Below are 117,101 nucleotides of genomic sequence, written 5' to 3'. Positions count from 1 at the left end.
ATTTTAGCTACCATATAATTTAAATTAAGAAATTAATTTTGTAAGAAATTCGTAATTAAAACAAAATAAAGTTGATGACCAAAACAATTAAAAGAGACAATAAATGTAATTAAATCATATTAAAACATATTTCTTTCATCATGTTTAAAAAATGTTCCAAAATAATTAATGTAACTTAACTCATGAAACTCAATTTTAAAATGAAATCCTATATACTCCTTATTTCAGGGTCAAACTAAATCTCTGTCTAGAAAAATCCTCTAAACATCTAAGGGTATCTCCAATGTAATCAACTCATTAGAGTTGCTTCATGCATTAAAAAATGAAAAAAGTGATCTCTAGTGTGTCATGTCAGCATTAAACAATTCAAACACAAATTTACTCCAATAGTAAGAAACTTTAAGAAATTCAACTTTTAGAATTTTTTTCTAATCATTTATGAACCAAATTTAAATTTTTATTAAAAAGGATAATTGCACTACGATGAAAGAAAATAAATTACGAGAAAAAAATACACAATAAGTAAATATTAAAAATAAAGTAAAGCAATAGTAAATACATAAACAGTATACGAAATTAATTTTTATCATTATTATTTTCGAAACATTCTCAAATATGTTCAATAAGATCTGCTTGAAATCTGGTAAGGAACGGTTGCTTCCTCAAACAACTCATGTTGCCAGGTCAGAATCCTTCAAGTAACTCATTATGGTCAACATAGCGGTGAGAGTTGGGGTAATATGCATATGGTTCTAGGTTTAAATCCTGGTATCGTCTTTATAATTCTTATAGATTATGAATTAAAATCAATCAAGATATACTACTTTATTTATTTCCAAAATGACTATAATTTAAGATTTTTACACGTAGATTAAAAACTATAATAGATGCATTACATTTTGATTGTAGTGGTTGAATAATTTATGTAAGATGAATCAGGGAAAAAGTAAATAGTATTAAGCTTAAATATATTTTTAATACTGTAAAATGCATAGTTTTAAAAACCGGACCGGTCATCGAACCGGTTAAGGTACTGGGTCAGTGGGTCAAAGGTTGAACCGGTGGGTCACTAGTTGAACCGCATGACTCGATTTTTATTTATTTTTATTAAAAAGTATTCATATTAAATATATTTTATACTTATAAATTTTAATAAATTCATATCTTATTTTAAATTTCAATTTTTCTATCTTATTTAAAATTATTTTTATTTTTATTTTGTAAAAAAATACATAAAAAAATTACATGTTAAACGGTATATTAATACAAATTAAAAATATAAATAATATGTACATATATAATATGTTTGCAATTAATATCAGAAAATAATATATGTAATATTTACATAGATATTGCATTATTAAATATATAATTTAAAATTAATAATATACTATAAAAGTTATTTAAGTTGTATATATTGCAAACAAATATATTAGAACAAGTAGTCATTGTTATATTTAATAAGACTCCTTGCTTTTTCATTAAGAGATTCAATTTTCATTATTATTTTTGTGATTTATGGTCCCTTAAAAAAATGTAAAAAAAAAAAAAAAGTGGTTGAACCGGTTTGACCTACCGGTTCACCGGTTGAACCGGAAATTTGACCGGTTCAATCCGGTTTGAAACGGGTCGACTGCATAACCGATCCAACTTCAGATTCGGACCGGCTGGACCACCGGTTCCCGGTCCAACCAGTCCGACCGGCCGGGTCAGTCCGGGTTTTAAAACACTTAAAATGAGTAAGTTTTTATTTAGTTTTTGTTAAAAAAAATTCGTTGCTTTTCTATTTTTATAGAATGTAGAACTATTTTTTTTAGTCCCCATGATATAATCATTTTTAACTACTTAATTTTGTTTATAAAAATGTTAAATGACCATCTTAGATTTACCCATAATTGTTAGTGAATAATGATACAATGTCAATGTGTGACACTTCTAAAATAAATCTTATTTATCCATCTTTAATTCATTATTAAGGACCAAAAATAGTGATTTAAAATTTTTTAGAATCAAAATCAAAATCAAAATATTTTACAAGGAGTAAAATCAAAATTTACTCATTTTACAAGAACCAAAAATAATGTTTACAGATTTTAGAAGAATGTGAAACATAAATTTTTTATAGAAATCAAAATCAAAACCCACTCATTTTACACAACTTAAAAATATATTTAAGTCATAATTGATATTATCAATTTTTACTTTTTAATGTAATATTAGTTTTTTTCTCTTAATGTCTCCTCATAAAATTTTCAATCACCACAAATAGAAGAAATGTGTTTATTGAAAGAGTGAAGTTATTTTAGTAAAATATATAAAAATAATATATTTATTTCCATTTTTTATTTGTATAAAAAACTTAAATTATAGTCATTTTGGGACGAGGCAATATAAAGAAAACAAAACCAATTAATGTGAAACTTTGGGTATGGTGGACTACTGATGTTGTGTATTTTACTCGTATTTTAGCACTTTAATTCACAAGAATTCATAGCATAATCATGCATATCTTTCATGTTTTTAATAAATTTTTATATCATTTTCCTATTTTATGCTTTTCTTGGTATGTGTTGTGTTTTCTCTGAGCAGGATCAAGATTTAAGAATTAAAGAGGAAATGCTGAGCTACAGGGAAAATCACGGCCGTGATTCTAAATCACGCCCGTGATTCACCAGAGAAAATCACGGCCGTGACTCCCAATCACACCCGTGAACGCCACTGACCCTTCATAGATGTGCTCCAGAGAAGATCACGGTCGTGATTCTCAGTCACGGCCGTGATTCACTTCGCGTCCCAGCTTTTTAAGTTTTATGTTTTATTTTTATTTTTGTAATTTTTATCTTGGTAGTTTTACCTTTTTACCCTTTTAGGTTATAAATTAGATGAGGTTAGCCTAGAACAGAACTTTTGTTTCGGAGACAGTTTTTTTAGTTTTTGACACTTGGAGAAGGTTGGGCGCCTGTGCCATCGACTCTAAGGTTTGCTTTTCTTTTATTCTTCTTTTCTTGGAGAACTACTATGAACTCCTGTGAGTAGTTTCCCTTTTTCTGGGATCAGGGCTTAGCCTCTGAGAACCTCCTTATTAATGCATTATTCAGTTTCTTAATTTTATTCCAATTCTTGATTTGTTCTTTTATATTTTATATATGAACTTTAATATTATTGTTTTCATAATAACATTAATTAAGGATGAACTGAGAGGAGAACTTGATTATAATTATGATAAACAATTAATCGTAATTTTCATAATCATAGATAATTAGGGATGAACTGAGAGGAGAACCTAATTATCGGAACCTAAAGGAACAGACTTGAGTGTTAAATCACGAGAGTTGATTTAAGCTTTCGAGGAGCAATAGATTAACAAAGATCTTAATGGGTTTAATTGAACGTAATTACCACGAGAGTAGAGATTAATTTTAATTAAACACGTCCTCGTAGCCTGAGAAGGTGCAAGGATTAAATTAGGTTAAGACTACCTTCAAGATGGAATAGAATTAATTAATGAAAATAATAATTCAATATTGTTGGAACTCTTTGTGCGAACCCTAGATTCCCGGAAATCTCCTTATCTTATCTTAAAGTTTTATCTTATTCATTAATTGCATTACTATCTCTTTTACCATCAAATCTGATCTTATCATCTCAAAACAAAAATTCAATCTGTTTTAAAATTCAAATTAAAATACTAGTAATTCTAGGTCAAACACGTAGTCCCTGTGATTCGATATTTATTACTTGACGACAACCGTACACTTGCGGTTTTCCATACATCAACTACCTCTAAAATACAATTTTTTTAATTCTATCATGACCTCAAGAACGTAATTATAAAATTAAAAAAAAATATATATATGAACTTAATTAAGAAATATATTTTAGGGATCTATTGATAAGTATCAATTTTACTTAAATGATTTAACTCTTTTGATATTTATTTAACTAGTTTTAAAAGAATTTTTTTTAACCCTTAAAATATTGTAAGAATCAAGTCTCAAGGCATCTAATTTTTTCAAAATCACTCAATCGATTTGGATGCACTTTGTGGATTAGGAACAGAGAGCAAATGAGTGCATTATAAAAATGTGTCCAACCATTTGGAAAGAGTTGAACAAATTTGGTCTAAAGGAGCAATAAAATTTCAATTTAGAAAAGGCTCAACTAACTAAAAAAAGCTCAGCGGGTGGAACTTTCTTCACCAATAAAGAATCGTAAAATTCGTCCAATCCTTTGAAAATGGTTGAACATATTGGGCACTTATAACATACTCTAATTTAATTTATTGGACATATATAAGGGATGAAGAGAGAAAAAAAGTATCAAACAGAATAGAGAACACAGTGAGAAATAGAGTTGAAGGAAAAAAAAAAACTTCAAGAGGCATTCAGAAACAAGGATTTTGGGTTCATCTTTCCCTTCTATGCTTTCTTGGAATATGGAGATTACTCTCAACACCATGAGTAGCTAATCTTTTTCTATTGTTGGTATTAAATGTAATTTATCAAACTTTTATGTAATTCTTTTGATTTTGTTAGTATTAATGATTTGATTTTATTCTTAATGCTTGAGGTGAACTCATCATTCATCTTTTAATCTTTGATTTAGAATTTGATTGGAAAATATTTTTTAAATCCATTTTGAATCCAATCACCTAATGATTCTAAAGGTTGAGTATAGATTTAGAGTCGTTAATTGAACAAACTCTTGAACTTAATGCAAAAATTCTGATTTGGTAAATCAAGAAATTATTTATTAATATAGAATCCTTAGAACTTGATTTAGAATAATCTTAAAAAATTCAATAACATTGAATAATAAAAATTATATAGATAATTTTAGAAAAATAAAGGAATAAAATAAGTGAGATTCAATCTCATGAGTTTCTCTTACTATTATCCTTTTAAATTTACATTTATCTTTGTCTACTTATTACTTGCTATTTTAATATTAAAATATAAAATAATATGTTCATATTCAACTATAAATGTTTCTTTTATGTTTTAATTAGGATATTAGAAATTAAAAATAATTTTAAAGCATAATGTGGATTGGCAACTCGTTCTTCAAATTTATATTAGAGCAGATTTGGTACTAATTAATTTATTTAGTTGGTACATAGTACCTATAATACCTGCATCCGTCTCTTATTTGTCTAAACTTTTAAAGAAGTGATGGCATTTGATATAGAAATTTGATCCCTGGAAATTTTATATTCTAAATAAGGAGTTGTAACACTAGAAAAGGTGGATTTATACGTTTTCCAAACAAAGAAAGAATGCTCACATAAAGTGTTAACTGTTAAGTGTAGATGGATTTATTTATTTTTTAGTAAAGTAAAAGAAAGGCCCAAAAAACTTCTATCATGGTTATTAATCTAGAAATAGAACAACTAGCAAGTTATAGCAGTACCATACAGGAAATGTCATAATTATTCTGGAATACGAAAATGCTACAATGTTTTGGAAATTGTTACCAACATAGGCCCAACCCACCCAACAATACTATATAAAGAGGAGTTTTAAGTCTCCACCATAAGGCCAGTTTCTATCTTGTTCGGCTGTATTTATAAACAAATGATGAGAGACTAAGGATGTGTTTGGGGAAAACTTACATTCAACGTAACTTGCTTTTAATCAAATAGGATAAAAAAATTATTTCTCTATTTAATATATTGGAATGTGTAAAAATCCGTTGAATAAATTTCAAACTATAAATCAAACGTACACTAAATTACACTTGTACATCTTAAAATTCTACAAAATTATACTAATACTTTTTTTTTTTTTATATTTACAGTAACCTCTCTTATAAAAACTCACAATATAATATTTTTCAAATAAATAAGGAGGGTTAAAGTAACATGTAAAGTGTATTAGTGTAATAATTTTTTAAATAATTAAGTGAGGTTATTGTAGGGATGGAAAAAATAGGAGATATTTATACAATTTTATGAAACTTTAAAGAGTGTCAATATAATTTACTCAAGATATTATGTCTAATAAAAAGTGTTAACTCAAGTAGTTTGATATTTATGTTCTTTAATTAATAAAAGCTAGGTTAAGAGTTATATCTTCTTTTATATATAAGGAGAGATTTACTTACTCGAAGAATAAGTTTTATATCAAATTTAAACAATTTAACTATTAAATTGAAAGTTCATAACACAGATTAAGTCTGCAAATTTTTAAAAAAATTTAAAAATTATTTAATATTTCATTTCATTAATTTAAGTTGATGGATAATCATAAAAGTATTTTATATATTGATTTGAATTACTGAAATAATATATCAAACAATTTTTAAATTTTTAAAGTTTGCAGGTTTAATTTATACATTAAGAACTTTTAATTTAATGGTTGAATTGTTAAAATCCAATGTAGATGACGAGTTATTAAGTGAAGTAAATTTATCAAAATTTACTCTTAAACCAAGTGCATCCTTCCAATATATATATATATATATATATATATATATATATATATATATATATATATATATATATATATATATATATATATATATATATATATATATATATAATGAGAGATCTGTTTATTCTATGAGTAAGTATATCTAGACTTACTTTGTTCAATAACTTATATTTTACATCAAATTTTGACGATCCAACCATTAAATTTAAAATTATTAATATATAGATCACATTTGTAAATTTTTAAAAATTTAAAAATTATCTGATATTTTGTTTCATTAATTCAAATTGACGTATAATCATAAAATTATTTTATACGTTGATTTGAATTGATAAAATAAAATATCAAATAATTTTTAAATTTTTAAAAAACTTACAAACTTGATCTATGTATTAAGAACTTTAAATTCAACGACTAGATCGTTAAAATTTGATATAGAACATAAGTTATTAAATGGAATAAGTCTAGTTAAACTTACTTCAGAATAAATAAATCCAACCTCTCTCTCTCTCTCTCTCTCTCTCTCTCTATATATATATATATATATATATAATATTTATGTTCGTGTTGCATACTGTAACTTCCAGCGTTATGATAACTTTCTTCTAAGAGAACCTTGAAGTTAAGGGTGAGTGGAGATTCTTCTTCTTTAAGAGCCGGCATAACCATTTATTTCCGATTCAAAGTCATGCTTTTCATTAACAAAAGAACAATCAAACGATGGCCTTCATTACACTCCTCTAAATTATGAAAAGTAATAAACTTTAATGAATTTCATTCTATAATAAGTGTTTTTTTTATAACTCACTCTATAATAAGTGTTACCTTAGCTTATTTTACATAAATTAAAAAAAGTTAATAAATGGATGAAAAAGATTAATAATTTTATAAAATTAACTTTATAATTAAATTTTTTTTATAGAAATGATGTAATACAAAAACTATTTTCTACATAATATTATTTAGGATATAATTAGAAAAGAGATAATTAATATTGTATTGAAAAACTAATATAACACTTATTTTGAGATAATTTATTTCCTTTAAAACAACACTTATTATGGGATGAAGATAATAAAAAATTATAAATTGGTGTTTTTGAGACATTTTTCTCCACTATTTACAATGTTCGGTCCCTCCCCTAATACTATGTTATCAATTTTAGGATTTAAGAAGATTAAATGAAGTTCATAAAACATTGTTATATAGAGAAAAGTAACATTACATTGCAATTTTAATGTTGAACACCATATTATCAATTTTAGGATTTAAGAAGATTAAATGAAGTTCATACAACATTGCTATATAGTGAAGAGTAATGTTACACTATAATAAAAATTTTATAATAATTTGTACAACATTACTTTTCTATTTATCTTTGTGATAAATGAAGTGATAGAAAGGGATAGACACAAAAGTGATACCATACAATTTTTGTTGTTAGTGTAGCATTACTCTATAGAGAAATGCTAGAAACACAACTTTTGACACTCTTTTGAATACATCTTTTTTAATTGGTTGAAATTTATTGAAAAATACAAAAGTTTGTTGGTCTAATACCATATTTAGTGACTCTCTCTTGATTTTGTGATTTTCAATAAATTTTAACTAATAAAAAATAATAAACTATTAAGAAGAGTGTGTTAAAGAGTGTATTATTATATATTATTGATTTTGAAACTTATTTGAGATCTTCATTTTATGTTCTAAAGCCCCAAATTGGAATATGTGGGTTTCAACTACATAATTGATGATGATGTTGAGAGATGCAAGAAGTAAAAATAGGGATTTAAGTTTTACATTAAAGCAAGGTTAAAATACTTTTTTTTCCTATAATTTCATTTACTTTACCTTTTAGTCCTTATAGTTTAAAACAATCATTAGTCTGTATATTTATCCAATCCTTTTTAGTTCCTATAGTTTAAGGCAGATTTTTTAGTCTTTATACTTGTAGTTTGGTAATCTTTTTAGTCTCTATCATTTTTTTTTGTAATATTGTCTAATTTGTGTTGATGTGATAGAGATCTTTAATTTTGTGAGGGTAAGAAAAATTGTATTAATAATAGGCGTTGCCTATAAGGATACAAAGTATCAAAGATCTAATTTAGAGTACTCTAGTAAAATAAATTTGACATTAGACACACAAAGTTGAATTAATACCTCTATTACCTCAACAAAAAAGAGACAATATTACAAAAAATTAATGATAGACTAAAAGGATTACAAAATTGCAAGCATAGAAACTAAAACAACTGCCTTAAATTATAGAAACTAAAAAGGATTGAAAAATATAAGTATAGGCACTAAAAATGTTTATTTTAAATTATAAGGACAAAAGGTAAAGTGAAATTATTGGGACAAAAAAAGTATTTTAACCTTCAAATAAATTGAAGTGCAACATATATTAATCTTTCAAGAGAATGAGGCCTAACTTACAAAAGAAATCTGAGGATTGTATAATACTTGAACTAAATTTTACTCTTAGCCCTCATATAATATTAAATTTGTAATTTTGATCTTTTTATTTTTATTTTCATAATTTTAGTCTCTAATTTTATAAAATTTGCAAATTTAGTCCCTTCATTAAATGTTCATCGGCTGATTATCAAATTTGTATTATTAGTCATGATTTGAGATTAAGTAAATAACATAACAATTGATATTTAATAATATTTGAAGTAAATTACACTTATAATTCTCATTTTCTCTCTATAAAAAATAGTAAAATGAGATAAAAATTAGAAATAAAAATTAAAAGTGTAATTTTAATTTAAATATTATTAAATATTAATTATCTTTTCATTTATCTATGTTAAGTCTCCCTCATCCTCAATTTCAAGGTTATCTAAAAGAAAGTTTTGAGTAATATATAAGTAATAAAATTATAATTTCGAACATTTAAACTTAGTAACATCTTTAGTGTATAAATACTTTATCAATAATAATAATAATAATAATAATAATAGTCATAAATTATTTTATACAAATTAATAAAAGTTAACAAACAATAAATGAAAGATAATAGTAATTTTATAAAATTATCTTTATGATTATTTTTCCCTAGAAACAGTACAACAGAATAATTACTTTTTAAAAAATATTGTTATGTGTATAAATGAAAAATAAGTAATTAATATTATATTGAAAAACTAATTTAATACTTATTTTAAAATTTATTTTTTTCTTCAAACAACACTTATTCTTCTTCCTTTCTCTCTCTCTTGGGTCACGAGAATGACATGGAGTATGGGAATGGAAAAGGCAAAGGGTGCCTAATGGGAATGGAACTCTTACCCTCTTCGTGCAAGACAACGTCGTATACCATTGAGAATGTCAAGTTTAGTTTGGAGCTGAATTAGTAGATGTTACTACTTACTACCGACAACCAAAACTTACACCTGTTAGGCAATGAACTAAGCGATAGCAATGCTCACCTAAAGTACTACGTAACTTTTATGGCTGTCCAGTGATTCACAACATCTTCAAAAATGTTCAGATGCATTACCATTTTATTTCATATTCATGAACTTTGGAATCATAAATGTTTCATGCTTATGTTCTTTCTTTCATTCGACTCAGCCAATTCGTCCCCATACTACGAACTTTAGTTTCCTTGTGAGACATATTTCCAACTACAGCATAACTAATCAAACCAATAGTTATTTTTTTCCATTAATCAATGGGTCGAACAACTTCCCCCCATTATCATAAAATCTTTCTCAATATAACACGTATCATGAGGGGCTTCCAAATTATATAATTTGTGGAGTTGAATTCAATCGTATTTGGCCCTTGGTGTTCCGCCATCTAAATGCACAAACGAAAACCAAAGCTCCTAATCCCACTTGTTTGTAAAAGCTGAGGTAATTACCCTTCAAGCGAAACTAAATATTTTCCTCCCTCCCACCTTGCACACAAATAGGCACCCCAAAAATCATCTCAGCCAAAATTTTAACCATTCAGAACAACTCATGATTAATTTGAGTACGTGTTTACATTCCCATAAAATTATCTAAAATAACAATAAAATATCACAACAAACACATTTTTGTTAAATATTTCCACTTCATCGAAAGTTTGATTCTAAATTTTGATTTGAAGCAAACTATAAGTAATATTTGCGATGAATAATATATATATATATATATCAAGTTTTACTACTATCGTTTAGAATTAAACCATCTAACAGAAATCACATCGCTTCAAAATCAATTTTGCAAATCCTCTTTTTTACTGTGGTTAACAGACTAGAAAGTGCGCGTAGACTAGGGGAATGAGACGTATACTCAACATTAAATTTATATTTGATTTGATCTAGAGTAGGAAGATGTACACATGCATATATACAATTAGTTACATAGAGAGAACTAAGAGAAGTCCTAGTCATGATTCATCCCTCTGCTGGCGCATTCGAGCTGCCCATGACATATTCCCTCCAGCATCCTTACTGCTACTTCTTCTCTTCAGCTCTGATAGTTGAGTTTGCCACCGACCTTTCCATTCACTTTTTTGTTCAACCACCTGATTCAAAAGCAACATCTTAGATCACTATGTAAAACAATTAGTCTTCTACCCAATTCCACCTGCCCCCTTTTCTTCGATTTAAGATTAGAAAGAAAAAAAAAAGTTATATATGATCAATTCGACAACTGAACAAGCAAATATAATAAATTAAAAAGTCCCTTTCTCTTTAGAATGCATGATTCACAAATCCCCTGAATAGGACCTACTCATTACCACGATGTAAAAATGCCGAATAGTATTATATGAATAAAGAAATAATTAACATCACAGATTCACAGTCAATCTCATTAGAGAACACTCATCATTATCATTGTTAATATTTATATCCTGACACTGTTAACTTGCACAGACTTTTAGTGTGCTGAAGAGCCAATTATACATGTTATACAGCAACAACACACTAATTCGGTTTTTGAGGTGGTGAGCTGGGATTGAAGTTGACATATTCAAAAGGATAAAAAAAAATGGAAAGAGAACAAAACCCAGAATAGAAATCAAGTCACGATCTATTCACACCAGGAAAATGTCATAAAGTATCTTCCGAAAGATATAATTTATGAAAATAAAATGATTGGGTGTAGGTACAGTGCAGAATTAAAAAGCATTGCAAATAATAATACAAGCTCTCAGCAGGAAGAATTTGTCATACCATCAAGAAAAATATATTAAACTAGTACAACAGACTTTCAAGTGCTGAAGAGCCAACTATACATTTACTATTAGGGGTGTTTACTTGTCGATTTGACTGAACTAAACTTGTTATCCAATCCAACCAAAATTCTGCATATTGGATTGGGTTGAATTTATACAATTCTCTTTTTTTTTTTGTCAAACCTAAACCAAACTAACCCAGTAGTCATGAAAAGTTTGATTTTAAGTTGAGTCATTCAGGTCTGAGTATTTAAAATTGTTTTAAATTTTCTAAAAATTGGAAATTTTCTTATTAATTTAACACATTCTAAAAGTAAACACAATTATATATATACACAAACCATGTAATTTTTATTTCAAATTCAGGTAACACATAAATGTCACAACAAACGCTAGATCTCTAAGAGTTTGAGAATTAATTTGTACCAAAAATAAAACATGATAGGAAGGCTAAAAACGAGAGGTTCAGAGACATCTTAAATATATATGATAGCTCGTGCAATCATGCTTTGAACAAAATAAGTCACTACCTACATTATCAGGCATAATCAAACTGATTCTGACATAAATTTGTTACTTGAAGAAACCACATTAGTGACCAAGAAACATTGCAACAACTATAAGAGTAACAAACTTATCTACAAAAGGAAGTTAATGAGGTCTAAAGCTCTTTTGCAGTTTTTTAATTTAATATATATATATATATATATATACATGTGTGTGTGAGTGTAAAAATTTAATAACATGTTGTGTAGGGGTCGAGTTCACATGTTCAAAAATCAAAAACCATCACCCAACTCACACATGAACAGATCTTAACGGGTAGGATATGTTTTGACCCAAAAACTAAAAACAATATGAACAGAAATAATCGGGTCAGTTTGGGTTCCCAAATTATCCGAACATGTTACCACCAATTTAATATACCGCTACAACCCACTTGTTCAGATTTTGCGGTGATGAGATGCGATTGAAATAGACATACTCAAAAAGGGGGCAAAGATGGAAAAAGAACAAAATCCAGAATAGAAATAAAAAATCAACACATTAATACCGGGGAAAGTCATAAAAAAAAGAATCTCAAAAAGTATAAAAATATAAAATATGGAAAGCAGCAGAAAACAAGTCAAATTTATAATTGTCGTAGACAAATTAAAATTAAATACAAATACATGTTCTCAGCTAGAAAAAATCGTTATACCAACATGAAAAAGAAATTCCAACAGAGGCAAGGTGACAGCCAGAACTGTAAATTCTTTGAACTTGACAAAAACAAAAAAAAGGCATAGTACAGCGAATGAACCAAGTTCCAATTAATAAGCCACAATAAGCAACCAAAAATATCAAATATCAGAACGCAAAAGTGCACGATGAGGCAATTCCCATTCTAGGTCAAATATGTAGGATACAACACTCATAGAAAAAAATCAGTTGTAAAAGTATTTGACAATTTAAACCACCAAATTAACAAAATTAAAATCACATAATTAAGACAGAGAGTGAAAAATAGCGTAATAAATAACGCATAGTGCAAAGGCAAATAAAAAATAATAATAATAATAATAATGAGTAAGGTAAAGGCGAAGGAAACAAGGTTTGAAAGAAGGAATATAAGAAAACCTGGTCGTGATAGTTATAGCGTCGGCGAGCAGCGAAAGCGAAGCTAATGCCCTTGGCCATGTCTCTGTCGTACATGGCTCTTCGCGAGGGATCAGACAAGGTCTCGTAGGCCTCCTGCAGCTGAATAAACCTCTTGGTGTGCTCCTCCACCCTATCGGGGGGCGACACGTCAGGGTGGTACTTGCGCGCGAGTTGCTTGTACGCGCTCTTGATCTCCGTGATGGAACCCGATTCCGGTATCCCCAATAGGTCGTAGAAGCTGACTTCCATTACCAAACCCTCCCTTAGGGTTGCCCGAGGAAACGCGATTCGGCTACTGGGCCTGGGCCAGGGCCGCCTCCCGCTGGGCCGGCCCAACACCCGACTCCCCCCCGCCGCCCAGAACCGCTGCTCGCTTCCCGGAATGCTTATGCCGTAACACCGCATCTTTCTCTCTCTCTGCCTTTCTCAATTCTCACTCACTTGATTTCTATGTTTCTCTCTTTCGGACTTATCGCTTTTCTTTATATGCTTTTCCTTTTTTTTTTTCTTTTTTTTTTTAAATTTTGTGGTTAGCTGTCATTTTTAGCCTTAAATGAGTGCCACCCTCGACTTTTTCTGTGTTGGATTTCAGTGGGTTATCCAAATCCACTTCTTTTTTTCATATATTTGCTTCCTCACACCTTCTAGAACCTATGCTTTTACCCTTTTCTTTCATAGTATACAAATTTTAAAACAAATATTCATAAAAACCACTCACTCCCACAGTATTTTATTTCATTGTTATCCATTTCATTTTTTTTTATATTATTTTTATAACATGGAAATAAGGGTCTAGCTCTTTTTTTTTTCTTTTTTTTTTAAATACATGTGATGCATTTTATTTATAATGTCTTGAAAGATATGTGATGAGATGTAATTAAACTCATCAATACCACATTATTCTAAGCGAGAGAATCGCGTTTTAGAAAATTAAATTATTTATTGAAAAATTAATGGTGATATTATAATTAATTTTATATTTTGTTTTAAAAAATTTTATCTTATCATAAATTTTAATAATTGGTTTTATAATTAATAATAGTAAATTATCCTCTAAAATATATCCTTTCTTCTAGAAGAGTCAAATCTGTTTTTAATTTAAATATTTGGATTTAATTTTTATTAATGAAAAAATGTTATCTCTTATCATTAATTAAAAATCTTTTTAAATATAAGTTTTAACATAATTATTATAAAAATCAAACAAAATTATGTACATAATTTAAAATATAATATGCAAATTTTATCTTATCAAATTTTTTAAATTATATTCTAAGCAAAGATAAATGTTTTTAACACGTTCTTTAAATAAGAAGAGAACTAATTTTATTGTATTCGATTATATTTTACAATGGTGTATTTGGAATAATTAGTCTATAAGTTAACTCAAATCTTATAAGCTATAACTATAAGTTAAGTACAAAATGAAATGAAAAGATAAATGTTTAGTTATTTAATATATAAAAAAGTATTTTTTCAATGAAATTAATTAAAAATGTAAAACAAAAAATTATACAATAACTTATTTTCTAAGTTATAACAATTAAATAAGAGATACTAAATAAATTTCTATATCACATAAGTTCAATTTGGGTGAAACTAATGTGTACGCTAATGAAAAAAGAATGAACCTTATCAAGAACAATTATCTCAATTAACAGCAACAGTTCACTTGGATACGAAGTAAGATTAAGAAAAAATAATAATTAATGAAGATATTAATTGGAATAATATTTGAATAATTATGTAGTATTATTTTTCCCGATTTGACTCTTTTAAGATAAAAGGTGTATTTTAAAAGATAAAATATAAAATTAATAATTAAAATTTTGTAAAATAAATTTTATAATTAATTATAATATCAATTGTTAATTTTTTAATCAATAATTATTATTAAAATTTATTTATGATCTAAAGTATGATTCCCTCATTTTGGAGGAATTAGATTTATTAATAACATAATAAATTTGTAAGTAAATTGCATTTTAGCATGGAGAATGCACATATTAAATTTATATAACTAAAATTTATAATAAATTATATACACATATAAATTGTATTTAAAATTTATATAAATAAATATTTAAAATATATAAATTATATTTTATATTTATAATAAAATAATTTATAAAATAAACTACACTCACATTCCGATGTTATTTTTACATTCCACTTAATAACTTTTTATATTTTAAATTTATAGTGTGACCTTTTTAAAATTGAAAAGATATTATAATATTTTTCCTCGACTCAAACCATATTAAGCTTATTAATATATTCATATCATATAATTTACATATGATTTTTAATAATTTTTTTAATTCTCAAAATCTCTCAATACTATACCTCAAAACACCATAATATATAATTATTACTAAAAAATAATAATTAACAAAAATTTATAATATTATATATAATAAATATTTCACTTGTGCTCAAATACTAATTAGATAAAAAGTTTAAAAAAAATCTCTTAAATTTTTATCATCAAAGAAAAAATTCTAAAAATATTATAACTTAAGATAAAAATTCGTATTTAATATATAGAAATTAGTTTTTAATTTTGAATATATAATTATGATATATTTGGTTAAATGAAAATGAAGTATAAAATATATAAAATACAAATAATAATATATTTTGTTTCGTTTGCACTGAGAGAAAATAGAAAGAAAATAAAATAAAAAATATTTTTTAAAATCAAAATTCAATTTATATATTTCTTTTAACTTTATTTCAATTCAAATTTCAAATTTTATTTTCTTATTTTCTTTTAACTTGACTTTGAATTCAAATTTCAAAATTTTCTTTTTTTATTGTGTCGTTTCCATTACTCCTCATAGGTCATTAAGAAACTTTTAGAATTGATCTAATTTTGAAAGTTAGAAAATCTTAAATTTAAACTTTGTTATTATCTCTGTATTCCTTGTGATAAAATAAGTTGATGAAAGATATCATATTACAAATACTGGTAGTTAATGAGGTGCATTATTGATGCGTACGAAACTCTGCGACCTCCAGATAGTTTTTCTTCCTATCCGTTTTAGGTAAGACTTGCTTTTTATCAATTAAAAAATAAAAGTCAAATAGTTAGTTTACTTAATTTTTAAATTAGATTTAGGAGATGGATTGAATTAAGATTTCCAAAGATAATTTTAGTATAATTTTTTTTTAATTTTAATAAATTTTGTAAGAGTGTCATGATTTTTAGAATTTTTTTAAAAGACTTTTAAAATTTAAATTTTAATCCAGACTTTATATTTCAAATTCTAATGAATTTTAATGGATTTATATTATAATATTTTAAATAATTTTATAGATTTTATAGGAATATATGGATTTGCAATATTATAAAATTTAATTAAAAAAATATAACATAAATAAGAAAAAAAATAAAACCAACACAATTCTTCATTTTTTGACAAATAACTGTCTCAATCTTTTGACAGATAATTGACTTTAATATCATCTTAATTAACATTTTTTCACATATCTAAAATATATTAGCCCTTAATGCATTGGCATATTCACTTCCATGCATTTGAATGTAAACAATATGTTTAAAATTATTATTTTTATTAATTGGTAGTATTAAAGATAAACATTCATTCACTAATTCAATTGAAAATTTATGAGAGCGACATTCTTTGTGAAAAAAATTATGTAATGCTATATGTTAATACAAGTTGAGTTTGTGTTTTAAATATAAATAGAGACCTTAACTTAAAAATTATGAAACATGATTTAAAATACTAAATATTCTCTCAATCACATTTTTTAAAAATGCATGGCGTAAAATAAAAATTTCTTTTTCATTTTGAGGATTATTATCATGACTTGCAAAGTATTTTTATTATTCAATACTAAATTTTATTAAAATAATTAATTAAATTTTATTAATTTAAAAATTTTAACAATCAATAATATTTAATAATACAAAAATTATTTTAAATATTTAATAATTTAAAAATAAATATTGATAAATTATATATTAATTGACAGATAAAAAATATAAGAGAAAAATAAGAAGATATAAATGACAGAGATGAACAAAAAGAGAAAATGAGAGAGAGAAGTAAGAATGGCGAAAAAGAATAGGAAAGAAAAAAAAAAGAATATGAAAGAGAAGGAAGAAAGGGGAGAAAAAAAATAGTAAAAATAGAAGGGAAAATAAAGTCATGCGAAATCTCAAAAGTTTTGGTGAAATTGTTTGACAAATCTCAAAAGTTTTGGTGAAATTGTTTGACAAGTGAATTACATGTAAATTATACTAAAAAATATCACAAAATCCAATATTTAAAATAATCTATTAAAATCTCTATATTTTTTTTAATACCAATGGAATTTTTTTTAGTAAAAAAAGTATTAATTGAATACCATTAGATTTTGATGGACTATTTAAAAAAATATTGATTGTCTTAATTAAATACCACCAGATTTTGTCTGACTCTTAAAAAAATCTTGATTATCTTAATTGAATATCACGTGACTTTTTTATATTAAAGAAAACTTTGATTGAATACCACTAAGACTTTTTTATTATAAAAAAGTCTTTTAAAATTCTAGTCCAATATACCCCCTTAACCTTTTTAATTTTTTAGGATTTGCCTATTTTAAGGTGAGAGATGTATTTTAGAAGATAAAAATATACTTACAATATAAAATTAATAATTAAAATTTATGATAAAATCAAGTTCTTATAAAATAAAATATAAAATTAATTATAATATCAATAGTTGATTTTTTAATTGATGATTATTATTGCATTTTATTATCTAAAGTGTAATTCTCTCACTTTGGAGAAGTTAGATCCATTTATAATAGAATAAATTTTAAAATGAATAAACATTTTAACATGTACAATCCACGAGTTAAATATTTATTATATATAACCAAAATAATAAATTATATATAATTGTATAAATAAATATTTATATATATAAATTATATTTATATTTATGATAAATAATTTATAGAGTGGATTACACTCGTATCTTTGTGTGTTTTTTTACATCACACTTGATATGCCTCTATTTTTTGAACCTACACTAAGACCTTTTACAATTTGAGAAGATGTTACACTATCCATCCTCGGCCCACAAATCATGTTAAACATCTTAACATATTTGTGTCATGTGACTTGCAGATGACTTTTAATAAAATAAAAAATAAAAATTCTTTTAAAAATGTCCCTCACCTTCTCCATTAGAAGAGGCATTTTTGAAAGAAAAAATTCATTAAAAGTCATGTGCACATCACATGGCATGAATATATTAACAGACTTGATGTTATTTATGAGTTGAGATATAGTACAACATCTTTTTAACTTGTAAGGGATCTTGTTGTAGGTCCAAGAAATGAAGGAATATAAATGCAATCTTGAAAAAATACGGGAGTATCAGTGTAATTTACTCTAATTTATATTATATCACAATATTATTTTTATTTATTGATAATTTATTTTAAAATTGTTAGGTCAAAAGATGATTTTAAACCCCATAGGATTTCAAGTTTTATTGTCAATAAACATAAATGTTTTTCTAAAGAAAAGTTTTGTAAACGAAACATTAAGACGAATAAGCACTAAGACGAATGAGTTATCTAGTCAAACAAAACACTTAGTCTGAAAGACATGTACTATAATTTTATATTATTTATAATGTCTAATAATTGAATCATTTATGCCTATATAATTCCTTAACAACTAGAATGAACAAAAGCTTCCTTAGTACTCTCATTCACTAAAAGAAACAAAAGACATGTTTTGCGTTAAAAAAAAAAACAAGTAAATCTCTTGAATCACATAAAGTGTTAGATAAAGCAATCAAGACTACTCTAACCTGACACATGCATGACTACACTCATTTGGTACCTAAAAGGTGATAAGTAGTTTCCTTTATCATATAAGAAGTGTCCATTTGGTGAAAGTATCTAATGCACTAACGGACACTTCTCTCCACAAGGAATGAAGATGAAGATAAACAAAGCAAGCTTGTGAGAGATGTTCAAGGATTCGCAACAGTCGTCTTTATTGAAACACCTATAATTAAAGGAAGTTTGAAATCCAAAAAGAAGAAGAAAACACTTATTGTGAAAATCATATTGATTCTTTTTATAAAAAGCTTGTACTTAATTGGTTGTATCATGTCTTGATGGTAAGACAAAAAAAAATATAATTAGCTTACCTAATTTTAACTTTGTGTTGTTGCTTTGAGCTTGGAGAGGCTAGCTTGTAAAAAAATACTTGGTTGAATTTGAAGAGATTTGTTTACGAAAGAATACTTGGTTATTAAAGTTTGAAAAGACTTTGTGTTGAAAAAAATATTTGGGTAATTATTTAAAAAGGTAAGTCAAAAAATATTTAAGTTCAAACTAGAAGTGGTTTAAAAAAAAAAAAAATACTTGTAACTTTATATAAAATAGTAAAATTTGATCTAATTAGATTAAGAACTTGACTTAATGTTGATAGTTTGAGACAAATCAATATAAAAATTTTCTGTAAAGAAAGTTAGAAAATCTTAAATTTAAACTTTGTTATTATCACTATATTCCTTATGATAAAATAAGTTGATGAAAGATATAAGTGTGAAATGGTTATAAAAGTATTGATTACTAAGCTTTATTATAGTACAAATACTCTTAATTAATGACGTGCACTATTGATGCGTACGAAACCATGCGGCCTCCAGGTAGTTGGGTATTTCCTATTAGTTTTAGGTAAGACTTGCTTTTTATCAATTAAAAAATAAGTCAGATAGTTGGTTTACTTAACTTTTAAATTAGGTTTAACCTTCTTAATTTTTTAGAAATTTTTAATTAGATCTTAGACTTTTTTTATAGTTTATAATTGGACCCTTATTTTTATATATATATTTTTTATTAGTTAATCTTTAAGTATAACTTTTCTCAATCTTTTGTTTTTTTGTATTGATGTGAAATGTGATGTAGGTTTTTTTTTTTTTCAGAAAAAAATTGTCAAAGATTGAAGTATCTGTTTTTCTCTTCATTCCTACTAAGCTAACTTAACCTGTGTTTAGATTACAGTTGAACTTTAACAAACATATGTTCACTCCTCCTTTACTTTTATATTTTTTGCTTTAAAAAGTGTGAAATGTCGTTTATGCTATGTAAAAGATATTCCCAAACATACACTTACAGTGTGTTTGGACGAAAAATTTTATAAATTTAAGGAATTTTAAATTTTTGGTATTTGAATTACTTTGATTTCAATTTATATCATTTTTAAAATATTTTGTTTGGATGAGTCAATTCAAATTTCTTAAATTTTAAATTGTTAGGTTGAATATGATAATTTGATTCCATCATAGTAAAATTGATTTTAAAAATATATTTATATGTTAAGATTTTTAAATTAAATTTTATAAAAATAAATATTAATCCATTTTTAAATATTTAATAATTTTAAAAATTAGTATTAGATAATATTTAATAATTTTAAAAATATTATTGAATATCCAATAATTAAAAGAATGAAGAGATAAGATAAAATATATAGGTAAAATATGAAGAATAAAAAAATATGAGGAATTTCAAATTCTCCCATTTTTGGGAGAATTTGAAATTTTACTATTTTAAAGAATTTCACAAATGCTTAGATTTCAAATTCTTTATAAATTACTCATCAAAACAAAACATTTCATTTCAAAGAATTTGAAATTTTTCAAATATATGAATTACCCTATATAAATTCCTCATCCAATCATATTGTTTTCTCTCCTTTCCCTTAACCGGTAGTAAATACTCACTCTCTACCTTTTTCATCTTCTTTGTTGATTTCATATATTTCACTTATTTTATCTTATTCTTCACTTTATTCACTATTCGCTGCCTTTTCCTTTTCATTTATCGTTTGCTTTGCCTTTTCAAATATTAAGGATTAAGAGTTTGAGACATTAGTGATTAGGGGGTTACCAGATTTTTTATTGGATAAGAATTAAAAATTATTACACATAGATAATGATATAAAGTCATGATTAGGGGGTTACCAGATTTTTTATTGGATAAAAATTAAAAATTAATACACATACATAATAATATAAAGTCACGAAATAATAATATGATGTGAATGTCTAATTATAAATATTAATAAAAAAATTCAAATTTTACATCGATTAGAGATTAAATAATTAAACAATATGTAAGTAGATAATAATTCTCATCTTATAAGTCAATTTTGTAAGGTTAAATTAGACTCAAATCTAGTATTCTTAGTTACCATTTATCCATGTACCAAACCCGCTTAAATTCATTATTCTAAGAAACACAAATTTAACATTGAGAATTAAATTATAAAAAAATAATTAATTATGATTTTTTAATTTAGGAAAGTAATTAATAATTCTTAAAAAGTTTTTATTCGCTCTGACAGGATATGGAATTAATAAAGGCAAAAAAGAAATTATGTAAAACGATTATTATTTGTATGATTAAAAATTCTTTGTTCGAAAATTAGTAGGAGGGGAGGTTTGGACTTTTGTAATATTGGCCTATCGGATGGGTTATACAAATCGACTTCTTCATATGAAATTAAATCAGGAGAGTTAGCATTTAGCACGCATTCTATAAAATATTTTTTAGACACGTTTTTATTAATGATTGAAATTTATTGTGTGTGTGTTTTTCAAAGGATGAAAAAAAGAAAAAAAATAAAAAAATAAAAAAAAAAACAAATTACAGCCTTGGATAGGCAACACTATGCATACATGCAAAGAAGAGTTTCTTTCTTAGCCAAAATGTTTGTACATTGATTTCCTTGTCGATGAATATGAAGTTTCACCTCCCAATCCTGCTGCAACTGATTTATGATAGATTCAATTAGAGAAGAATGAATATGAAACTTTGAACTACGACTCTTTGATCATTGTATGATAACAAAATATGATATAATTTATTGTGTGTTTATAAGTCACTCTATTAATTTACAAGTTAGATTGATTAATTTATAATTTTTTTTATCAAATTAGATTTATTTAATATATGAGTTTATTTCAATAACCTTTAATTTATTTTTATAAATTACCTTTATCAACTTATGAAATTAAACAAACTTATAAGTTATTAGTTTTTTATTTTTATTCTTACTAATTTGTTTAAAATCTCCTTTTAATAATTACAAAAGTGTTAAAGTGAGTAAACTAAACTCTTATAGGTTTTTGGCTTACCATATTAACTTAAAAGAAAATCAGTTCATCAACTCAATTCATTTTGTGATGAGTTAGAAAATTTTCAACCTAAATCAATCCATCATGGATTGTTTTAGATGGATTGACTCAATTTAAAAAAAACGTATTTTTAAATGAATAATATACATATTTTTTAATAACACTAAAATCAATTATATATATATATTGTAAATAACACTAAGATTAGTGTAAAAATCACTTTAGTATACCTCCTTTTGCAATCCTAAAATGTATTTTAACATTGATGGTGTTTTTGGTGGGAGATAAATGTAAAGTAGATATAAATAAGTGAAAATAAATAGATAAGAGAGAAATAGGTAAAAAAAAAATTTGAATTGCTTGTTTTAAAAATAAAAATAAAAATAATAAAAAATAATATTGTATTTTTTTTTTGTTTATTTAGATAAAAGGAGAAGAATATGTATATAAATACCTATTATGCTCTTATGTAACAAAGTAACACGATGGTGTGTAAAAGTTATAATTTAATTGATTATATAAAATAATTGATCGATTAGATAACAATGCAATGAATACTATGGTTAGAGCTCAAACTTAATCAATTATAATGTTTGTTTAGTCAATTAAAATGATAAGTTAGTGGACCTTCTAGAAGCTAGATTAATCAATTAACTACCATTAATTATGAGGGAATTGATCCCTTTAGATATATTTTTTGAAACTTGTTTCTTTTATTTAAATACTTTTCATTTTCCCATTACTTTCCACCCACTTCAACTATAAAAATAAATATAGGTGAGACACTCAAATTTCTTTGTTTTCATCTCTCTCACACAAATTAAATAGACCAAAATTTTAATTTAAGCTTTCTTTCTATACTCAAATAAACAAAGTGTATATATTCTTAATTTTTTAGTTTAAAATCTTTAATAAAAAATGATTAACCCAATTTACACTTGTTTAGTTTGTAAGTTAATTGGGTTGGATTGTAATTGGGTTAAAGTTATGGTTGAATTTTTTCAACTCAATTCGACTTAAGCTCATATGTAACTAAGTTAGTTCATGAGTTTTGACTTTCTTTTTAAACCTCTAAATAAGTAAATAGATCTTTTTATGTCTTTTATATTTATCTGCTAGTTTATTAGTTGATTTTACTCATGGGTAAGATTTAGGATATAATAACTTAAATATGAATCTATCACGACATTAGTTTGTAACACGAACCTCCTATGGAATTAACACATTAACTACTCTCCAAATATTACACCCTTCTAGTACTCACTTAGGGACTAAATCTCTGACCTCATATATAACTTAGTTGACCACTTTATACATGTATGTCTTGACTTTGTTCACATGCGAATTCTATATAAAACTTTGATGAAACAATTTAAAACAACTACTCATTTAGAAGCCAACTTACTTATTAAAAGGTTCTCAACTTAGGCTTTCAGACCACCATTACTTATATTTATAGAATGAGATATTTTAATTTTTAAAACAACTTTTACTCTCTTCTAATTTTTATGCATCTTAATAAAGACATGTATCTACACCATATGCCTAACAACTTGATCAACTATAACTATATCTCAATAAAGACATGTTTACATTGTTAAATTAAAAGTTTTTAATGTAAAAATAAATTTTAAAATTTTGGAAATAATAATGATATTTATGTAATCTTTATATATATATATATATATATATATATACATATATATATATAGAGAGAGAGAAAAGATATATTTAGTGAAAGGAGGGTTTCTTATATGAGAATGAAGGAGACACATTTCAATCATTAAATTAAAATAAATGATTGGAATCAAAAGGTTCATTAAAATCATTATGTGACTCTTCACTTGTATATAGTCCTTAAATCTAAAAAAAATATTTAATATTACATTCTTTAAATATATACTATATATAATCTTTTTTCCCTTATTTTATGCATTCTTTAAAGTGAAGAATCTAAATCTTTAGAGAACTCAATATATACTGAAAAAGATAATTAATTTTTTTTTCTTGAAGAAAGTTATTATATTACTTGTTATTCTTAATTACTAGTTTCATAGTAAATAATTAAAAATGTTAAATACATAAAAAAATAGTAAAACAATTATTTCTAGTTAATAAAGTAGTTGACAAGTCATCATGATATATGTTAAAAAAAACATATTAGTACAAAAATAGTGTTTTAAGTCCATAATACATGCCCTCTTTTAGTTTTTAGTAAGTAGAATTCCTTCATGCATTATAAGATTTCTGTTATTCTATGCACTAATTTTTAGTTTCCCTCTCTCTCTCTCACTTTTACCTTATAACCTTCCTTACTTAACATTAGAATTACCCTAAAAATTTATTATTAAAATTCAACAATAAAATTCCCTAACCATATGTTCAATACTCTTTTCACTAACCCAAGTAAAATTATAGGTCACATACAATATCAATTTATTTGTTTGTTATTTTATTATTTTATTTTCTTAGTCTACCAACATAACTTCTAATTTGTATGTTCATTTTTCTCCAATAGAAAATTCTTGTATTTTATAAAGTTTAAATACAAGAAATTTTGTATCATTGTATTCCACCAACATAACTCCGGCTATTGTCCTAATTAATATAACCATTTAAATATAAAGCTGTTTAAATTAAATACGTGTTAGTGTGTATACAAAGATATATATTAGAACTTGTCTGTCTCAGCAATTTAAATTGTTAAATGCAATCATTCCAGAGGAAATAAATTAAATATCAACTTTATAAATCCTATTTTATTAATTAAGCTAAATGTCACCCATCACCATAAGACGTTCTGTGTTTAATTAAATTCCAAAAACAACTTAAGGTTGACTTGATGATTACATATATTAATTAACGCACTAGTTAGTTATTTAGGTCTCTGAAACAAAGAAAAATTAGGGCATGACAAGGAAGATGAAATTATAATATTTGTACTTCAATAGTAAAATATACGTACCTACGTGAACCAAATACTAAAGAAAACAATCAATAATACTTTAATAGGATACGCACCGTCAAATTTAAAATATGTGTGGGACTGCTCTACTTGCTAGATTAATATCTTCTACTTCTACCTTCCATATTACATTCATTAGAAGATACCTCAAAAGATAATGTAACTAAAGATAATAAATTAATAAAGTTGTTAATAAGGTTTTTATTTTTTATTTTTTATTTTTATTTTTTATTTTTATAAATAAGTATAACTTTGTCGGTTCATTTTAAGAGTAAAATGTACTTTTACCTTTAATTTCATGTCCAAAATAAGAATTAACTAACATGAGTTTAAATTCCACCACTAATATTACCATTTTAATAAGTAATTTTAGAAACGTTCTTTAATTCTTCATGTTTGTCGTGACTCGTGAGTCATAACCCTAATAAACCCATGCGATTCAACTTGGCCAAATTTTTACTAAATAAATAAATAACACATGGGTGCCATGTTGACTTATAGAAATGTTTTTTTGATCATTGACCAATAATCCAATATATAGTTGGTCGATTGCTATTTGGATTTCTCCTTTTAAATGTTCTTGTATTTTTATTTTTAAAATATCATTTTCGAGAAATTAAAAAATTGCAAATTTTTATAATAAAAAATGTTCATTTTTTTTTTTTAAAGGTTGAAGTTATTTATTTATTTATTTTGAGAAAAGGTTCGAGTTTTAAAGCACTACCCGTTATTGGTCCCATTAGCTACAATTTTAGGACATGGCTACACCAGCACGTACCTTATCATTCATTTTTGTCAGCTTGATATTACATAATTATGATAATAATTCTGTGATCATTTTAATTCCTGAATAATCACTCTGATTCTGTCAACACAATTTCCTACCATAAGGGAGTTAATATAAAAAAATATTTTAAACAATTAGGGTAGTATGTTAGTGATGATATATTATTTAATTAGTAATATAATAAATGTATATATAGATAAAGAGTATTTTTTTATCTTACAACTTGATTTTATATAATTTAGTTAAATTCTTATTTCACTTTTTTAAAAATAGTATAACCGCGTACATTCAATTCCAACTAACACAAAATCCCAGTCACATTTATAAAAATAAAAAAGATAAATCAATGATTAATTTCATTTAAACGTACAAATCTGCCTCAACACAAATTTACCACCTTTTTTAATCACTAAAGGGGAAACAGTCTTTACAAAATTTTCAAATAATAAAAAAATTAATTGTAAAACCAGTGCTAATGTCGTCACTACGTGAGACTATTTTAGTTTAAACCGATGTCGAATTTAAGTTCAGAATATATAATTTTGTCAAACAATCATAATGAATACCTCCAATAAATGTGATATAGAATAATAGAAATAATAATAATAATAATAATAATAATAATAATAATAATAATAATAATAATAATTTGTAAAAAAAATGTGAACATCAAAACTCTTAAAAAGGTTCAATTCAAGTGAGGGAACTACCACATATCTTACCCAATAGCATCACAAAAGGAAATAACAATTTCACCATTAAAAATATCATAGAAAAAAATTACCAAGAAAAAAGCATCATAGGACAAACATGAGAAAAAAAATTGTGTGAAGAATTCTAACCTCAATGTTTTTAGATGAGTGTTTTTAAAACTAATTTTGAAAATTGATTTAAATTAAAATTGACATAGTTGTGTCACAAAGGCTTCCACACACTTAAATTGTATAAAAAAAATTATTTTTATAGCATTTCTAACACTAATCACATTACTATATATTAAAATATTAGTTTACCATAATATATATATATATATATATAGCCATAATATATATATATATATATATATATATATATATATATATATATATATATATTATGGTATTCCTAGGGACAAAACTTAAAGATTATGTCAAAAAAAAGTAAAAACTTAAAGATTATTGATTTTCATATAATTAAAGTTTAACCTATATATACTCACGATTAATACAAACATCTTTATTGCATTAACTATCAAAGATAGAACTTATTCAAATCAAGATCAACACTCAAAAATAGATGAGAAACTACATACAAATTTGATGCTTTATGATTAATCATCCACACACTATTGCAATTTAGAAACTCTTTCAATAATTGTCATTTTTGGGTTTGAATTTTAAATTTTCTCGGACAATATGCTTGGGAAAACAACTTTAGAAAAAACATACTTATATAATTAGTATTTTTAATAAAATATTATCCTAATTTTTTTACAATATATTCTATTTTATATTGAAATATCTATATTCATTTATTTAGTTTTCACTAATCAAAATTAATATTTTGAATTTTTTTCATTGACACCAAAGTTATCAATAATCCACTAAGTTTAATGTTTTTTTTTAATCATGTTCAGATATATTAAAATTTTATAAAAGTTTTTTTTTTTTAAGAAAATAGCATGTAACAATTGTAGCAGAAGAATTTTAATATTAGACATAGAAACAGATAGAAATTAAAGTGCAATCAACTACAGCTGCACATTAATTAGTAGTATATATTTATTCTATTCTTTTTATATTGCCTCGAGTAAGATTAACTTTCATGAAAGCTATATGCTGGAGGGGAAAAAACCATTTCTATATATATATATAACTATCATCTATTCTTAATATCTTGAAGTTGTTGTCTCACCTAATCTTCTATGTTAACTTTTATTTTGACAAGTGGACTATATGTATTTTATAATTAACCATTGACAAATACCATTTGGGCCACATTAACTATTAAATTTAAGCTCACTTGCTTCTTAATTAATAATTATTATAACACTTTATTTTTAAATATAAACTTCTCTATTCTACATCTCCATTCTCTAACATGCATGTACACTATTTTGAGTTGCATGTAATTTAAAACTACCCATAATATTGCCAGCCAAACAATAAAGAAATCAATAATCGTCACAACCCGATTTTGATCGTGACCAGCACACATAATACTACTCTAGCTTGGCAAGAGCCTTAACTAAACACAACTCTAGCTAATTCAAGAAGCAAACACTATATTAATTAGTAAAATTTATATTCCAAGATAATTTCTGCAAAGTCCACTAAAATATGTTCATTCCAAAAATAAAATGTATGGTCTTGTGGAACCAGAACAAACCCTCATACAGACCAAAAAATACAACTATATTAAAAAGAGGAAGGAAAAAAAAAATACTTTATATCAATAATTGTTGGGTTAATTTTTTTAATTGATGAAATACTTCATAAACAGTCATCTCTTCATGAAAAGTCATTTCTCATGAAGAGTTGTGAATGAATGATCATTTCATCTCTTATAAATAAGGAGACTTGTGAAGTGGTTCCAATCCATTTTAGAATCCTGTTTGAGAAAAAGAGAGAAGTAGAGTGAGAAAGTTCTTGTATTTCTCTTTGAGAGGAAAAAAAAGTTGTTTCAACCACACTTGATGATAATTGAGAGGTAATCATCTAAGAAGGATGAGATTCAAAGTGATTCTCTTGAAAAAAAAGAGACTATTTAAAATCCTACTTTCATAGGGGAGTCTTTTATTGGACTAAGTCACATGATTTTTCCTTACTCAAATTGAGAAGGTTTTTACTCTTTATTATTATTTTTGCTTCTACATGATGCTTATTTTACATTCACAAAGGTGAGAACTAGATTTATTAATTCTCATCGATAATAGTCCTTCAACATAAAGAACCTCACAATTAAACCTATGATTGAGGTTTAGTGGAAGTACTTGATTTGCATGAGCATAATAATTTTTTTTTTTTTATCAATAAGAATTATAATGACAACAATATAATTTAAATGAATAACAATAATAAGATTTAAATCTAATTTTTTTTTACATATTATTTTAACCCCTCATTATTAGGTCAATCTTAGTTGTTCAAGCCTAATAATTTAAAATAGATTAAGGAGATAATGAAAGTCTTCATTTTGTTAATAAGTAATTAAGAACATAACAAACAAGGCATGATAATATCAAATATAAGAAATTACAAATGTCAAACCCTAATTTCACCAAATATGTGGAATAAAATCATAAATATGGAAATTTAAGTGGATACCATTTAAATAGAACTACAACAAGTTCTCCACTTGAGGGTGTTATCTCACTCAAGTCAAGTCCCACGCTTAAAATATCAAAAATTAAATAATCAGTTGATTGTTGCATCAATATGATATTATTTATTTATCATATCCATCGATCTAGTGTTATATATATATATATATATATATATATATATATATATATATATATATATATATAGAGAGAGAGAGAGAGAGAGAGAGAGAGAGAGAGAGAGAGAGAGAAATTAATAAGATAAAACAATTATGTTCACTTTCTCTTCATTCCTCCCTCTCACCACCATACCCTTTATTATCTTTACTATTATATCATTGTTGGTATCATCACCACTACTGCAACTATTATAATCAGTCATCATTACTATTGCTACCATCATCATCATCTCCAAGATTGTTACCACTACAATTGTTGCAATCATCATAATTACTATTGTTGACATCATTACTATTGTCTTTGTATGTTGTCGCTATAATTACTATAACGATCATATATGTTGCCATCAACACCTAACATTATCTAGCCCACCTAACTTATTTTTCCCTTATTTTGTTATATTTTTATCTTAATATTTGTCATAATCTATTATATTTTGACCACTAAAACCCTCGTAGAAATTAAGAAATTAATGATATTAATGTAAAATTGACCCTAATGAACATCATTATCTTGGAGTAATTCTTTACTTAATGTGTGGAGAAAAAAAAAATCTTAAACATCGATTAATTTAAAATGAAAAGAGTATTTGTGTATTAAATGAAATCCAATTTATACAATTCTAAACACAAAAATACACATTCCAAATTATATTCTTTTAATGTTAAAAAAATGTCAAAACAACAAAGTTCTTAAATAAGAAACAAATAGTTTTATTCATACACTCCACAAGGGTCAAGGTATTGCATAAAGACTTTATTATATTTATTACCTTCTCAAAACTTTAATAATATTCGTCATTACTATGACAGTGTGTTTGATACAGAATTTCAGGAAATAATTTTTTATGAATTTAAAATGCCTTATGGAAAAATATTTTATTTGAATAAAGAATTTAGAAATAAATTAAAACTCAATTAATTTATAAAAAAATATTTTAATTACTCAAAATTGTGGAATTTTATTTTTTTCTAAAAAATAAAAAAATTGAAACTCTTTATACTTACTTTTTTTTTCTATTGTTTCACCTCAACTATATATATATATATATATATATATATATATATATATATATATATATATATATTATCTTTCCTTTCCCCGCCTCTTTTTTTCTTCAATCATTGTCTTCTTTCTTCCTTCTTCCCTCTCTTTGTCCCTCTGCATTCTATCTCTCTTCTATCTTGATCTCCTCTCTTTCTCCTTTCTCTCCTCCTTTTCCCCTTTCTCACTCTTTTTTCTCTCTTTTTGTTTTTCTTCTTCTATCCTTTGCTATCTTCTTTTTCCTAAATATTTTTTCATCTCTTATCAATATGAACATATATATTATCAATTTCTTTTTTATTATTAGTTATTATCTAATATATGCTATTCCAATTTATAAATTAGAATATATATCGTTAAGATGAGATTGTTTTTAACTATTTTTCTTCTTTATAAGGTGCCCCCAAATATGTGGAACTTCAATGGATATATTATAATAGGGTTTGACACTTCAAAGTCTTTAAAAAAAAAAAAAAAAACCTTGATATTGCAATCGAAACAATTATCTTTTTATAAAAAATACATTACATACAAAGCATGTTTCTGCTATATCTCTATCTTTTGGTTTACCCTTTGATCAGACATTTGTAAGTTACCGATTCAACACCGATAACTTTTTAAGAATATACAGTTTGTGATTGTTTGCTTGTGATCCATATCTTCTATGAACTTGATGTTAGTGTTAAATAACTTATGTAATCTTTAAGGGGAACTTTTTTTGTCGAATTCATATGTTGTCACGTATACAGATAAGCCTAAGTTGGTTACAATAACTTCGAAGGCTGCTGCTCAAGAAAAGGAGAGAAAAAACTAGTAAAGCCTTGATTCGAAAGATTATTGGGCCAATAAGCTTTACGAATAAACGGGGCTAAATAACAAGAATTAGATGTTCATTTAAATTGTATGTTTATGGCCATCTAACCCCATAGTAAGCTGAGTTTGAACAGGATACAAGTTTGTTTACTCCCCCAATAAATTTTATATTAGTAACAAAAGTTTAATAATGATCCACTAACATATATAGCAATATTTTAGTCATTCAATCAAAATTTACCATAAATTACGAGTATGTTAACTTTTACGATAAACATCTTGAAAATAATAACCATACAATAAACTTTTTTACTGACAGTATATAACCATTAAACTCTTAATAATTTTATTACTCAGTATAAAATCATGACCAAGATAAAATTTGAGCTTTGCCCAGCCTCAAACGTGAGAAAGAGCTAGCTAAACCTGAGGATGAAATTAGCTTCTCGGTGAAAATGTACGCAAGTATCCTAAGGATCCACCACCACCACACTACGCATAAAAAAAGTTTAAATACCATGCACTTTGCAGATGCCATTTATAAACTTTTCACTTCAAATTCAATATAAATATCTGACGAATTTTAAAACTCGGTTTTGTGCTTCAAGAAGCAAGAAATACATCGAACCAAGTGATTTTGCTTTTCATGATTAGCTACAAGTGAATAGGTTGATTATTTCCGAGGAAAAAAAATACTATTAAATATTCCCTAGCTTGATTGAACGCACTATATTTCCGTCAATTAGCCACTAGTTAATTGTTATATTGAGGGCACGCATCAAAATGTTCAGAGCTCGACAATAACCTAGAATAGTACTACTACCTAATTCTGAGTCCTAAACCATGCAGAACTAAGAAGAAACACTCTCTGTATAGCCTATGCGCCAACTGCAGAAGACATAAAATTGAAAAGTTGCCATCGGTGACTATAACAGTTGATGCAGAGACGAGAAAAAGGAAACTAAAAAACCAACGAACTTCCAAGAATAAACTTTACACACAATCATCTGGTGAAGAGAATTTGCAGCTGCTCATAAGATGCATCATATCCAATGCTTAACCTAAACCAGGAAAGAAAGAAAGGAAAAAAAAAAAAACAGAAGGGTTGGGGGAAGGGGAAAAGAGAAAAGAGGTGTAGGGTAGGGAGGGAAAAAAGGGCGCAAAACAAGGGGGTAAACTTTTAGTTGTGATCCTCCAAAACATAACAAAAATCCCATATGCCCTCAAAAGTAAGGAAAAACCCAGAATTTCTTTAGTACCACCTCTCAGTAAGAAACTCATTGTTCCAAACCACAATTTTAGTTGACACCATATCAAACAACACAATAAAAACTCAAGACAATCATTAAGACGACACTGCAAATAATTGTAAAGAATGAAATGCAAAAAATCAATGTGAACAGGACAACATAAATAACTAAGTAAAGCATGGACAAGACAGACAAAATTAAATTGAAGATCCTACACAAATAGAAGAACCATCCAATAGTTTCACGGAGAATTACCTGTTGAAATCATTTGTATATCAGCATTTACTTAAGTAAAAACTGTAACTCAGCCAATTGCTCAAACGCAAACGCAAACGCAACATGATGAAACTCATTGCAGCAACATCCAGGTTCAGTTGACCTTTACATAGAAGCTTTACCTAACCATGACAATTTCTTGGGGGGAAAAAGAAAGGGAAAAAAAAAAAGGAAAGAAAAATAAAAGGAAAAATGGAAAAAAAAAATGTAGGACAATATAAGACACCAGGATGATGGTAAAAAATATTGGAAAACAGTACTTAGAGCAAATGCACTTGTACATAATACAAAGCTACGCAGCCTCCCACATTGCTCTCAACACTTACTGGAAGATAAACAAATATGCTCTAAACCATAGAGCATCAGAATCTGACTGCATACCTTCATTTATACAAGAGAAAATCGACCCAGCATAACTGTATCTCAAAGCTCCAACAGATTTCAATGAGAATAACCTGCATTGGTTTTGGATATAACATGCCCACCATACCACAAAACATGAGTAAAGAAAACAGAGCCTATGGTTGGCCACATCAAGCTTGCAACTAAACACAAGATCATACTACAAAATTGGCCACATCAACTAGAGAATCTGGATGTAACAGAACAGATCTATGAGGAGAAAAACTATATAAAAAAAAATTACCAAACGTTCAGTTTAACATATTATTGCTATCCTTAGCCCAACTAGTTTTAGATGCATACAAACCGACACTAATGGTTAAAAGGGTTTCTCCCTCTGAACTATCATTAGTTTTGAAGAATTATAAACCAAAAATATTTAGAATTCAGAATCTCAGATACCATCAAATTTTAAAAATAAATATAAAAACCCAAACATAGCAAAAATTACCTTTAATAAAAAAGAATAGTATACTTAAAATAACATTCCAACATACATCAATCAAGCAGTAAAAGAAGCATGATATAAGCGCTGCACAGTTGATCATGACAAAAGCAGGACACTTCTTGAAACCTTAACCACACCAACAGCTGTTGGATTCTACACCTGATCTTTTCCAACCCAACCTGCAAAAGGAAATACACAATAGAAGATGTTCATAAGGCAACAGAGAATATTCTGGAGACCAATCAAATAGTGGAGGCATAGTCCTCTTAGAATTGCAGCCCTCCTAAGAAACAGTATATTCCTTCAAAAGAACTTGTTCAAGAAACCTAAATGAGAATCCTTAATTAGAATATGCTCTTATCCCATAATCATGACAGGTGCAGAAATCTTCAACCACAAGTGATAGAAGCTTTGGGTGACACCACTTCTCCGATCAGCATTTATAAGTAGGAAACTTCAATTATCCTTGCCTTCTAAGTTCTTCTGATTCAAGATCAAATAATAGAAATTAATACTCAGCTATATTGTTAGCATTATCAAAAAGCCAGGTAGAATCTTTGATATCATTTAGAACCATCACTCCTGTAAGCACAGAAAGTAATCAAGAATTAATAATCATACAATACAAGTCCATAATCACTTTTTAATATATTTAAGGTCATTAGTCATTACCAAGCCAAGTTTGCTTAATATTTTCCATTTCCCACTTCTTCCACGCATATCCATCCTGCATCAAAAAGGATTATTCTCAGATTTGTAACACCTAGCTTAACATAATTAACAACAATGTTTGACAATAGGACTTCCCATACCTGGGTTATCATCAACTCCAGTATTTTCATTTGACCCTTCTGACTTGAAGCTACCATTCACTGAAATCAGCATCCCATTATCATTCAGGATCGTTGAGTCCTTCACATTTATAATTGCTTCTTGCAAGGCATCTCCATGGAGTTTTGGTTCTTCTTCACTTGTACCATTTTCTCCATCACTCAAATGATGCTTAAGTTCCGCAGATCCAGAATCAGACTGTGATTTTCCTTTTGAATCATACTCCTTGAAATTTCCTTGGAAGGGCCCACTCCCATCAAATTGATCTGATTTTGATTTAGATGGGGTTTTCCTTTTATGCTCCGATTTTTCACCTCTACTTCCATATTTATCACTGGAGTGATGCTTGCCCTCAGGGGACTTTGACCTCCAAGATTGTCTCAGTTCAAAACTTCTCTCATCCAAATTCATATGGGGTGAAGTGCCTCCTTTGTCATGCTTACCTTCTAATGATATTGACCTTGAACGCCTTCTATCACGATGCTTTGATTTCTTATCTCTGTTTTCACCCAATTTATCTTTCGAATGGTGCTTCCCTTCAGCAGATTTTGACCTGCTTCTTTTTGCATCACGATGTTTTGACTTTTCATTTTTGTTTTCATCCTCTCTGACATCAATTTGATCCCTATTTTCTGTAGATCTTGATCTGGAGTGCCTTTTATCACTATGCCTCAATCTTCTATTTCTGTTTTCATCCAATCTCTCCAGTGAATCACGCTTATCTTCCACAGATTTTGACCTTGACCACCTTTTGTGCCTGGATCTACTTTCATCCACTTTTCTTGGGGATGATCGGTTCCTTCTGTGTGGTTTCTCATCCACAGATACTGACCTGGAACGCCTTCTCTCTCTGTGTTTAGACTTCCCATGCAAGGTTTCTTCATTTTTGCTAGAGTGAAGTCTATCGTCCGAAGATCTTGACCTGGAGCGTCTCCTGTTTCTTAGTTTTTTTTCATCAATCTTTGGAGAATACCTACTTCCCCTGTGATGACTTGGAGAGCCAGAATCAGCACGTGACTGTTTCCTTCCTCTCTGAGGTGAAGTTTCTCTATGACGTTTTGGAGAGACAGATGATTTCTTCGCATTAGGACTTGCACTCCTACTTCTGTTCCTTCTTGAAACAGATGAACGGTGATCACGTGACCTTTCTGAATCCCGTCTTCTGTATCTATCACTATGTTCCCTAATATCTCTAAAGGACCGCCTTTCCCTTTCATAGCTCAGGTAATGATGTGACCTCAGTGGTGACCTAGAGCGATGATCCTTTGAATGTCGAGCAGGTGAATAAGAGCGAGACCTCCTCCTTCTCCGATAATTGATAGGAGATCTTGACTTCGATCGAGATCTTCCACGAGGGGGAGGAGGAGAGGGCGATCTGCCAAAGAAAATAAAATTTTAGATTAGAGAACTTTGTAATTTTATCTTAGATTGTTAAGATGGCTGCAATCTGGTAGCTGCAGAAGCCAGTTGGCTGGTTTCAGTTAGGACAATTGGTTAAGTGTCATATCAGTTGCAAGTTGCAATTAATTGTAACTGTAATGTAACAACATAAATTCTGTTTCTTCCATTATTCTGAACTTGATACGAAATATAAAAACATTTATCTATCAGTTTTCTCTATTTTCGCACCATGAATTCAACTAACATTGTGTAAGTTCATGAATCCTAAATTTTTTTAAATAAAATAAGACAAGAAACACATAGTATCCTCAACAATTAACAAATTTTATAAAGTAATCAAACCTTGATTTCTGCTTTGTCTCTTTCTCTTCACTTACAAGTCCATCAGGATTCAATTTCTTACTTATTTCTGCAGCTCGGGCTGCTGCTAACTCTGTGGCTGATTTCATGGTTGCAGCTCGGTTAGCAGCTTGCTGTGCAGTCATAGTTTGTTGCATTAGCAGTGCTTGCTGGAATTGCATCTGTTGCATTGCAACAGCTTGCTGCATCATTAAAGGAAGCGATGATGAAGCAAGTGAAGAATTCACAGCAGATGGTTTCTGCGGAAGTGATTTTGCCATTTCAACATTCAAAGGGCGCCCCCCAACATCTATGTTGTTTAATGCCAGAGCAGCAGTTGCCTCTTCAGGCTTTGAGTATTCTATATAAGCAAAATGCTTTGAATCAGTGATTGTACATTCAACAACAGTGCCACAGAAGCCAAAGAGTTGTTTTAGCTGTTCCACAGTGAGAAGAGGGCTAAGATTGCTAACTTGAAGGGTTTTCTTCAATGCATCATCCTTACTAGCCTTTTCAGGTGAACCTGAATATAGTAGCAAATACATTTATTAGAAAAAAGTAGGAAACAGTAAAACACAACCAAACATAGTGCAAAATGAAGGAGAGAAAGATTTCATCATATTAGAACTGTGAAATGAAGAATATACCACCAATACAAAACAAAACTAATCCACAGCATACCAGAAGAATCTTTCGCAGACTGAGCTTGAACCTGAGCTGCATGGGCTTGAAGAGCTTGGGCAGCAACTATTGCCTGAGCTGCAGCCATTGCAGCAGCAGAAGGTGCCATAGGAGCTTGGCTAAGTGTTCCCATGGAGGTTGTCGCAGCCAAGGCAGTCATTAACAAATTATGAGGTGGGTGATTCAACTTACAATCAACTTTGGCACATCGCCCATTAAGGTAATCACGACAAACTTCCCCAAGTGAGGCCCCAATTCCAGGCAAAATAGCACCCCCAGAAGCTCCAGCAACAACCCCTGGAATCATCCCCAACAATCCAGGGAATGCCCCTGAAACTGACCCAGAGTAATTCGGCATGTTGGGCATAGTTTGATTAACAAGATTTGGAAATGTAGATGCAGGAGCTAAACCCAGCAGCCCCCCACTGCTATTACCTGCCACAACAAAACAAAGAATTGAAAATTGCCCACCATGAAAATCATTACAAACCAAAAGACATACACACAGCAACAAGGTTATCTTCAATTTTTGTCAACGTAAAAGAAATGCAATATTGCACACAGCATAACACAATTTCAACAATGAAGAACAGAAGCTTAGCAACAAATCGAGGGAATTTCCCACTCAACCTCAATATTCCCCTTTTTTATTTCCCTTTTTGTCACAAACCATAACGCCACCTAGACATAGTCAATGCCAAGCCGAGGTAAAAGAAGAGGGTTGGGTTAGGCCTTCAACAACCAACAAACTAGTCAACAAACTGAACATGGATCACTTACAACCATAGTTACCCGGTTTGCAATTCTTAGGCACATAGTATGAGTATGGGACCTTATAAAGTATTGGTATACGCTTAAAAAGAAAAATGCTTTTAATAATATAAGTTACTTTATTTTCATAAGTAGCTTTTTTATTCTTAAATTTAAAATTTTAATTGATTTTTTCCTTTATCTATTGGAAACAAACACTGTATTAAGAGTGTTTACAACAGCTCACACACTTTGCTCAACCAACCAAGCTAGACCCCTTAGATTTCAATTGCTCATTTAAGTTTTAATGAGAAAAATGGTGAACACAAAAAAAAAAAAAAGTATATATTTCTTCAATTTATATTGACCTATCAATAATGGAGAGAAGTGTTTAACACGTTTCATAAATGAATAATTTGCTAACTTCCAAGGCAAGATAAATGAATAATTAACTCATAATTTTAATAAAAGCTTAAAGCTGTGCCTTGAGATTGGGGACTCTACTGTATTTTTTTATCTCCCACTCTCTCTCTCACTACTGTTGAAAGGTTTTGGGGTTCTGAGTTTTTTTCGGTTCCCTCTCTTTCTCGCGTTTGTGAATGCTGATAGGTTCACCAATTTCTGAGTTTCGAACAACAAGTGCAAAACCATCTCCTGAGAAACACAGGTTCAAAACTCACTGTCCAATTTCAGCAACCCGGTGCACAAACATACTGCAAACTGATACTAGCGAATTGGCTTGCAGTTCCCTGATGAAATGTGTGAACTCTGTTTCTATGCACACAACACGTGTTTAACCGATCCAAATGGATCAACATCGTGTGATCCATGTGGCCTACCCCATCTAGTGTGATAAGGCCTTTTGTTGTTTGTATTGTCACTACCCACAATTATATATCAAACTCTTAAGAAAGCGAGTTTGAGCATAACTCAAAACCGGTTTCTAAATTGAGGATTACCCTTACAAACCAACGTATACATATAACTAACCAACAAATCGAGAACGCTCAAAAGAACAACATCTAAGCAACACATATATCATACTCAAAAAAGTAAAAACTAAAGCATAGGGTTTTCTGATGAAGTAATACCTGCTGCACTGAAAAACACAGGAAAGGGGCTCCCCATGATAGGCCTCCCATTACACTCAACGCTAACCATATAATTCCCTCTCTTAGGCACCACGTAAGTCACAGTGTACGTCCCATCCCCCATATCCTTAACCATCCCTTCCTGGTCAGACCCTCCATTGCCCAACCCCGGCGTCACCTTCACCTTGATTTGAGCGCCCCCGCCGGAAACCTTCCTCTCGTCGGCGTCCTTGGCCACCACCACGAAGGACGACGGGGCGCAGGCCGTCCCGCCGGCAATCCCAGTGCCCGCGGCGGTGCACTTGGACGGATCGACGGGCCCAATGGGCTTGTGGGCCAGGTCCTCGTACTCCTCGGACTCGCTGTCCGATTGGGCTGTCCCCTTCTCGCGGCTGTTGTCCAAACCCTTGAAGGTGGCCTCGAACGCCGCCTTGGCCGCCGCGGCCTTCTCCGCCTCGCTCTTGAGCTTGGCCTCCTCCGCTTGCTTCATCCAAATGGGCTTCGCGACGCCGGAACCCCGATCACCCATGAACCCTACCTTCAGAGATTGTGTCACCAATCGCTAATAAATAGCTAATTTGGGCGAAGGGGGATTTTGGATAAAACTGTTAATTGGCAAATAGAGGCGAGTGAGGAAAGGAAACCCTATTCAAGAAGAATAATAATTTGTTGGATTTGGGAGAGTGGAGAGAGAGAAAGAAAAGGAGTGGAAAGGATGGAGAGAAGATGGAGGGTAGATTGGGAATTGGAAAAATTAGAAAAAAGGGGGAACGTGTTCGTTGTGACGGCTAAGATTGGTTTCGGTTTCTCTCAAGTCGTCATGGTGGCAGAATGAGACGGGATATATATACTAGTAAAAGAAAAAAATAATTCGTCTCTTTCTTATTAAAAAAAATATAGTTATTTAAAAGTGTACTTCTTACCTTTGAAAAAATTAAAATAAGAAAAATAAAAGAATGAGAGAATTATTTAAAAAATATGAGTGATTTGTAATTTACTAGTTTATACCTATTATAAAGAAAATTGATATATAATTTCTTTTAATTTTTACTATTTAATAGGTCATTATATCTCTTGAATATAAAAAAAAAAAGAATCTTATAAATTTTTTAAATAATTATACGTAATTTTCTAATATTCTATTTATGTATAACTATTAGAGATATGAAGTGTTTCAACTCCTCTAAACTTATGAGATATAGTATACTTATTCTATTATTAAACAAATCTTATAATTTTTTATATTTTTATTTCTCCAATGTCATGCACGACTATTATAAGAAGGTTATATATAATTATTCATAAAATATTTTTTTTATATTTGAGAGGTATAATAATCCACTAAAAAGTTGAGACTAAAAGCGATTACATGCCTTGGTATCCTCTTTATAATATTTATAGATGAAAGAATAATTTAAAGATAAAATTAAAAGTAAAATATATACAAAAAATATTTATTATAATTATAGATATTAACCGGGTTCAAACACTTTGTTTCTCTATATTTTGTTTGATAAAAGTGTTTGAAAATTACCAATGTTTATTAAATTAATTAGTTTTACACTTACTTTTCAAATCTTAAGATTTCAAAATTTTTAATATTAGTTTTTATTTAAAATTTTAAAGATGAAATCATTTAGAAAATATGTATATCGAATCAAGAAATTTAAATTAATTTAATTTTAATTTTCTTCATTTTGTAATTATTTTGTTTGGATTAATTGATTTAAATTTCTAAAATCACTAGGGTTAGCCTAGTGGTTAGGTGAGGAGGAGTTGGGGTAGTTAGAAGTATGAGGACCTAGGTTCAATCCTCATTATGACCATCTTTTTAATCTTTCCTATCTTTACAAAAAAAAAAATTCTTAAATTTTAAATTTTTAGTTTGGATATAGTGATTTGATTTTTGTCATGGTAAAATTTATTATATATATATATATATAATATTTTAGGATTAATTTTATAAAAATAAATATTAATCATTTTAAATAATTTTAAAAAATAATATTAATAATTTAAAAAATTAAATGTTCAATAATTAAAAAATCATTGATATTTTTATATCAATTTTGAAAGAGAGACGAGGAGGTAGAAGAAAAAACAAAATAGAACAATAGGGAAATTAAGAGAAAAGAGATATAGGAGAGAGAGAAGAGAGATAGGGGAAAGGAAAGAAATAGGGAGTTGCAAAAATGAAAGAAAGGGGGAGAGAGAAAATCTAATTAAGAAATGAAAAAAGAAAGAGAGAGAAAAAAAAAACATAAAATATAAGAGGAATAAAGAAAATAGAGTAAAAGAAATGGAAGTGAGAGATAGAAATAAATAAGATATATGAGTGAGATAAGAAAAAAATGAAAAAAAAAAATTTTTTGAGGAAATTTGAATTATACTATTTTAATAAATTTCACAGATGTTTGAATTTCAAATTATCTATAAAATTTTCATTCAAATAAAGCATTTCACTCAATTGAATTTGAAATTCTTAAAAAAAAAGTAAATTACTCCATTTGAAATTTTCATCCAAACACACTCTTGTTCTCATCTTTGGAGTTTAGATTGTTAAATACTTATTCTTATAATAGGACCCAATTTTTCAAATTAATTTGATTTCCTTTGCAATACTTAATTTGTTATGTCTTTAATATTAATTTTTTCTCTACAAAAAATATTATTATTATATTCATTTAATTTATGTCTCTAAAAATATAAATAGTAGTTCATTTATTTTTCTTGGAATGCAAAAACTTTTAAAGCATATATCAAGTGTCTCAATAATTTAGGGGTACTTTTAGGAAAAAAAATTAAGTTAAGACATATTTATTGATTTTAATATAAATAAATAAATTAACTTTTCTTAGTCTTGATGAATTAGTTTTTCATATCTTGTAATAAAAGTCGAAGGTAGTAAAAAAATGCTATTTATTTTCTTGAGATTGATTTTTTTATATTTATTTAGAGATTTATTGATAGTTTTTAATATGTTTTAAGTTGGGGGTATTTTAGCTTTTTTTTCTTTATAGAAATTTATGTGATTTTTTTTCTAATCTTATTTTTAATTCACTACAAAATGTGAGCATGTTAAGTGAGTGTGAATTTTTGTTGGTCATATGATCCAATGTTATGTGTTATCACCTTGTCATGACTTAACTGGTTTTTTTTTATAGGTCTTTGAGTATTGATTTAGGTCATTATTGTCATCTTCTTTCTTACCTTGATGTAAACTTACATGTAAATAATAATAATGAAGTAAAGTTCTATAGTGCATAATTCTCATTTTTCTTCTCAATGTTAGTTTGTTGTAGTTGGTCTCTAGTCATGATTACTTATTAATTTTTACAACATATTCAATGTTCTACAAATGTCTTATGTCTTAAGAAGGTTATTTGCAACTATTTTGATTTTTTGTGAACCAACTGATTTTAGGGGCCTTTGTTATGAGTTTTACACTTATATGGTAAAAGATTATCATTCAACAAGCACCTCCACGGGCACAAACATAACCAATATGCTATTGAGGGATTTAAATAACCTTTTTTTTGGGCATGGTAAACAAATAACAAATTTTGATTTGCTAGCATTAACATTTGAAGCAATTGAAAATACTTTTGTGTCAAAGGTTATATAATAGGAGCTAACAATACAAATATCCAAGGAAAATGTGGAATATGTTCACAAGCTAAATAATGACCAAAATTATTGGTTTCAATACCATTGTGAATGTTATTGGTTGTAAACAAAGTCAAGTTTTTTTTTTTTTTTTTTTGTGTGGATGGAGCAAGAGGAATAGGTAAAACATTCATTTTATTGTACTCTAATTGCAAATTTAAGAAGTAAAGGTAAATTTGGCTTAGTTAATGTCTCATCTGGTATTGCTACAACATTATTACCTGGTGATAAAGTTACACATTATAAATTTAAGATACCTATCAATGTAGAAGCAGAGTCATTTTGCTTAATAAGTAAGCAATTTGATATTGCGAAACTAATTAGAGAATCAACTACAATCATTTGGGATGAAGCTCTCATGACAAATAAACATGCTTTAGAAGCATTAGACAGCTCACTAAATGATATTCTAAATAGTGATGCTCCATTTGGGGGGGGGGGGAGTGATGATATTAGGAAGAGATTTTCACCTAGTACTTTCTATTGTGGGTTTTAAGGACAAATGATTTTTGCATGTATTATTAACTTTCATTTATGGGATATCACAAAGGTATTACGTCTGTGACAAAATATGCGATCATTGCTAGATCATAATTTTGCTGAATTTATCATGTTCATTTGAGATTGTATTGAACTTATCAAATGTGATAATATGATGAAAATTCTCCACCAAAATGTAATAACATGGGAAAGGGAAAGTTCAATACAGAAACCTTTATAGGAAACGTTTTCCCAGTTAGAATGTCACATATGAGATGCATCTTATATGATAGATTTATTTTTTAAGTTTTAGTTTTATTTAAAACTAGTTATTTTGTGCATTAAAAGGTGTATACACACACACACACACACACACACACACACATATATATATATATATATATATATATATATATGTACACACACATATATATGATAATGAATCTATTTATTCCCTAAGAAAATCTATTTAATCTCATTTTACTTAATAACTCATGTTCTACTTCGAATTTTAACAATCTAATCGTTAAATTAAAAGTTCTTAATATATAGATTAAGTTTGCAAATTTAAAAAAAAATTAAAAATTATTTGATACTTCACTATATAAATTAAAATCAACATATAATTTTTTTTATGATTATCCATTAATTTGAACTAATGAAATAAAATATTAAATAATTTTTTTAACTGCATATTTAATTTATATATTAAGAACTTTTAACTTTACAGTTAAATTGTTAAATTTGATATAGACTATAAATTATTGAGTGAATTTTATATCAATGGATCTATCTTATATTATAACATATATAAAGACGATAGTTTGATTGATATACATATTTTTTAGACAATTTTACCTTCAAATTTTTAAATAATAAAAAAACAATATTAAAAATTAATTACTTTTACAAAATCAAAACTTGAATTCAAAACCTTAAGATTTGAAAATTAGGTGTAATGCCGATTGATTCAATAAACATCAATAATTATTTAATATTTTTATTAAATAAAATATAGAGATAAAAAGTGTTTTAACTTCATTAGTGACTATTATAAAAGAAATACGAATAACTATTCTCTAATGACTAGTTGTAAATAGTTATTTAGAAAGGATATAATATTTTTTTAATCAACAGGGTATAATGGTCTATTACAAAGTGTATCGTGAATAACTATTTTTTGTTTTCACTTTTAGTAGAGAGATAATGTGTCTTCTTTTCTACTTGTATATAATAACAATATTTTGCAAAACATTTTCTCATTTTATTTTTTAGCTGTTTCTATAAATAATTACAAAAATATTATCTTATTGTTGAATTCTTATCGAGTATTTATATAAATAAATATTTTTATTTGCCATATGGGTCTTTTGGATTAAAAATAATACAACATATTATAATTATTTATAAAAGTAAGAAATAAAAAAAATCAAAACAAGAATTGCTGGTCTTTGCAGGATAGCAAAAAGGCAAAGCAAAGAAAATATAACGTGTGCACCAAAAAAAAAAAGAAAATATAACGACACCGTATAAAGTTGTGGCTGGATTCGACTGAATCCTCTTATAAAAAGAAGTCCCATAAAAGCTCCGCTCAAGTTAGATTGTTTAGCTTTTCAAAAAGTTACTCATTATTACAATTTTTTTATTTAAAACAAGATATTTTGTTTTGACCAAAGATATTTTTTTAAGTATTGATGTATTAGAAACATAAAAATTTGTTTAAAAAAAGCATACCATTTAACCTTCATATAGTATAAATTGATAGGTACTATATTGAACGATAACCTTTTCAAGTGTTATTAATTTAACAAAATTATTTTTAGATTTTCTTTTTCACGAGAGTATTCTCAAGATTTGTTTTTAATATTTTATCTCTTTTTAACTTGTGTCAACTTTTTAAAATCAATTTTAATATTTGATTAATAATTAAAATAATATTATATCAAAATATAATATGTTTACCCTAACATACATCTATAATATAATTTATATATTTTAAAAAAATTATTTATGAATTTTTAATTATAATATAATTTATAGAAGAATGATCAAACGACACTAACTTTATATTAAATATAAATTTTATAAATTTAATTGTTAAATTGAAAGTTGTTTACTCGTAGATCATATATATAAAATTTTATATTAATCTAAGATGATTTAATACTTTCTTTTATAATTCATATTTTATTATATTTTAAAATATATATATTACGTCAAGAAATCATCTTGAACTAATATAAAATTTTACACATATAACTTAATAGTAAAAGACTTTCAATCTAACAGTTGAATTTATAAAACTCACATTTAATATAAAATTATTGAACAGTGTAATATTTAACAAAAAGTACACTAATATCATTTAAATTTTCCTCTAATTTATATAATAAAAATATTTATTCACTATAAATTTTAGTTATATAAAATAGTCACATGTGCATTATACACATATTAAATTCGTCCAGCTGTAAAAAAAAAAGTGCATTAAGTATGTTAAATATTAATGATGATTAATTAAAAGATAGGACTATTAATTATTATTATTTAAGTGAAAGTCCTTATAAAATTAAGTTAGTATCATGAATGAATCTCACAAGTCACAAATCACAATTAAACGAGGCACACCCACGACACAACTCAGCACAAAATTGTAATACTACAAAAGGTGTCGGGAAACGCGAGTTTCGGAGAATCTTAATTTGGGGAAATTGTTACCGAAGAAATTCATACACGTTAGCATCTCGCGTCTCCATTTGATTCCGATTCCACCATCTCTTCCACCCACACCTTCGACATCAACAATTAAGGCTTCAATTTTCATGCTCGAGCGACAATTTCACCAACGAGTCATGATTTGCTAGCCAAAAAGTTGTATGTAGGGTGCCAACAAGGTACACAACATTATCGTACATGCCATTCGAACATATATATGTATGCATGTGTTTCGTGTTGTGCAATTTGTTTCATTAATTTTCGAATCGGCAATGGTTTGTAGGGTCAAGGGATTGAATTGGACGTCTTGGCCCTGCCTTTGCTTCGTTCGTTGGATCAGAAGATACTTTTTTTTGGGGTTTCATTTGTATGATCGTGACAAATGGGGGCGTCTTCTGACAACGTAACTGGGTTTATTCTGGCTGTTTCTTCCAGCATTTTCATTGGCTCTAGTTTTATAATTAAAAAAGTGGGCCTGAAAAAGGCTGGGACTACAGGGAAAAGAGCAGGTTCATGTTTCCTCTCTCATATGTTGTCTTTTTGGGTATGCTAAGTGTTGAATTAATATCATTTTTTTAATCATTATGTTTGTTTTGTTTTGATTTGACAGCCTCGGGAGGGCATGCGTATCTATATGAACCTTGTTGGTGGTTTGGAATGATCTCTAGTAAGTGATTTTTGGTTTTTTTTTGAATTATTTTGGTGCTCTATTTTTACCTGCAAAACACTTTTGACAAATTGTAATATACAAGCTACCCTTTTTTATTTATGTGGGATTTCCGGTGATCAATTTTATTGCATGTTTGACCTAATCCATCTTTTGACTCTGTGTGTGTGTTTATTGTATTACTTCATGATATGTTTCTTTTTGTTCTAGATGTATGCCTTTGATTCTTTTAAGTGACTTTAAAAGACCCCGTTTTGGGGCTTTCTCTAGACCGCTTGTTAGGGTTTCAGACAAGTTACAAAGATTTGAGTGTCTTGGTAATGCCTTGCCACCTTTATTGTTAAAGTGATAATCACAATATAAATGCCTTCGCAAGGATCAATATTGTGCTGTATGCCTTATATCTATATTTCATAGAGCAAAATTTTCATTATAACTGTTGGTACTCTATAATTATAAACAACTTTTTGCTAATGTTCTCTCTGATCTTATGGAAATTTCATCAACTAATTCTATATGTATGGTTACTTTGTTTTTTTAGTGATTGTTGGGGAAATAGCCAATTTTGCAGCTTATGCATTTGCACCAGCGCTACTTGTAACTCCTTTAGGAGCTTTAAGTATCATTTTCAGGTAAGGAACATGGTACTGTTCGTAACATTAATTATTAGGATGTTTATGCTTCTTTTGACAAAAACGTGGATGCGCATCTATCAAATTTAATTTGGATACTGCCTGTATTTAAAATAATTACAAGCTGATATCATGATGCAGTTCAGTACTAGCTCACTTTATCTTAAAAGAGAGATTGCACATGTTTGGAGTGCTTGGATGTGCTCTCTGTGTGGTGGGATCTACAACTATTGTTTTGCATGCTCCCCATGAAAGAGTTATTCACTCCGTTAAGGAAGTGTGGTTCCTTGCTACAGAACCAGGTATTTTTTAATCCTTGATTTCTTGGTTTCAACATTATTTTACAATTGAATCTCCTAGAAAACCAAAGTAGAAGGATACAAGGTCTTAACGGATTCAAGGCATTCATTTACAGTTAATTACTTAATTAAGCTGACATTCAGTTATTTTCTTCATCAACAGGCTTTGTAATCTACACCATTATAGTTGTGGTTCTGGTTTCCGTCCTTATTTTCTATTATGTTCCTCGATGTGGACAAACTCATCTGGTTGTATATGTTGGAATATGTTCTCTCACAGGCTCAATTACGGTATCAATTATGTCTTCAGTGCTCATATGTATCATGGTTAACAATAATAAACCTTCTTCCACAAGCTTAATGTTGTTCCTTGTTGCATAGGTTATGTGTGTGAAAGCAGTGTCAATAGCTATAAAGCTAACAATGGAAGGCCAAAACCAATTCATTTATTTCCAAACCTGGTTCTTTACGCTTGTTGTGATAGGATGTTGTCTTTTGCAGATTAACTACTTGAACAAGGTAAACATGTGTATATATGTGTATTTATTGTTGGCTATGATTGTGATGTCTTCCAAAGTACAACATAGAATAATTATGCCAAAGTTAAAAATATTTTTTTTAAAACTTTTTATTGGAGTGTTAATGATGAGAACACTATTTTGATTTTTCTATGACCTTTAGCCTTTGAGTCTTAGTGATTAGGTGGTAATTTTTAATGCTCAAAGAAACTTAATTATGCTTTTGCATTCTTTGGGGCCTATATCATTATCCAAATGACCATGTTTGCATTTATAATCTAGCATGTAGCACTTGGAAAATTTATAAATAAAAGTTTTTGTATTGCTCTTCTTAATTGGCATTGAACTATTTAATTTCCTTTTATTTTCAGTAAAAGATGAATAAACTTTAAGATGCAATATTTTAGAAATTGCATGCTATATTTTTTACGTTAGGGATTCCCAACCGACTTGCAATTGAATTTCAATTTAGCATCCTCTGTAGACTTTCTTTAACAATTAAAATCCATCTGCTTAAATCCTTGAAAAAGCTTATCTATTATATAGTAATTCCATTTATTTATTTTGGATTTTGGAAACATGTTTCAGGCTTTGGACACCTTTAACACTGCAGTTGTATCACCAGTTTACTATGTCATGTTCACATCATTCACCATATTTGCCAGCATAATCATGTTTAAGGTAACTAATTGACTTCTATGGTTATATATATATACATGTTATATTTTTCATTTTTGTTTAACATGTACTTGGGGATGATACTAAATTATGCAATCATATAGTAATTTAAAACAATAACAACAATAAAAGCCTATTTCCATTGGGTGGATTCAGCTCCCATGAAACAAAGGATACCACTGCTTTCTCAAAAAAACCAATTCTTTGAAAAGGTTATTTAGGATCTAAATTTTCACTTGGAATTTTTATCAGTTTTCCTCTACTTTTAACTACTGGCTATCACCTATCTTATCAACTCTTCATATTAGACATAAGGTAGTTTATGGAAATAAAACAGAAACTACCCCTTTTCTTCTTGTGCATGGAAAAGTAAAACTGAATGGGAAATATTAAATTATAAGAAACATAATAACTTATAGTATTTTACCAAAATCATATTAGAATTTAACTTGCATAATAATATCAAGTTGAATAAAGGTTTTTGAAGAACTTGGACTCCTAAGATCTATCAAATCAGGCACACTGAATTTTAATATATATCATATGATTTTGGCGAATCATTGTTGAGCCAATGATCTTTTTTAGTAGTTGGTTGAATAAAAGTGTTGGTTGCGAATGGTATGATTGATTCTTTTCTAGTAGTTGTTTGAAGAACATATATCTTAAAATGTCCTCTTTGTGTAATTTCATATTTTGTTTTAAAAGCATGCGCGGTTTGTCCTCTTGTATATAAAGTTTATTTTGTTTGTTATTGTTCTATTTTATTGTTTCAAGGAGCTATTTTATTTTTTAAGAAACAAGCAATATGACATTTAATTCGAAGTATGTACTTATATGTCATAGTGTATTCAATAGTCACAAGAATCACTTCCAAATTCATAAAGTTTGGAAGAACTATATTTCATTTGAAAATGTCTAAAGGATATATAGGCATGATAAGTACAGAACCCAATTCAGATATAAGATTCTTGTTTTCTCCTTATTGCTTTTAGTTATAGTTAAGACTATGAAAAAAATAAAACTACCGAAATCAGAGTAAATTTGAAGGGAAAGAACATTTTTTTGTCATGATTTGTTTATAACTTCTTGATCGTTTCTATAATTAGAGCGGTAACATTTATAGACTTTGGATTGATCAGGTATTATGCGATCACAATCGTTTTTAGAATAGGATTTTTAATTTCATTTAAAAGACCAAGACTATACATTCCAATATGAGAAAAATTGTTCTTTTACAAAGGACGTTGAAGAAAAGATATAACGGCAAATAATTCCTTTAAGGTAAAATAGATTTAATATTTATAAGGATATGTTAGTGATTATCTAAACGAAGCTTTAGTATGGTCGTTACAAATTTACAATGGGCAATGGGATCCCTAGAAAAATCATTACAGTACATTCTAGAGGACTAATGATACGAATGGAAAAATGGGCAATGAGATTCTGGCAAGGTTACAACGCAATGAACGCATGATTAACATTTACGATTGGTCAATTATCTGAATTACTATATTGTCCTGTTAGAGTAATCTGCATTATTATTAGTCATAACTCAAATAATATCTTCGTTGAGAATTCACAAATGGATTGCAAGTCATTATATGCTTTCATGCTTTGTTTATATATTACAGGATTGGGACACACAAGATGCATCACAAATTGCTACTGAGATTTGTGGCTTTGTCACAATTTTATCTGGGACCTTTCTTCTTCACAAAACCAAAGATATGGGAACTAAACCCATAGAGCCCCCAGTTTTTATAACTCCGGACCATGCTAATAATAATAACTTAGGGACTTCATAGGCATGGCTCATTTTTTTTTTTTCAAACTCAAGTCTGGACTACAATGGCCTTCCACCTAGGTTCCCAAGGTAAACAGACAGTTTTCAGAATCCAATGAAGATTAAGCTATGGTATTTCAAGGAAAAGATGGTCAGAGAATGAGTGGTATTGCCTGGTGCTAACAATCTTGTAAGTCAGAAAACAAAAACGGAAAGTATGAAGTTAATGCGAAATATTACATGCAGCAGCTGTTAAGACAATATTGGAGAATAATACCACATTTTTGGTTCTTGTAATCTTTTTCTTTTGATTTTCCCTTATGAGCTGATTTTTTTTTTGTGAAATTGTGTATAGCTATTAGGCTAAAGTTAGTCTTCATCAATATGAGATCATGATCCTTGGAGTCCATTTGAAGGTTCTATTATGGTATTCATATACTTAAATGTTATCCCGATTCATCAGTAAAGGAAAATTTGAAATATTCATTTGGCTTAGTGTATATGTATACTAAATCTTTAGAAACGGATAAAGTCAATTTTTTTTAAACATTTATTTTCTAGCTATAGGCTAAATGTAATATGTATGATTCAAGAGTGAAATACAAACAGAGAAAATAAGAAAGTTAATTTTACTGAAGGAGAGAATTTGTTGCCCAATCTCATTATGCTCTAATACCATTATCCATGTTTTTAGCAAGATCATATACTAATTGAATTTGATCTGACATAACTCAGAAATTGACAGTAGTCAGATCACTAATTGTAGCAGCTAGCATATGTAGTTGGAAATTCTCAAGACACTAGAAAGTTCTTTAGTATTTTCCTCTCAAACTCAAGGTGGTTGAGCTAAAGAAAAGGCATCAATCAAGTTTGGTGTGCAATTCACAAAATTGAGTACTTCCCAAAGCATTGGTAAGAATGTCTACAATGTGATCATGGGCTAGTATATAACACATAAGCGGACCTCTCTTGAGCACCCTCGATGACAAAGGAGATTCAACTCCATATGCATAGCTCGAAAGTGAAGGACACTAGGACATGATTATGAGCCAAGGACACTGCAAAGATTGATGCGGTAAACAACAGAGCTGATGTTCTTGCCGAAGGGACTGTATCCACAAAATTTTGTACTGTGGTATTGGCCAAACTTCAATATTAAGCCCTCTACATTTGAGTGAGCAACAAGAGGCTATTTCTTTGACCACCAAGAAACCACGTTCAGGCCAAAATAAATGTAGGAACCAGATATGTGGAACGATGATCATCTAGGTCTGAATCACAACATCACAAAATCCACAGGTGATCAGTTGAGTGGGACTTAAAGTAAGTAGCAATAATAGCCCATGGTGAAGGGTCCACTGAACATACCGTAGAATATGTTTGACCACTTTCCACTGATCTTCTAGTATTTGAGGGACAACCTGTCACGTTTTGTTCACACTATAGCTAATTTCAGGTCTGTTGATGGTAGCTTACTGTACTGCGACAACAATGGATCTATAGAGTTGGGCGTTTTGGAGAAAATCAACTCCAAATTTGGAGCATTTGCAGCCTCCAGGCATAGATGTGAATATACCTTTAGCTGAGAACGAATTAGCTTTGGCCAAAAGGTCTCTAAAATATTTTCCTTGAGATAAAGGAATCATTTTTAAGATACATGACTCCCATACCCAAGAAGTAGTCCAAGTTACCAAGTGTTTTGAGTGCAAAAGTGGAGTTTTGTTTGGTTATCAGCTGTTGAATAAGATCAGGCTAATTTCCAGTAATTTAAATATCATTAACATACTCTAGATTGTGGATGCAGTGTTGTGAAGTGGTTAGTATAAAAAAATGGATCAAACTTGCATGATTTGAGTTAGTCCTAGTTAAGTTAGAAGCAAACCTTTCAAACCACACCCTAGGGGACTGTTTCAGGCCATCTAATGACTTTTGTAGCTTGCATACGAAGGATTTGTTAGCTGTCTCAAAGTCCAGTGCCTAAGCCATATAGACCTCTTCTTCAATAAATCCATTTAGAAAGGCATTCTTAACATTAAGTTGCTGAATTGTCCGCTTATTATTGACAACAAGAATGACCATGATGCTCTCATATTCGTGACAAGGTTGGCAACAGGTGAGAATCTTTTCATGTGGTCAGAGTATTCTTCCTACAAAGTTAAAATGTGGTGCCATATTGTGGTGGTTGAGACTATGAAGCTTGGTACTTAGACATAGGCATTAGGCAAGGAGTGTTACATATGGTTGGATGAGTGCCATAGAAGTGATAAACTTGAGGTTGAGGTGAGCTTTAGTTTTTTTTCTTTTTTTCATTAGCAAGGAGGATTCTCTATTGAATATGAAAGACAATCTTCTTTGGAGTTCGACAGACATCGAATAGGTTAGCATCCCCTTTTAATTTAATTTTTTATATTTGTAAGAGTTAGAATTCAAATCCTAATCACTTGATTGAATGACGTGAATCTTTCGTTATCTGTGCCAATCAAATAGGAGAGGTTTAGTTTTGATCAAACCATTGATAACAAATATATCATGTTCGAAATCACACCAATGTAATTTCGTAAGAACACTCACATCTGTTAAATTTCACATATAAAGAGTATAATAACAAGTTTTCATTAGTCTTTTATCCAAAATCTAGCTACAATTAAAGAATTGTAGAACATATTATTTTACATTATTTTATTTAACAATAACATTTATTAACCGAGGACCACTACACAAGCCTCTAGTAATTGCTAATAGTATGCTTGGATTTATAATCTAAGGTCCCAAGCCTACACTCATAAGAAAAATACATTTTCATACCAAAATAAATTATGTTTAGTTGTCTAAGAGTAAAATTATTTTTGTTCTTAAAAACATGTTTTAAATATTACATTTTCATTTGTTAAACAAAGAATCTTTCATTATTTTGTTTACTATTATATGGGCTGAATATTAGAAATAATATCAACAACTATTATTCTTTCCAAATAATTATCTAATAAACTTGGGAATCAGCCTTAATTAGCAATTAAGGTTTGTGAATCATCTTGTAATAGTTATAGAATAGAATATATCGAGATCAGGCAACATGTTAAACTTTTTAATGAGGATTATTTTTTCCAGGTAACACATCTCTTACTTTGCTTGCTTATAGTTATGCGGATTGGGTAGGTTGTCCCAATATTCGAAGGTCTATCTTTAGGTGGTGTATGTTCCTTGGTCCTACTCTAATTTCTTGGAAGAGTAAAATGCAAGTATGAGTTTCCAAGTCATTCACCGAGTATTGAGCTATCTCTACAATTTGTTATGAGATTATTTGGCTTTGTGATTTGTTGGTAGAACTTGGAATTCCTAAAACCACTACAATGTCCCTCTATGCTAACAACACTAGTGCATTTAAATTGTTACAAATCAAGTATTTCATGAATGTACCAAACATATTAAGGTGGACTGTGACTCCATTCGTGCTCTTGATGACCATATCATCGCTCTTCCTCATGTCATTTTGCAACTTCAGCTCGCTGATATTTTTATTAAAGCTGTTTCTTGATCTTTTCACCAATTTCTATTTAGCAAATTGATGCTTCTTGACTAGTCGCATCAATTTGAGGGAATGTTAAACAGGAAATCTTTCATTATTTTATTTTTTATTATATGGGCTAAATATTATAAATAATATCAATAATTATTATCTTTTTTAAATAATTGTATCATAATTTTTGAAATCAGCCTTAATTAACAATTAAGGACTGCGAATCATCTTGTAATATTTATAGAACATAATATATCGAGATTAGGCAACATACTAGAAATTATTGACCTTGTTGAATTAAGAACTTTATAATAAATTAGAGGGAAAAAATGCATTTTGTGTCTCTTTATGAAAAATATATATATATATATATATATATATATATATATATATATATATATATATATATATATATATAATGAAATGAGTGATTAATTTGAAAATGAGAAGTTTTAGGACTAAAATTTATAGAAAAGATGAGAAGAGAGAATATAAATTAAATAAATAGATAAAAAGATAACGAGAGAAATAGTAATTTGAAAATAATTATAAAAATAAAATAGTTTAAAAAGTGTATATATTAAAAAGATATATTTTATTTATATGATGTATAGATATATACATTTCTTACGCACTTGGTTATGAGATTAAAAAATCCAAGTACAAATCACTTTACTTTAAACTCAAGTTTATCTAAAAAAAAAATAATTTTACAAAAAGAAGTTCCCAAATACTAATCTAAAAGACACTATAATTTGTCAAGTTCTTGAGCTAAGATTACACTTCGTTTTTTCCTGCAATATTTATCAAACAATCCAAATTTTACACAAATCAAAAATATAAAATGTATTACTATCATATTTCCATTAACAAAAATAACAAATGAAAGAGATAGCCAAAGTGCAAACTAAATGATACTATGTTGAACCTAGCCAGAATATCCACTAAGGTAAAAAATAGAGAAAAAACGTGAGCAGCAGGATTCGAACCTGCGCGGGCAGAGCCCACATGATTTCTAGTCATGCCCGATAACCACTCCGGCATGCCCACTGATTTGTTTCAAAATGTTTATTTATTAAATAATTACCATAAATAAACAAAAAAAAACATCTGAAAAAAAAAATAAGATTATTCTGGAACATAAAATTGGCCGGAAAATTTTCAGTCTCAGGAACTTTGGAATATAGCTTCTGGTCACTTGATTCCGCAGTGAATTATTATTTGGATATTTTCTCCAGAAAATTGAAGTTTCCGGGAAAATCACGCCGCTCTCACTCTCTGAATTCCGAAAAGGTAAGCCACTTCATTCTTCTCCTTTTCTATTTCTCTTTTCATTTTCGGAAAGAGTCATTCGATTAACCAATCGCTAGGTTAAAATCGCCGATTGAAAAAGCGAAACAAAGCCTCGCGCGATCGTGGCGTTCTCGATGCAATCGGAATCGCTAACGGAGAAGGTTTTGGTGCTCGCGGAGGAAGCGAAGGAGGAGGAGGAGGAGGAAGGAGGAAACGATAGCTTAGGGTTTGGTTCCCGATGATTCCTCCTCGACGGAAGAAATGGACCGAGGCGGAGGAGAAAACCCTAATCGACAAGTACGGCGAGATGGTGGCGGACGGTTCGCTCGCGAAGATGCGCACTCGTGAGAAGAAGTTCAAGCCGATCGCGTGTCACGTGAATTCCGTGCACCACGTGCGCGACCCCGTGGCGTTCCCTTGGCAGTGGAGTTGGAAGGACGTTTCCACCAAGGTGCAGAATATGCGCCACCAGTATCTGCTGGTGAAGCAGAAGATCAAGAGGCCTGAGTTTTCGGGTTCCGGAGGAGGGGATTGTGATGGGAGTGAGTTTGATTGGGTGGAGGGACTTACTCATTGGTCTAACTTTCTTAGGTATAAGGATGTGTTTGGGGATGTTGCGCTTGTTGTGGGTGGTCATGGTGGTAATGAGTTGATGGGGATTGGGGATGGGGATGGTGATGTGGATGGAGATCGCGATGGGGATCATGGGGATGGGTTTCTTGCCGGTGGCGGGGGGATGGATATGGTTGAGTTTGGGCAGATGGGTCATTCCGGAGATGGGGATTTTGGGGCTGCTATGGATGGGGTTGACAATGAGGTGATGGGGTTGGGGTTTGAGTATGAGCATGAGGCTGAGGAAGGGGAGGTGAATTACAATGGGGGTGGTCGGGTGAGGGAGGATGCGGCGGAGAACGGTTTTGTGTTTGAGGAGGAAGGGGAGGTGACAGGGTTGAGTTTGAAGAAGAAGAGGAAGGTGGTGAAGGGGATGGAGAAGAAGGCGTGGAGGATTCTCGCCAACCAGCTCGGGCAGTTGAGGGAAATGGAGGCGCGATTTGAGCAGCGAGAGGTGGAGAGGGAGCGTGAGAGGCAGAGGAGGGAGAATTTGCGGGTGGAGCTTGATAAGCAGTGGGAGAAGAAACTGGAGGAGAGGGAGAAGGAGAGGGAGGAGCGGGAGAAGGAGAGGGAGAAGCTGAGGAGGCAGAGGATGGCCGAGTGGGAAGCTATGGAGAAGGAAAACGAAGAGATGGAAAGGAAAAAGAGAGAGGAAGAGCTGATGCATGAGAGGGAATGGGAGGAGAGGATGAATTGCAGGAGGTTAGAATGGAAGAAGAGAGTTGACGAGATGCTAAGCCAGCACCGAGCAGAGATGGGCCAGATGCAGACTCGTTTTCTTCATGAGCAACAGAATCTTACTAGCCAATTGCTTGGTATTTTCTCGCAGTGGCCTGCCCAACCCGCTGGCCTATCTGATCATACTAGTGCTAGCAACCATTATCTTTCACAAATGATGCAAAATTTGCATCACGTAAATGGTATTGTTCACGGGGACACTAGGGTTGAGGGAGATAATCAAGAGGATCAATTCATTGTTGACGGATGATGTATCTCTGCCATTTTGTGTGTTGTGCTGAGGAGTCCAGGAACATTTCTGTTACAAGAAGTGGCGAAAAGTGCACATAACTGTTGAATGCATTTTTAATTGTACTTTCTTCAATTAGGTATGATTGTATACTGTGTCTAGTTATAATATTTTAGTGTAACTAATTGATATAAATAATGCTTTTTGTTCCTTGCTTTCGTCTGTACTGAACTATGAAGCTGTGAGTGTAAAGGTCACATTTTTTGTCCAATACATGTTTTAATGTTTCTATTCAAAGTTTCAAACTATCTATTATTTAAAGCGTATAATATGTTCTTGCATTCAAGTAGTAATGCATATGAAACAACAGCTGATGACATCTAGACTTATTCATCCTTTGTTATTATTTCCTGTTCCTGCTATACTTTAACTAAGTTCATCTCCTATATTCTTTCCAAATACTCAGCTAAGTTAAACCTGGCCTTGTTTCAAGTTTCAACACTTGTGCACATGTCTGATGTGTTACTGTGTGTTTGGTACAATTTAAATTTAAAGGGGTTCTCACGGAGGAAATAATTTGGGAGATGTTTTTAGATTTACATTTAGTTATCCTTTATCTTCCTTACATTTTTACTCTTACAAAATTCACCTATACTCTGGCATGTTCTCATGTGTAATCTTTAGTTACTCTATCTTCATATTTGGATTTTCTTGTGTTCATTTTGTATATTTGTTTTACAAGATTATAGCCAGGAGCTATGAATGAAGTTGATTCATTACTTTACTAAAATTTTTATCAATTTTTTTCTTCTTTTATTTATTTTAATTGGTATTTAAAGACAGATCTCATGCCCTAACAGAGAATATTCTTTTATAGTTTATACCCTCTTCTTGATATACCCATACCTAAGTGAAGTCAATGGATATAACAGGGGGAGGGTTACCAGGGTTTAAACTAGAGCTTCATATTCTTTTATACCATACCCTCCCCTTGTTATACCCGTATCTCAATACCCATTCACAGCTTTCGTTTTTGTTTACTAGAGCTTCATGTTCTTAGAGCATCTCCAAAGCAACTCCCAACCACTTTAAATGGGTCTCACTGTGCCACGTCACTCTTAAGCAACTCATACTATATTTTTACAAGTTTTGTTCCAATGGAAATTGCTTATAAGCACCCCTACTTTTTTACAACTCATACTACATTTTTTGACACCTCACACTACACTTTATTATAAATTTTAAAAAAATTAATTATTATAAATACTATATAAATATGAATAACAAATAAAAGAAATTATATAATAAAAAAATTATAATAATAAAAAAAAGTAGCTTAGTATATTCTATAATAAAAAATTAAAAGACTATTTTATTTGAGAAAATATTTTCTATTTTTATCTTTAAAAATAATTTTTATTTTTAAATTTTTAGATTTAGAAAATTTGTTTAGTTTGAGTTCTTGTTTTCTATTTAGAAAATAGAAATACTAAAAATGTGTTTGATTTAATTATTTTTTAATAAAATTTTACGAAATGTATTTTTTTATTATAAAATATAAAAAAATAGAAAATAGAAAATAAAATGTAAAAAATAAAAACAGAAAATAAAATATAAAAATAAAAAATAGACGTCTCGTTCCTTCTTTCTTCTCTCACCGCACTCTCTCTTCACTCTCTCTTCTCCGACCGGCGCGCAGAGGTGGTCTGGGCGGAGGGGCCGCGGGGTTATGGATGACGTGGTCGCACGCGGAGGGGTTCCGCGCGGAGGGGTCAAGGGCGGAGGGGTTGCGGGGGGCGGGTCTGGGTATATGGAGCCGCGCGAACTGTGGTTCTGGCGCTCGCGGTGGCACGCGGTGGTTCTGGCGCTCGCGGTGGCACGCGGTGGTTCTGGCGCTCGCGGTGGCACGCGATGGTTGCGGTGGTGGTTCTGGCGCTCGCGGTGGCAAACGGTGGTTGCGGTGGTTCTGCCGCTCACGGTGGCACGCGGTGGTCGCCGGCTGGCCGTTCTGGTTATGCGGTGTCCGTCGTGCAGTGGCACGGAGAGACGAAGATGAGGTGAGGTGAACACGTTTTTTTCAATTTTTTTTATTTTCTTAAATCTGACCCATATTCCACGTAGATTTCGTTTAGCCAATCAGATTTCTCTCCTCAATGCTAAGCAACGGACCTTGTAGAAGCAACACAGAAAATTTGTTAAGCAACCCAAGTGCCATGTAGGATGACTCCAATGAGAGTTTTTAATAAGAACCGTAGCTTAAGAATAAGCAACACACTAAGCACCTCCCATTGGAGGTGCTCTTAGGCAAGTTGTTTAACCACGAGAGTAACATTTGTTTTATTTTACAGTTACCAAGTTAAACTGTTTGCCTTGACTTTCACTTGCAATCATATTGGGTATTAATTTATAATTATCAAATGTTGATGCCTAATGATAACTAATATTTTTACACCACATATACATGTATTAAAGGTCTACTGTATACTTTTTTTAATAATGAGAAACTCTTAAATTATGCATAAAACAACTCTATCTTGGACCCATGGCTTCAGAATTGCAAGGCTAGTTTAATGGCTTCAGAATTAAGCTCCCCTAAATCTACTCATCTATTTATTTGACGCCGGATAAAATAAGATTATGTGTGTAAGTATACGTTCGAAACTACCACCACCATATGGTATAAAATTACTCCCGCGATAAAATTTACCATCTTTACATTTGCATCAATCGAGAATTCTCGGTTCATATTTAAGGTATACAAGCCATAAGCATCTAGCTTTCTAGTCGCACCACCCCGCCTTTAGGAAACCATATAATGGCATGTGAAACATCATTTAGTTGTCCTCTACATTACAACTACATCATATAAAAGGCAATCATTGTAATCAACTACAAGTTTTTTTTTCTCTTTCCCTCTTTACCATAAGTTCTACAGTTTAGCACTTCACTAGAAATTATTAAATGTTAAGAATTTCCATGTCATTATTTTCAATGTTTTGCAAATTTCTCAAAAAAAAAAAAGAGCTATAGGACTTTACATGAATTACAGTTACAATGCTCTTCCCATATATATAATAATAATAATAATAATAATAATAATAATAATAATAATAATAATAATAAAACATACACATCCAAATAGTTCAATTTGTATTCAATCACAAAGAATCTTTCCTTGAAGATGAAAATGGACATAAGCTATTCACTTTGCAACTGTATACATGAATTGTGCGCAACTTAATTGCATGAATAATTTGACATGTTCTTATTTACTGGTACACAAAAAGCATGTGAGGAAGGGGGAATCATAGCAAAAAGAATACAATTTAAATTGAACACGCAAGAGAACATAGGAAAAAATAAAGCTTTGTGGTCTTCACAAGGAAAACTTTAAGCCAAAGTGGACTATGTTAATTGGCACAACACTCCTAACACAATTGGCTATAAACCTGGTTCCGGACAGTTTTATAGTCTAATTTATACAGCTTTATAGTCCATTTTACACTCAATTGCAGACTTCTTTCATTGAAGATGAAATTGGACAAAAGCAATTCATTTGCGATTGTATAGATCAATTGTGTGTCAGCTTAATTGCATTAATAACATGACATGTTCTTATTTTCTGGTACACAAATATCATGTGAGGAAGGGGGAATCAAAGCAAAAACAATACAATTTTCAAACTGAAATGCAAGAATACATAAATAAAAAATTTGTGGTCTTGACGAAGTATGATTAGACAGTGACACTGCGGAGCACAACAGTCTCAACAGTGAGTCCAGGGCCAAAACCAAATAGCACACCCCATTCAAGGCCTTCACCAGTTGTGCCGAGTCCATTTTCTATCGACTTCTTCCTCATTTGATCCAAGATGAATAGAACACATGCACTTGACATGTTACCATACTCACTCAGCACATGTCTAGTAGCTTCCATTTTTTCAGGCTTCAAGCCTAACTTAGCCTCAACCTGGTCTAAAATTGCAGGGCCACCAGGGTGTGCAATCCAAAAGATAGAGTTGTAATCAGAGATTCCCAAGGGTTGGAAGGCTTCAACTAAGGCCTTCTCGATGTTCTTAGAGATGAGTCCAGGAACATCCTTGAGGAGATGGAATGTGAGTCCAACTTCACGAAGGTGACCATCAATAGCCCCTTCACTATCCGGAAGGATTGTTTGTGCAGTCCACACAAGCTCAAAGAAAGGCTTTTCAACTGGCAAAGGGTCTGATCCAACAATGACTGCAGCAGCACCATCTCCAAACAGGGCTTGCCCCACAAGGCTATCAAGATGGGTGTCACTTGGGCCACGGAATGTGACTGCAGTGATCTCGGAGCAAACCACAAGCACACGAGCACCCTTGTTGTTTTCAGCCAAGTCTTTGGCCAAACGAAGGACCGTGCCACCGGCAAAGCAACCTTGTTGGTACATCATGTAACGTTTCACGGAGGGACGAAGGCCTAGGAGTTTAGTGAGCTGATAGTCAGCACCAGGCATGTCGACACCACTGGTGGTGCAAAAGATGAGATGAGTGATCTTTGACTTGGGTTGACCCCATTCCTTGATTGCCTTAGTTGCAGCCTCTTTTCCCAACTTTGGTACCTCCACAACCACCATGTCTTGCCTTGCATCCAATGAAGGTGCCATGTATTCACACACACTCGGATTCTCCTTCAGGATCTCTTCATTCAAGTACATGTACCGCTTCTTGATCATTGACTTATCACCTGAAATTAATAAAAAATAATATTATTAATCACTACTTTAGATGTAGTCTAAAATAAAGATATAGATATAATGAAATGATATGTGGGACAATGAGATAAATGATGATCTTACACATTCGCTTAAACTTTTCTTTGAGCTCAGTCTTGTGCTCACTGTTTGTGATGCGGAAATAATAATCAGGATATGTACTCTGATCGACACAGTTGGGAGGAGTGGCGGTGCCAATAGCCATGACAGTGGCAGGGCCTTCTGCACGTTGTGCCTTTCGGATATCTTCAACACTCACCATCTTAATTCTCTCAACAAACTAAGCTACCTAGCTTGCACCAAAGAAATAATATAATGAAACACAAGTAGTAGCTTAGAAAGAAAAGGATATATATGATGGGAATGGATGTTGGAAATTGGTGTGGGAGAGTGGATATATATAGAGATAAGTATACGTAGTTGAAATGAAAAGGGTAGGTAGGAAGATGCAGTGCATACTTCCTCCGATCAATCACTGGTTTTCCTTCAAACATGTGCTGCACTTACCGCATGTCTAAGTAGACTGTTGACTCTCCCATCATACCAACCCATTATTATTTTTCTTCTTCCAATGTGCCATCATATTACTGTTTCTTTCTTTCTTTTCTCCATAATGCTTGTTCAATTACGTTTGTTTCAAAATATTTAGTTACTAGTCAACTTGCGTTGAACCGGAGAGTGACACGTGTTTTTTTCTTTCTTATTTTTTAGGCAATATATTGTGACAATTTTTTTTCTTCTGAGATATTTATGATTCTAATTCCAGACTATTAATTAAATTTAATATTAAATCTCATCGTTGATATTCATGTATATAAAAAAAAGTTGTCAAGGGGTGATTTCTGTTTTAATATTTTGTTTGAAAGATTAGGCTTACTTGTCGTGTTGAAAAACACTACGAGAAATAAAAAAGGAAAATGTTTAGTACAGAAAAATAGCATGACTCTAAAAGAATGTTTTAAAAAAGAGGGGAGGGAATTTATCTGAATATATAATACTAAAAACACAACAATTTCTTTTTACACAATTTGAAAACTATAAAAAAATATATATATATTCTTCAATGGGGCAATGTAAATGTGGTGTTAGATAATTGGATGATGGGCAGCGTGCCGACAAAACTGGCTGGATCACTCTTTGTTCATACTGAGCTGATGCCATTTATGATCCAACATAAGGTTTGGATCGACTACACCATTGATTACCTATCGGTCCAATTTAATTACTCGTCACTTGTAGGATAACAGTGGTATGAATGGGTTTTTAAGAAATTTAAATAAAATAACAAAGGTTTTTTTTTTAAATTTTTTTTATATATAATAAAGTAACTTAAGTTTCCATATTTGCATACAACTTGCAATTGCAAGAGTTAATGGTAATTGTGGGCTATTGAGTCTATTATGATTCAGAGTAGTGTTCTCTCATTCAAGTCTTCCATACGATTTACTTGGATATTGTGAAATATAAGGTGGTCCATTCTTTATATGAGGTTTCTATTTTTATCTATTCTTTCTACATTTATATGCCATAATCTTGAATTTATATAATCTTTGTATGATGAATTTTTATACAAATTTTCAATCGATTGACATCATAATAAGATTTTGATGTTTTTGTGTTGATGAAAGGAGATTTTATGTTATAAAATATCAAAGAAATACTTATGATTTTCTTGATTTTGTACATATATTATGTGACTAATTACGAAACTCACTTTTGTAAAACTATCAATTAGATGTATTGTATGTTGGGTTTTATATTTGTCATTTGTTATCACTTCTTTCAATAATCTTGTACTAGTCTACTCTTCTTTAATTCATAATTCTTTGAGAGAAAGATAATGAGTTTTAAAGTCATATTCTTTCACAATTTTATCATCTACAATCAAATATCATATCATTAAAATATCATTAGACTATTTCAATTCTAGTTGATGTTAATGAAAATTCTAGTCTTATTCTTATTTTAATATATATATATATATATATATATATATATTAAAATAAGATTAGAAAAAAATTATACACTCTTACTAATCTTTCATATATATATATATAAAATAATGAAGGATTAGTAAGAATGTATAATTTTTTGTTATTCTCAAAACCTATCAAATTAATAAAAATAATTATTACAATAGTTATCAATTTTGAATTTTAGAGAAAAATATAAATAAAAAAGATAAAATAAAATGAGTTAACTCGAAAAGTCTATAATTTAAAGAAGTTCAGACTTAGACATCAATTTAAAAGATTAAAGTGAATCTAAACTTTTTTCAACCAACCCATTATAATTTATGATCTACATATTAACCAATCCACAATAGATCTAGCGGCATTTTTGGTCATGTCTAAAGTGTATGAAAAGCATCGGTAAAAAATTTGCCATTTAATAGAGTAAGTAGAGGAGACTACTGACCTACTAGGCTACTATTGTCATATAATCATATTCGAGCTTCTGAATGCCTTGCATGCATCTCAAAGTGAAGATATGGTGGCAATACTACTATTATATGTATTCCAAAAAACACAAGCTTAAAACAAATAACCAAGATCAAAAGTTGAAAATAATTTGGATAAAGCAACTTTAAGATTAAAAGAACTATTTGCTGGCCATGTCAAAATTGGCCCTGTTTTATTTCTTCTTTCTTTTAAGATATACTTGAATGCAATTCACCTTCTAATAAAAGAAAAAGAATAAGAAAACCAATGATCCTACACTGTAAAAATAAAAAAGCTAAAAGTAATTAGTTATAATAAAAGTCAACTATATACATGATTCCCAAAAATACCCTTTTTTTTTTCTTTTTTGAACGTGAAGTATCAGATAATATTTTACATTTTTATTTTCTGTGACAAAAAAAATGATATTCTAAACACACTTTAAATTATGAATCCTATTCATCATTTTTGAGCTAACTGTCTTGGGTGGAAGAACAGTCCACATGCATCAGAACGTAACATCAACAACAAGCCCACAAGGGCTGCGCATAACACCACCAAACCGCATCTTTTAAAACATTTTTTTAAATTTCTTCCTTTTCTAAAAGAAATTATTATTATTATTATTATTTTTTTTTTCATTTCTCGGGATATCTTTCAATACGATAAAGAAGACTACTAATCTTTGAAACTCAGTAATAAAACATAAATCCATGGTAACAATTTTTTTCCCACGTACATGACATGAAACTCTCAAAGCTGTGTTTTTATGAAACGAGTCTTGCTTAGTAAACAAAATTATGAAAAGCAATTGTAAAGACAAGAGGAGAAAAAAGAAAGAAAAAAAAACCTGTATTTTTTTTTTTATTTTGTCTTAATTATCTTAGATTAATTTGACTCGACATAATTAAAGTTTGAATAAAGATGGTTTCCAAATAAAAATCGAACTCTGAGTCATTAGAAAAATGAAATTAAAATAATGGGTTGGTATAACGGGGAAGTCAACGGTCTACTTAGACATGCGGTGAGCGCAGCTATTCTTCAGAAAACGCATGCACTGCATCTACCTACCTACCCTTTTCAATCCAACACTATATATATATCCACTCTTCCAAACCAATTTGCATCATCCATTCCCATCACATATTCTTTTCTTTCTAAGCTACTACTTTAGTTTCATTAATTCTTTGGTGCAAGCTTAGATTGTTGAGAGAATTAAGATGGTGAGTGTTGAAGATATCCGAAAGGCACAACGTGCAGAAGGCCCTGCCACTGTCATGGCTATTGGCACCGCCACTCCTCCCAACTGTGTCGATCAGAGTACATATCCTGATTATTATTTCCGCATCACAAACAGTGAGCACAAGACTGAGCTCAAAGAAAAGTTTAAGCGAATGTGTAAGATCATCATTTATCTCATTGTCCCACATATCATTTCATTATATCTATATCTTTATTTTAGACTACATCTAAAGTAGTGATTAATAATATTATTTTTTATTAATTTCAGGTGATAAGTCAATGATCAAGAAGCGGTACATGTACTTGAATGAAGAGATCCTGAAGGAGAATCCGAGTGTGTGTGAATACATGGCACCTTCATTGGATGCAAGGCAAGACATGGTGGTTGTGGAGGTACCAAAGTTGGGAAAAGAGGCTGCAACTAAGGCAATCAAGGAATGGGGTCAACCCAAGTCAAAGATCACTCATCTCATCTTTTGCACCACCAGTGGTGTCGACATGCCTGGTGCTGACTATCAGCTCACTAAACTCCTAGGCCTTCGTCCCTCCGTGAAACGTTACATGATGTACCAACAAGGTTGCTTTGCCGGTGGCACGGTCCTTCGTTTGGCCAAAGACTTGGCTGAAAACAACAAGGGTGCTCGTGTGCTTGTGGTTTGCTCCGAGATCACTGCAGTCACATTCCGTGGCCCAAGTGACACCCATCTTGATAGCCTTGTGGGGCAAGCCCTGTTTGGAGATGGTGCTGCTGCAGTCATTGTTGGATCAGACCCTTTGCCAGTTGAAAAGCCTTTCTTTGAGCTTGTGTGGACTGCACAAACAATCCTTCCGGATAGTGAAGGGGCTATTGATGGTCACCTTCGTGAAGTTGGACTCACATTCCATCTCCTCAAGGATGTTCCTGGACTCATCTCTAAGAACATCGAGAAGGCCTTAGTTGAAGCCTTCCAACCCTTGGGAATCTCTGATTACAACTCTATCTTTTGGATTGCACACCCTGGTGGCCCTGCAATTTTAGACCAGGTTGAGGCTAAGTTAGGCTTGAAGCCTGAAAAAATGGAAGCTACTAGACATGTGCTGAGTGAGTATGGTAACATGTCAAGTGCATGTGTTCTATTCATCTTGGATCAAATGAGGAAGAAGTCGATAGAAAATGGACTCGGCACAACTGGTGAAGGCCTTGAATGGGGTGTGCTATTTGGTTTTGGCCCTGGACTCACTGTTGAGACTGTTGTGCTCCGCAGTGTCACTGTCTAATCATACTTCGTCAAGACCACAAATTTTTTACTTATGTATTCTTTCATGTTCAGTTTGAATATTTTTTGTTTTTGCTTTAATTCCCCCTTCCTCACATGATATTACTATGCCAGTTAATAAGAACATGTCATGTTATTGTTGCAATTAAGCTTGCACACAATTGAGCTATACAGTTGCAAAATGAATTGCTTTTGTCCAATTTCATCTTCAGTTAAAAAATTCAGCAATTGAGTATAAAATGGACTAAATAACTGTATAAATTGGACTATAGAACTGTCCGTAAAGACCAATTGTGTAAGGAGTGTTGTGCCAGTTAACATAGTCAACTTTGGCTTGAAGTTCTCCTTGTGTGTATCATGATTTCTTTGGGTGAAAGAAAAAAAAAATTATACAGAAGGGTTGGATAAGTATTAAGTAAACACATTGTGGCAGAGTTATTTTCTGAGATGTATAGATTGGTGCTTGACTAATTCAATGTTTGGTTAAATTAGCCTACAGAGTTATTTTCTGAGATGCATTGATCGGTGCTTAAGTAATTAAATGTTTAGTTACATTACCCTATAAAGTTATTTTCTGAACTGACAAATTAGATTAGTGGCTATTAATTAAATTAGAAATAAATTCAAATTCTGTTGGTGCGTGAAATGAAACAGCGTTTGGCAATTATAAACTCTGCTGTTTTGGCAAATCTTTCCTGCATGTTTTTTAGTACAGAAACAAAAAGTTTGTGATTTCTATTGAGTCAGAGGGTTATTTTAAGTTTGCAGTGTTGTTGCCAAGTTCCAGAGACACAGGATTTGTAGTGAGAATTGAGGGAGTGTATTATTTGATGGGTCAAGTTCTTTTGAGTCAGTTGTATTGTTTGATTTTGCTTTGAATGCCATTATTTTCCCTTGGATTGATATGTGCACAAGATTTTGTTAATGCTTGTAGAGCCATTGCCTAAGTTCAGCAATTCAAAATGACTTGCATTGATGACTTTTTTGATATATATTTACTGTATAGTTTAAATAGAAGGAAGAGAGCAGGATTGATTAGAACTTGAATGTTTTATGGGCTGGTGAAACATCTCTTAGAATTCATTCTGAAATTGTAAGGAATAGCAAGGAAGCATTAATATTTTGGGACAAGAAACATCTATAGTTACACAATCCACTTGAAGTAGATAGCCTCAAAATGACAAGTTTTTACATATTAAATTCTGCACCTTGTTTTTCATGTGAATGTACTGTTTTGGTGAGGTAAATAGCCATAAGATGGTGAGTTTTCTTGTTTTAAGTTCTGCACCTAAATGTGTCAAGTGTCATGAGGGTTGTCCTCATATATGACAATATTCAGCAGTAGTTTTTGTCTTATTGAAGCATTAAACAAGCTACCAGGGTTATTACGGTCTTTTGCTAGAGACGTAAACAAGTGGCTCGTTTTGATGTAACTATTTTGCTAACGTATTTGGTCTTATGCATTGCTGATAGTGTATATTTATAATTTTCTTTTTTAGTTTCCTATTTTATATATATATACCCGTAAAAGATGTAGTTTAAAATAAAAATATTACCAAATTTGCCTAATATATATCTATTTATAATATAAAAGCTAAACTATTTTGTATTACATTGATAGGTCAGTTTAAAATGTCTCTAAAATATTACTATGTTAGCAAAAATGTTTACATGTCATTATATACCGTCTTTTTTATTTATGTATCATTCTATAATGGTTTTCTTATTTTAATATATATCTCTATAACCACACATCCTATATTTTCATATTTACAAATCTTAAATATTTGGATTATGAAGTTCCATAGTCATCATTCTTCTCTACTTACGATAACTCTTCCTTTTTATTGTTTAATAGTCATCATTCTCTATTGAACCGAAAACCAATGGCCACACCTCCATCATATACGCGAATTGGTTGCACCCAATTCAACCATCTTTTTCAAAAAACCGTGATGACCACTTCTTCATCATATACACGCAATAGTCGCACCTCTGTTTTAGATTGTCACAGAAAGAGGTAAGTGTGATTTCTTCTAATACACACTCCTTTAGTTAAGATAGAAAATTTACTGATATAGCAAACCGAAATTTAATCAATTTTTTTATTTATTTGGAATTGTAAATGACAAATGCATGTTTGAATTATAACTTTTTTTGTTACCTTAATTTGTCATTTTACATATTCTTTATGAATTCTAACTATATTTTTCATTTTTAAATATAAAATCAAACTTTATTGAAATTATTTACAAAAATTGATAATTATATGTTTTAATTGATATTAAATTTATAATTAATGCTAATTTTATATTTTTATATAAAATTCTATACTGTCGAACCCAAAATAATGATTTAATATATTTTTTTATACTAATTAATTGCACTTTTTTAAAATAGAGAAAAAGAGTCACTTTGATAGTATTTGTTAATAGAGAAATTCTTACTTCTAGAAGAAGTATTTTCTTAAATAAATGTTATGATATACTATTATTATATGTTACAATTAAATTATATATTATTTAACCTAAAATAATTATTTAATTATCATGGAATGTTGTTGAATGTGTGATCGCCTCCACCAATGGTCTTATCATTTGACATCAGTATTTGACATAACTTTACCTAAAATATCTATCATTAATACAATACAATAATGTGAAATTCTTAATTTGTCATTATATGTATATACACCTTTATATTTCATAATAATTTAATAAATAATAATTACATATTATTTATTATTTTCTATAACTATCATAACCAAATTATATCTATTAATTACGAATTAATATGTTGTTTAAAATATATAACTATCAACTAAATATAAAATCAAATTATTAGTTTCTTAATATGAATTGTAATAAACTATAATATCATAATTATATTTTATTAAAATTTAATTGAAATAAGACTATAATTTTATATGTACTTTATATAAAAAAAGTAACATAATTTAATTGATATTTAAGTTACCTTAATTAATTGAGAAAATTAAATAAGGTCAATCATTTGTATTTCACCAAATCTGTGATTATGACAAAAAAAAAAGTAAGATTGTTAAAAACAAAAGCATTCAACAAATTCTCTTAAAATATAAAAAAAAAATCCACCTACAAATAGAAATAATATTATATCAATTAATATTATTCAAGATAGATGCTAAACAAAAATAATGGATAAGAATAGAGGGACATTTCTGGTCTTTTTTCAAGGGTGGTTGCTGTTACGTTACGAACTAGGCACGCACGCAGGGTTGAAGAAGATGTTGCGGAATTCCGATTACTCCAATTCCAAACCAGGATTCGGAATTGGATCAAACAGGAACGAGATGATAGTGGCAGTGTTAAGCGTTTGCGTTTGCATCGTAGCAATTGAATATGGAGTAAGAGTGACGGAGGCCAAGTATTTCGAACCGTTCAATGTTACTTACGATCACCGAGCTCTCATCCTCGGCGCCAACCGCCGCATCCTCATCTCCGCCGGAATCCACTATCCACGCGCCACTCCCGAGGTCTTTCCTCAAATCGGTTTAACTCGTCGTAATGGATGAACTAAGAAACTAACATAACAGTAACATACAGCCGCAATTAAACTGAATCGTCCAATTCTCTCTCTCTCTATATGTATGTGTCTGTGTATATATATATAATTGTTTATCTTTTTTCTCTTTTCCGTTGAGTTAAGTTGTTTGCTCTGTTTTCATGCTTTTGTTTCGGTGCTCCGTGAATCTTGTTCTCAAAAGTTTAAAAGCGCAGAATCCTATGTATATGCATCATTTTCTATGTAACCAAACATGCGCATCAGAGATTTTGCGCTATGGCATAATAAGCTGAATTTCTTCTTTGTATGAGTAGAAAATTGAAAAATCACCTGAAACAAAGTCAACAGATTAACCACGAGTCTCGTTATCAGTCTCATTGAACCTTTTTGCCAAATTTGAGGCAGTGCATAATTGTAAAATAAGATATGGAAGTGTGGTGCTAAAATCTGTGAAGCTAACTTTATGAAATTTGATTTATTACTGTGTCCTATTAATGCATTTGATGTAATTTTAGATGTGGCCTGATTTGATTGCAAAGAGCAAGGAAGGTGGGGCGGATGTGATTGAAACTTACGTTTTCTGGAACGGGCACGAGCCAGAGAAAGGACAGGTACAGAATTGTATTTCTACAGAATCCGAGGGGTAGCCTTGTCTTGTTTCTTCTACTTTATATTGAATATTTGTTTATTGATACTGAAATATTAATTTCCTTTGTGCAGTATAATTTTGAAGGGAGATATGATCTTGTGAAGTTTGTGAAGCTTGCTGCATCCAATGGACTATATTTCTTTCTCCGTATAGGCCCTTATGCATGTGCTGAGTGGAACTTTGGGTGGGTCTTAACCTCTACTCCTATTATCGCTGTTCGATATTTCCAATTAGATAAACAATTTGAAGAGATTACATGATGATAGCTGATTAATTACACTTCTCAACGAGAAAATCCTTACTTGTGTAGTTAACATGGATTATTTTATGCAATGTTCTAGGATTTTTACATTCATATGTAGTTGAAAGTCATTATTTCAGTGTTGGAGTGAGTAATAGTTTTCATTTAATCATTAACCTTTGATGTGAGTAAAATTTTATCTTTGTTGGAAAGTAGTGTTAAAATACAATACACAAAATTTCCAACTTGGTGGAAGAAAAACTAAAATGGATATATGGATCAAAACCAAACAACTATGTCATCACATTAGCAACAATGAATTGTGCAAGTTGTACCTTAAATATTGTGAAGGATTCACACATGTTTTTAGTTTTAAAGTTATGCCTTTTACCCCTGTTTCCTAATGGTTTGTTTTTAATTTATTTCAATTGTGAATCAGTTTAAAGTTTTTTGTTCATGTTAAAAAATTAAATTTATTCTATTCTAAAAAGAAGACTCTTTTGAAAGAGAAAATCCAAAATCAGAATAATTTCCGCTTTGCACAAAAAGAGATAAGCACATACTTTGTGCATTGTTGTCAATATTATTGGTATTTTGATGAAAACATAAGTTTTTGTTTGTGATCAATACTTGCTGATCTATCCTATTTCTCTGTCTGGACATTGCCTGTTTCACCGCACCACTGTCTTGATGCTATGCATTTGTTATCTGTTGAAGCCTGTGTATAGTTGGCAAAATATGCATGGGGTTTCATCCACTTCTTTTGTTTTGTTTGTGTTTTGGTTGTCCAGTTTTTTTGGTCTCAAGGGTATATTATCCTCACCCCTGATTTGATTTATGCTTTTTAGTAATGCTTATTTTTCTTCTAAAAAGTAGATAAATATTTGACAACTTGTTCGTTGATTTATGAGCTATGTTTGCAGGGGTTTCCCAGTGTGGTTGCGTGATATCCCTGGTATTGAATTTCGAACAGACAATGCACCTTTCAAGGTGGAATGCTTTGTTGGTTGGCATTAGTCTTTTATATTTGTTTTGTAAACAGATCTATACCATTTGTTTCTGCTCTCCTTTTGTATTTGTGATTATTCTATTTAGTCAGTGTTCTCAGTTTTGGACTAAAATTGACATGACAACTGTTTCTTCTTGGTTGCACTCATTACTTCATGCAGTAAATTGTGCCAAATTTCCTCTCTTTTGTGTGTTTTTTTTAATTTTTTTTATATCATATAATTCAACTCAATGTTTGAGGGTAGGGGTGGGATTTTTGAGAAGTCTTAAAATCATAGAATAAATGATAATGTGCTTTAGCATCCAAAATTTATATTAACTTATGTTATTGGACTTGGAGAGGATTGTCTTGACATGATTTTGATCAACTTTCTTTTTTAACCTAGGAGGAGATGAAGCGGTTTGTCTCCAAGGTGGTGAATCTGATGAGAGATGAAATGCTGTTTTCTTGGCAAGGTGGTCCTATAATTTTGTTGCAGGTTGGAAGAGTGTGGATTTTAGGCTTTATATGCATTATTTGATTTGATTTTTCATAATTTGAAGCATATTCATAGTCCTGCTAGGGTATCCAAAATTGGCAATGAAATTACAGCTGTTTTTATATTATTGTTTTACCTTATTGCACTTGTGCTTCTTTGCTTTGGTAAGTTTTATTTTTGGTATTCAGTCGGAGTGAACTGTTTTTATCAGACTATGGATAACTGGATATAACACTTTCTCTGGATTTTTCTCTTCTAATTTCTTCGGTTTCTATTGGAATCATCTAAATAGAAGATGTCATATAATGTGTCATACTACTGAATGTTGGTAAAGGTAGGTCACAGGTAGTAGTTGCCACATATTCAATATATTAATAGAAATTGTGAGATTTTAGTTGTTGATTCCTGTTATATGATTCATTTTGTATTGATGTATTATGATTATAAAATCCAATTTTCAAATTACTTAGTTCTCCAGCTTATCAGCAAACTTAACTATTTTGTGTTAGATAATTATTGAATACGCTTTATTCTTTCATCCTGGAATTAGCACATGCAACTGTTATATTTGATACTTCCCTTTGTAGAATGCAATGTTTAACTAAGCATGTGACTGGATTTTATCAGATTGAGAATGAATATGGGAACATTGAGAGCTCCTATGGCAGAGGAGGTAAAGAGTATGTTAAATGGGCAGCTAGGATGGCTCTAAGTCTTGGTGCTGGGGTCCCATGGGTCATGTGTAGACAACAGGATGCTCCATATGATATCGTAAATTATATCCCTTTCCACTATTGTAAAGAACTATTATTGGCATTTTGGCTATACTTCTAAAATAAAAATGTGTACAGTTATCTCTTGTAGATTTTGAAATAATAACATGGGGAAATGTAGTTAAAATATTTTGTTTCAAATAACCAACAATTCAAGTTATTAATAAATCAATATTATTGTACACAGATTGATACATGCAATGCATACTACTGTGATGGATTTAAACCAAACTCTCGTAACAAACCAACTATGTGGACAGAGAACTGGGATGGATGGTATGAAGTGTTGGCAGTTGAGATTTTTCCAACTGTCAAAATAAAATATTTTAAAGTCTCTGTAATTTTCTGTTTTATTATAAGTTTGGTTAAAGGTTACTTATGTCAAAAAAAAAAAAGCTATCTACGCAAATGATACTTGCTTGTTAGTTTAGTGATAATTTTCCGTTTGCTTTACTTAGGGATCAATTAATTTTAGTATTTAAGCACTTGTTATAACTCTTTCAATGTGTTCCAAACTGAGTTCCTAACTCAAATGTGTCATATCAGTTTTTGCTCCCTTTTGTATGCATAAATTTGCAGATTTTCTCATTTCAACTTGTTATATTTGTGCTTCCTCTTATACTCTGTCTTTTATGTTCTATTTTCAACATGAACAAACACATCCTTCAAGGGATTACCTTTTAATATGAGCAATAGTAGCTGCTATAGTGACAAAGCAAGGCGCAATAGTATAGAGGCCACCAGTAGCTTCCATAGAAGCTGCTATTCTCCCTCTCTGAAACCCTATCTTCTATCATATCTATTGGCTCTTTACCGTATTGGAGTTCTATGACATTGCCCACAACAACATGTGGCCTTTTGCAATTGGTGGCAACTCTTGGCGTTGTTGTCTCTTGTCACCAGTAGCTACTTGTTGTCTTTGTGGTTCTCTGTACTCTGTATCTATGTAGGCATGTTCATTATATATGCCTATGTTGCTTGGGGGTGGGAAGGGATTCTAGTTATATATATCATCTGATTGCATACTTATTTTTAATAGTCCCATGGTTTACTTCGAATTTGAACTACATTGTCTGCTTTCTTTGCTTCTGTGGCTACTTCCGCATTTTAAGGGGGTGACTTCCCTGTGATGCATTCTTCTATTGCCTACTTTGCTTTTTATAAATGTTCTGCTGGCTTGTTCAGTAATTTAGAAAATTATTTATGTGGGTTGGGGAAGTATCATTATAGTAGGAATGTATTTACTTGTAGGTGCACCCAAAATAATGAGCTAAAGGGTATATGTATGATTATATAGTTAATGACAATACAAAGACAGGTTTAGGAGTCAATAATAATAAACTGTTCATATGTATTTGAGTTTTGTGCTTCTCTGTGTGTGTGCATGTGCATACGTATACACCTATGTGTGTTGAACTGTTGATACAAAATAGAAGGGAAAAGAAATAGGGTTGAGATCTGATTCTGTATTTGGCAGTGGTGATAAATGTTTTGATTACTTCTGATTGACTTTTGAAGGTATACACAATGGGGTGAAAGATTGCCTCATAGACCTGTTGAAGACCTTGCTTTTGCAGTTGCACGTTTTTACCAACGGGGAGGAATCTTTCAAAATTATTACATGGTATGATAGTGGAAGATTTATTTTTTATTTGGAGTTTTGGACTCATAGTTCACTTTTGGCTTCTTCTCAATTCTAAGCTAATGGTTATCTCATGGAAGATTCTTGTCCAATGTTTGTATTGAAGGGCTTTATTATATTGCTGTTCTTTTGCCACATTTTTTTTCTGTATGTCTAATGCTTCGGATTTACTATTGTCGTGCTTTTTTTAATAAAATTGCTTTTCTTTTTAAATATCAAATTGAAAATCATTGTAAGATGTCAATGTACATTACTATTTTACAAACATAAAAGATCTTCTGTCTTGATACTGAACATGCAGAATAAAAGCATATTAAAATTTGAACAGGAAAAATATATGTAGAAACAAATATAGGACTCACCGGAGGGAATGCTGTGGAGAGGTAATATACAACACTGTTGAGTAAAAAGATCTTCACATGATGGATCAATGGAAGTAGTTTGATCACTTTGCTGTATTCCTTTATAACTTTATTAGCTATTGTTTAGAAGCATTTTCTAAGCTGATAAGGTAATCATGAATAGATGTGGAACTTGTCATGTATTAGAAAAGATATTTGGTTATTAAGAATGTGATTAGAGGTGCTTGTATTAATTACCCATGGTGGGTTAGAAAGGGAAAGAAGGATTCTAAAATATCCACCAATGGCATATAGAGTCCATACTGTTCTCTTCAATCAAGGAGAGAAATGAAAAGATTTCTACTAGAAGGGTAGCATCTCTACTGCCTCTCTATCATTGGATGCTTTTGAAAATGAAGATTTGGGGCATTTGTATTTTGAAATATTGAAATTTTGTATAGGAGACGGATAAAAAAGTAGAAAAATATAAAGTGAGGGAAGACCTGTTGAAAAACCCCTATTACTGTTCTTCCCAAAATCTAATTCAAGAACCATTACCCCCTTTCAAATTACCAGAAAAGTGAAGGAATGTATACCACACATTACTGTTGATCTCTATGTCATTGATGCTATAAATTTCTTATTTTTCTTTTGCATTCTATAGGATGCCTTGTCATTTCTTTAGTACTTCCATTTGTTTGTTTATGGTAATTTATTTTCAATGAAAAAATATACTTAAAACTCAGTGTGGTGACATCTTCTAATTGCCACATATTTTATTTTTATATATTATGTATATTTTAGTTTTTGTAGATGAGTATATGTAACCTGCATCTTGACAAGCCCTTTTATGATACAGTATTTTGGCGGAACTAATTTTGGACGCACTGCAGGGGGACCCTTGCAAATTACAAGTTATGATTATGATGCTCCAATCGATGAGTATGGTATGTAGAAGAATAACAATAAGATTTTCTGTTGTTTAGATGGTAGTTAATGGGATTCACATAGGCTATAGCTGTTGACATGGTTGATGATGCTCAATGGACCTTGTTTTTATAGGTCTGCTGCATGAGCCAAAATGGGGTCACTTGAAAGATTTACATGCTGCTTTGAAGCTTTGTGAGCCTGCCCTGGTGGTCACTGATTCACCAACATATATAAAATTGGGCCCAAAGCAGGAGGTTTGAGCCTAGCCTGAACTAGATATTTTATAAAATTTTCAAGCATTATGGTTGATTACATTTAATATTTTATTGGTAGATACAGTCACAGACCTACTCTCCTAAAGCTTAAGCTATTAGGTAATGGCTCATTAATGATTTATATCTCTTCTGTGTTCTGATGCAAGTCCCTTTGATCTTGAAGTCTATACATTGCCTGGGCCAATGTACCTTCTGCTGAAATTCAACTTATAAGGGTAGCAAACGTTGAACTCCTGATCATCTGGTCATAGAGGCTCTCATACCATATTCATAACCAACTCTCCTAAAAGCTATTAGGAGAAGGCTCGTAGATGCCTTTATATCTCTAGCAGTCACCTTGACTTTCTTATATATGCTTTTCTTTCTATAAAATTGTTGTTTCTTGTTTTCTGATCTTATTAAAATTGCCATGGCTTGGAATGCAACCCTAGAAGTGTCGTTTGAGGTGTCCTCCAAACCTGAATTAAATATTTAACCATCTTGTGGGTCATACCTTTGGAGACAGTCATCTCTCTAAATGACCTCAACACAAACACCCAAAAGTTTAATTTCTCCACCTTGATCCGAAGCATTTTCTTCAAAATACTTCAACTCACAGGATCATAAGCCTTCTTGAATTTAACCAAAAAGCAAACCTTGTTTTCCCTGGACACCAGTAACATCTACTACCGTTTTAGCAATGAGAGCATAATCAAGAACTTGTCTACTTGTGATAAAAGCATTCTGATTCTCAGAAATGGCATCTGAAAGGGCTTCACTCAACCTGGAGCTAGTACTTATGTATCTATCTTATAAACGCTAGAAACCAGGTTAATGTGGAAAAAATCCATAAATTTTGACTGACCTATCCTTTTTAGGAATGAGTGGAGAGTTCATACAAACTCCATGTATTTGGGTTCTGAGAAATTTTGGAGTTCTGCTGGACCAGAAGGGAAAACCCAAAGAGTGTGAGCAGAAGAAGGACTGTAATCTGTTAAATCATTTAGTGATTTGCAGTTTTAAACTCGGCTAGCTCATATCTATGACTATATACATCAAAGAAGGAATGCATCTCATATTTGCAAGAACAATTATTAGGAACAGAGCTATTTCCTATGATCCTAGAAATCTCAATGCTAACTTATTCCTATTATTTCCAAAACTACATTAATTACTGCTATCATTCCCAACATTTATATTCAATCTTTTTTGTGCTGAAATAGAGTGTCACAATGCCTGTATTTTACCTAGTGATAATGCTTGTGAATATTTATTTACTTTGTTTATTACAATATATCTTCACAAGTACATGAAGCCAATTCCACCTTGTGGGATAGGGTTTGGTTGTTGTAAAGAAAATTACATGGGTCTTTTTTTTTACTGAATAACTTATGTTCATCAATTTCAGGCACATGTGTACCAAGCAAATGTTCACCCTGAAGGATTGAATTTGTCTCTGTTTGAATCTCCAAGCATATGCTCAGCATTTCTTGCAAACATTGATGAAAGGAAAGAGGCAACTGTGACCTTTCGCGGTCAAAGATACATTATACCACCATGGTCTGTGAGTATATTGCCAGATTGCAGAAACACAGCTTTCAATACTGCCAAGGTTGGTACAGGGGATCTTTTTGGGGCTGCAAAAGTATTTGCATTACACTAACTTGTGTCTCGTCTGATTATCTCTCTCTCTAGAGCATATCAAGTGAGAGGGTTTTTATTATAAGTGAGTGAGAGGAATGAATCTTAACCATATGATTAAATCATAAAGGGTTAAGATTAAATCATAAGGTCATGTGACTTTTTTATGTGGTCATATGATAACTAAATAACTTTTAATCTTAATCATCCATGTATGGTTTTAGAGTCCTAATCTCAGGTTGTAGTTTAGTCCCACATTGTCTTGCACTATGGCTTAAATAGAGCTTATAAAACTTTGATAGTCCTCAACTTACAAGATTGTTTTAAAAGTAATAGATTGAAGGAGAGTGACACCTAGGAAAAAATGTTGGCATGGAAAAACAATGTTAATAAACCACTAATAAGGAAACTAATAGCTTGTGGTTCAATCTTATAGTGGATTTGAGCCTAACTCAATCTTACAAAATTGGCTTGTAAGGTGAGAATTACTCCTTATTTATATACTTTTTGTTAGTCTTATCTTTAGTCAATGTGAGATTTGGATTTTTTCCAATACACCCCTTAAAACCTAACCTTTTTGGGCTTAGTGCATTGATAAACAATAGGTGACCATTTTTTAATGATTTAGGAATAGGTAGGACTGGATTTCTTCCAATACACTAACATTATTGCACTTGGTGCCTATATAAAATTATAAATGGTGTGTGGCGCTTTTTAGGGGATCTAGGATAGTTGTGACGCCATCTTAGGATGTGGGTTTGAGTGTAACTTAATCTTATAAAACCAGTTTATAAAGTGAAGATTACTCTCCACTCATATACTCTTTGTTAGCCTTATCTCTAGTTGATGTGAGAGTTGTATTTTTCCAATATTCATAATTTAAATATTATAAATAGATGTTTGGAAATTTATTTTAAAAGGTTATGGATCTTTCTATTAAACACTTCTTGAATAAACAGAAATTCTAGATTTTTCAGCTAAAAACTGCTTCATTTGCCTCTTTTGTTGATTGAGTCCCCCCTCCCCTTCTTATTCAGTGGAATTATGTACAATTTTATTTTTTTAGCTGATGAATCTTTTGGGAGACCTCCTTGAAGAATTATAGTGATTTGATAGCACCCTTGATTAAAAAAAAAAATTGGTATCACCTTTTTTGTTTGGTGGTTTGCATTTTGGCTGTTCAAGTGAAATCCTTGATGTCTATTCTTTTTGCAAGGTGTGCACATGAAAATGCTCATTGCTAGACTTATAAGAATGCTATACTATTTTGGGGTCATCTGAAACTTTCTTCTTTAAATTTGCACAGGTTAGAGCACAAACTTCGGTCAAACTGATAGACTCTGATTTGCCAACTATCTCTAATATTTTCCCAGCCCAGCAATTGAGGCACCACACTGGCATTTACTACATCTCAAAGTCTTGGATGACTACAAAAGAGCCACTCAAAATATGGAGTAAGAGCAGTTTCACTGTAGAAGGAATTTGGGAGCACTTAAATGTAACAAAGGATCAATCTGACTATCTTTGGTATTCAACCAGGTAATCATGCACACCTGAGTACTCTGCAGTCTGCAGTGGTAGCATATGTGTCACACGAGACATTTTTTTGGCTTGTTTTACTTTTAGTTTCTAATGTATGCCTTACTTTTATCTTATTTGTCTTCTTTTAGATAGAGGAATTTGTTATAGCTTTAGGTTTCAAGGACCAACTTTCTTGAAAGCTCAAGTTTTTAGGTGTTAGACCTGTGGACAATGCTCATGCCCACACTACCGTCTTAAAGTTAACTTTTTTTATTACAATGGAAGTGACAAACTAATAACTACTAGGTTTTAGAATGTTACAATGCCAATGACCAGCTTTGCTAAAAGCTTAAGCTAGTTGAAGACTTATGAATGATTTTATATATCTGCCAAAGGAATTCCATGGGACAGACCATGTTCTGAATTCCACAAAGCTGCAATGAAATTAAAAAGAAAAAAACATTTCAAAATTTTATTTAAATATTGATTCAATGGTTGCCTAATTGTATTTCCATTAATTTTTGTATATAATGCAGAATATATGTTTCAGATAGTGACATCTTGTTCTGGAAGGAAAATGATGTCCATCCAAAACTTACTATAGATGGTGTCCGTGACATATTGCGTGTATTTGTCAATGGCCAGCTTATAGGTAATTGACCTTATTGTATTATATGTATGCTGTATTTGAAGATGAGCAGATTTCTGTTTTTTTGTTCTTAAATTAATGGAAGTTCTATTCTAAATAATGCACTTTATGTAGTTGCCCTAGCAAGACTCTTTAACATGTTGTATTATCCGCTTGAAGTTCAGTGATGGTTAAGAAAATAGCACTTGTGATATATGGTAGTGTTTGTCTAACAATCTGGATGAATTATATTATGTGAAAACTTGGTTAATTTTGTGTTTATTTAGTATACTTCGACTTTTGTTATTGTTTTTCTCCTGATTGAGACTATTCTTTTGAATCTCTGCCTTTTGTTATAAATGTCACCATGTGTTAAATGTATGGGGATACCTTGGTTAGGTTAGTTATGTCATGAGCCGCTGATCCCAAAAACTCAATTTGTTAGGTGAAGACACAAACGGTTCAATACTATATCTCTTACATGCCCCCTCATGCATGCCCAAAGTGTGGATAATAAAGAAGCTTGTCAATCTTGTTTTGAAATTCAACTATTCATTAGAAGAACGAGTTTGGCAAGGATCAAACCCTTGGATTGAGCTTAGCCAATGTGTAGGTCACAACTCAAGTTTTGGATCAAAGCATTCTTTGTATCTGTTTTATTCAGATTTTCATTCTAATAAAATTTTCAGATTCATCATATTAGTTTTACTCTAATACATCATAAGATTCATTCTCTGCATCTTCCTGCTCAGCATGACAGAGACTAACAACTAACTAGTAGCTATTACTCATGTAATCTGCTATTACAACTTATACTCTAACAATGAGTGCCTTTTTTCTGAATCAAAGCATCAGTTATATCATAATTATTGTGCCTTAGAGGTTTAATATTTATTCCTTTTGTCTATATATTCATATAGTTTAATTTATTTCCAAGTGAAGGTAATTTTGTTGGTGATTGGATCAAGGTGGTCCAGACTCTTCAATTTCTCCCGGGATACAATGATTTAACACTGTTAACTCAAACAGTGGGTTTACAGGTGAAATTCCTAGTATATTTTTAACATGTATCCTTATGTATAATGCCAAAACCTTCAATTATTTAAAGTCACTATTTTGTGTGTGTACTGTGTTGTTTAGGCATTTGGAGATTGTGTAAAATTTCATAATTCATACACTGTTATGGTAAGGCAGCAACAAGATCTAGCATAGTAGAGTATCATGCTAAGGCAACAACTTGTGAAATCATATAGGTAAAGCAGTAATTAATTCTAGCAGATAAAATGGGGAGATGCCAAGGAAATAAAATTAATTTGTGGCAGCCAAGCTGCTTTACATATTGCCTCTAACCCGCCGACAAGTTGTTGGTTTGAGTAGTACTAAAGTGAGGTCTCAAATTTGAGTCTTGTAGATGAAAAAATCGTGATTGAGAGGGGAGGCTTCACTAAAGGTAGTTAATTAGGTTTCCCGGTATAGATTAGTCATCAGTAAAACAAATGGATGTTTTGCACCAATAACATGATTACTAAAAAATTATTGCCTCCAACACAATCTTTTATGAGAGCATCAAATATATAGAAATTCACCATCATTTTTAACTGCAAAATTTAAAAATACCCATGATGGGAGGGGAAATTACCCACCAAATGACTTTGGGTTCAAATATGGGTATTTACATGCAAAAATTTATAGGGATGAGTGCAAGTTTGGGGACCTTACTACCTTACTCCTCATACTCACATGTTATGAAAAATTAATTTTATTAAATCACTATATATAACAAATATTATCCAAAATCACTATATAATAAAAAATAAAAATAAAAAACTGTTGTGTCATCGTCACATATCCCTATATATATCAGTATTAAAATATGATTTCATAAAATATTTTGGAGAGTGCAAGTACTAGACTTTCACATTTATAAATTAGTTTTTTCATAAATTTGTTATGTTGGACTTGAATTTATTTAAACTACAATCTTCCTGTTACAAAACATTATGCTTTGTGATTAATTTATTATGTTGGATTTATATTTAGTTAAATATTTATGTTTTGTTTTATAATCAGGATATGATGTAACACTTTTTGTTACTAGAGTGTGGGTAATGTGTATGGGTATCTAGGTATGCATAGGGTACAGGAATGGGCATCAAAGTTGTAACCCACATTGGTTTGGGTAGGGATGGGCATCAAAGTTGTTACCCACATTGGTTTGGGTAGAAAGGTTTTTTTCTTTAAATACAGGTATGAATTGGAGATAGGTACTATAGTAATACCCCACCACCACCTATCCATTGCCATCCCTAGTTAGAGAAACCGCTAGCTTCTTCTGAAACTGTTAGTTGTTTGCTCAAAGTCTGTTAGAGTTAGCTAGCTGTTATAACTGAAATCTCCAACTGTACCAGACTCTATATAAATGAGAACTCAACACCCAATTCATCATAATATCAACTAATAGATTCTAAGAAACTCTGGTTTTTTTACTTTTTTCACCTTCTTAGTTACTTTCAATTTCCTATATTTTCCTCTATTTTATAACGCATGCTTAGATTCTATCAAGTAGTAGTAGAAAATATTAATCACATTCATTAGTCGATTCATTAATTTATTGCAGTTGTTAACTGATACCTGTATAGTTAAATAATCTTTATTTATTTGTTATACTCTTGTCCTTTAGTGAATTGATGCCAAAGAATTATCCAATGTGATCACATTACTATGAACAGCATATTCCTTTCCATCTGCAGGCTTTGTGACTTTTTTTTTTTTTAAATCTATTTTCTTCAACTTCTTTCAACTTACTCTCCTATCAAACAACTGAGGGACCAAGATTACTGACTATACATATATTCTCACATTATTCAAAACAATGTTACAGAATTATGGCGCATTTCTCGAGAAGGATGGAGCAGGGATTAGAGGTACAATAAAGATCACTGGATTTGAAAATGGAGATATAAATCTTTCAAAATCATTATGGACCTATCAGGTATGCATGTAAAGATTAAACCGTAAACTGATCCAAAAGAACTATACGAGTTACTAGCTGGTTTTTAGAGGAAAATACAGATGTAGTGCACTGCGGCTGTACTCTCTAAGATTTTACAGTTAGGACAAATAGAGTAAATAATACACAAGCCCAATTCATGTCTTTTCTCTTTATCTCGTTTTCTACATGGTACCTTCTGGAATCTTTACATATTACAATTGGTTTTTCTGAATTCAAATGACCAGCTAGCAAACATTTGCTATCGGTTAGTCCATACATAGCATGAGTACAAGGTGTATAAGCTATTTAGGTATACTACAGCTGTACTGTCTCTGTAAATAAACATGTGTAGTTTGTAACTTGGTATAGATATCCTAAGTACATAAGTCAAACATTTGTGTATTTCCATTCAATAGGTTTTCTCTCTCTCATTCTCTCACATTGAGAATTTTTTTTATGTCTGATAGCTTCAAGAACCCAATCAGACCTTCTAATTCAAGAGTATTGCAAAGATAATTAATGTCAAAACAATTTACAGGAGAACAATTAAGATACTACTACTTCCTAAGATGCACTGAACCTAGCTATACCAAGTATCTGGGCTACTTGGTAAAATGAAAATTAAAAAAGCTCTTATTCCTGTTTCCAACGATATCTTATCTTAGTACAAGTTAGATCAATATTCTATTTTCCAGTATAAAATTGGCTTTTGAATCTTAATTTTGGGTTACGTGCCCTTGTAGGAATAGGGTTTTTAAGTTGCATATTTCAGGTTTTTTATGTCTTTAAGGGTTAGAACCTTGACATGGTAATTTAAGGAAATAAATTTGAAAGAAAAAACAAAATCTTGGTTTTGATTCTTTGTTCAACATGGGTTGGGCATTCTAGTTGTGCCTTCACTCTTAAGAAACATAAATTACTGCTTTAGTGGTGTCTCAGTTTAATTATCTTTATTCTAAGTTCATTTCCTTGTTCTATAATTTTCATCTTAATGCCATCCTATTCTACACTTGTGGGATTGTTCTTTTTATAGCCCCAGGAATTTGAAAATGCTAACTCCACTTTATTCATTTTTATCCCAGGTTGGGCTTCAGGGTGAGTTTTTAAAATTTTACAGTGAAGAGAATGAAAATTCAGACTGGGTAGAACTGACCCCTGATGCCATCCCTTCCACATTTACATGGTACAAGGTAACTTTGAGCTGTTGAAGAGTTATATCTATGAGAACTGTTGTGAAGTGAAAGAAAAGAGAAAAGGAAAACAGCTTATAATTTTTTTACATTGATTTTGTTATAAATATAAAATAACTCATGAACTTCCCCAGCTAATGTAACACATTAATTACTAACATTTGCGGATTTGCCTATCAAATAAAAAACTCATGAACCTCCATTAGAGCTTAAGCTTCTTAGAAAATTGGTTCTTGACATGGTATTATCACCTCCATGACCAAGCTAGAATTTCGATACTAGTTGCCCTTGTTTTTTCAAGATAAAGCTTAATTTAAGCATGTCAGAATATATGCAAAATATTTATAAAACTAGACCAATGCATAATGATTAGGATAATTTATGTTATACTGATAATTGTGCTAACTAACTTTTAGGGGTCTTAACTTGTTAGGAATCTTACTTTAATCTTAGAGATTTTATCTTGTGTTTATTAAGTTATTCGTTTTGTTAGTTAATTAGAATTCGGAGTCAAGTATTAGTATTTGTTTCATGTCAAAATACATGATAATATTATTTAAAGCATTTTTTTCCCCTCATCATATTTCTCTAACAAAACCCTATCATTTCAACAGAGCACAAGGTAAAATGGCCATGCATTATTCTTGTTTACAGCCTAATTAAAGTGTACAAAAACTCCGATTTCCAATTTGTACAACCTAAAATTAGGAAATATAATAATATAAAATGAATGACCTAATTCCAATTCCTAATATATACAACATATAGTTAGGAAATAATAATAACAACTAGGTCCCTTATTGACATCCCCACTCAAATTAACGTGGCTGGTCAAGAAACATCAATTGCTGATAAGAAACTGATAGTGTGGACGAGGAACAACCTTCATAAAGATATCCATAAGCTGAAGTTGCACGGTGACATGAGGATGAGAGATAACTTGATTCTCCAATACCTAAGATTAGTCTAATAGAATGACAATCCAACTCAGTATGCTTTGTACACTCATGAAAAACTAGATTAGCAGCAATTTGAATTGCACCAATATTCTCGAAATAGAAACATGTTGCAGCTGTTTGAGAGAATTCAAGCTTAGCCAGAAGCCAACAAATCCAAATAATTTCAGAACAAGCCATAGACATAACATGAGACTGCTTTTTACTTTTCCGCGAAATTAACACAGGACCAAGAAACATGCACCATGTATGTTTAAGCTTCAAAAATATTCCTATAGTAAACAAATTCATGAGTGATAGTAAGAGTGTAGGGTCAATGAACAAGATGGCTATAAATTTATGCAAATGCTGAAGTTCTCTAAGGAAAGCAGAGGATTTGGGAGAAAATCTTTGATATGCTCAGGACAGTTTAAGTAAACTTTTGCATGGAGTTAAATGTTTGGATAGGCTAGTTAGTGAGGAGAGGCTATTTGATGAGTAGCAGGTTATGAAAGCTTCTTCAGAGGATGTTTGTTATGAATTTTTTCTTAAGAAATTTAGCAGACGTAGAGTAAGATCCTACTAGTACAAGCTTGAGCCTACTGATACTATAAGAATTCTAACCCTGGCATTCTAAACAAAACAATATCAGGTCTTTCAAACTAATTTTGAACTTGTTTTTCCCTGTCCAGTTTAGAGGATCCAGGAGCGGAAAGAATGGGGCACTATGAATTGCTTCTAGCTCAAGCATGGTCTATTTAGCTGGATTCAACTCCAGAATGTTATTCATAGATATTGTCTTCATTTTGTGGATAGAGTTGTTTTCTTAGCCTACCTGGGGCTCATGGTCTTTCTGATAGGGTTTCCATGTCTTATGTTCAGAGAATTGTTTACTCTGTTATGACCTGGTGTAGTTCCTTCTTTTAATATTTTGTGATCTGTTTTAGGAAGATTCATGACCCTCCTGCATTTTGCATTATGTGAAAAGAACAAATGTAATAATGTATGAGGTTATTCTTACTCATTTGCTCAATTCTATAGATGTCTGCTTATGTTGCCTCTGAAATTGTCCAATTATTTATTTATTGTAATTATTATGCACAACGAACAACTACAGAGTGAGTGAATATAACATCATGATATCACTGCTGAGATTGTATGGTGTTATTAAGCCCACTGGTCATTCTTTCCCAATGTGATTTTCTTTTTTTATCACAACACAACAATGTAATAATAACCACCTATTTATTTGAAGCAGACATACTTTGATGTCCCCGGTGGCACAGATCCAGTTGCTCTTGACTTGAAAAGCATGGGGAAAGGTCAGGCTTGGGTGAATGGTCACCATATAGGAAGATACTGGACTCGGGTTTCCCCAAAAAGTGGATGTGAAAAAGTCTGTGATTATCGTGGAGCATATAATTCTGACAAATGTTCAACAAATTGTGGAAAACCAACCCAAACCTTGTATGTATTCTCATTTCATTATTTCATCCCATTCCAAAAGACTTTATCCACGAATTATGGAAAGCCACTCAAAGCATCATTCATCTCCTGATGACTTACACCTTTATCTACAATATTGTACCAGAATAACTTTATATTCTCCTAACCGGTCCTCCTAATAATCCTACTGATTACTAAATGAGGAAAATATTGAACATTTTTTATGTTCCTATTATATTAAGATTTAAGAGTTAATCATCCCTACACTGCCAGTGTAAAGTTTTTTATACCGGAAACCAATCATATCTTTTAAAGTTACTTATTTTATTATTATTTCATTAAATAAGCAACTGACATGTCACTGTTAAAAGATATGATTGATTGCCAGTGTAAAAAAACTTTACACTTAAACTTTATACTGGCAGTGTATAGATGATTAACTCTTATATTAAATACATCATATTTTTTAATTTAATACTTTATTAAGTATTGGAAGGATTATTAGAAAGATTTGTAAGGAGGATACACAATCATACTGGAAATAAATATCATCGCACTTTCCTTAACTTCTGGGCTATTTGTCAATCTCCAGGTACCATGTACCACGATCATGGTTGAGAGCATCCAACAATTTACTTGTTATCTTGGAGGAAACCGGAGGAAATCCCCTGGGAATTTCTGTCAAGTTACATTCGTCCAGTATAATATGTGCTCGGGTGTCAGAATCCAACTATCCACCTTTACAAAAGTGGGTGAATGCAGATCTCATTGGTGAAGAAGTTTCTGCAAACAACATGATACCTGAAATGCACTTACATTGTCAAGAAGGACATACAATTTCCTCCGTAACATTTGCTAGCTTTGGTACTCCAGGAGGTAGTTGTCAAAATTTTTCCAGAGGAGACTGCCACGCCCCTAGTTCAATGTCCATAGTTTCCCAGGTAAATTCTTTATCGGGTAGCTTTTTTCACTCTTGCCTAGTACCTTTGGGGAAAAAAAATGGACATAACAGACAGTAGTCTGCCAGAAAGTAAAAGCTCCACGAGATTTTGGCGTTCTGGACTTGGATAGAAGTGATGATGCATAATATTTTCCGAAATGCTTAACCCTATACTTTGTTCAAGTATTACGATTAAAAATTTATTGTTATCGTTATCACTTTTTGTAGGCACTAGAAAATTGATGAGAACTTGCATGTTAATAAATATGATACGTGTAAGCTGCTTGGCTAACGTTGATTTGTAGCATGGAAAAAAAAAGGGGGCTGTAATGTTTTGATGAAAAATATTCTGTGGTTCCCCAAAAGATGAAAAGGAAAATAAAAAATTGCCTAATAAGAATAACCCAATACATGAAACTGGAAACAAAGAACTTACTAGTAATTCAGTTTTATGATTACAATGATTAGAAATCTCCTTTACAATTCATCTTCAGAAATTAGAAAGTTGATTATGGGTTGACTATTTATTGAGGAGAATGGAATGATTAATAGGTTAAAAAGGAGCCACTCCATAGTAATACAATTCTGTATCATGCGAAACATTAGTGGCATGGTTGACAAAAGCCTATCTTTTCTAGTGCCAAGATTAATATGGCTTTTCTAAGTGATCTTTCCTGATTTAGGTTGTAGACTTTCTTGATTTACTTATTTACATTTTGCAGGCTTGCAAAGGGAAAAGGAACTGCTCCATCAAAATCTCAGAAACTGTATTCGGAGGTGACCCCTGTCCGGGTGTTGTGAAAACGTTGTCTGTGGAAGCAAGATGCACATCGCCGTTGAGTGCTGGTTTCATTCAAGATGCTGTAAGTAGCTTCTAAAACGAGGTTCTGTGTGAAACTTATGAACATAAATCAACCAACAGAAATGGCTCCTGATTGTGTTCACTCGATTGTGTATGTATGTATATATATATGATACTTCGATAAGTGTCATTATTTAGTACATAATACCTGTCTTGACAGCAGATAAATAATATCTGCTGATCAATGGTTCTCCTTTGTGCATGCAATACCACGGGCTCTTATTGTTCGATCTGATTATCTGTTGTGAACTAGTGTTGAGTGTTGACGAAGCTTACCCAATCAGGGAAGGATTCCCGAGCAACAAAGAAAATGAATAATTTCGAATAAAAAAATAATCATTGAACATTTTGCATTTCAGGTTCACGCATGCAAAGCTTTATTTAAAAATATAATTTAATAAACCTTGCCTTTTAGTCTCTAATTAAAAACGTTCATTGAGGTTAATAAATAGTCATTCCATTCAATAAATAGTCAACCCATTAATTTTCTATAAATAGTGAACCCATAATCAACTTTCTAATTTCTGAAGATGAATAGTAATATATTATAAACTTTATTTTTTTTAATTTTTATAAAAATACATGGAGTAAAAGAGAATAAAAATAGTAAAGATTAAAAGCCAAGGTTTACGATACTATATAAATTCAAAGGGTAATTAACCTCAATAAATAGTTTATATAGTTTCATAAATCTTATATCTTATTCTCTTTTAGTCTATGTTGTATTTTTATAAATTTAAAGTAAGTTTTATACAATTATGAGGCTAAAATAAAATATTTTTAATTATAAGATTTAAAAGATAAAGTTCATAAAATTATAAGAACAAAAAAGTCAATTTAACTTTTAACCAAATATTTCATCCGGTCATTTTATATAAGAAATAAATATATGTTCTTTTTTATCTTAATTATGAGAAACATAAACTTTAAAATGTATTAATTGTTAATTAGTTTTAATAATCTATTAATAGGACACTTATCACTCATGCTAGTGGATACATTTAATGATTTAAGCCATCTTCAACTTGACGGAAAAGCTAGAAATAAAGGAAGTCTTTTATGCTGTAGTTTTCCTGGATAAATTTCTTTATCAATGTCATAAAAGAGGAGTCAGTTCTTTTGAGTATCATTCCTGTGAACGTACACTCCAGGTGGATATTAAAACGCTTTAGCTAAACTACTGCACGGGTCAGTGTGCAGCGCCTAATATCTATCATTTACGGCTAGGACTACACTATTTAAACTATTAAGTCCAAAAGGAATTTTAGGGAAAAAAAAAGTATAGATGCTTTTCGATTGTTGTCAGAAAACAATTTACCATAAAAACCAAATAAATGACCTAAACATTCATCTCCTGCAGTTGCAAAAAATTATAATTTCTGGCATACACAAGGGACCTTCCTAGTTCCTACAAGATCTTCCTACAATCCTCTTATTTACTAAATAAAAAATTTAAATGCATCTCATATTTCCAATGTATTAAATGCATTCACTATTTTATTTAATACTTTATAAAATATTAAAAGGATCAGTAAGGTATAGAAAGAAATAGCATTACCCTTCCAAGAATTCTAAAAAGTATTTCCAGGAAAACTTTTTAAAGGCTAGCGCCAAACAAATCTAACGATAAACATTTCCTAGAGAACACTATTGACACAGCACGTTATTCCAGGGAATGTTATCATAAACCCTCAAAAATTGAAACACCCATACGAAATAAAGGGTGAAAGCACTACAATATTATCACAAGTTTTATACATCACTCAACCAGTACTGATTGATTGGTACTAGACAATCCAATCCGCAGATCAATGACAAATATTGGCTGAAATCACTTCTGCGTTTGAGAAAGCAAGCATTCAAACAGATGAAGAGTGTCATGCTCGTAACGATAGCTAGGAAGGAGAGCTAGTTTCACTTCAAACGTCTGATTTTTTTAGTCGCATTGATAATGTTTTGACCTATCTCCGGATGTTTAAACTTTAACAATTTATCGAGTTTAAGAGAAGCTTCAGAGAAACAGTTATCCTCAATACAGGACTCCGATTTGAGGGCAAAATGAACCTCATTGACGTCCTCATCAAGCTGGAGGCAGAAAAGGTGGCTGAAGACCTATGTTAAGAAAACAGGGAAAAAAAATTAATATTAAAGAATAATCAAACTCTAAATACGGTAAACACCAGGCTTTCAGTTGACAAGACATGGTGTAAAAAATCTTTCCACAATCAACAAATCAATTTTGATGCTAAATTTATATATTCAATAGCATGGGGTCAACAAACTAAAAAATGTTTCTTCCTAGTAAACAAATGAAATATCATACTATAAAGAATAGGTTAACATTTTTGTTATAACTTAATACAGAAACAGTTTACCCTATTATCATTTTTACACAATTATATGTTAATTAAGCATTTCAGTTTTGCCCTAGTGTGCCGATTGTGTATGAGGGGGTTTTCCTAGCAACATGCCAGTCATATATGGGAGGTTTTATTTTATATATCTTAGTTAAACCCTCAAAATTTAAGAGTTCTTTTCTCAGTTGCTGTGAAAGTTCACGGGTAAGGGGAGTGAATTCTGCCAAAGTGTGCTGATTGTGTATTGCTGGGGTTTTCCCAGTAATAAGGTTTGCCATCACTTTGTCATTAATTGAGAGAACAGCTTCCAAAAAAAATGTTCTGCTCTCTAGATTTGCTTTGGGATGGAAATGTTTTTATGGCGTCTCTGGACTTTCATTTTTATACAAACGGCCACTCTATGCACACATACTCCCCATAAGAGCTCCTTATGTAGTTTCACTCAACCAGGGACACTTTCGGCAATTATAGGATGGTTTTGCTTCTCATATAAAAAATAAAAGGACAAATATAGGATGATTTTGATATACACTTTCGGCAATTATAGGATGATTATAGGAGCTCTTATAAGTTTACGACCTATGTTGATATACATTCATACATAGGTCGTAAACTTATAAACTTATAATTAAAAAAAATTAATTGTATAAAAAAATATTTTAAATATTAATAATTTATTTTTATTTTATAAATTTATTTATTTATTTATATTTTTAATAATATATATTATTATATTCATAAATAAATACGTTGACCTATCAGGCCTAACAGGTCTTTCTATAATCCAAGTTTAACCTTTTTATATAAATAAAATAGACTTTTTAAAAAGCTTAAATTTGACATTTTTATTAAATAGACTAGATTAGACTTTAAAGAAATCAGGTCACATGCCCCTATTTAAGACTTGACTTATTTCCATCCCTTAATTAAAGGTTAACGTGAGTTACCAATGTGAGATTTCAATTCTCATTGAAAAACAAAACCAAAAGAACCTGACAACAAAAGAGTGGGGAAAAATAGTGTCAAAATGAGTTCAACCCAATGGGTTGACCCAGAAACCCGCCCAAATAGATAGGGTTGAGTTGTATTTTTCAACCCTCCAATTCACATAACCCAACCCGCATAACCCACCAACCCAATTGGTTAAATAATGGGCTGGATTGTGTTAGCCCATCAGATTGACCCATTGAATTGAGTTATACTTTTCTTTGACTTTTACCTATTGACATTGACTTATGATTTATTATTTATGGTTCATTTGCTTATTAAAACTTATTTGTGAATGTATTGTATACATATTCTATTGTTGTTGATGGACCTTTATTTGTGGTTGTATTGTGGAACTATTTTATCATTGACAGACTAATTTATTATTGTTGATGGACTTACTAAAGACATGCTCCATTGAACATTTGATTCATTACTTCTTTGATAACATTTTTTTTTCTTTTTTTAATATTTGATCATATTTAAAGAAAATTTAAGTTGAATAAAATAAAAATATTTTTTTTTATATTGACGGATCAACCCAACTAGGCATGGCAACGGGGCGGGACGGGGCGGGGGCGGGTTTTACATTTCCCGCCCCCGCCCCCACAAATTTAAATCGTCCCCACCCCCGCCCCCGATACTCCCTGGGGGTAAAATCTGGGTACCCATCCCCACCCTCAGCGGGGTTCGGGTTTCCCCGCCCCACCCCCGCCCCCGCCCCCCGCCCCCGCCCCCCGCTCCTATTTTCTTTTTTTCTTTTTTTCTTTTAAATAAATATGAACAAATTTAAAAAAAATAAAAGAAAAGTAAAATAATATAAATTTTTACATATAAATATTTCTAATTTTGGTTTATATACATATAAAAATAATTTTTTAATTATATTATTAAGCGGCCCGTCCCCGCCTCCGATTTTATCAATCGGGAAAAACCCAAACTCGAACCCGAACCTAATAAACACGGGTTTTCTCTGTCCAAATCGAGACGGGTTCGGATGGGTACCCACGGGGGCAGGTTAGATTGCCATGCCTAAACCCAACCCAACTTGCAACTCACCACGAATTAGATTGGGTTGAGGTTTACAACCTAATAAGAAAACGAGTTCAACCCAACCCAACTCATTTTTAGTGGGTTGAGAGCAGTTCAATTTTGGTTAGCCCTTTTGACATCAATAGAGAAGCTGTTGAACACATTTGTAATAAATCTCTAATCAAACAAATTAAAAATAGAAGTCCCAACTGAAAATTATTGCAATCATTTGTTTTTACCTTTTTCATTCTCGAGAGAGACAGATCCTTAATGGCTTGGGACCGTGACACCAAATTGACAACAAAAAGACCTTCCTCTGAAAGTTTATCCTTTACAGTCTCAAGAAAAGACTCTTCCAAAAAATCCGGAGCAGGGCATGCCAATCCTGAGCTGTAGAAAATATGTAATGGATAAGTAGGATTCTTTAAATCATAGAAAATATTATTTTTATTCCTTTAATTGCCTAATACCATTTTTTATTGGTCATTCTTTAATGCTTAATGTAATAACCAAGTGCAAAACTCAATTCACCTTGGATCTGAAGAGTCAACATCAACAATAACTATATCAACTTTTGTTGCTTCTACATCAGCATGAGACACAGTTGAACTCGCATTTACAGGAGACTTGGTATGGCTAGGATCATTAATTTTTCCATGAATCTGAGTTACTCCAGAACTGCCAATCTCTTGGACAAACTGAATCCCATCAGCAATATGCACCTGGATTTCCAAAAGTAACAAGATTCAGTAGCCAATGTTGCGACCTCCCCAGCACAAGATTAATTTCACAAATTCTTAATTATAGTGGTCTTAGTATTCTAGACACATCCCCCTCCCCAACAAAAAAAAAAAAAAAAATCCCGAAGTCACTTTATCTGCAGTTGCTATATTTTCATCATCATCCATACATTCATATTTTAAACTGGTGTTTAAAACTGAAAAAAATCATGAAATTAGAATAACTACTTGAAAGAGTCAACATTCTATGATTCAAGTAGAGATAGATAACCATTCTTTAAAAATATTTACTGCTTCACATGGATATTTCCTTTGATGCTTAGCAATCTAGCTTTACTCCTTTGATTGATCCTAATTTAGATTTCAAGTTCCACAACACCTCAAGAGAAAGACGTGAATGTATAACTCGGGAAAGACATGAAGGTATAAGTTGTCTACCTTCAAGCGTTTATCCTCAACAAAACTGAAGTGGTCCCTTGCAACATCAACAATGACAGGGTCTAACTCCACGGTCTGTAAATATAAATTATTATCAAACCATGTTATATTAGTCATTCTGCAGAATAAATCATTAAGGACTGGATCTGAACTCTAATTTCCCCTCCCAATACAACAGGAATAAAAATATATTACCTCAATTTCCAAAAAGGGTATACATCCATGAAGAAACATGGGAAGTAAACCAGCTCCGAGACCTATAATTACTGCTTTTACCTGATATATGCCACTTGAATGTATCAGCAATAATGAACGAAAGAATGTTTTAGAGCATATAAAGAATGTGAAACAAGTTAATTTGCATGTATTTACAATCTCCTATAATTGGAAACTACTGCAGTTAATATACCTATGAAATACTATATTCATGCATCACATTATAATTTATCATGCGATATACGAATCTTTACCCCAACAAAGACACAAATACCCTAAAGTTGATATTCTATCCAACAGTGAAACTGCCCAATCAGCATCAGGATAGTCAACAACTTTATCCATATTGTACCTTCTCATTTATTTATGATAAGCACCAAGACATTGATCTTGGCTTCCAGTTGGCCATTCTTTTCTAGTTGTTCCAACACTAATACCCACAAATCAATGCAGACCATGAGTTCATGACCACAACCTACTGATGCATCTATCAACCAAGTTATTCAACCGGTCATTCCTGTTGCTCCCAACACAGTTTCCAGCCCTCCTTGTAACTCATCTCCTAATTCCATCGGACTCTCATACTTTGCTCCCTGAAATGGAAATGTCCATATCATTACATGAAGGTATCAGGTCTACTCAACATATCATTTTTTTTTCTCCTTCCTATTATGTGGTGACATGGTGTTCCCTTAAGCTTCTATAACTATTACTATACAGAAAACCAAGTGTAATCTTCAATGACAACATGCTATTGTTGATGAAATGGCTGCTTTATATAGCGGTACTTGGGAACTCATCCCTGTACCTCTGGTAAAATGATTATTACTTATCAATGGGTTTATAATGTTAAGATTGGGCCCAGTGGACAGCCTAAAAGCCCATCTCGTGACAAATGATATACACATGTATTCAACCTTAACTATTGAGATGCCTTTTCTCTTGTAGCTAAAAGTCTAAAACTGCTTATGGTTGTCACTTCCTTGACATGGCTATTATTCATCAAAGGCCACTGCATTTGTTAGACAAACAAATGCCTTATTACACAGTAAATTACAGGTTAATATGCAACTACCACTAGATTTTACTGATGTCACTCTAGATATGGCTATATAGAATTAGGAGAGGACTTGAGGTAAAACTGAGTGAAATCTGCCTAGAAAGGTAAGTATTTATACTAAAAATAGTATTAAATGCATGAGAGGATTGGCAGATGTATCATGAGTAATAACTATTACTATTATATACACAAACTAACACATTATATGCATGCTACCAACATTTAATTTTATCAAGATCGAATCATATAACTGAGCATGTCAATCTCTGTTATGTCTGACAAAGACTATAACCTCAGAGAAACCCATGAGCAGACCACCAAGGGGAAGCTAAGATAACATCACAGAAAACTGATCACTCAAATAGGCAATTTAATAGGAGAATATTAAATCATTTCAATCATATGTTCACTAAATTTATCATCCAAAGTAAGCATCTTTCAAGTTTCAATTATCTACTAGATTGAAGCCCAGTGCCTATTGGAGTATATTCTTACTCTGTGCATAAAGTGCTTAGAGTTTTACTCTAGGAAAAATTCTTTAAAAATTGAAAACAAAATAGAAGATTATAAAAGAAAAAGGGTTCTTGGCTAAAATATTTCCCCAAGTAAAATTTGGAAATACTTGCCATTTTCCCACTTGATGCCACATTTTCCATGTAAGAAGATATTAATGTGAATCCTGAAATAATCCCTGTATGATAAGAACTAGCTAAATAGCCATGATAGACTGTCAGTGTCAAATGACTGCTTGCTCCTGCAAATCAGGAAAAAATATCACAATGGCAAGAGAGTTATAAACAGCAAACAAATATTGAAAACTAAAAAAGGAATTGTTTGGAATTAGTAAAATTCCTTCTCTAATACTCTGCTTTTAAGCCAGTTCGATGGAAATTCAACAAAAGCTAAAGAGCATACCATTTTCATCCAAAATTATTTTTCAACATTAGAAACGCTTCAACAAATTGGCAAATGATGAACACAAATTGACATTATTTTATTAAACAAATAGAAAATCATGCAGTTTCCCTGGGAAAATTGTGATTTTAACAACATTGTTTGCGACCATCATGTGAGAAATGTCTAACTGAACCCTAAAATTAATTGCAATGTTTTGACAAACACATCTATTGACAGTTTAATATATAATTTCCAATTAAAAAGCCTTCAAAGCCCTCTCATTGGATACACATTGTTATGAAAGAGATATCCAATTCAGTACTAAAAGGTTAGCCCAATCATCAGGGTAAAATGAAGCATAGCAAAGAAGTATGCACAACTATATTGCCAACACAAACACTGTCCACAACTTTTATAGAAGAAAAAAATTAGCAAAATGAAGGGAAGAAAGCGCCATTACATATAAAATCAATTTCCCATACCAAGCACACATTCCAATGTAAAATCTATGGCTAAGAATAATTTGTGACACAACAATCACATTCAAGTATTCAACGGTTCAAAATCAATTCTACCAAAATCCAAAACAAATAGACACTTAATTATATACAACAAATATATTAACAAAATCACAGGATTTGACAATAATGTTGAAGCAACAGTGCAACACTTGCAGAGTTGCATAAGCAATGAACATGAACAGTGATTTTAAATACACCAGAAGCAAGAGGAAAATAATTACCAACATTGTGTGTCTGAGAACCACCTTTTCTAGATTTAGAAGATGCATTGTTTTTCTTCCTCCCTGTCTCACTGACCAATTTAGTAGGTAACTGTTCATCTTTCAGCAGAGCTTCAGACTGCACCAAATTTGCAGCTCTCTCGAATACAAGGCGTCGAAACACCAACTCTCTAGAAGGAAAAATACAACTGACTTCACTGTCAACATTTTCATAAATTACATCTTCAACAATAATTGATCCAGTTAATGAAGATGTGACCTGCAGGACACACATAATCATAAATGATTTAATGAGAATATGGGGATCATTTAAATCAAGCAGGTCATCACAAGGATGAGCATCCATGTAAAAAGTGGGAATCACAAAAGCAAAAGACCAGTGGATAAATTCTTTTTTCTTTCTTATTAATAAAAGTGACATTTCAAAAAGAAACTAATAGAATAAAGGGGTAAAATCACTCTTAGATTAATTAAGAAGGTGGATAAAAAGAAGAAAAAAAAATATAAGTTAAGAACATGAGCCCTGTAGAGCCCCAACTCCCTCTAATGACCAATGGAACCAACGGCTGAACACCATAAAAAGAAGCTAAGAAACTAAGAATCATGTCTCTTGAGGGATATTAGAGCTAATCTTTGTACGTACATACTGGCAAAACGGATAGAAAACAAAGACTTGCTATGTAGGGAAAATACGAACAGTAAAAGAGACGATAAAGCAACAGGTGCAACAAAAGTTTGAGGACAGAAATCAGAGCATCATAAGTAAAATAAGCAATAGCATTTTTTATAAGGAACATTTTTCACAAGGAAAGCAGCAGTCTAAAAAACAAAAAATTAGAGACTGACACAAGGAAATTTAAGCCAAGCTAAAAACAATGAAGCACTAGCAACCTCCAAAAGTGAGAAACTTGAAAATAAAGTCAAAAGAGGCTGGAATTAGCTAAGATGCAAGGAGAATAGATTAAACTGAACTATATAGATTAATTAAATAAAGCAAATGACACAATACACACACAAGGTAAATAAAAAACTGACAACTATTGAGGGATATATATATATATATATATAATAATTTTTTAAATTAATTTTATTTTTTTATGAAATATATATATATATAGTTATATACATATTTAAATAAAAATATGTTACATAATCAAATATTTGAATCTAATCGAGCTAAAGAGCTGGTTGTGAACTTGAATCGCATTGAGTTGGACCTTAAATAGAGGATACATATCAAACTCAAGTTGAGCTACAAGACGAACAAATTCTATTCTAGCCCAGCCGGGTTGGGTTCAACTTAACCCAACTCATTTCAACCCCTAGATTTATACAACATAAAGCACTAAAATGAATATCACCAGATTAAAAGCACTAACTTTAGAAATAACTCATTCAACTCAGCAATCAAAAAACCAGAGAAAGAGAATGCAGTGACAGAGTGTGAGAGACAAGCAATCTAATGTGAGTCATTCATGTAGTGTAAAACATCAGGCATGCAGTATGCCACCATGTCACTCATTTCATTTTTTGCATATAAAGTAGGTAAGTGTTGATTTTAGAGGGAGAGAAATAGAAATAGAGAGAAGGGGATAGGATGGAATAGCTTGAATGAAATTTCATTCTTATGCAGTACATCCTTTGTGCAGAACATCCATATATATAAACTAAGTGGACACTCTTTCCTAGGCCAAGAATAAATGGATGCTATTTCCTAGATACTAATTTCTATGAACATTAAACGCATTTTACAGTGATAAGTGAATACAAGAACTACATGGATATTTTAACAATAAAATAACCAAATTCAAAGGAACAAAAGGAACAAAAGGAAGAAAGAAAGAACAATAAAGCCACCTAACCAATTATCAAGCCTCTAAACAATCACTTAAACCAACCACTAAATCCCAAAAGTGCATCAGGCTTTACCTCCTAAAGGGAAATTAAATACATAAGGAGCCATAACAACAAGACAGCAAACCCAGCCAGCCTAGCACCACAATCCATAAGAAGATGTGTCTACCTAAATCTCCTCCATTCTAGATAAAACTATTTTTTATAATCATGATATTAATACAAAGTATTTATCAACTCGGTCAATGACTAATCTCCATGGAGAACGTCGATGACCACCTTTTGGGGGATAACTTCTGCCAACCACGTTTTTTTCATCCACAAGACTCAAATCCAAAACCTTGTTTAAGGGGACCAATTCTACCACCCAGACTAACAATTTATTAGCAAAACTGATTTTGGATAAAACTGGGTATTTGGTGCCTATTCAGTGAAAAGCATATAGCCATTTACATTGGGTGTCATATATGTTGAACGATTGGGCAACTTTGCTCCATCCAATTTTTTTTCCTTCTTGGTTGTTTTCTATTTTATTCTTTTTTCTAGAAGGATTCTTTATCCTCCCCTCTGTAATCTTTTCTCTTTGCACCTTACCAATTTTTTTTAGCAAAAGAAAAACAGATTTGAATGTAAAATAAATAGTAAAAAAACAATTCCCTAGAAACCAAGAAAAATAGAAGGTAATAGAACATGTTTGAGGCTAATTGCATACATATGCAAAATCAGATTCATAAACAGCACCCTTTTCTCACATGCAATATATTAAAAGTACAATCATTAACTGCTACTTTTTTTTTTGAACAGCAGGAATTTATTAATCTGGCACAAGGGGTACCATAAACCCATTTACAACAGGAGAAGACATAGAAAACATAAATTGAACACGTAAATTTGTTTGTCATCACCATAAATTGAACACGTAAACTGCTACTTACGAATCACAGTCTTCATAGACAGAGAGAGAGTTCACTAGATCAAAATAACAACAAAAAAGAAATGGCATTATGTATATTGTTACTAACCTTCTGAATGGTGTTTCGTTCCTTGATCCCCTCACTTGCCATCATGAAACTGCAGACATGCATTCAAGAATTTGTGAGAAAAAACTGTAATTCATTTGGTGTTTATGGTGTGTTTGGTTCAGCTTATTTACAAGAAATAATATCTTGTCTGCCAACTTCTAGAGAGAAATTTAGACAAAAATAAATTCTACCACAGAAATAATAACATGCTATAAGTATGACAAGTGACAATATAAAATATGGTTTACAGTATAGTAGTCATTGTTATACATATTAGAACATGTTAGAATATTTTGGCATCAATAGAAAAACAGGGGAAAAAATGAACATTTATGTTATCGTTGCTCAAAATAAATGAAAAATGCAACCGGTACAAGATACAGACGGTATTTGAGCTCCAATCTCATTTTCTGCAGGTGCCAACATTTTAACCAATGGAGACAAATCCTTCTGAAAAGGGATAACAAACACAAGTCGGTAAAAAGCAGCACAGTAACCAGTTATAATGGCATGTCCATCAAGGCTGAAGCATAAATTAAAGAGGATATTTCTACCTGAATCTCCTCCATGCTGGTATCAGAATGGCTGGCATCTAAGAAAACCTAAAGTCACAGATTTGCTTCGAAGCTTCAATTACAAAAGTAATATGACATACTCAAAAACACCAACAAAATGTAATTTTATGAAGTTAATAGCAAAGTACCATTATGAGACGAGCTGCTTTGGAGCTTCTGACCACCATCCACTGTCCTTCTTCAGAATAGAAAAGCCATTCACGTGTGCGAATCTGAGATTTAATATTCAGTCATGAAATTCAAACAGAACAACTGCATAATGTGAAGCACTAGGTGTAAATTGCAGATAGATCTAAAAAAGAAAGTCCGGCATTCTGTGGAATCATCTCTGCAAATGCATATTGATGCACATCATAATCCAAAAAATTAAAAAATATAAATAAATTTAGATGAAAAAAAAACTCCTATCTGCCAGGTAACAAACAAGTATTCCTATCTCTAATAAACAATTAATCTGATCCTATAGATGCATCATGGCATAGCACAACACTACAAGTCTACAACTGAATCAATATTCAAGAATAAAACAATTACACTTTGATCATTTTGAGTATGAACAAGGTTGAGCCACTAAGAATAGAAATATATACATATATATATATATATATATATATATATATATATATATTTATAAATACAGAAAATTTGAAAATAAAAAGTATACTTGTCCATTACTGTTCCTAGTTTCAAAAGTCATTGTCAGCAGCAGATTCTAGTTAAAAGCAGATTGGCAATGGTTCTTTATCTACTGATAATAACTACTCCCCATTTAGTCATTTGTTAAAAAAACTATGCAAGAATCTCAAGAGAAGGATCACAATTCATTCTGAAAATCAATAGATTATATAATTTTCTTTTCTCAATATGAATTTAGAAGGAATGCATGAACAAAAATCTAAAAGGGATGGATATCTTCAAAAACACACCTTAGGCACAAGGAAAACCCCACAGTGATACGTAAATGGGTCAGCCTGTTCCTCAGCATCAAGAATTACAGCTCTATAAGAAAAAGCAGAGTAACCTTGTCCACCCAAAGTTAGCTGCAATCGCCGACCTTGAGAAAGCTTTGGCAGCTCCTCTTGCAGATCATCCACAGAATATAATATATCAGAACCACTGGAGTATTTTTCACGAATTTGATTCTCATTTTGAAGAGCTTCATGGAGTCCAGAAACCTTGCACAGATGGGAAAAAATAACCAGAAGATAATAAAAGATAACTAAGAAATAGAATATCTGCAAAACATCTTAGAAAACCTTTAGAGTATTTTTAAAATATCATCACATATTATAGAATTAAGACAAAATTATACTTTTGGTCTTTTATCTTATTTTTAAGATTCATTTTAGTCCTTTATCTTTTAAAATATTCATTTTGGTTCTTTAACTCTTAAATTTGGATCGATTTATTCCTTTTGAAACAATGGTTGTTTCCAATTTTGGCACAAAATTTTGAATGAATTTTTCACTGATTCAAAACTTGAAATTTATCTCATTATATTCACTTATATTAAAACTATTGACTATAATTGAAGTTCAAACCAGAAAATGTCATAAACATGTTGTAAACCGCATAAGAATAAGTCCAAAACACAACAAAAAATTTAAAAAATTCTAATTTCACATTATTTTCTAATTGCTCGTGGAATATATTTTTCACACAATTTTTACTATATTTATAGCCTTTTTTTGAATTTGAACGTCAATTGAATTCCATTGTTTTTATATAGGTGATTCTAATGTTACAAATTTCAGGTCTTGAATCAGTAAAAAAAAAATTGTTTCAAAATTGTTTTACAAATTTGAAAATGATTATTGTTTTAAAAGGACAAAATTGATCCAAATATATTAGATAAAGGACCAAAATGAACATTTTAACAAATAAAAGACCATACTAAATCTAACAAACATAATAATGAACCAAAAGTACAATTTAGCCTAGGATTAATTAGTCGTCTAAGCTCTAACTAAGGAGCAATCCCAGGAGTTGTCCCTAATTTTATTGTGTTTCCTTCCTAACCTATTCCTATTGTGATCAGGGTTAGGAATCTCATTTTATTAGTGATCTGGACTTGTCTTAGCAGTATTATTGAGTACCTGACCTATTTCTCTGTACAAACATGTATTAGTACTTTGTATCTTACACATCAAATTAATTCAATCTAATAACATTCAGAACCTTTTCTCTCTATCTCTCCTTTCCGATATAAACCCAACAACTTTAATCATCTACAACCATAACATTTATCACCCAACAGTATAACATCTATATCACTAAAAAATGTATCATTAATCATCCATAAATCCTTATTTGAAGAAACTCTTATGCCCAGAACTGAACAAAATGTATATAGCCCAGACATTTACCTGTTTTGAATTAGAATGAAGTGAAGAATTATGGAGCAATGAAGTAATTTGATGCACTAAAGTAGACAGCTCCTTCTCCGCAACCACCATAAACGTTTGAAGGCTAGGTTTACCAGAAGACTTCAAAGGTATGGCATCAACACTCATTTTCCACCCAAGTCGGAACTTTGAGAAAAGTATATCTGAAAAGTTTGAATTACTGATATTTATCCTCCAGCCATACCAAACCAAGCACGTCAAAAAATGAAAAAGATAAAATGCAAAAACAGTTCAAGCAAATCATTTCATTTCAATGCAGAGTAACACCCTGTCTAAGTGCACTATAATCAATTCAAATCAAAATTAAGATAACAAAATATAGCTTCTGGATAGAATGTTACATTTTAGCTAGACATACAAGATATAGGAAGGGTTTTGTTTATAAGGGTAACCAACACCAAAAAAAATCTAACTTCATGTTCAAAGGAGTTTAGAAAGTATGTACTACATGAAATCTCCCAAGTATCATTCAGCAAGGATTCTTATGGTTAATACATGAAGGAAAGTTTACAATGTGGGTACTACATAAGAACCTCGTTCCATGCATCTTTCAGTATTACACACAAAGGAAGTGGAAAGAATGAGTTGACTGGTGCTTGTAAGAACAAACTACATGCTAGCACTAAAACCTATCCAAATTCAATTAGGGGATGTTTGATAGAAGGAAAAAAATTTGATACCGTGGAATCATAAATCCTTGAATGATTAAATTTGTTTGATTAGTTATAAATATTTTTGGAAATGTTTATAAATATTACTTGGGAATCGTAGATTTTTACTGTATTAACTAAGCAAAATTTGCTTAAAAAAAACTAAGAAAATTAAGGTAATATAATATTTTTACTAAGAAAATTAAGGTAATATAATATTTTAACCGCAATATAATATTTCTTTTAACTCAGGAATGCTAAATTGCTAGCTCCCCGTGGGAACAATTTGGTGGGAAACTTATACAAAAAACATTCTCGAGAAACTATGCTTCCTAGGAATACTATTTTTTAGATGATAAATCAAACGCGGGAAGCTAACATTCCCAACTTCAGATTCCTGAGAAAATAAAAACATTCTGCATACCAAACGCACCCTTAGTGTGATACACAGCTTCCCAGTTATAATAAATGAATACAAAACTTTAGCATTTGAAACAAGCACTACATAACCAGTCCAAAAAACCTCATCACAACTTGTTAGTGTTTTCAACTATATTCTCTACACATCAAAGGTGTTTCTTTAATTCATTATTCATGGTCAAAAAAATTAAGCAAACTTACTTAGTACATGAGATTCAGCCAAGGTAAGACACACAAACTTGCCCCCAGGCTTCAAAACTCTCTTCACCTGAAAGACGGGAAAAAAGGCTAAGTTGGTAGGAATACAAAAAAATCAATCCACAATATCATATATTATTCAACCCCTGTTCTTATAAAATTGTCTTAGTTGTCCATCAGAACTTTTAGCAGAAGAAAATAAGGAGGTAAAATACATCAAGTTTCTCTCATAAGTTCAAATTAAGTTATGCACCTCAACCTTTATAGAACCTATCTGGTCTAACTTCTCCAAAATTATTTTATGCATTAGTTAAAATAAACTTTCGGAAAAGTTAAGCATAAATTAACTTTTGCTATGGAGAAACTAATTTTAGTATATAGAAGTTAATTTCATTTTACCTTCCTATTTTCTTCTATAGGTTCTTTGGACATGTTTGAGGAAATTTCTCCGGATACAATTCTATGAAAGAAAAATAGAAAGGAAAAATAAAATAAATTTCTCCATTAGCTGAAATTAGCTTATGCATTAACTAATTTATAGAAGCTCTCTCCTATTATTTACTTCAAAATCTCATTTTTAATTTAAGCTAGTTTTAGCTTATGAGCTTATGGAGAAGCTTGTGCTGATTTTCCAAACACGCCTTACATACTAATGTGCATACGTAAACCTCCTTATTCTATTCTCTTTAAAGTGTTTATACAGAGAAGCTGATTCATCGAAACAAGAGCCTACAAAATTTAAGAAACCAGAAAGCTACCTCGGAGAGGTACTGGTTCCCCAATTTGGAGCCGAGCTCGGGCTCCATCAACGCATCCAATCCACCCTTGTCAATAACCGCACTGAAGCTCTCGTCCTCAAACTGCATGGCGGTGATGTCCATGACGCGCCACCGCATGAGAGGACGGTCGCGGACATTGCGGCGGAGCATGTCGGAGATGACGACCTTGGAGAAGTCGACGTTGGTGATGGCGGTGTGGCCGGCGTCGTAGAGGTGTTCGGAGAGGCGGGAGTTTCCGCAGGCGGGGACGAGGAGCGGAAGGGGGAGAGGGTGGGACTGAGAGGAGGAGAGTGTGCGGAGGAGGGAGAGGAGAGGGTCGCGGAGGTTGGGCCATTCCGCGTACCACTCGAAGGAGTCGCTGCGGAGGGTGAAGAACTTGTCCCAATTCTCTTTGCTCGTGAAGTCTCCTAGGGTTTCCAGAATGTCGTCGTTTTGTGAGTGTTTCTTCTTCCCCTTCGAACCCATTTTTCTCTGCTCACTGCTCACTCACTTCACCAACTCCTTCTATGCTGCGCTTCCTTCGCCTGTTCTCATCAAGTCATCACAACTTCATTTTAGGCTAAACTAAACCCTCCTAAACTCCTAATTCTAAATAGCTACTTTTCTTTTATTATTATCCATAACTACTGCCGGATACACAAATTAACTTTTATTGCCTTAAATTTAATATATTGTAATGATTTTTATATATTATTGTAATAAATTAACATATTTTTTTTGAATTGTATATATAAAGTTGTATTCTAACATTATAAAGAGCTAGCCGTAAAAAAATAATATCAAGAATTGTCCTGTTGTGAAAAAGTACATTAAAAATAATAATTTAGTCGTTTATTCAAAATTAAAACATTTAAAAATATATTCTTCTTGTTGTTTTTGGGTGAAAACTTTACACAGTTATTATGTCTTCTTAGGCATTGAATCATGAGATTTTATGGAAATTTCATTTTATTATATAGATAATGTCTTTTGGTACTCAATCATGATTATTAGATGTCCAATATGAATCTTTAATCGAGAAAATGATGAATTATTTTAAGTACAAAAATTAAATTAGTTACAAAAAGTAATTTTTTTGCAAAAACTCCTTGAATAACATATTTTAATTATAAGGTGGGATAATTCACTTGCCTATTAACTTATAGTAGGAAAAGTGTAAAGACTAACTAAAATAATATCGCAGTTAACATATCTTGGTTATAAACTAGAGGTATATAAATATCTAGAAGAATGTGAAAATTAAAAGGAGGTATCTCCTTCGTATAGAATGATAGATATAGATAAATTCTTTCTTGATTGGGAGTTAAAGTTATGATTGTATTTTTAAATCTTTTTTAGTTTCCTATATGATTGGGAGTTAAAATCTTTCTTGTATTTTTCAATAGTTCTCGGTTTGAACCATAACTTTACTTGTTGAACTGAGAATCAATAAAAGTTCACTAAAGAGATTCTACCTTTAGTGTTAAGAGATCTCGTTGAATAAGTATGTTCATCAAAGTAAAGTTTCAATGATCTAAGAGTTGTTGAATTTATGTCATGAGAAATTTTAACTTAAACATAATCCTAAACCATTTTTATAGATCCACGATGATTAGTTAATTTCATTAAAAAAAAACATATCAAATGACATTTCTATATAAACAAAGATTACAATCACATGTCTTGAATAGTTAAAATAAAAAGGTTAGTTTGTTTTTAAAATAAAGGGAGGTTAATATATTAGAAAAGAGTTATATCTCTTTATTAAATAAATAAAAAAAAAGGGAAAAGCTCTTTGCAAAACTTTTACAAAAATTAAGAATGTGTTTGGTAGCAAGAAAAAAAAAACAAAAAGGAATAAAAAAGAAAAAATTAGATTAATAGAAATAAATAAGAAATAAAATAAAATTTTAATTATTTAATTTAATTGAAATATTTTGGAAGGCAAAGGCATTCTTAGTCTGCATGGAATGATATATCCGACGAGGGAAACTGAAATGGGGGTCAGAAAGAAATAAAAGTTTAATAATAAATATTAAATAAAAATTAAATTACAAAATATTATAAATAAGATATAAATAAAAACTATCAAAGAAAAGTACAAAAGAGCTTTCCATTTTTTATGTAAACCTGCAACATATTATATTTATACTATACTATAATATGATATAAATAAAATATAAAATAATTTTATATATGTATACGTTGATTTTTTTCTAAAAGAGGGGGAGGCTAGGGCTCTTGCTTGACCCCTGTAGATCTGTCTGAGAGCAATGGAACTTGTGTAACTCTCATAGACCAAATTTAGGAGAAATATGAAAGAAATAGATAAAAAAGAAAAAAAAATATTATAATCAAATTTTTTATAACAAATTTATTTTTGCATAAGTTCCATGTGCGTGAGTGTTGTATCGGTTACAATTTTTTTAATTGATTTTAGTAGTTAGCCACATTTTTAAAACCACTAGTATTTATTAAAAGATGAAAATATAATAATTATGGTAGCTTGAAAATGCCATGAACATTTTTAAAAAATTATATAAAAAGCAATTCACTTTTTAATAGTTTAAAATTGAAAAAAAAAACTGCAAAATAGGTGGTGGGGTTACCACTTTTTTATTTTTCATGTGACATTTCTCATCCATCATTATTCATTAATCTCATTTTCATTTTTTTTTTAATTATTTTCACTTATTTCTTACTAACTAAACACATCTTGAATGCTGGTGAAAGTTAATGATTTAAACATCACTTTTAATTACTTACTTTGATCGTTATTATAAGACATAATTTAAAAGGAATAGATGTAGTCCTTTTTTATAAAATACTTTACAATTTAGAACATAATTTTCATTTTCATTTTTTTGTCCTTAATAAAAGTTGTGAGAATGTATTTCTCTCACACTTCTTAAACTTTCTAATTGTCACTTGTCATTTTTATTGGTATTGGTAATTTTTTCACCTTTCTCGTGAAAATTTAATAACAAGTAAGGAAGGTAAACAATAATTTTATTTTATAAACTTTATAAAATAAATTAATACAAATACTTATGTTGGTATGTGTAATTCGATTAAAAGTGTCATATAATAAGGATCAAAGAGTAATAAAGAACCTTTATTGACATAGTTACTAAAAAAAACTTCACTCATTTGTATTCAAACAAGCTTGTGTGAATGATATTGCTACTTTTACTCATATTCCTATCATTTAAAACCTATACAAATTGTTGAAATTTGTGATCCAAGTAAAAGAAAACTCCCTTGATACTTGTGTTCAATTCTCATGAATAAAAAACTGAAGAAGAAAGAAATAGTAAGAGAATGTAAATACTTTTAAGACATAATGTTGTTAGAAACATAATTAAAATTTGTGATATCTTAGTTGTGTAACTACATGGAAAGCAAGAAAAATGTTGTTGATCCTCTTACAAAATGATTACCATAAAAATTATCTTAATATGTAAAAGGGGCACTTTCAATAATCGCCAAACAAGTGACATAAGTACCGTTACGTGTTACTTTCAATAAAAAATTTTAGGTTATCTTTTCAAAATATTTATAAGTTGTTATAAAAGAAAGTAAAATAGCGAGAACAAATAAGACAATATGAGATGGATAATTGAATCTCACTTGTGTATTATATTTGAGAAATGACTAACCTATTTATAAATACATGTGGTAATTGAACCATTACACAATAAAGACAATAATACATAACGAAAATATAAATGGTAATGATTGATAATGAATATTGACATCCACTAATTAAGCCACCAATTATTATTCATAACATAAGTAATAAAGTTGCTTGCATGTACACACACATATATGGATATATTGTTAATATACTTACACATTTTTTAAATTGGACTACATTAACACCAAAATTTTAGGACAAAAAATCATCATTCCCTTATGTTTTAATTACTTGCTTGTAAGGGTATTAGAGTAATTTAAGACACATAATATTAAAAAAAATTAAAAAATTCTCTCATCCCTCATTTTGTGTGTTATATTCTCCATAGTCTATTCTTCTTCCCCATTCTCTTGTTCTATTTGTTTAATTTGGATTTTTGGTGCCTAGCTTTATTTTCAGTGTTTCAAACCTCCATTCTCCATTTTCTGTATCACAAGTTACATATTGCAATCTCTTTTCATTTTGTTAATTATCTAAGGAGAAACTATCTTTTCTTTTACATCAAGAAAATTTCCTTCTATTACATTTTTACATATAAATCAATCTAATCCAATCTCATTGTAAAACAATTAGAAAAGTTTATACTAGAAAAACTTTCATTATGGTATCTACGATTCTAACTTTTATAACTCATTTAGTAAAGAAAATAGTAAGTTAACTAAATTAATTTAGATAAGACTATAAATCAACATGAACATTAATCTCATTAGACACAAATACACATTTTATATGATGACATATTACTACTTACAAAAATAATATATATATATATATATATATATATATATATATATATATATATATTCAAACTTAAATTATAAAGTAACATATACTACATGATTATTAAATATTTTACACAAAGCATATTATTTAAATTACTCCAAATGCACATTTTAACATATTTTTTATAAGATTTTTTTATGTCAATTTGTATTGATAATAATTTATTACAGATGTTTTCTTTTCAGCTACATGACCTTCACAAAATTATGAATAAAAGGAATAATATCTTATAAATATCATGCTTTTATGTATGTTTTCGTATTTATGAATTTACTAAATATTTTTCTTTCTTCATATACTACACACAACAAAGAGATAAAACTTTATAGCAATATGAATAATTTCATTTATGAATGTTTATATCTCATGGAGATATATATTTCATATAAAAAAAATTATCAAATATAGAACAATAAATATAAATATATTTTACACATAAATTAATTGTTTATAAAAATGTCAGAAATTTATAAATAAATACTTATACATGAATAAATTTATCCTCACAAAATTGCATAATTTTTTTTAAAAATTCAATGTGCATAAATTTCTAAATTAGAGGTAAATATACATAAAATATTATAATCTAAGAGTAAAAACATACTAGAATAAGATGAATAATTTTCATGAGAAATATTACTAATACCTTTGAATTACAAAATAAAATGTTCTATTAGGGTATAGAACATTTTACATAAAGCTATATTAATATTTAAATCAATACAGTAAATATTGCAGTTCATTTATATATATATGTTTTGGTAGAAAACTGTTTTGACTATAATATTTATATTTTTAAAGTTCAAAACGACGTCGATTTCTAAAAATGAAAAAGAAGAATTTTTGAAGGAGTACACTTGAGGAGACTCATCTCACTCACGCACTGTGCCTTTTGGCTCTGAAACTCTATCAGCGCTCCACAGATCGTTTCGCGCACTCCCCACTTCTACTTTGCACGTGTTGTAACTCTTTGTAGGTTAGTCATTTCATTTTCGCATTTTAACTGATTTGATTATTTCTAAATGCCTAAATTAGTTGCCTGTTGTAACTTTAGGTTTTTAAATGCTCACTTGTAATTGTAGACTGTTAATTGCTTTGTTGTAAACTTCTAATTGTAGGTTGTTAATGGGTATGGTGTGATCTGTAAATATGTTGTAATTGTAAATTTGTTGGTTGATCTAATTTTTTAAGGTATGGTATGAATTTTATAGGCATCAAATATGTATGACATGAATATTTTCAAAAAATTTAATAGAGATCGAGTCATGTGATTGGATTAGTGATTGTGACCATTGATCCACTGACTCAGTGCTCGTACTAAGTTGATGATCAGTCTGACTTTCACATTCTCTGTGCTAAATTTTCTCAAGACATTAGTTAGTTTATTTGAGAGGTGACACCGTTTTTATGATATATTATTGGCACGAATCTGTTTTCCTCCACTTAATCCCTGACTGATTCTAACTGATTCATTTTTTTATCTTCAAGGAGAAGAAACTTTCCCTCGTAAAACATTTATCACTGTTATTTGTTGAAATACCAAATATGGACCACTAATGAAAATTTAACTAGTGGCATGATACTTTTGTTTTTTACGTGTTGTATACTTTTTTGGAACCATAAAGAGATCAATCATTGTATTATGGATGTCTTTGTGCACAAAACATAATTACATAGTAGTTACAAATTTTGTATGTACGTAGCAAACCATCCCCAACCCATATTCTTAAGAAAACTTAAGGTGTTGGGTAGGCATTTTAAACCTTTTGATTCTAATCTTTTTAATTTTGTTGATGGATTAGTTTACTTGCCAGATGGGAGAGCTGGCTACTGAGAAGCATGTTCAATACATATTATCCGTTGAAAAGGTGTGCTTCCCATTTATACATTCTCTCTCAAAAGAAGAGATAGTCTTCAGTGGATGTATCATGGATGACTTGCAAACTCTTCTTTTTTGCTGAAAAGGTTGGATGTCTTCATTTTTCTTTTTACACAATCCTTTTATGGTCTGCAGAGGAAAGATAGCTTTGAATCTGTGGTTATGGAGCACCTAAGAATGAATGGGGCATACTGGGGATTGACTGCTCTATATCTTCTAGGAAAGCTTGATACTGTGGATGTTGATGAGGTTGTTTCATGGTTGATGAGTTGTTTGCATGAGTCAGGTTGTTCAATGTTTTATTTGTTTTACTTTGAGAAATAGAATTATCTTAGACATCTTTCATAGATAATTTCTTATGAGATATGTGTGGTTATGAAGGGGGATTTGGTGGAAATGTTGGACATGACCCACACATCCTGTATACACTAAGTGCTGTTCAGGTGTTGGCTCTCTTTGATAAGCTGGATGTTATTGATGTAGATAAGGTGACAAATTGTATCCTTACATATTGGCTGGCTTTGATGGTCCTGTAATCTGTACTCGCCAACATTTTGTGGTTCATAAGATGGTTTTATTTTATTTTAATTCATTGAAGCTGCTTTTTTCTCTTTGCATTTTTTTAACCAGTATATTTCTGTTTTCATCAGAATATGTAGCTTCAGTTGACTATCATACTTTGATGTTGTGATTAATTGGCTCAAAATGTTTCTTCGAAAGATCAATAAAAAAAATTATGAATTTCAGTACAGTTTGATAGATTAGTTACTAGAATTACAATAGTGAAATTTAATAAACTACAAAGTATACCGGATCTTGTGTTCCTTAATATTTATGTCAGATATTGTCAGCCTGCAAAATGAAGATGGATCCTTTTCAGGGGATGTGTGGGGTGAAGTTGATACACGGTATTTTTTCTTAAGATCCTTTTCGAGTATTGAGCATGTAAGAACCTACTGTATTTTTAACTAAAATCCACTGAATTATTTGTCTTAGGTTCTCATATATTGCCATTTGTTGTCTATCAATATTACATCGCTTGGATAAAATCGATGTGGAGAAGGCTGTGAAGTACATTTTAAGTTGCAAAAATATGGATGGTGGTTTTGGTTGCACTCCTGGTGGGGAATCTCATGCTGGTCAAAGTATGTCATAAATTATTCATTGTCTTTACATAATTATTATTTTCTATACATTACATACTCAATCTGTGTGCTAATATTTTTATTCCCTTCAGAGATTGTGTAGTTTACTTCTTTGCCACATGAAGGGAATCCTTTATGTGGTGAAGGATATAGTTTGAAATTTGAATATGTTGCTAAAAGTTATGGGTACAATAATATCTTTTCTCCTATACAACCCACTAAGAGAGGGCTAAAGATAATATTTTGATCAAGAGAACATTTCTTGTAGTTTACATCTTGAGATTGGGGCACACCGGAAATAAATGTAGTATTTAAAATTGTTATCAATTCATCATCTTATTTTTAGTTAATATTTTATGAATTAATAAGTTAAATATTGTGAAATGTGAGCATCGCACAATCCTTTAACCTTTAAGAGGTTAATAGAAGTACTTAGTTGAAATAGCATATATAGGAGGCCTACTCAGAATTTGGAACTCTATTGTAGCAATGTTGATCCTCTGTAATTGATTTCTTATATGATATTTAACGATAGGGTTTATTTGGGGAATGCTACAAAGTTTATTGAGGATTGTATAAAAAAGAAAAATTGCATAAAAAAAACTAATAATGAATCATTGTAGAAGTGCCTACCAAACTCAAAAGGACAAATAATAATATATGATAGGATCAGCTCACAAAAAGGAATTGTTTGTGTAGACAGCAAAGAATGAGAGGGAAAGAAATAAAACCCATTATATTGGCATATGCAAGTATATTGGGCTTATATTGTTGTATTTATACTAATTTTACAGGTCTATTTTCAAAGGAAGTACAGTTACAAGAAAACTGCAGTACAACTGTTATTATCCAACACTCACCCTAAGCTGGGCATGCATACTATCCAGCAAACCTATTAAATATAATTTAATGAACTTTAGAATATTTAATGGACTTTAGAAGATTTAGTGACAAATGACAATGTCTACTAGCTAATTGTTTTAAATAGCAAAGCAAAGAGTCTTACGCACTCTGCGTATGCGCAGAAAGTATCTTCTTTTTGATGAAATGAAATTCAACCTCTAGCTTATTTGGATTGGAGGTCATATGCACTCTGCGTAGTGCTGTTTGATGCCACATATCAGCTGCATATATCCTGCATCTTCAAATTTTTGTTCTTGAAGTAGTTGTTCTATCCATATGAGTTTGCAAGTTGCAATTGCCATCTGTGATCTACCTTATCACTTGAACTGGATTGATGTTCCTCATTACCTTGTGTTAGGATATCCCACATTGGCTAGAAATTGCCAGTTACTCTTTACAAGACTGGAACAATCCTCTTCCTTTGAGTTATTTTTTGGAGTGGGTTAGGCTCAGTCAATTTCTAATATAGTATCAAAATCTATCCAGTCTTAATGTTAGGCCACCCATAGATGACCTGCAAACTTCATGCTTAGATGTGTCCAGTCTTGGGTGTGAGGGTGTGTTTAGATGTCCCACATTGGCTAGGATTAGGAATATGGGTATAGTACTCCTTATGAGAATTGGAATCCTCCTTTAAACTAGCTTTTGAGGTTGAGTTAGGCCCGGACAGTTCCTAATACCTTGTCTCCTCAAGCCACTATTTAGCGGTGGCAGACTATTAAATATTAAATAAATAGGGCCAAAATACCTTTAAAGAATGATGATTAGACCACCACTAATAACACTGAAGAAAATGCTCTTTGATTGGGATCTCAAGCTGAGACTTGACCATTTGGACTTGAAGGAAACTTAAAGATTAAGTATGTGTTTGAAATACAAAATATCACTAATGAGGAAATCATTGCTACCAGAAAAGAAAATTGTCTGAACTTTAGAAATTGGGCCTACCTTGTTACTGTATTTAAAATAATTGCACATGTCCATTTAGAAAGAGAATGCAGGTGAAGTATACAGGTGTGTAATACATTTCAACTAATAGTATCGCTATGTAACCTAGTCTTTACATTATTCAACAATTTGGTATTTTTCCTGATAGAATTGATGTACTTTCCCTCTGTTCTTTTGTGGCTAAAACTTACTCATGTTTAGATTGAATTTGTGCTATTTTATATCAAGCTTAAGTTGAACTCATTAACTGTATTATGATTGCTGGATCTTTAGTAACAATAATGCATAATAAACCAGTGGATGCTTGGCTTAGTCTTTTTGATTTTTTCTATTCTGAATTTCAAATCAAAGAATGAAATGGGTTGTAGTCTGGAATCATCCTTGTAAATTGTTTGCTTTTCCTCTTGTCAGTTTTCTGTTGTGTGGGGGCCCTTGCTATAACGGGGTCACTAGATCTTGTTGACAAGGACCTACTTGGTTGGTGGCTATGTGAGCGACAGGTTAAATCTGGAGGTCTGAATGGACGTCCTGAGAAACTTCCCGATGTGAGTGAATCTTTTCAAATTTAGATTTACTGCTTTTGAAGATGCTCCATTCTCTTAATATGTTTTAGATCATCTCAGGTCTGCTACTCATGGTGGGTTCTTTCTAGCCTGACCATGATTGATAGGGTACATTGGATCAGTAAGGAGAAGCTTATAAAGTTTATTTTAGACTGCCAGGTTAGTTAGTTGAATGTCTTTTGTGTTTATAAATTTGCACACTCTTTTTTGTTTTATTTTATTTTATTTTGGAGTATTAACTATTTTCATTTTAGTTTTCTGAAATATTATGTATGTTAAAACTGTTAGGACACAGAAAATGGTGGAATTTCAGACAGACCAGATGATGCTGTGGATGTCTTTCATACATTCTTTGGGGTAGCTGGTAGAGTACCTTCATTTTGCCTTTTTTGGTTCCATTTGTTGTGCTAAAATTGTCATCTGGGGTTTCCTTGGTTGACACTACCCCACCTCTCCCTTTTCCGTGCATTATGATTATCTGATTTTTGGGAACTCTAGTGACCGGTGACTTCATTCAGTCACCTGTTTCCAAAGAGAGATGAAAAGCCAATCTTCATGAAACCTTGTGAATTTATGTTGCTAGCTTCATGTTCCGATAAGATTAATTAGTCCAACATGCTTCTATGCTTAATTAGAACTGAATATTTAACATGATTCTATTTTCATTTTAGTTGTTTGGAAGGCTTAAGAGAGCATATCTAATATATGTGAATTATAAGACTTGATGTTGTACTTTTCGTTATTATATAGCTTCCCTGCCTATTCTCCATAGGATTCTGTCTCTCATCCCCCCCTCCTTTAGTGCTGGTCAGATAACATATCATGTTCCAAATTCAATGTCTATAATGAGAAGCTTAGCGAGACATCTCTATTTATCCATTCTTGACAGTGCCTATTGCTTTTATTCACTTGTTTTACGCTATAAACTACGGACGCTGAAGTTTGTGTGTTTTTCCTTGCAGGACTTTCACTTCTTGAATATCCAGGACTGAAACCGATAGATCCGGCTTATGCTTTACCTGTTGATGTTATAAATAGGATTTTCTTTACTAAATAAGGACTTAAGTAGTTAAGTTCGACGATAATTATCCAGTGATTACGAAGTCTTGGGTTTGGACTCACTCTTGGGAGCTGGATCTACCACCCGCAGTCCTGGTCCCCGCTCCAAAACAGTTAATTTCGTTAAAAAAAAGTTCGACATTTTTTAGCATCTTTTAGTTAAATTGCAGTCATAGGACATGTAAAGATTGATCAGTATTGTACTCAACCATCAAATTTACGTTACTAGTTACTAGATAGAAATACAATTTCTTTTGTTAATATGGTTGTGATGCCATTGTCTTGATGACCTTGTTATTTTCTCAAGTTTTTTTTTCTTAAAAGTAAAAAAGAGAATAAACAGAAGAGTTATATTATATGTGTAAACTTGTCTCAAGATTTTTTCTTCTAAAATGAATATTATTTGAAACTAATCCTTATAAACCGTGGACATAAAGGTGACTCCAATACCTTGGCAACAGTCATCTTTGAAATAATAACTGCTAATGTTGTTTTTCCGCTCCTATCTTCGTTTAAAAAAAAGTTTCTAGCTTCCACCCAAGTAAAGTGTTTTCCTACATTCCCTAGTCTCATTTCAATTTTGAAGCTTGTGTTAGTTACACAGAACTGAACCTAAACCTATTTAAGTTAACAAAACCCGTTTTTTAATGTTAGTTTGTAGTACCCATATCACTCCTGGAAGACGATAGGCAGAAAAAAAAATGAAGTGCCTAAAGCTTAGTTCGGTGGAGGGGGAGAAATGGAAAAGAATGGAAGAGAATAAAGGAGAATTGACTTGATAGAAAATAAAGTGAAATTTGTAATTTGATAAGAATCAAATTAGGTGAGAAATGAGAAGTTGGTATTTTAAAATTGTATTTTATAAAGTTAGATTTTCATGTAAAAATAAATAATATCTATAATTACTATTATAGCCCTCTCATTATATTGAAGTGGGATTATATATATATACACAAGGGATTCACTTATTTCAAGAGTAAGTTTACTTTGACTTATTTTATTCAATAACTCATGTTTTACATCAAATTTTAACATAAAAATTTTTAATGCATAGATTAATTTTGTAATTTTTTGAAAAAAATTAAAAACTATTCGATACTTCTATTTATTAATTCAAATTGAATTAATGAAAGAGAATATCAAATAATTTTCAAATTTTTAAAATTTATAGACTTGATTTATACATTAAGAATTTTTAATTTAACGGTTAGATCATTGAAATTTGATGTAAAACATGAATTATTAAGTAAAA

The 117,101-nt window shown here is 30.7% G+C and overlaps 9 protein-coding genes and 1 non-coding gene across 16 annotated transcripts; 5 read left to right on the top strand and 5 right to left on the bottom strand.

Annotated features, from left to right (window-relative positions):
* Nucleotides 1-10,712: 10,712 nt before the first annotated feature.
* LOC109799753 (chaperone protein dnaJ 20, chloroplastic) lies at nucleotides 10,713-13,720 on the bottom strand. Its single transcript, XM_020360373.3, has 2 exons — nucleotides 13,227-13,720; nucleotides 10,713-10,952 (listed from the first exon to the last, which is right to left on the bottom strand). Exons 1-2 carry the CDS (start codon nucleotides 13,650-13,652, stop codon nucleotides 10,815-10,817), a joined length of 564 nt encoding a protein of 187 aa, XP_020215962.1. The 5' UTR covers nucleotides 13,653-13,720; the 3' UTR covers nucleotides 10,713-10,814.
* Nucleotides 13,721-32,212: 18,492 nt separating this feature from the next.
* LOC109799347 (RNA recognition motif (RRM)-containing protein) lies at nucleotides 32,213-39,813 on the bottom strand. Of its 3 annotated transcripts, none has more exons than XR_014431726.1 (8): nucleotides 38,989-39,813; nucleotides 37,148-37,582; nucleotides 36,470-36,989; nucleotides 34,708-36,101; nucleotides 34,568-34,622; nucleotides 33,899-34,477; nucleotides 33,427-33,500; nucleotides 32,213-33,183 (listed from the first exon to the last, which is right to left on the bottom strand). XR_014431726.1 is itself a non-coding variant. In XM_020359877.3 (6 exons), the coding sequence occupies exons 1-5, from the start codon at nucleotides 39,515-39,517 to the stop codon at nucleotides 34,582-34,584; spliced, it is 2,919 nt and encodes a 972-aa protein (XP_020215466.1). In that variant the 5' UTR covers nucleotides 39,518-39,813; the 3' UTR covers nucleotides 33,886-34,477; nucleotides 34,568-34,581. The 3 variants fall into 3 exon arrangements, 1 of the variants encoding a protein (XP_020215466.1); XR_014431727.1 differs by having other exon boundaries at nucleotides 33,945-34,477; XM_020359877.3 differs by lacking the exons at nucleotides 32,213-33,183; nucleotides 33,427-33,500 and having other exon boundaries at nucleotides 33,886-34,477.
* A 5,931-nt stretch (nucleotides 39,814-45,744) lies between these two features.
* On the top strand, nucleotides 45,745-50,912 carry LOC109799555 (putative magnesium transporter NIPA2). Its single transcript, XM_020360134.3, has 9 exons — nucleotides 45,745-46,028; nucleotides 46,133-46,358; nucleotides 46,460-46,516; nucleotides 47,058-47,148; nucleotides 47,290-47,450; nucleotides 47,611-47,738; nucleotides 47,829-47,966; nucleotides 48,554-48,646; nucleotides 50,275-50,912. Exons 2-9 carry the CDS (start codon nucleotides 46,232-46,234, stop codon nucleotides 50,446-50,448), a joined length of 969 nt encoding a protein of 322 aa, XP_020215723.1. The 5' UTR covers nucleotides 45,745-46,028; nucleotides 46,133-46,231; the 3' UTR covers nucleotides 50,449-50,912.
* Nucleotides 50,913-54,911: 3,999 nt separating this feature from the next.
* Nucleotides 54,912-54,993, bottom strand: TRNAS-AGA (transfer RNA serine (anticodon AGA)). The gene has a single exon. It is a non-coding gene; the product is annotated as a tRNA-Ser (tRNA).
* An 84-nt stretch (nucleotides 54,994-55,077) lies between these two features.
* LOC109799486 (uncharacterized) lies at nucleotides 55,078-57,112 on the top strand. The gene is made up of 2 exons (XM_020360057.3): nucleotides 55,078-55,236; nucleotides 55,314-57,112. Exon 2 carries the CDS (start codon nucleotides 55,475-55,477, stop codon nucleotides 56,834-56,836), a length of 1,362 nt encoding a protein of 453 aa, XP_020215646.1. The 5' UTR covers nucleotides 55,078-55,236; nucleotides 55,314-55,474; the 3' UTR covers nucleotides 56,837-57,112.
* Nucleotides 57,113-60,352: 3,240 nt separating this feature from the next.
* On the bottom strand, nucleotides 60,353-61,944 carry LOC109799422 (chalcone synthase 1). The gene is made up of 2 exons (XM_020359975.2): nucleotides 61,652-61,944; nucleotides 60,353-61,539 (listed from the first exon to the last, which is right to left on the bottom strand). The coding sequence occupies exons 1-2, from the start codon at nucleotides 61,827-61,829 to the stop codon at nucleotides 60,551-60,553; spliced, it is 1,167 nt and encodes a 388-aa protein (XP_020215564.1). The 5' UTR covers nucleotides 61,830-61,944; the 3' UTR covers nucleotides 60,353-60,550.
* Nucleotides 61,945-65,129: 3,185 nt separating this feature from the next.
* On the top strand, nucleotides 65,130-66,651 carry LOC109799561 (chalcone synthase 1). Its single transcript, XM_020360142.2, has 2 exons — nucleotides 65,130-65,406; nucleotides 65,519-66,651. Exons 1-2 carry the CDS (start codon nucleotides 65,229-65,231, stop codon nucleotides 66,505-66,507), a joined length of 1,167 nt encoding a protein of 388 aa, XP_020215731.1. The 5' UTR covers nucleotides 65,130-65,228; the 3' UTR covers nucleotides 66,508-66,651.
* Nucleotides 66,652-69,666: 3,015 nt separating this feature from the next.
* BGAL9 (beta galactosidase 9) lies at nucleotides 69,667-88,756 on the top strand. Of its 2 annotated transcripts, XM_020360140.3 has the most exons (19): nucleotides 69,667-70,020; nucleotides 70,565-70,660; nucleotides 70,770-70,882; nucleotides 71,863-71,929; nucleotides 72,334-72,426; nucleotides 73,054-73,197; nucleotides 73,387-73,475; nucleotides 74,718-74,823; nucleotides 76,042-76,129; nucleotides 76,245-76,366; nucleotides 77,775-77,978; nucleotides 79,314-79,546; nucleotides 80,065-80,180; nucleotides 81,099-81,196; nucleotides 83,038-83,148; nucleotides 84,231-84,338; nucleotides 86,532-86,740; nucleotides 87,312-87,660; nucleotides 88,382-88,756. In XM_020360140.3, exons 1-19 carry the CDS (start codon nucleotides 69,682-69,684, stop codon nucleotides 88,535-88,537), a joined length of 2,841 nt encoding a protein of 946 aa, XP_020215729.1. In that variant the 5' UTR covers nucleotides 69,667-69,681; the 3' UTR covers nucleotides 88,538-88,756. The 2 variants fall into 2 exon arrangements, with proteins under 2 accessions (XP_020215729.1, XP_082924896.1); XM_083068770.1 differs by lacking the exons at nucleotides 86,532-86,740; nucleotides 87,312-87,660; nucleotides 88,382-88,756 and adding an exon at nucleotides 85,966-86,490 and having other exon boundaries at nucleotides 84,231-84,331.
* Nucleotides 88,757-90,058: 1,302 nt separating this feature from the next.
* On the bottom strand, nucleotides 90,059-105,483 carry LOC109799515 (S-adenosyl-L-methionine-dependent methyltransferases superfamily protein). Of its 2 annotated transcripts, none has more exons than XM_020360089.3 (15): nucleotides 104,873-105,483; nucleotides 104,118-104,184; nucleotides 102,808-102,989; nucleotides 101,368-101,616; nucleotides 100,570-100,653; nucleotides 100,421-100,468; nucleotides 100,252-100,316; nucleotides 99,867-99,915; nucleotides 97,015-97,249; nucleotides 95,978-96,105; nucleotides 94,271-94,351; nucleotides 94,076-94,150; nucleotides 93,429-93,619; nucleotides 93,137-93,287; nucleotides 90,059-90,633 (listed from the first exon to the last, which is right to left on the bottom strand). In XM_020360089.3, the coding sequence occupies exons 1-15, from the start codon at nucleotides 105,356-105,358 to the stop codon at nucleotides 90,436-90,438; spliced, it is 2,289 nt and encodes a 762-aa protein (XP_020215678.2). In that variant the 5' UTR covers nucleotides 105,359-105,483; the 3' UTR covers nucleotides 90,059-90,435. The 2 variants fall into 2 exon arrangements, with proteins under 2 accessions (XP_020215678.2, XP_020215677.2); XM_020360088.3 differs by having other exon boundaries at nucleotides 96,991-97,249; nucleotides 104,873-105,482.
* A 4,685-nt stretch (nucleotides 105,484-110,168) lies between these two features.
* RGTB1 (RAB geranylgeranyl transferase beta subunit 1) lies at nucleotides 110,169-116,110 on the top strand. Of its 3 annotated transcripts, none has more exons than XM_020360315.3 (10): nucleotides 110,170-110,328; nucleotides 111,155-111,220; nucleotides 111,367-111,517; nucleotides 111,613-111,729; nucleotides 112,073-112,139; nucleotides 112,228-112,376; nucleotides 114,639-114,772; nucleotides 114,851-114,949; nucleotides 115,079-115,154; nucleotides 115,753-116,110. In XM_020360315.3, exons 2-10 carry the CDS (start codon nucleotides 111,167-111,169, stop codon nucleotides 115,845-115,847), a joined length of 942 nt encoding a protein of 313 aa, XP_020215904.1. In that variant the 5' UTR covers nucleotides 110,170-110,328; nucleotides 111,155-111,166; the 3' UTR covers nucleotides 115,848-116,110. The 3 variants fall into 3 exon arrangements, with proteins under 3 accessions (XP_082924895.1, XP_020215904.1, XP_020215905.1); XM_020360316.3 differs by having other exon boundaries at nucleotides 110,174-110,328; nucleotides 111,167-111,220; XM_083068769.1 differs by lacking the exons at nucleotides 115,079-115,154; nucleotides 115,753-116,110 and having other exon boundaries at nucleotides 110,169-110,328; nucleotides 114,841-114,896.
* The last annotated feature ends 991 nt before the right edge of the window (nucleotides 116,111-117,101 follow it).

This window comes from Cajanus cajan, chromosome 2 (assembly GCF_000230855.2).
Source record: "Cajanus cajan strain Asha chromosome 2, NIPB_CcT2T_4, whole genome shotgun sequence".
NCBI lineage: Eukaryota > Viridiplantae > Streptophyta > Magnoliopsida > Fabales > Fabaceae > Cajanus > Cajanus cajan.
Note: the sequence above shows the minus strand (reverse complement) of the source record. Positions and strands in the feature narration are given on the sequence as shown.

What these genes read in the sequence shown, in the direction of transcription:
- LOC109799753 (XM_020360373.3), bottom strand. Translation starts at nt 13,652, where the DNA reads ATGCGGTGTTACGGCATAAGCATTCCGGGAAGCGAGCAGCGGTTCTGG. An exon ending in GCTATAACTATCACGACCAG is followed by an intron (nt 10,953 to 13,226) that starts GTTTTCTTATAT and finishes CTTTTGAATCAG; the next exon opens with GTGGTTGAACAAAAAAGTGA.
- LOC109799347 (XM_020359877.3), bottom strand. Translation starts at nt 39,517, where the DNA reads ATGGGTGATCGGGGTTCCGGCGTCGCGAAGCCCATTTGGATGAAGCAA. An exon ending in GTCTGCGAAAGATTCTTCTG is followed by an intron (nt 36,990 to 37,147) that starts GTATGCTGTGGA and finishes TACTATATTCAG; the next exon opens with GTTCACCTGAAAAGGCTAGT. An exon ending in TGGAGTTGATGATAACCCAG is followed by an intron (nt 34,623 to 34,707) that starts GTATGGGAAGTC and finishes TTTTTGATGCAG; the next exon opens with GATGGATATGCGTGGAAGAA.
- LOC109799555 (XM_020360134.3), top strand. Translation starts at nt 46,232, where the DNA reads ATGGGGGCGTCTTCTGACAACGTAACTGGGTTTATTCTGGCTGTTTCT. An exon ending in GCTTTAAGTATCATTTTCAG is followed by an intron (nt 47,149 to 47,289) that starts GTAAGGAACATG and finishes ATCATGATGCAG; the next exon opens with TTCAGTACTAGCTCACTTTA. An exon ending in AGATTAACTACTTGAACAAG is followed by an intron (nt 47,967 to 48,553) that starts GTAAACATGTGT and finishes AACATGTTTCAG; the next exon opens with GCTTTGGACACCTTTAACAC.
- LOC109799486 (XM_020360057.3), top strand. Translation starts at nt 55,475, where the DNA reads ATGATTCCTCCTCGACGGAAGAAATGGACCGAGGCGGAGGAGAAAACC.
- LOC109799422 (XM_020359975.2), bottom strand. Translation starts at nt 61,829, where the DNA reads ATGGTGAGTGTTGAAGATATCCGAAAGGCACAACGTGCAGAAGGCCCT. An exon ending in AGAAAAGTTTAAGCGAATGT is followed by an intron (nt 61,540 to 61,651) that starts GTAAGATCATCA and finishes TATTAATTTCAG; the next exon opens with GTGATAAGTCAATGATCAAG.
- LOC109799561 (XM_020360142.2), top strand. Translation starts at nt 65,229, where the DNA reads ATGGTGAGTGTTGAAGATATCCGAAAGGCACAACGTGCAGAAGGCCCT. An exon ending in AGAAAAGTTTAAGCGAATGT is followed by an intron (nt 65,407 to 65,518) that starts GTAAGATCATCA and finishes TATTAATTTCAG; the next exon opens with GTGATAAGTCAATGATCAAG.
- BGAL9 (XM_020360140.3), top strand. Translation starts at nt 69,682, where the DNA reads ATGGATAAGAATAGAGGGACATTTCTGGTCTTTTTTCAAGGGTGGTTG. An exon ending in GTCCTATAATTTTGTTGCAG is followed by an intron (nt 72,427 to 73,053) that starts GTTGGAAGAGTG and finishes GGATTTTATCAG; the next exon opens with ATTGAGAATGAATATGGGAA. An exon ending in CAATGTCCATAGTTTCCCAG is followed by an intron (nt 87,661 to 88,381) that starts GTAAATTCTTTA and finishes TACATTTTGCAG; the next exon opens with GCTTGCAAAGGGAAAAGGAA.
- LOC109799515 (XM_020360088.3), bottom strand. Translation starts at nt 105,358, where the DNA reads ATGGGTTCGAAGGGGAAGAAGAAACACTCACAAAACGACGACATTCTG. An exon ending in TTCATTCTAATTCAAAACAG is followed by an intron (nt 101,617 to 102,807) that starts GTAAATGTCTGG and finishes CATCTGTGCAAG; the next exon opens with GTTTCTGGACTCCATGAAGC. An exon ending in CTCTCTCGAGAATGAAAAAG is followed by an intron (nt 90,634 to 93,136) that starts GTAAAAACAAAT and finishes TTCTTAACATAG; the next exon opens with GTCTTCAGCCACCTTTTCTG.
- RGTB1 (XM_020360315.3), top strand. Translation starts at nt 111,167, where the DNA reads ATGGGAGAGCTGGCTACTGAGAAGCATGTTCAATACATATTATCCGTT. An exon ending in GTCCTGAGAAACTTCCCGAT is followed by an intron (nt 114,773 to 114,850) that starts GTGAGTGAATCT and finishes AGATCATCTCAG; the next exon opens with GTCTGCTACTCATGGTGGGT. An exon ending in TACATTCTTTGGGGTAGCTG is followed by an intron (nt 115,155 to 115,752) that starts GTAGAGTACCTT and finishes TTTTCCTTGCAG; the next exon opens with GACTTTCACTTCTTGAATAT.